The 126,209-nt window shown below is 38.4% G+C and overlaps 1 protein-coding gene across 1 annotated transcript; it reads left to right on the top strand.

Moving 5' to 3' along the window:
* Positions 1 to 52,864: 52,864 nt before the first annotated feature.
* LOC136752746 (fibronectin type III domain-containing protein 4) lies at positions 52,865 to 121,559 on the top strand. Its single transcript, XM_066708349.1, has 6 exons — positions 52,865 to 53,623; positions 80,841 to 80,956; positions 84,872 to 85,076; positions 112,240 to 112,329; positions 115,686 to 115,819; positions 120,411 to 121,559. Exons 1-6 carry the CDS (start codon positions 53,548 to 53,550, stop codon positions 120,447 to 120,449), a joined length of 660 nt encoding a protein of 219 aa, XP_066564446.1. The 5' UTR covers positions 52,865 to 53,547; the 3' UTR covers positions 120,450 to 121,559.
* Positions 121,560 to 126,209: the final 4,650 nt, after the last annotated feature.

Consider the following 126,209-nt stretch of genomic DNA (forward strand, 5'->3'; position numbering starts at 1 on the left):
TCCTCCGTGTTTAGGACAAAAATATATCAGTAAGTTATAACTTCAGTAATAATGATACCTGCTTGCTTCCTTTGTCTTTCTTCATGATTCCTGGTTAATATGTGATTCTGTCATAATTGTGCTCTTAGGACAGTGAGAGCTTTCTATGTGGAAGTCATTGGGAAGATGCTGAAGGTCTTTCCCTTAGACTCACAGCTGCTCAGTGACCTGAAGGTGTTGGACCCAGCCTCTCGCCTGGACATCTCTCCTGAAACAGGTTGACCTAATAACCAGGTTATTTTGTGATTTACCTACCCCCTCAAATGATCTTATTATTATAAGAATACCAGCTCCGTACATTAAAGTATTAAGTATTTAACCTGACTGATAAGCATGACTGATAATGTGTTGGAAATATGTTCATTCCACATAGTGATAAGGCTAGGTCACATGCTTCCACAACTGAGGCTTGATCCAGATAAACTGAGAGAGGAGTTCACAGACTACCAGGTCACAGACAGCAAGGAGTTAACCCAGGAAGAGAGAGTGGACAGATTCTGGGGCCTTGTAGGGAAAAGTGAGACTGAGACCAGGTTCAGTCAGCTGGCTAGTCTGATGAAGGCACTACTTTGCATTCCTCATAGCAATGCCTCCTCAGAGAGGACTTTCAGCATGGTCAGAAAGATTGTAACAGAAAATCGAATGAGCATGAATAATAGCACACTTTGTATTTATAACTTTTTTGAAATGCGTGTTTCTAGATTTTTTTGCTGTTATTCTGTCTCTCACTGTTAAAATACACCTACCATTAAAATTATAGACTGATCATTTCTTTGTCAGTGGGCAAATATACAAAATCAGCAGGGGATCAAATACTTTTTTCCCTCACTGTATGTACTGCATATTACTGTTTTTTGTAATAAAATTAAAAAATCTTTGAGACAATGATAAAAACGTGATTTTATTTAATCATGCATATACATATATTACAGTTATCCCAGGTTTAAGAACAGAAAGAAAAATACATTTGAAATGTAACTTTTCCATACACAGTATATGGGAAACACTGTAACAATGCTGGGTGATTTTTGCTGACATATGGGATGGTGGAGAATACACTGTTTCAGACAAAACCAGAAAAAAACTTGCTTAAATATGTGCATTGACGGGTGAGCAGAGCGCTCTGCAACACCGGCGTCGAAAAGGGCTCAAGCGCAGACACAGTGAGTTCATCACCATAGCGACAGCAATAGCGAACGACAGAGGTGAGTTAATTAACACTGTCTAGCTTTATGTTGATAATATATATATATATATATATATGCTATAGCTATTTATCATACACTGATCAGCCATAACATTATGACCACCTGCCTAATATTGTGTAGGTCCCCTTTTGCCGCCAAAACAGCCCTGACCCGTCGTGGCATGGACTCCACTAGACCTCTGAAGGTGTGCTGTGGTATCTGGCACCAAGACGTTAGCAGCAGATCCTTTAAGTCCTGTAAGTTGCGAGGTGGGGCCTCCATGGTTCGACTTGTTTGTCCAGCACATCCCACAGATGCTCGATTGGATTGAGATCTGGGAAATTTGGAGGCCAAGTCAACACCTCGAACTCGTGATTCATCAGACCAGGCCACCTTCTTCCATTGCTCCGTGGTCCAGTTCTGATGCTCACGTGTCCATTGTAGGCACTTTCAGCAGTGGACAGGGGTCAGCATGGGCACCCTGACTGGTCTGCGGCTACGCAGCCCCATACGCAACAAACTGCGATGCACTGTGTGTCCTGACACCTTTCTATCAGAACCAGCAGTAACTTTTTCTGCAATTTGAGCTACAGTAGCTTGTCTGTTGGATCAGACCACACGGGCCAGCCTTCGCTCCCTACGTGCATCAATGAGCCTTGGCCGCCCATGACCCTGTCGCCGGTTCACCACTTTTCCTTCCTTGGACCACTTTTGATAGGTACTGACCACTGCAGACCGGGAACACCCCACAAGAGCTGCAGTTTTGGAGATGCTCTGACCCAGTCGTCTAGCCATCACAATTTGGCCCTTGTCAAAGTTGCTCAGATCCTTACGCTTGCCCATTTTTCCTGCTTCTAGCACATCAACTTTGAGGACAAAATGTTCACTTTCTGCCTAATATATCCCACCCACTGACAGGTGCCATGATAACGAGATTATCAGTGTTATTCACTTCACCTGTCAGTGGTCATAATGTTATGGCTGATCGGTGTATACCTTAAACCACAGATACCCGTTTCAGTATGACTGGTTGTTTTCAAAATATCAGTTTTAAAATATCAAACGATAGACTTTTTATTTTCTGTATCACGCAATGTTTTAATGTTAATTTAAATGACAATATATAGCCAGCTGGTTAATTAATTATGTAGCGAATGTATTTAAATGTGTAACTAATTTGACAGAAGTGTTCACATTTTCTTTGCATTGTATTTTTCTAGAATGAGCCGGTTTCATTCTTATATATAGGTGTAGTGTGTGAAGATGCCACAGAAACAAGTTTTTTTGTTTGTATTTCTAAGAAGACACTGAATTAGACACAAATGTAACTTAATGGCTACAGGACAAGAAGGGAACTTATAACTCATAACTTATAACTATTTAAAAAGTGCTCAATACTGAAAATTAAGATTACAGTTCTAAGAATTAATACGGCTTTATTTATTGAATGCCTTGTAGTTTACAGTTATATTTTGTTTTCCTGTTTAGAAAGTCGTGTCCAGAGGATTCCTGTGTTTCAGTTCAGGAACTCAGTCACTGAGAAGCAAGATCAGACGTTTGTCATTTATACTTTTAATTGTTTCATCAACTATTTGTGAATAAAATTGGTGCTTGTTAATCCTTAATAGTGCCCTCGGCTGAGTGATATGAATATACGATCTTGCATGTCTTACTGTTGTGTTTTGATCTGGGGATACATAATTCTCCAAAGTGTCTACTGCACATTTACTTATTTAATATTAAATGCATTATTTAATTAGCCTTGGTTTTGGTGAATGTGTAATACATCACCTTTTTAAATAACTTAGTGTATTGGATACAATTTTAGACATACTCTCTCAAGCTTCCCACATTCGTACCTCACGGAGAGAGAAAACGAAGCATTGACACAGTGTGATTGTAGTTCTGCTCTTCTGCAATATGTTTCTACAAGATCAAGAACAGGCTCTGAAAACACTGCAGCTACAGGACAAGGACAGCGAAGGAACGAGCAACACCGGATACAGGATAAGAGCAAAGAATACTTTTTGGGGATTAACATCTGCAGATCGAAACACGGATGGACCGACGTTGAACTGACATCGGGCCGGTGTCGTTTTGAAAATCAGGCCAACATGGGAATGATGAAGTCGAGTCAACGTCGTACAGCCAACATTGGCCCGATGAGCAAAAAGACGACGGCATGACATTGTTTTCCAATGTCGCACCGACCACTCATGATCAATCAGGCAAATTTTGGCCCAATACTGCTGTGGTATCTCGGTACATTGGGGAAGAATCCCCTGGGGGCATCTTGCCCCATCATTAATTGTTCTTACCTGGTTCCCAGTTTTTGAATAAAATAAATAAAATCTGTGGTTTTAACCTGAATTTTCGAAAGAGATAAAACAAGAACTGGGCTGTAAATTATTTCTAATACCTGAATGTAAAACTCCATCCACACTGAAACAATAGCCGGAAATTTGGTGGCACATGTCTGTGTGAATGGACATGTTTTTTTGTCTACATTTTGGTGATAAGTAAACATGTCTGTATGAATGGAGCATGAAAATGATTGCCAGCAAACCTTGAATGGTTGACGCAGTGCTCAGCTAACTGACGTAACCAATCAGAATAGGGGTGCATTTTTGCGACCACAACACGACAAGAACTTGTGACCATAACGTGAAACGTACCAGGTCATTAGAAATTGCGGAGGTATAAAATCCAATATGGCTTCCTTACTACATATGACTCCAGATAGCTTTGTCCTTTTCCGAAGCCGTAAATCATTTCTCATTGGTTCAGAGGCAAACGTAAACATTTATTCTGACAGGGCTATCCTTGTGAAGCCTGGTTTTTGAGATGTCTTCATTTGGTTGGAGTGCTACTGGTGGTTTTGGGATTTGTTAGGCTTTGTATAGGTGGATATGAAACGCACACATTTTGAAACCCATCTTCCATTGAAACACAACGTTAAGAAACACACGTAAACTGTACACGAGGGGGAAAACAATTATCTGAATGTACATACTCATATGACCTTGAGTTGTATTAGAGCCTGATCGTTGCGCTGGTTGGTTCTCGAGTCTTGGGTTTTGGGACTTGGTCTGTTTTGTATGGTACATACAAAATGCACACAATTTTAAACACAGGTTATATGCACTGAACATGAGGGGAAAACACATGATCTGAATGTGCATGCTCTTGTGAACAGCCTAGTGGAGCCTCATTACTGCGCTGGTTGGTTCTCGAGTCGGCCCACGTTTTACTAGAGCCCAACTGTATTTGCACTGGTTGGTTCTCGAGTCCTGGTTTTTGGGACTTAACTCTGTTTTGACTGGATAGATACAAAATGCACAACATTTAAAACACAGCTTGTATAGAAACAAAATTTACACAAAGGAAAAACACTATCTGACTGTACATTTTTGTGTGAACATCCTACATTTTATTAGAGCCAAATTTATATAGGCTTTATATAATTTAATGTGTATGTAACTGTATGGAATATCCAACTGTTTTATCAATTAATTTTAAGGTGTTGTATAAGCACTTTTTTGACCATAGAACTAATTGTGGGCTCCATTTGAACATGAACCAAAACATACAGGATTTTCTCTACATAATGGGAACCACTGCTTTGATTATCCCTGATACATAATAGTGTGATTAATTCATGTTAGTTTGTAGACAATCCTAATGACCAAACTTAACAAAATCATTTGAATAAATAACAAAGAGGTGTTGTAAATTAGCTCTCTTGGTGTTTTTTATTAATTTCTGATGGTGTTCGTTTCACTCTTGTTAACTGTTGCATACTTGGGGAAGTAAATTTAAAAAAAAATAAACAACAGTTCACTTGTTCTCTTAAAGAAACATGCACACAAATAATGCCTAAATACACAAGTATTTTGTAGTCCTGGATAAGGACATCTGCCAAGAAATAAATATTAATCGTAGTAATAAGAAAAGCAGATTTCCCTTGCATCAACTAAACAAAAGAGTACCTGTTGTATCAGGTCACACTGTATGATCCGAGGGAAGAACTATGGCAGATAATGATGTTACCTATCAATTATATCTGACTAATGCCCATCAAAAGTGCTACTCTCAGAAGGTTGTAAGATCAGAATTTCTTCCTTACAATCTTGATGATTTACAGTTTCACCATGTGTATGTCTTCATTGCAATATATATATATATATATATATATATATATATATATATATATATATATAGCTATAAAGCTATATAGCTTTATACACTCACCTAAAGGATTATTAGGAACACCATACTAATACTGTGTTTGACCCCCTTTCGCCTTCAGAACTGCCTTAATTCTATGTGGCATTGATTCAACAAGGTGCTGAAAGCACTCTTTAGAAATGTTGGCCCATATTGATAGGATAGCATCTTGCAGTTGATGGAGATTTGCGGGATGCACATCCAGGGCACGAAGCTCCCGTTCCACCACATCCCAAAGATGCTCGATTGGGTTGAGATCTGGTGACTGTGGGGGCCAGTTTAGTACAGTGAACTCATTGTCATGTTCAAGAAACCAATTTGAAATGATTCGACCTTTGTGACATGGTGCATTATCCTGCTGGAAGTAGCCATCGGAGGATGGGTACATGGTGGTCATAAAGTGATGGACATGGTCAGAAACAATGCTCAGGTAGGCCGTGGCATTTAAACGATGCCCAATTGGCACTAAGGGGCCTAAAGTGTGCCAAGAAAACATCCCCCACACCATTACACCACCACCACCAGCCTGCACAGTGGTAACAAGGCATGATGGATCCATGTTCTCATTCTGTTTACGCCACATTCTGAATCTACCATCTGAATGTCTCAACAGAAATCGAGACTCATCAGACCAGGCAACATTTTTCCAGTCTTCAACTGTCCAATTTTGGTGAGCTTGTGCAAATTGTAGCCTCTTTTTCCTATTTGTAGTGGAGATGAGTGGTACCCGGTGGGGTCTTCTGCTGTTGTAGCCCATCCGCCTCAAGGTTGTACGTGTTGTGGCTTCACAAATGCTTTGCTGCATACCTCGGTTGTAACGAGTGGTTATTTCAGTCAAAGTTGCTCTTCTATCAGCTTGAATCAGTCGGCCCATTCTCCTCTGACCTCTAGCATCAACAAAGCATTTTCGCCCACAGGACTGCCGCATACTGGATGTTTTTCCCTTTTCACACCATTCTTTGTAAACCCTAAAAATGGTTGTGCGTGAAAATCCCAGTAACTGAGCAGATTGTGAAATACTCAGACCGGCCCGTCTGGCACCAACAACCATGCCACGCTCAAAATTGCTTAAATCACCTTTCTTTCCCATTCAGACATTCAGTTTGGAGTTCAGGAGATTGTCTTGACCAGGACCACACCCCTAAATGCATTGAAGCAACTGCCATGTGATTGGTTGATTAGAAAATTGCATTAATGAGAAATTGAACAGGTGTTCCTAATAATCCTTTAGGTGAGTGTATATATATAGCTACAGTGGGGGAAAAAAGTATTTGATCCCCTGCTGATTTTGTACGTTTGCCCACTGACGAAGAAATGATCAGTCTGTAATTTTAATGGTAGGTGTATTTTAACAGTGAGAGACAGAATAACAACAAACAAATCCAGAAAAATGCATTTCAAAAAAGTTATACATTGATTTGCATGTTAATGAGGGAAATAAGTATTTGACCCCTTTGACTTAGTACTTGGTGGCAAAACCCTTGTTGGCAATCACAGAGGTCAGATGTTTCTTGTAGTTGGCCACCAGGTTTGCACACATCTCAGGAGGGATTTTGTCCCACTCCTCTTTGCAGATCCTCTCCAAGTCATTAAGGTTTCGAGGCTGACGTTTGGCAACTCGAACCTTCAGCTCCCTCCACAGAATGTCTATAGGATTAAGGTCTGGAGACTGGCTAGACCACTCCAGGACCTTAATGTGCTTCTTCTTGAGCCACTCCTTTGTTGCCTTGGCTGTGTGTTTTGGGTCATTGTCATGCTGGTATACCCATCCACGACCCATTTTCAATGCCCTGGCTGAGGGAAGGAGGTTCTCACCCAAGATTTGACGGTACATGGCCCCGTCCATCGTCCCTTTGATGCGCTGCAGTTGTCCTGTCCCCTTAGCAGAAAAACACCTCCAAAGCATAATGTTTCCACCTCCATGTTTGACGGTGGGGATGGTGTTCTTGGGGTCATTCCTCCTCCTCCAACATGGTGAGTTGAGTTGATGCCAAAGAGCTCGATTTTGGTCTCATCTGACCACAACACTTTCACCCAGTTCTCCTCTGAATCATTCAGATGTTCATTGGGAAACTTCAGACGGGCCTGTACATGTGCTTTCTTGAGCAGGGGGACCTTGCGGGCGCTGCAGGATTTCAGTCCTTCACGGCGTAGTGTGTTACCAATTGTTTTCTTGGTGACTATGGTCCCAGCTGCCTTGAGATCATTAACAAGATCCTCCCGTGTAGTTCTGGGCTGATTCCTCACCGTTCTCATGATCATTGAAACTCCACGAGGTGAGATCTTGCATGGAAACCCAGACCGAGGGAGACTGACAGTTATTTTGTGTTTCTTCCATTTGCGAATAATCGCACCAACTGTTGTCACCTTCTCACCAAGCTGCTTGGCGATGGTCTTGTAGCCCATTCCAGCCTTGTATAGGTCTACAATCTTGTCCCTGACATCCTTGGACAGCTCTTTGGTCTTGGCCATGGTGGACAGTTTGGAATCTGATTGTTTGATTCCTTCTGTGGACAGGTGTCCAGAGTGTGAAATGTGACACCTGGGAGCCAGAAATCTTGCTGATTGATAGGGGATCAAATACTTATTTCCCTCATTAACATGCAAATCAATGTATAACTTTTTTGAAATGCGTTTTTCTGGATTTTTTTGTTGTTATTCTGTCTCTCAGTGTTAAAATACATCTACCATTAAAATTATAGACTGATAATTTCTTTGTCAGTGGGCAAACGTACAAAATCAGCAGGGGATCAAATACTTTTTTCCCTCACTGTATGTATAAAACAGACGTTATTGTGATTGCTTTGCAAAAACCAAGACAGCCATTTAAATCCTAAAATCATACAATTTTACCTGTAATTGGATTTGCCTATAAAATAAACTGACCACCTTAAAGCAGAAAATAATTATGTGGTGCAACAACATACTTTCTGTCATACAGACACTTTTGACAAGTTACATTGTACTTTATTTTTGTAAAGTCATATGGTTTGCAATTTGCCCCCCTCAGGATGAAGAAAGTTGAAAATGTGATTACTTGCTGTAGGTTGTATTACATACATGATGGATTATAAAATACATGGTCCATTTCACAGCGTTTGCCCAGAATTTCAGCCAAAAAAAATGTTACTAATTGTACAATTTGCCCAGATATTTGGTCATTTGAAAAGGTTTGCCAACAATAACTTTTCAGTGTGAGTAGAATGTAAATTAGCCTTTTTCTATAAACAAATGATTACCAAAAAAATATATAATATTTTTCCTTAACAGAAAAGGGTACTGTTCAGATAAGATGAGTGGATAAAATGGCAGAAGGACACAAAACAATGGATGAGTTTCTCATGGGAGTCTGTGTCTGCTAACAGCCTGTAGTATAACCTTATAAAATCCCCCCACCCCCTCATTGCAGCTACTATATATATATATATATATATATATATATATATATATATATATATATATATAGCTTGTGGGACCTTGGGAGCTGCAGTTGCTTGTGTGCTTCAGTGAAACCTCAATTTCAAGTCCATGGATTTAAGCCCCCATAATCCCTTGCTGTCTCTCCCTGTGGGTTTCACTGTGCATTTCCGCTGCATTGCTCTTTGGGAGCTGTAGTTTTTGAAGCAAATACACATAGAAAATACACACACACAGTACAAAGATTAGGATGGGGGTTAGGCTACATAACTACCTACCTAACATCATCATCATCATCATCATCATCATCATAATAATAATAATAATTGCTGATCTTACTGCATGGCATAATCTTGCATTTGAATATGAATATTAAAAAATACATAAAGAAATAATTACCCTTATTGCAAAATTTTTGAAGAAATAACATTATTATTTGTATTATTATTATTATTGGTATTGTTGTGTTCAGTAGGTTATCCCTAGTAGGAACGGCAGCAAGGCATTAGGTAACATTTTTCCATCAGAAAACAGTGCAGTACCTAAATATTAGCCTCTTGACGTTTCTCTCGTGAGACTGGGTTGAACCAGTCACCTCTCTCTGAACATCCCTGTCTTTATATACCATACACATATTTATATAGCCTATATATACGTAGTCATTTAAATGGTACCCTAAATTTTGCCCCATTTCCCACAGATAAAACACCAATAATTATATTAATGCATAATTAAAGCATTCAAAACAGCAAATAATTACATTCTGAAAAGCATATAAACATATATATAAACATAAACTATAGTGCTGCCCCCCCTCAGTCTCGATGTAGATAAATGTCTATATATCTATATAACTATCTATTTCACCTAATTCGATTCTATTATTTATGTATTTATTTAATTGTATTGATTTAGGCTAGCTATATTGAAATAGCTACATGTGTCCCAAAAACCAGGACTCGAGAACCAACCAGTGCAAATAGAGTTAGGCTCCAGTAAAACGTAGGCCGCTCACACAATAATGTGCATTGCATTTTTCCTTTGTGAAAATTGTGTTTCTGTACAAGCCGTGTTTCAAATTGTGTACATTTTATATTTATCCATTCAAAACTGAGTTAAGTCGCAAAAACCAGGACTCGAGAACCAACCAGCGCAGTAATGAGACTCCACTAGGCTGTTCACAAGAGCATGCACATTCAGATCATGTGTTTTCCCCTCATGTTCAGTGCATATAACCTGTGTTTAAAATTGTGTGCATTTTGTATGTACCATACAAAACAGACCAAGTCCCAAAACCCAAGACTCGAGAACCAACCAGCGCAACGATCAGGCTCTAATACAACTCAAGGTCATATGAGTATGTACATTCAGATAATTGTTTTCTCCCTTGTGTAGTTTTTTAATGTGTGTTTCTTAACGTTGTGTTTCAATGCAAGATGGGTTTCAAAATGTGTGTGTTTCGTATCCTCCTATATAAAGCCTAACAAATCCCAAAACCACCAGTAGACAACCAGCGATAATAAGGATAGGGCTTGCTGGCAGGTTTTTTAATTTGTATTTATTTCAGTTCATCAACATTAGTTGAAATGAGTTGAAAATACATAGTAAGACATCTCTCCAGGGCACATGTTGGGGGCTTGTGACCTAGGAAGAGAGAGGAAAGTTCAGAGTGAGACAAGTGAGAATGAAGAAAAGGAAGCTTGATTAGACAACAAAATATATATTTGAATTTCCGTGTTATCTCTGAAAGAAAGTCGAGGTTCGCTGCGGTGAACCCCTGCAATTGTGAAAGTATGCATCCCAGTTAAGGCCCCAGATTTGTAAACACACTTTGAATCTACAAGCTTTTATTTTTTCACATTGGGAACATCAATAAAATTAGTATATTTAGTTTTAAAAAATAAAATCCACCACAAAATCTAATCTAATCCACTGTGAACAACATAAATGGCTCTGCTAAAGTAAATGTGCCTAATATGCTGTAGAAAATAGAAACAGGCCATGTCAGTTTGATTAATAAGCTTTATAAAACTCACCAGGACAATCCCATATGTCTTAAGAGAAATGTCCTGAGCTCACATTTGTTTCTGCTGCTCCCTGACTTCATATCCATATTCCACACACTGTAATAATGAACATGCAAACTTTGCATTTCACCAACTGAATAATTCATGTTAGCACTGATCTCTGTAATGGGTTCATTTAATCTATTTGTCATCAGCCTACAACCTCAAATATCTATCTTGTGATAGATACTAATGATGAGTCAAATTTGTTACCCGAGGAAACCTTCCTCTCCTTTCCTTCATGAGGATTATTTGGTTTGGATGCGTTTGTGCTGAAGATGATGGGTGAGTCAAATGGGGTTTAGTTTTTGTTTTGTATACATAGTATCAGGCTGTATAATCCCATTAATCTCCGGAGCACCACGGATTTCTACGCAGAATTCTCCTAGACCTCCAGCTACTGCTTTTTCCCTTTTTCTTAAAGTAAATACATTTAACAAAGACTCAGAGATGGAATAAGACTAAACTGACTTACATTGGTGATACAAGACATTAGCAACACAGACATCACTCTATAACTATTTTGTAAACCCAAATACAACTAAAATGTTAGTTTTTTATCTGACATTTTATTTGATCAGACTGAAGGCAAAACTAAATTCCACCTTGATTTTCTTAATTGATTAAAATCACATATTTAGGATTTAAAGGGATTTTTAAGAGTTTTGATTTACAGGATTGGTGCTAATGACTAATTTCAGTGTAATGATTGTGGAATGGCCGTGCTAAAGAGATTGGAATGAAATTGCCAAATCAATTATACTTATTTCTTCACAGATTTATAATGTCAACGTGACAAAGTAATTGTTTAGCCATATAAGTACATTTGTGTCATATCAGAATGCAAATATCCATTTTAAAGAGTCTCCCCCCAAGATTTAGACATGTAAATCTTGAAATGTAGTCTTATTATCTTAGTTAGAGGCCCCTCATAATATGAAAGCCTAAAATAAGTTTACTTGGTTATGCCTGGATCTGGCACTGCCTCAATGATAATCCAGTTTTGTTTTTATTTTTTCTATAATGACAATACATGGTGTTGTGGTCTGCAAATACAGAGCATTTCACCCTTGAACCAATGAAAATATGGCGTAAATGAAAGATATAATAATGTAAAATAATAAAACCTCATTGTACGTCGTTTAATAGTTTCAACAGTTTAAATTCAATTTTTAATTTAAGCCTTTTGGTAATACACTTTAAACCATTGTCCCACAAATATAATAATGTATTATATCACATGTTTTTTTTACATTTACTAAGCTTAATGGCCTCGTAATTTTCCAAATCATTTCAGGCTTTTTAGACATCTACTCAATGTTTCATTGTATTGTCTATTATGCATCAAGATTGTGTAAAACAAAAGCAAAGTGAAAAAGAAAAGGATTTCAAAAGCGAGAACAATTCCAGAACTGTTATTATCTCAAATTTGTATTCACTTGCAATATCGGCTGGATCTTGATGGATGGGTTTAATTAAGGATGAACTTTAAATCCTAATAAAAGAATAGCAACAGCCATGGAAGAAGTGTGGTGCTTAAAAGAGACAATTATAATGTTTGAATGACAAGAAGTCTTCTTCATGATTTACCTTTTGTGGTTGTGGCGTATAATAATAATAATTACAAAATGTAAATGCATAGAGGAAAAGAAAAGTATTTTCTTAATAAATTTCCTTAAATCTCTATAATGAATTGTAATGAAATTATAATCTCTTCTGTGGAGTAGACCTGTACATGATACATGACATGTACATGTACATGACAGAAAGAGTTCTTAACAACAACAACAATTAAAGAAAACCTTCACTGCAGAGATAAGAAAAAAGTGTGTTGTTTTGTGCAAGAAATATTGAAATACAGTATGCATACATTTAATTAATTAATAATGTATTAATCTTAAATTGATATGACATGAAATGTAATAGAACCATTCTCTGTCAATTGATTTTACATATGTATGACTAATATGAATATATGTCTATTTTTTCTGGGAATACAGAAAACAACACTGCCCAGAATCAAAATTGCAATACATGCTCTGAGGGGATGTTTACTATTAATTCTGCATATTTAGCTGAAATGTTTTGTTGTGTAGTTCATATCATCCAACACTCAACCATCAGTGTGCATGAAATTGTGTGATTATATAGGAGAAACCATTTAATTAATCTTCTCCCTACTGTAAGCTAACTGCAAAGATTGGCTTTTTCCTTATAACAAAATTGATTTTACAATTAACACTAATGGAGTTTTTGTTAACGAAGCCAACAGTTTAAGTGATCCGAAGAAGTAAGGTGGTGTGTCCAATAATGATGGATTCATAAGCTGGTTGAAGAACTCAAGACGGAATCAAGAACTTTTTTTTTCTTTGACTAAATGACCTTCATTAGGGTATTGGGAGCTATTATTAGTCTACTGCCTGCCTGTATACACTGTGTACTTGGAATTCCTTGAAGCAGAACCTTTATCCATTCTTTTGCTATTTCTTGGAAAGATTATGGTGTTGCTATTTTTGCAGGCCTTCAGTTGGTTCACAATTCTGCAACCAAACTGTTAACACGCGCCACGATCCAATATCACATCATGTGTCTTGTCTCCCTTTGCTACCTGTTACTCAAAGTATACAATGCAATACACAGTAATGCTTTATTTGACAACCCTTATATTACACCTTCATAAAGGCTTCATTACACTTTCAAAATTCCTACAAAACACAGCAGAATCACATTCATCTAGCCTACTATTTTGCATTGTGTTTACAGCTGCTGATTGACTCTTAATAAAGAAAACTTAACCTAACCCCAACACCTAACACTAACCCTACTGAGAGAGAATATGGTGGCCAATATGGAGGATATTTAAACAATAAATAGACATGAGGATGAATGCATAATTTAAAAACAAGACATTGATGGATAAATGTTCATGTATTTATATATTTACTTCAACGTTTATTATTTTTTTCCTGCTTATCTATTTTTAAGTTTGGACAAGGTTTTTCAGAGCTACAAATGCTTTTGAACATCTGTCAGATGAGTAATCAGTACACAATCTGTGTGCCAATTAAAAGCCACAACAATATTAAAAGTTAAGATGATGAGATTTGTTTAAATGTCAAGTGTCTTTCCATTTTAATTTAACATGTGCTTTTTGTCTATGCAATGTGTGAAACAATATTTTTTTTCTATTTCAATCACTAACAATAGGTCGTTGGATATGTTTTGGATATTAGCAGACATATCTCAATCTTATATTTGCAGCCTAATGGCAAAGGACATATTAAATCAAGCCTTTAGCAGTGCATATCCATTTATAATGTCCATTTCTCATCTTTGTTTGGAATGTAATGTTATGCCAGTTTTAAGCTTGTGATTTGCACCATTTTCAACAATCAAAATGTTTGTATGTTCATTTGAACATGATCTGAGTTTGACATTAACAACATAAACCTACAATTCTGAAAGGTGCATATTTACCTTTCTTTTAAACAGATGCCACCTCTTCCTAATAGTTAGCAGTTTGTCTGATTTAGGAGCAGTTCTTTATTTTAGATGCATTTTTGTACAGTATCTTTGTTGAATTTCTACTCCTAAACACGTTCACGTGTTTGATTTACATGATCCTATGATTATGTAGCAGGCATGTATATTCTATTGCATTCTATTCTAAGTGACCTTTGATTGAGATGCCTGGAAAATTTAATTTGATTTTTGCAATTAATTAGGCAGTTGTATATATCATATCAGGCCATCTAGAGGACATATTAATTTGATGCCTATTAAATGTTAGTTTTGAGAGGACAAAAGTGGTAGCACACTTCAAATCCTAAATGTGTTTACTCCGCCTGTTGCATAATCACAAATAAAAGCCTTACACCTCAGTTTTAGGATACTTATTCTCCTCTTCTTGCCACTTGATATCCATCTTTGGTATGAAGGCCCTGACATTATATAATGGCCTTTAATGTGATATATGAGGCAATGACAGAACATAACCTTCAACAAAAACGATGTCTCAGGAGGGCGCAGTGTGATGCCATTTCTGAATCACATTCACGTCAGGTGCATGTATCTTTGCTTAAGAACCTTTCTAATAGCTGCTGATTTGTGCCCATGTCCTTGCAAATTCCTCCCGAGCTGAAGCAGTTTAATCATGCAACAGTTATGATGAATGAAAATTGTGTCTTGAAGTGCTACTCAAATAGCAGAGCCTGTGATGGTTACAAGACCTAATAATGCTGCTTGTGTTGGCCTCCTACATCTCACTTCTGATTAACAGTTTGTGTGAAATCAATTCCTTCACTCTTTGACAATTATTTTCTTCACCCTACCAACTAGTTTCAAATTTGCAGTTACAACTATTGTCAGAAATAATTAACAATATTTGGAAGCTGCCTGCTGTATTTGGACTTCTCTGCTTGTTTTAAATAAGTGATCTGCTCTTACAGATTAATCTGAAGAACTTTTTGCCATGCTGTCAGGGATGGTGGCGGCCTTAATCAGAGTGGTTGTTACATCAACATCTAATCAAATGCTGACTTTTCCACTATGCATCTCAGATGATTTCAGTGAATATTGCTTTACAGGGAATTATTCATAGTAGCAAAATTAAACGAACTAGTTCATTTCCAATTAAAAACCTTTTTTTTTGCAAAATGTAATTTAAGATACAAGAAATGTAAAACTTGGCATTAAAATGCCAAGTGAGAAATATTTAATACATTTTTAACAAATTCTGAAGGGGTTATCTATCTTCAGTGATGACTGAATTCAGTTACTGCAACCATATCCTCAATAAGATAATATGGGAGGGAAGTAAGGCACATTAAGTAATTGATGTTTGAAAGTATCAATTATTACACCATGGATGAATTGCTGGCATACATGCTCATTCTAACTAATTGGAAACTATGACCTGTATGTCTCTACTTCAAAAATCTCCCTGCCAAAATCTCTTCTTAAAACACTGATTTATTTCTAACCAAGGACAATTATGTTTCGCAAAAAAGAAAGGGTTGTTGTACACTATACATCCATATCCTTCAATATACTTGTTGTATGCCTGCTGGGTTGCAGAGATTTAGCAGTCCCCTGCTTTAAAACTTGCCACTTTAATGGTGGCATATCTTCAGCACATAAGACAGACATCTATCCATCCATCCTCGAAACTGCTTATCCTGGTGAGGGTCGCAGGGAAGCCAGAGCCGAGCCTAGCAGGCATAGGGCGCAAGGCAGGGATACACCCAGGAAGGGACACCAGTCCATCTCTGGGCAACACACACACACAGGGCAATTAAGTTAGACCAATTAACCTAACCCGCATGTCTGAATGAAAGGCAACATTTTTATTATTAGAATGTTGTTTTCTACAAACTCTTTCCTCTGATAATTTTTAAAAAACATCTCTTAGGCCAAGTGTGGCCAATTTGTATTATATTTAAATAAATGCATTAACTAATGCATAAGAAATGTATAAAAATCCCTTAAAATAAACATTTTGATTGAAATAAGTGTAAGCAAGACAATTGTAGGATATCGTCACATCACATACATTTACATAACGTTAGTTATTATTTCAATCACTTCAGTACAGTCAATCACTTATTTCAACTTCTTTTTGGCTCTGCAGCCAAAAAACTTTCAAAATCACTCTCGAACTGTGATTAAGTTGTCTTTCTTATCAAACTGAACAGTCAAAATAAACTTTGATTAAAGCTGACTTCCACTCACATTCAAATTGGAGTCTGGAGGAAGAGAACAGTGTGTTCCGTACCATTCTCTAACTTCATTACTGAAGTTGCCTTGAAACACAAGCACAGCAGCTTCAAAACAAAACCCATTGCTGATGCTTACACCACCTTGGGGGTTGGCATGCCATCCAGTTTGGCACAATTTCCACACTAATGTTACATAAGACAATTTCAGAGTTGGAACATAACATTCCAAAAGTTCCATAAAAAAAAACTGCTGCGAGAATTGGCCATTAATTGATTATATAAATAACGAGTGTCAAGTGCTTCACTGAAGATTGTTTAAAATACATAAATAAAATAAAGGTATACAAACTTGCCATGGCTTGTTGAGGTGTACTATGCAAACAGCTGGCTAACTGAAAATTAAATGCACACTCACACACAGGATATATTGTGGTTTTGTGATCTTTGGTGCATAATAGTCATACACAATTAGAGGGAATATTTAAAAGCTTTATTGCATTTGCTATTAATTATCCATCCATCCATTTTCAATTACCACTTCATATAGTACAAGGCACAGTGAGCCGGAGTCTAACCCGGCAGGCATAGGGCATGAGGTAGGGTAAACACGACGCCAGTCCATTACAGATTAGTTATGAATTATGATAAGTATTAATATTAATATCATAGAAAGTCACTTCTCAGAAATGTCTAAATGCCTCCATGTAAAGAGATATACACACATGCAGATCCATATATTTTAATGCACACATGCTACTATGTTTATATGCCAATAATGTGTTTTCTAATTGGTTAATTGAATTGCCTGGTGCATTTAGTTTTTCTACATACTTCCTTGACAGCAACCGTTGTCATTTGTATTTTTATAGCTTTACAACTTTACTACCATATCCTAAATGTCAAGTCCAAAATGTCCAAAATCTGGCCAACATAGTTGTAATATATTGATTTTAGTAACTGAGTCTTGTTACTATTTATAAGGTCAACTTTTCTACTTCTTCCTGTTATCATATCAGTTATTATTAATAATAATCTGCATGAAGAGTCTTTATTTAATATTATTATGTCTGGTTCCACTAATCACGAACTCCTCATACAGTTCTTACATGACTTATACCAAAATTCATACAATTCAAAAGACTGACAAGATGGGAAATGAAATCTACATGGTGACTTAACTGATTGGGGAGGAATTCCAGGTCAGCAGCAGCAGCATGGCAGGACATATAAAGAAGAAAATACGCAAATGAACTGTGAGCTCACAATCCTTCATAACAATTCACCATCATTCCCACTCTTTCAAAACCATTCACAATCTTTCACAACATTACAGAGTTCACAGTGCACTGAACTTTGGTAAATGTTTGTTATTTTTGCATGTTGTATTAACTATTTGTTTTAATACCCTAGGGAGAGTTAAATGTTTGTTTTGGTATTTTGTAGAGTTAATTGGGGTTAATTTGTGGCTGAACCAGAGTCACCAGAGTTTAATTGGGGTAAAGAGGATAAAAGGAGTAGAACTGTTTTTGCTCATGAGAGACAGTGGAGGAGAAGGAGGAAAGCAAACAAAGAAGCTGATCTAGACCAGCAATTATGTGCCGCAACCTCAACTGTATTTTTGTTTCAGCAACGGAACTCTAGACCCTGTGAGTTTGTTTTAGTTTTTACCTGTTTATCTATTTGATACAGAGGGGAGACTCCATTGACATTGGCTTGAGTTGTATCACAATCTTTTGTACATGTGACTTAATAAAGGATCTTCATCACCTGCTTCTTGCTCGGCTGAAAGGGCAGGATGACACCCAGCCTTGAGAAGTCTTGTTTAACCTTCTCAATCTCGCCTCCTTGTCCCCAGTTATTTTAATTTCAATTAGATTTCTTTATTCCGTGAAATCAGTTGCTCAGAATTGATATTGTATTGCAGTATTTTATTTAAAAGGATTGTATATTTTTTCAAGTACCAAAATCATCAAACAATAAATGCAACAAATCCGCAATCAACAAAAACTACATTCAGTCTGTATTTCCCTTATTGGTATTCCTGATGTTTAGAGCAGAGCAAATCATTTAATAATGCTAGTTTACTCAAATGCTTGCTTTGAAACCCTCCACAGAAAAGAAAAACGATGGGCAGTATTTTGTGCAAACCCAACTTTCTCCCCTGAATGTAAAGCAACTAGCTGGGTTGATGGTTAAAATGCATCCATCTGCTTTGGGGGCAGAAACCTGAATCATATCGTCTCTGTAGTGTAGGTTGATGGAGCCACATTCATATGACACATTCACTGTGTAACTATCCTGGGAATATTCGTTTAACTCAGTGTCCTCTAAGAAATGACTTCCCATGGGTAAAATCATCTCTCTGATTACTATGCAGCACAGCATCCTGACTAGTTAACAGACAGCACCCGTGTGCCTTTTAAGAATCAGCCAGTGGTCTGCGTACAAAATGTCAAACAGTGACGTCAGCAACCTCCTTGTAAAAATTCATATGCGCTATAACCTTGTTGTTCTGTCCTTTATGATAATACAACTTACCAATTTAGCACACTAACTTCCTAAATAGAGAGAGACACTGACCTTGGTGTTGTGAGCTATGGAGGTGGTACTTTTATTATGACATATTGCACATCCTGCAAATTTCACCTGCAATGTGAAAAGGTCTCTCTTAACCTATATATTTTTATAATTGAAAGTACTTCAATTAGTTGTCTCTGCCTGGGATAGAGATTATTTTTGAAGAGATATATTATATCTTGTAAATAGTACTTTGAAGATGTTCTGAAACCAACCTTTTGAAGAAAGATTTTGAGTTCAGGGACAAAAATACATTTTATTTGATTCCTTCTTTTAAAAAAAATGATTCTGTAATTGCCAAACAGGGGGGGTTCTATCGATTTTAAATTGTATGGGCATGTTCGATTTTTTTTTTTTTTTTTTTTTTTTTTTTTGTCACGAGGAGGTGCCAGAGCGTGGATAGTCAAAACTCTTGAGGACAGATTACAAAGAGTGATATACTGATGACAGATGTTTTCAGTAAAACGATGGCACAGCACATGCTCAGTTGCAAATTATTCTGACAAGGTTAAGACATTTTTAAACCACCTTTTATGTCCTTTCATCTTTTCTCAGTTAAATTAAGATTATTCAGGTGCCCCCAATATTTATAAAAGCTGACGTTTCTGGGATTTAGACATTATATTAACATATTCATAGAATAAGTGTTTCTCTGGTGGGTCCTTCTGCTAATCAATAAGGCCTACCAACATGAAATTGAAGTGAATCACCATGGCTCCTCCTTGGCTGCTGCCTCCAGTGTTACAGTATAGTAAGATAAATAAGGAATTTAATCAAGTAGAGTGCTCTTCTGAGCTCAGGAAGAAAAGAGAGAATTTAATGAATCCCACTCACTACCAGTACATCTTGTCAGGCAGCCATGTGTGCCGAAAGCACAGGACGGAAATGTTGGCACTGCTCAGAACAAGCCGATGAAGCTGATGAAGCTGGTCTGATCAGCGAAAGAATCGGGTATTGAGTGTCATATAAAACAAAAGGTTCTGTAGAGGAGGACAGAGACTGCTTGGAGGAAATTGTAACAGACCAAAAACAATGTTCTGTATTTCAAGCACACCCTTCCTTAGCATAGTGCATGAAGACTAATGAGAATTTCGTCATTATAAATATATATATACACTCACCTAAAGGATTATTAGGAACACCATACTAATACTGTGTTTGACCCCCTTTCGCCTTCAGAACTGCCTTAATTCTACGTGGCATTGATTCAACAAGGTGCTGAAAGCATTCTTTAGAAATGTTGGCCCATATTGATAGGATAGCATCTTGCAGTTGATGGAGATTTGTGGGATGCACATCCAGGGCACGAAGCTCCCGTTCTACCACATCCCAAAGATGCTCTATTGGGTTGAGATCTGGTGACTGTGGGGTCCAGTTTAGTACGGTGAACTCATTGTCATGTTCAAGAAACCAATTTGAAATGATTCGACCTTTGTGACATGGTGCATTATCCTGCTGGAAGTAGCCATCAGAGGATGGGTACATGGTGGTCATAAAGGGATGGACATGGTCAGAAACAATGCTCAGGTAGGCTGTGGCATTTAAACGATGCCCAAGTGGCACTAAGGGGCCTAAAGTGTGCCAAGAAAACATCCCCCACACCATTACACCACCACCACCAGCCTGCACAGTGGTAACAAGGCATGATGGATCCATGTTCTCATTCTGTTTACGCCAAATTCTGACTCTACCATCTGAATGTCTCAACAGAAATCGAGACTCATCAGACCAGGCAACATTTTTCCAGTCTTCAACTGTCCAATTTTGGTGAGCTTGTGCAAATTGTAGCCTCTTTTTCCTATTTGTAGTGGAGATGAGTGGTACCCAGTGGGGTCTTCTGCTGTTGTAGCCCATCCGCCTCAAGGTTGTACGTGTTGTGGCTTCACAAATGCTTTGCTGCATACCTCGGTTGTAATGAGTGGTTATTTCAGTCAAAGTTGCTCTTCTATCAGCTTGAATCAGTCGGCCCATTCTCCTCTGACCTCTAGCATCAACAAGGCATTTTCGCTCACAGGACTGCCGCATACTGGATGTTTTTCCCTTTTCACACCATTCTTTGTAAACCCTAGAAATGGTTGTGCGTGAAAATCCCAGTAACTGAGCAGATTGTGAAATACTCAGACCGGCCCGTCTGGCACCAACAACCATGCCACGCTCAAAATTGCTTAAATCACCTTTCTTTCCCATTCAGACATTCAGTTTGGAGTTCAGGAGATTGTCTTGACCAGGACCACACCCCTGAATGCATTGAAGCAACTGCCATGTGATTGGTTGGTTAGATAATTGCATTAATGAGAAATTGAACAGGTGTTCCTAATAATCCTTTAGGTGAGTGTATATATCTACATACACCGATCAGCCATAACATTATGACCACTGACAGGTGAAGTGAATAACACTGATAATCTCGTTATCATGGCACCTGTCAGTGGGTGGGATATATTAGGCAGCAAGTGAACATTTTGTCCTCAAAGTTGATGTGTTAGAAGCAGGAAAAATGGGCAAGCGTAAGGATCTGAGCGACTTTGACAAGGGCCAAATTGTGATGGCTAGACAACTGGGTCAGAGCATCTCCAAAACTGCAGCTCTTGTGGGGTGTTCCCGGTCTGCAGTGGTCAATACCTATCAAAAGTGGTCCAAGGAAGGAAAAGCGGTGAACCGGCGACAGGGTCATGGGCGGCCAAGGCATTGTTTTGCAGTAATCTAATTAAACTATTTATTTGAAATTGTAAATCTTTGTAAATAACGTAGGTTACTTGTGTTTATCTGTGCTTAACCACTTTCTAGGAGAATTCTAGCTACATCAGACAGTAGGTACCATTGTTGCCCAACTCCTCCATGATAGCTTGCTATATATTGTTGGTCTATATTTATTTGTTCTGTTGTTTAGTTCTCTGTGGTTAGACACGCAGATGATAAGCTTCTCCAGAGCCATGATGGACACAAACGAAGTACATCAATCCATATATCTTCCTGTCGTTTTTCATTGGTCAATGTCATTTTTGACATCACCATTCTAAAACCATCATATGACAGTTACAGACTCAGAATGCAAGCTGAGATAGAGATGCATGCACTCGTTTTTATTTTCTCTTTTCACGCACGTAAAAATCAGATGTATCATCAGGTCCCGTGTGCAAAGGCCTTGACTTTTACTACAAATAATCAAAATAATGATCGCACACATTTTAAAGTGATGGAAAGAACAAACCGAAACAAACAACAACAAAGCATTAAAGTAGTCAATTTCTCATGTAAAATGAGACCCATTAAATAATTATATCTTAATGATTCTTATTTGGTATCTCATTGATCTTGTTAACTGGTGAAAAGACACAGGGAGAATATTGATGGGTAGCATTAATTCATTCAGGAAAACCCGAGGCATAAAATGATCTTTGATTCAAGCCACAAAAACAAGCAATAATGTGACATTCCAATGTCAATTTAGCAAACTTTACCTGAAGTAAATGGGATAAACAGGGTGAGGACCCCATAAAACTCCATTAAACCAAATAATTGTAAAATATTTGCATTCAATTTAATTTACTTTGGCAGTCCTACACAATCTCATTAGATGTGTATATGCAGATGTTGCCCCCATTTGTGTTCTTTTATGTACTTGCTAATACATTTTTAAGTCAAATAAAAACATTCAATGATAAGCATATATTTTTTGAAAACTCTTACAGAATCCAATATGAAAGATAATTGATTTCGCCATGGAAACCGTCAGATGACTAACCACACCATTCATGGCCAATGACATTGCTCGACTGTTACACATGGTACATGTTTTGGACAACTGTGGACCATTTCTGTGTCAGTTTTGACTACTGTCACATACACTAAAGCAGCTGGGAGATCCCTGAGTGAAAGGAACAATAAAGTTTTCCTCAGGTGTATTCACATACACTCAGTAGAGACACAGTATGTAGGTAGTTTTACAAAGTTGATCACTCCAGGCTCTTGCTGGCATCTCTTTCTTTAATTTCTGTCACATTGTGTCGCTACATTCAGATGATGTTTATCACTGGTGTCTAGCACAGGTACCTACCTGAATAAAAATCTGTGACTGTATATCCATGCCATAGTTATATGAATTGAGTGTTAAATACCAAACAGAATTTTGTTTTGGTACTAGTCAGAAATAATGGCTTTTATTAATATTGGTTCTATTACAAAATACAGTGTTTAACAGGGTTTAATAATTCCGGAAAAGGAAAAAGAAAACAGCGAAAAAAGGAACCTTTATTAAGAATAACAGATTGCATAACAGAAGTATGAGTAGGAGAGATTTTGGCTGGCTCTCTTGGACTGCTCCACTACACCCAGAAGGAAAAATGGATTCAGATTGTTTCATAAGATGGTTCTTAATGTAGCCACAGAATTGACTGCCAATGCCATTGTATTATAACTGGCAAAAAGTTGAATTTCTCGAACGTTGGTGAAAAGAACATCACTTATTACATATTACCTATAAATATTGTTTCTTCAAACATGCAGTGTGATCCTTTTAGAATCACAAAATAATCTGATATTATGAACAAAGAAAATAATGCTTACAGTATATCTCAAGGTTGCACTCCACACATGGGAAATTTATTCATCTGGTGGTTCATATGCCTTTACATCAATTACAGTCTGTCTAATTTTAACATGAAACTGCAAACCTTTAATATATTTGCATTCTACATCTAAAAGTATGCATCTTGTCAGCTGTCTACCATTTATATGGGGAATTATATTTTGATACATGTGGCCACTAAATACCTGTCCTATTTTTCTCATTTGGATAAAAGGTGAAATTGAAAATATGTAATAAGAGACAAACTACTTGTGTGATCCATTGTTACCAGGCTGTTAAAATAGGGGAACAAATTGAATGACTATTTGATTTGTCTATTTGTTTGTTTGTTTATTTCCATTATTATCATTATTATTATTATTATTATTATTATTATTATTATTATTATTATTATTATTATTATTATTATTATTTGTATTATGTATTTTCCACGTATGTTCTCACAAAGTGCAAAACACTAATCTCTGCAAAAAGCTCCCTGTGATGGATTGTATGTTAGGTAAGTTTACGTATTACACATCATGAACTAAGCGCAGGAATGAGGTCATTATTAAACACTATCATTATTCAACATTTTTAAAAATATTATTATTCAGTATTATTATTCACTTATTATTCACTTATGATTTCACTTCCTTCTTTTAATATACAGTATTTTGAGGTGTTCACATCTGTTTTGTCACCAGCTTGGTAAGCACTTAGAAAACTAAAGTTGACTACAATATAAGATGATATTGTAATCAGTTTTTAACATCCCATCCGGTTACGGTTAGACACCTGGAAATAAGAACTGCTTTTCAGTACAAAGAGGAAAATACGTTTTATTTTAAAGGAAACATTTAAATAAAACTTTGCATTAACTGTTTTAGGTAAGGTTGTTCTCATACAATACTCCATAAGTATGTTTTTGATTTCATATTGATATACATGTACAGTAATCCCTTGTTTAACATTGGGGCTATGGTCCTGAATTATACTGTGGGTATCAAAAAATTGTTCTGTGATTGTGAAGGGTGTGAGATCTTGCATGGAGCCCCAGACTGAGGGAGACTGACAGTTATTTTGTGTTTCTTCCATTTGTGAATAATCGCACCAACTGTTGTCACCTTCTCACCAAGCTGCTTGGCGATGGTCTTGTAGCCCATTCCAGCCTTGTGTAGGTCTACAATCTTTTTCCTGACATCCTTGGACAGCTCTTTGGTCTTGGCCATGGTGGAGAGTTTGGAATCTGATTGATTGATTGCTTCTGTGGACAGGTGTCTTTTATACAGGTAACGAGCTGCGATTAGGAGCACTCCCTTTAAGAGAAATATAACTTTTTTGAAATGCGTGTTTCTGCATTTTGTTGTTGTTATTCTGTCTCTCACTGTTAAAATACACCTACCATTAAAATGATAGACTGATCATTTCTTTGTCAGTGGGCAAATGTACAAAATCAGCAGGGGATCAAATACTTTTTTTCCCTCACTGTACATTGTTTGATATTCCAGATCACCAAGCTAAAGACTGTTGGAACTACAGTACTGATTTGTGCTTGATACCTTAAGCATATACTCACACACTCTGCTTGGGTTTTATCTTAAGTTATATCTACACTTTGGTATCTAACAGCTATGTAGTTTCAATCAATACTGTACCATAACTCACCCATTCTTATTTACTTTTATTGTACATTGAAGTAAAGAAAAATGATGACATGTGTTTCCATGTGAGAATAACCGTGGATTTCACATTGTACCCTATAAACTGGTCTGTAAGTAAGATTTGCCCTGTATTCCACTTTATTATTGCAGTCACCGAGCTTTTTATCCCCTTCCTTCTTGTGAAAATAAATACAGATGAAACCTGGCCCATTCTTGATAAATATTACTCAACAATATTAGTTACAAACTATCTCAGTTGCTCAAAATCAATTTGCATTAACTATGGCACAAGCATTGCTTTTAAGCAGCTCTTTGTATTGTAAATTACCACTATTCATATTTTGTTTTGTCTCTGGTATTGTAGATACATGATTTAATGGGTTTAAAGGGCCGAAGCTTCACATGCATAAGAGCTGTAATTTATTTGTGTCTGGACAGTCTCTCTGTATTTTAATGCATTATACGCCCCTTTCTTTTAAACATCAGCTATTATGAGTGATGTTACATAAATACATGGCGATATTGAGGACTTTGGTTATGACTTTCCAGAAGTAACAATGAAACTTTAACTGCATATTCAACAAGAAACAACACAGCTGTGAGAAAGGTACATGTTTTTATTCTTCACATCTTCCTCTTCATCCCTTGGCATTGAAGCTGTACTTATTATACAACTGTTTAAAATACACTACATGGCCAAAAGTTTGTGCTTGTTGAACATCTCATTTCAGAATCATGGGCATTAATATGCCCATTTTGCTGCAATAACAGCCTCCACTCTTCTGGGAAGGCTTTCCATTAGATGTTGGAACATTGCTGCAGGAATTTACTTCCACAAGAGCGTTAGTGAGGTTGGGCACTGATGTTGGACGATCAGGCCTGGCTCACAGTTGGTGTTCCAATTCATCCCAAAGGTGTTCGATGGGGGGTTGAGGTCAGGCTCTGCGCAGGCCAGTCAAGTTCTTCCACACTGATCTCAACAAGCCATTTCTCTATGGATGTTGCTTTATGCATGGGGGCATTGCCACGCTGCAACAGGAAAGGGCCTCCCCAAACTGTTGCCCAAAATTTGGAAGTGCAAAATCGTCTAGAATGTCATTGTGTTCTGTAGTGTTAAGATATCCCAGTGGAACTAAGGGGCCCGAACCATGAAAAACAGGCTTGTGTGTGGCTGGTTGGCCATGGAAACCCATTTCATGAAGCTCCAAATGAAATGTTCTTGTGCTGACGTTGCTTCCAGAGGCAGTTTGGAACTCGGTAGTGATTGTTGCAACTGAGGACAGATGATTTTTTACACCCTATGTGCTTCAGCACTCTGTGTTACTATTCTGTGAGGTTCTGTGGCCTATCACTTTACAGCTGAGCTGTTGTTGCTCCTAGACACTTCCACTTCACAATAACAGCACTTACAGTTGACCGGGGCGGCTCTAGAAGGGCAGAAATATGAGGAACTGACTTGTTGGAAAGGTGGCATCTTATGGCAGTGCCACGTTGAAAGTCACTAAGCTCTTCAGTATGGCCCATTCTACTGCCAATGTGTGTCTATGGAGATTGCATGGCTGTGTGCTTGATTTTATACACCTGCTAGCAATGGGTGTGGCTGAAATAGCTGAATCGACTAATTTGAAGGGGTGACCACATACTTTTGGCCATGTAGTGGGTCCACTTAGACCCAACCATTAGCCCATAGGGGCAACAAAAGAAACTTTCAAAACAATATCCCCACATATATCTACTCCCAAAAATCCTTTATATGAAATTAACAAAAATAAAATCCTACATCACCTCTATATGAAACAAATCTAAACTATAAATAACAAAATAAATATGCCACTCCAAACAGTAAGACATTAACCCCCTCCATAAAACTCCAGTTCTCTAAAAACCTGTGGTAAGATGGCCTCTATAACCTCCTTCTCCTTCACCAAGATGGCCACTGTTGAACTAAACCACAGGTAAGTCTTTGTTTGTTCTAAAAGAATGTTATCATCTTAACAAAGATGTCTAATAAAAGGATGGGTCTTGCTCCATCACAGTGATTAATAAGCCAATGCATTCTGTAAATATATTCTACAAAATTAAATTGAACTAACTAAACTAGTCTGTGTGATCTTTTGACATTCCATTGTAATAAAGTCCAAAGAAAGGTGACAGGAGACCCACGCAGAAAACACGTATAGTGGGGAAAAGAAACAAAGCTGACAACCATGCTTGTGTGGCAGCAAAGTAATCAACTAGAACATTTCCGAAATAATTGTCACCACAGTGGGACAAGAGAGGAGAAATAGCAAGCAGTATCCATCAATTTCAACAAACAAATCACTCTGTTTGAAGAACAAGTCTCTATATCCCTTGTTCATCATTACTTGATGTATTCATCGCTATACTTCTTGTATGTCTCAGCATTGTAATGATGCCTATGATTTACTGATGCTATATCTGAAAGACATTAGAAGCATCATTGTCTTCTTTCAGGGAGGTGAGTGTAGTCATTCAAGTACAGCAGCCCTCAATGCTGAAATCACAAGCTGCTTCTGGGCTGTGAGCTCTTCTTCCTTAGGGACAAAGATACATGGTAAAAGAGAGAGAGTGAGAGAGAGAGAGCGCGCTTGTGTGTGTGTGTGTATATAGGTCTGTGCTTCCAACTTCAGTTTATTGGCTAAAGTCTCCTGTCTCCTCTCTCCTCCTCTCCTGACTTCCTGTCATTTCTTGTTAAGTACAACAACAATAGCTGTTTACAAGATTAGGGAGTACTCTTGTACACAGCTATTGTTGTTGTACTTAACAAGAAATGACAGGAAGTTACATCATTAAATAGTTTAGCAGCATCAGCACTTCACCAAAAAAACTGCAAATCATTCCCTAGCCCTGAGCATCCTTTGCTCCCTCACTTGGTGCAGGAGGGTCCTGCCAATGGGCTGTAGGAGAGCATGTCCTCCCCATATAGCAGATCCCAAAGGGACTGTAGGTGGAAAGATGGCACATGCAGATCTTATAAACTCACACAGTGGAGCAACCTGATCTCATTCTACAGACTGCAAGATTGTCCACACAGATAGCCCAGAAAGGCAAATTAAGCTCATTATAGCAGGGCTTCTAGGTAGCCCTGTCTTAAAGTGACAGTAGGTTTTCAATTATATTTCCTGCAAGTGGTCTGATTGGCTGATTTATCATCATGAAGATGCAGCTGAATGCCTTGTTGTAATTGCCTGGCCAATCATCTAATCATACACTTGAGGGACTGATTGAGTTTCTTTGTCTTTTTTTTCTTTTCGCTATTTTAAAGATTCTGTTTACCATTGTTGTTTAAAAAATAATGTCTTCCTCCAACCAAAGCGTGCGACTTTGGGTCCTCCCTACCCAGGTTATGATTGTCATACTTTTATTGTAAACTAATTAAAACAGGGGAAGGTTTTCATGCAAATTTCAGGGCTACACTGAGCTCTTGCAGGGTGAGGGACTCTTCAGCCTTGCTTGTCCCTCTGTGGGGACATGTGGTAGGGAGAAGTCCTATGTGCTGAGACTGCTGGCCTCTAGCTCACTGCAGCACACCAGAGAATAAGGTACAGACCTTCCATAATTGCTCACATCTGCCCACACAGCCCTGGCATTCACACATTCATGAGAAAGATTTTTTGACTTATAGTACATAATCACCTCAATCAGCTCTGTCAGCCCTAAGCCTGCCAGTCTGTAACTCCTACACTTTAAGATGGTCAGCTTAGGCTGCAGAATCACAAAGTTAAAACACATGTAAAACACTTTTGCCTGAAGGGAGCCACAAAGATTAACATTTCCCTTGTAAATTATACCCATAGGCTCTACAAACAATTAATCCAGACAACAGAAGAAAAGCTTCAGCCTGTGTGTGTTGAAGAGAGTTCCCTTGTGTGCACATAACATTGTGAGCTGGGATATTGTTGGGGTCACCCTCTACACCCGGTTTCACCAACATAGGTTAGCTGGTAACACTTAAGGTGCTGGTGATGAATTAATATATAAATACCACAGGATTGACACGTCAATACTTCATGAACATCATCTGAGTCCTGTCCTGATGTTGAGCACATCTCTAACCCTAACCCTGTTATACTGTACATGTGATTAACATCAGAAATCAGATGAAGTCAGGGGTGGACTGGGACCACAAAACGGCCCTGGACTTTTACCCAGGGGGTCGACGGCTGCAGAATTCCGGGTCTCAGTAAAATGCGGTCCGGTGTTAATCTTGTGGTATTCGTATATTAATTCATGAGGAATCACACCACCTTATATTAAAGTGCGACCAGTTTATCAAATCATTATATATAATTTATCTTCCTTCCAGTCCTAAGAATTTTTGTAAAATTGTGTTGCAGCCATTAAGCTTCACCATTTGTTGATTATGCTAATAGCATGATTTGCTTCCAAATCTACACAGCATACAATACTGAAGTTTCAACACGAGACATGGAAAAACATTTATATTAGAATGAAAATGCTTACAATTAATTTGCTCTCTGCCAAGTTCACATAATCAACAATTAATTTTCCAATCATTACTGTCACAATCCCAGAAAGCTTTAGTATAACCATTAGCCTTCATGATAGATACATACATACAGACGTATATAGACTCACCTAAAGGATTATTAGGAACACCTGTTCAATTTCTCATTAACGCAATTATCTAACCAACCAATCACATGGCAGTTGCTTCAATGCATTTAGGGGTGTGGTCCTGGTCAAGACAATCTCCTGAACTCCAAACTGAATGTCTGAATGGGAAAGAAAGGTGATTTAAGCAATTTTGAGCGTGGCATGGTTGTTGGTGCCAGACGGGCCGGTCTGAGTATTTCACAATCTGCTCAGTTACTGGGATTTTCACGCACAACCATTTCTATGGTTTACAAAGAAAGGTGTGAAAAGGGAAAAAATCCAGTATGCGGCAGTCCTGTGGGCGAAAATGCCTTGCTGATGCTAGAGGTCAGAGGAGAATGGGGTGACTGATTCAAGCTGATAGAAGAGCAACTTTGACTGAAATAACCACTCATTACAACCGAGGTATGCAGCAAAGCATTTGTGAAGCCACAACACATACGACCTTGAGGCGGATGGGCTACAACAGCAGAAGACCCCACCGGGTACCACTCATCTCCACTACAAATAGGAAAAAGAGGCTACAATTTGCACAAGCTCACCAAAATTGGACAGTTGAAGACTGGAAAAATGTTGCCTGGTCTGATGAGTCTCGATTTCTGTTGAGACATTCAGATGGTAGAGTCAGAATTTGGCATAAACAGAATGAGAACATGGATCCATCATGCCTTGTTACCACTGTGCAGGCTGGTGGTGGTGGTGTAATGGTGTGGGGGATGTTTTCTTGGCACACTTTAGGCCCCTTAGTGCCAACTGGGCATCGTTTAAATGCCACGGCCTACCTGAGAATTGTTTCTGACCATGTCCATCCCTTTATGACCACCATGTACCCATCCTCTGATGGCTACTTCCAGCAGGATAATGCACCATGTCACAAAGGTCGAATCATTTCAAATTGGTTTCTTGAACATGATAATGAGTTCACTGTACTAAACTGGCCCCCACAGTCACCAGATCTCAACCCAATAGAGCATCTTTGGGATATGGTGGAACGGGAGCTTCGTGCCCTGGATGTGCATCCCACAAATCTCCATCAACTGCAAGATGCTATCATATCAATATGGGCCAACATTTCTAAAGAATGCTTTCAGCACCTTGTTGAATCAATGCCACGTAGAATTAAGGCAGTTCTGAAGGCGAAAGGGGGTCAAACACAGTATTAGTATGGTGTTCCTAATAATCCTTTAGGTGAGTGTAAATCCTGGGGGTATAATCGGATAACAAAAAATTAAGACGTGCTATAGTTTTAACAATCTACCCACCTATCACTTTCAAAGTCAGCAACTGCCCTTTATAGAGACACAATTACATTATTTTCTTGGATGGTGATCTAAGTTTGCATCACAGTTAGTATTCCAAGGTACCAGCATGATATCAATCTTATTTATTGCTGTGCTAGGCATAATATGAAGTTGGTAACTAAGACAAATTATTCAATAGCGTTACCCTTCTCACTTTAGATGCATCTCTGTTATATACATTTATGGTGTCATAACATTGCTTCTTGCATTTCTGTGTAAACACATTGAAGACAAACATTCAAATAAAACCACAGTTGTATTTACTGAGCTCTAATGTGCATCAGACCTGATGTCTACAGACATTAGATTTTTGAAGACCATTCCAGTAAAAGAGAATTCATAGTTACACTGTGGAATGGATCTCTGTGTTTTATTTATCACTGATTACATAACTTATGAATAAGTGATGAAAGGCTACAGCTAAGCTACCACTTTTTATTAAACCCCCAGCATTCTACTGAAACACAAAAGGCCTATGTGCAGAATAAAAAACTCAATAAAAAAAAAAGTTGCCTCCAAATAAAGTATCTAAGAGAAATGTTGGAAATTATTATTCACAGATATTATATTACATTATTTTGCTAAAACTAACTTTACTACTGAGTAAATGTGAGACCAACTAGTAGTAATTAGACTATAAACTATCTGAGGATTTATTTACCCATTCTGTGACTGAAGAGCAACTTTAAACTGGCAGTGATTTGTAGAAAATTATCCTCAAATATGCATGTATATCTGAAGCTAATATCTTTATTTTTATATCCTTAACAGGAGCACATAGCAGAGTATATAAAAGGCAGCAACTGACATTTCGAGAAGCTCTAAATGGACTGATCAGGCAAGAAGTAAAGCATACAGAGAAGGGAAATGATACACTTTCATTTGCATGAAATTCATTAGTGTTTCATAACAAAATGCCAACATGAGACTTAATACTTGTCCTTGTCAATAAGTAAGTAAGTAAGTAAGTAAATATTTCTGGCAGCACAACAGACTAATCATGCTCAATCTTTTTTCTTTTTTTGTTGTAATTATTAAGAATATTTTTTACATAATGCTTCAATCACTTTATTTTTCACTTTCAACAGCTTAGTCAAGTCATAGGTATTGTAATACTTATATGGCATGCGACTATTGCTGAAAAAATATATCTTGGTAATTCATATTTCAAACAGCTGTCATGAGAGAAAGTGTTAATTTCTTTTGGGACTGGAGAATTCATAGACATTAAATTCAAGCACAAGATTTGAACTGTACAGTAAATGTAACCCATGAATCCTCAGAAATGAAAAAAAAACTAAAAAAAGGAGAAATAGCATATATATTCAGAATATAGTTACATTATGCTTGTTTACAAACAGAACAACCCATCCCATCTAGAGAACATTAAATAATTAATGATTTCATTTATTTTTTCCATGAGTTCAAGTCATAAACAGGAAACCAGCCAACGGGAAATAATAATATATTTAAACATGTTGTACACTTGAGGTGAGGCTTTGTCCCATGTTGGAAATCTCAACCCTGATGACAACGTGAAAGTGCTTGATTTTCATCCAGGGGGTCAGTCACCCCCGAGTCAAGCCCTGCAGTGAACAACTCCTGGACTTCATTCTCACACCACAGCGCTCTTGCCATTTTTATTTACAAACGCATGATGTGTGACCCTTGTTCCTTGACGTCTGTTTTTGCGTAACCCTGTTGCTTTCACATGAACGTTTATCAGCCTGAGGTGAGCGCTTCTTCCCAGGTTTGAAATCTCAATCCTAGTCTCTAGAGTTGCTTTCACACTAGACAGTTGAACACGGGGTGACCCAAGATGAAGCTCTGAAGCCAGGGTGAACTCGCATTCACCTCGGGTGGAAACACGTTCATGTGAATCATATCACGTGTGTTGTAGCACAGGGCCAATGGGAATGCAAGCAGGACTGAACTCAGGGGCAAGTCACCCCAAAGCCACCCCGGGTCCATTCAACCCGTGATTAGATAGTGTAGTTTGAAAACAGCTGACAATGTGACAGCGCTTGATTTGTGACCCAAGGTCACATGGCACATAAACTGGAAACCTTGAAGGAAGTAATTTTCTGCATTTAGTTTTTATATTCTACATTTAGCATCTAAAAGGCTCTTTGGTGTCCATAATGACAAACTTTGGGAATGTCATATCAACCTCTGTGGTATTTTTCTAATTGTCTTATAGCACCTAGTTCATGTTTTCTAGTAATGTATTACCTCCTTTCATTATATCCCTTTTCTCACACTTTTAATCAATTCCAGTGCTGAGGAAGTCATTCATTCAGCTCCAGTATTAAGCTCAGTAAAAGAGTTGAATTATAAGTTATTAATGAAACATGTTCTGAATGGTACCTATTATGTTACACATCATATATATATTTGTCATATATCATAGACAATTTGTTAATATCATATATAATTTGATTGTATATAATAACGTCTGTCTGCTTATGTTTATCTGTTTATCTATCTATCTTTAAATAAGACCTTTTAAAATGCCACTGATTGCTTTGTCTTTTATTAGCCTCTCCTGCTGTCACCTCACAGCAAGCCTTGTCTAGGGAAAGGTGACCTCAGATACCACCTGTTCAGTCCACTGACTTTCATTTCTAGTGGCATGGTGTACATATACTCTGAATGCTGATCACCACAAGATGATAATTGGTGAAGGTATTTTATCATGTTATTTGCCTTATCTGTACTTTAAATTCAAACAAGAAATATACATGAGTTATATTGAAGATTACATGATCTATTGTACCCACTCTAGTCACTGGACCTTGAGGATTGGTCTATCTTATTTACCCAAACTGACCCTATTTGTAATTTCAACATCCAACTCTTTGCCCAAATTTCAGTTTTGTTTTGGCTTTACACATTATGTATTTAAATTCTAAAATATGTTTAGGTGGTGCGTGTTTAAAATATTTCTGAATGCATTCCTTAAGCAATGAGCAATGCAATTGTTTTATTTTCATTTAATAGGGTAAATCAAGCAAAATGCAATATGGAAGCTATACCACCGGATACATGTCTTGTTAAAAAAAGGCTTTGTTGATCAAAATAATTATTTTCAAATAGAAGAATGCTGTCTGGGGCAAATTATCATATCTAATAAAATGTATTGGGTTTTCTGTGTCATCAAGGTTTTACATGCAGGCAATAAAATGTCCACTATAAATTGAAAATGTATTTAGACAAAGGAAGAATAATTACAAGATAGATCTATTATGGTGGATTAATTATGTTCATTATCTAACCTATTTGGGTAAGCAATATCTGAAGCAACATATGAAATACGTTCCATTATGTTCACTTCAATTAAATATATAGCTGCTTTAGATAGCGCAAGTTCCACATCTGGACTGAATGCTGTATTGATTAAGAGAACTGACTTATTTTGGCAGGCAGCAGAGAAGAAAACACACGGACTTGATTCAGGTATTCCAAAATTATGAAGGCCATCAAACCAAACGGAGGACCTCTTTAAAAACACAAAGTCCCGGGGATGCAAATTTTCTTTAAACTTGAGAGAGTTGAGGAAGTCTATACCTCCCCGGCTACTCGTCAACACCAACTACTTGCGATGTTTCAGAAAAGTGATGGGATGTGATTTTTGGAGCATGATGGATTGAATAACCTCCTCTCATTTCTCATCTCTTTCTCTCACTCACATGATTACTTCTGGTCAATCTGTTTCATGAAGGTACTGGTAGCTTAAAACTAAATCTGACAGCTGCTTCAAAATAATCCTCTAGAAAAAGAGAAGGTGGCCAGTTGCTTTTATTTGACTTAACTTTCAAAGCTAAAGCAGAATCTCTTTGGAATTCAAAGGGAGCATGAGGAATATACATAAATCTTTCAGATGGCATTCACAGAGAACATTTCTCTATATTGAAAATAACTGAATGCACTGGTTTCAGTTGTTATTGCAATTAAACCCAACTCACTGTTCAGATAGTTAACCAATTCATATAATGAATATGTCAATGACAATGTAATCAGAGGGTGTTTATGTAGAATACTACCTGACAAAGCCTGCTTTGAAGCCTGTAGGAGGAATCCTTACTCACCTTACTGATTCCTGCAATTTTCCAATTTAAGATTGCTATGTATCTACCAACAATGCTCAATATTTTTGAAAGCATTTCCATACTAGGGTTTTGATGTTTTCATCCATATGTACAATTTATATAGGTAAATCAATGAGCCTTGGCCACTCATGACCCTGTCGCAGATTCACCACTTTTCCTTACTTGGACCACTTTTGATAGGTACTGACCACTGCAGACCGGGAACACCCCACAAGAGCTGAAGTTTTGGAGATGCTCTGACCCAGTCGTCTAGCCATCACAATTTGGCCCTTGTCAAAGTCGGTCCTTACGCTTGCCAATTTTTCCTGCTTCAAACACATCAACTTTGAGGACAAAATGTTCACTTTCTGCCTAATATATCCCACCCACTGACAGGTGCCATGATAACGAGATTATCAGTGTTATTCACTTCACCTGTCAGGGGTCATAATGTTATGGCTGATCGATGTATTTCTATACAAGATCTGACAATAAAGTTCCAGGATTAAAGCAATAGATCATTATTGTGTAAACATATCAATTATGTTTAATGGTCACCTTCAAAGTAATCTCCCTGGGAGTCTATACACACTGGCCAATGTTGCTGCCATGCTTCAAAGCTCCTTTGAATATCATTGTCTGAAAGGCCATGCAGGTCATTGCTCTCTAGATCTCTTTTATTGATTTGAAATTAGTTCCTCTCAGTATCAGTATCAATATCAGTCTAGAAAACAAGAAATCAAGTCTTAAACAGACAATTTAGGAGAGTAGGGAAGATGTTCTAGCACAATGATTTATGTGTCTGTCGAATTTTGTGTGCAGCAGCACTGTCGTGATGAAGAATCCACTTGATTGGTGTGAACTCTGGTCTTATGTGGAAAACACATTTTCTCAAAAAACTTCCTGGTAAAATGTCTTTTCACTGCTTGTCCTGGAGAAAAAACTCATTGTGGTCAATCTTTTTGAATTAAGGAAAAAATGTAACACAGGGGTCAGCAACCACTTTTCAGAATGTTAAAGGACCGTTTTTCTTTTTTTTTAATTTTGTGTGTGTGTGTGTGTGTGTGTGTGTGTGTATGGGGGGGGGTATGTATGGAGTCACATTGTTACAAGATGATTAAGAAATAATACTTACAAAAAGGGACAAGTTTCAGGCCAAAATCAAATCCTTAATCCACTAGCTACTGTGAATCTTACACAGAAAAAAAACAAAAAAACAAACTTGATTCAATTCAAATCGTCTCGTAATGTCAGGAAATGTTTTTAAAATGTTTAATGAGAGTTAAAGCACAAGATGTTCAGCAATTTGTACGTTTTTTATTTATTATTTTTTACAATATAGAATTAATTTCATCATTAAAAAATAATAATCCCAAAACAACTTGTGATGCATCTCATTAATATACATCTCACACCCCAATTTGGAGTTACACGAAAAAAAAAAAATAGAAGCTGATTGGACAGAAGAGATATGACATGAAACACCATCAATCATAAACTAACGGTAAAGTGCGGTGTTATGAGGCCCAGCTATGGAAAGTAAAAAAATTAAATTAGATATTCGCAAATTTCAGCCAGCGTGGAGAGTATGGCTTTGTACAGAAAGGGGATTCTGTTGTTTGTAGTCTGTGCAGTGAAAGTGTGGTATCTCGTCCAGCGAGAATCGTTGGTCATATCAGATCATTGTTCTCACCCTTTCAACATTTTCTTCCACTTAGACAGTTGATGGGCATCCCGAAAATGCTTAATCTTTCACACCCATTCTCCATGCTGCAAAGCTCTGGGCCCACTCCAACACAAGTGATCTTGATATTGCATCATCCCCGTACACCTGCTTCATCTTATTGAATCTGACATGGCACTTTCCATCAGTTTTACCCAAAACCTGATGATGACTCTCTGTGCCACAAATTTGTCTTTCATCTTTGAAACAAAAACTTTAGCAAAAAGTTGCTTATGTGATAGAATCAAAAAGTGCTATACATCGTAATTATACACTATAGCAATGTATAAAGATACTATTTTGATAATGTAATTATCATGTAATGTTTATACATTTGAAAATACAAACATATAAAAGTGTACCTTGGTAATAGAAATATATAGCTTTTCTGTGCCTTATGCATTAGTGCCATAAGTATCGCATTAAAAAAAAAAAAAAAAAAAAAAAAAAATATATATATATATATATATATATATATATAGTAAACAAAAACAAAAAAAACTCAAAAATTGATGTTGAGATCAAAAATAAAAAAATTGAATGCAAAATGTATAGAATTGTAAACAAAAAAAAATGTATCGAAAGCAAAAAAAAAACTTGAAAGCAAAAAATGTTAAATCGAGAGCAAACCTCTGCCGCGCTCACCTGCAGTCGCTGTCTTTGCTTGCAATGCTGCGATCTTTGCTTTCGCCGCCAATTTCTTTGCTTTCAAGTTTTTTTTTTTTTGTTATTTACGAGTTTTGGCGCTGTTTTGCTGTGAGGGCAGGATTTAAAGGGATACTTATGGCACTAATTTGAGCCCATACCAAGCAGTATAGGGGAGCATTTTTGCAAAGGTTAAGCCACCTTTGACCAAGAACTTGTGACCGTAACGAGAAACGGACCGGGTCATTAGAAATGGCGGAGGTTGAAAATAATATAGTGCTATTGATGAACCAACAGGTTGTCGTATGTGATGTTAACTATTGTCACACATATGTCAGATGTTATATACAAATAAATCATGCAAAAGATAACATCTCTATACAGGCAGACGTGTTACCCCCTCATACTGCAGTTATTGAATACAACAATATGCTGCAATACTTGTGAACATTATAATCAGTGCACATTACGCTGTTGAATGGTGATTGTTTTGACTATTTAAAAATATACAATAACAGTAGTGTGACGTCTCATAAATATCCATCTAGGAGTATGTTACTCCTACTGCCATATCAAACATATAGTGTTACTTTACATAATACATTTAAGAATGGTTTTTATAGCAATTCGCTATTTCTGACAGTTATTTTCTCACACAAACAAAAGTACAAATAAGCCACAAAATGAATGAAAAATGATTTGCTCACACGCAGCATCTTTAGATAAAATTGTACGTTCTGAACTGTAATTTGCATTATATTCCATTTAGAAAAAAAAAGAGAAATACCTTTGTAAAACCCTTGATGAATATACCCCACTATCCAATTGTTGTCAGATTAATGATGTTACCGTTAACAATAAGTAAATGAACAAATACAAATGTGCATGTTATCTTAACTGGTACTGTACACACTTTTGGGTAAAATGTGCAGTTCGTTTTCTTTTTGAAAAAGAACTGAGACCCTCCTGTATCACATTCAAGTTTTCCAATCGAACCGAACTCAGTTATTTTGCCAAATGGACCGAGACCACCTCTTTCTGTTAGTTTAGTTTTGGTTCGTTTGCCAATCGAAATGTGTTGTTCACACTCTTCTCCAAAAGAACCGAACCGCACTGAATAGGAAACAAACCTGAAGCCTTTAGACTGCATTACAGTGACACTGATGGTAGTTTGTTTTTAATTATTTAATTTTATTTTATTGCAGTAATGTCAAACTTTAAAAAATGAAAAATAAAATCAATTGCAGATCTGCAAACCAAGACTTTTGGAAGATATGGATATACACACAATGTAATGTCATGCTTTTTTTCTCATTTATTTCAGTTGATTTAACTTTGCTGTTGTATGTCAAGACCCACACAATGCTTCTCGTCAGGCGACCATGAACCGAGAGTCGAGTCTCATACTGGGTTCACTGGTTCAAATTATCTGTGACCGCTTGGTCCAGACCCAAAAACACACAACCATACAACCTGGTGAACTGGTCATAGCGCGAAATGCAGCTAGATTGATGTATGGTTTGCCTTTTCCTCCTGATTAGGTCACAGGAAGGAAACTGACAAAACGGGGAAATTATTGAACTTGTACAAACATGTCCAGAATATGGCTCCGTGTCTCCTCTCTCGAATCCACAGGCTTCTGTAGCGTCTCGTCCCCATGGCCACAGTGCTCTTGCCGGCATTTTCCGGCATTTCAGTGTGAATGGGGCTTTAGTGATTCATAGGAACTATGGCCTCCAGTACTACATTTCAGTAAAGAGCTGAAAGGTTGAAATTGTTTGTGCAGCATTTCAGAGATGCACAACATGTTTCTCAGTGTCTAGGCCTAATAAACATTTAACATAATAATACCAATGCCCATTCCTTTCCAAAAGAATAACACAAGTAATATCAAAATTTCAGGGCCAGATTAAGGTTGCGGTAGGCCCTAGCCATTATTGTTTATGAGGCCATTGAGGATGCATGTTTATGGGTGTATTGATGTCTTGTTTCTGTGGGTAAAAGGGTGATCAAATATATATATATATATATATATATATTTTATTTATTTATTTATTATTTAGATAGCAAAATGGTGTATATGACATTATGCTATGTTTGCTATAGAAGTTCTCATAAGTTGTTCACTTGTATGTGCTGCCACCCTTATTGTGAATAAAGTAACATTGTGATTCAATACATTTAGATAATGTTTCATGAGTGCATGGAACAACAAGTATTTTTGGCTCTGAGCTTACAAGTGTGAGGACTAAATATTACAGTATGTAACAGGCCTTAACAGCTGATTTATTCACTGTGCTGATTGTAATGTTCTTACAAATTGTTTAATTTGGTTTAAATACTGTTACCTTTACATGCTATTATGCTAATCATTCATTTGTATGCAGAAGAAAATATTGAATTAATGACAATCATATATCTAAGGTAACCTAGAGGAACATCGGGGAATGTGCTGCACAACCACAAATCAATGACGGGTGAGCTTCCTTTTTTAAATGTAAAGATTTGTTTGACAGTTATTTACTATAATTGTAGGTGTAATTTTAGTTTTCTTGGTGGAGAAGATCTGGTTCTGGTTCCTTTCAGTTCAGTCTTCCTGGATTTTGTCTCCTTGGTTTCTTCTCCCAGGTTGTTCCACTCCACTTCCCTCCATTCCACTCCAAATTGCTAGTTTTAACTTTCTGTTTTTATAGGTTTTAGACAAAGAGATTCTAATATTTTGCCTTCCAAACTTCTGATTGGTCAGGTCTGGGGTAATAAAATTCAAATTCAAATTGAAGCAGTCTTTAATTCCTCTCCCTTGATTCCTACAGAATGTGTATTGGGGGTGTGATGGCTTTGAGGAATGTGAAAATGATACAAATGTTACCTAGAGTTTCTAACTCTCTATATTGTCAAGTTGTAGTTCTATCAATTACATTTTCAAGTTCCTCAAAGCATGACGTTACAGTTGATACCAAACAAGCTAGGTGTTCTTTCTCTGTAATGTTAAATTTGAGTTTTATTGGAATTCCAGGGGGGGCTGGTCTGATGCCCATGTCAGTGGAGGATAAATTAGGATGTGTGAATAATTCTCTTACCAAATGTTAATTTTTAATTGTATGTGAAATATAAATGGTCCAATGGTTGTTTTAGCTAATGCTCTTTCTTTTAAGACTAAACATTGCTTATTCAGGTTTTGGTTCTGAGGTAGAATTACTTAAGTGTCATTAAGTTGGTTATAAGTCACCTTTTATTGTTTGTTATCAAACTGAGGGAGAAGCCGGGTAAAACTTCTGTTAGCAGCATGTAGTTTGTATTTGGGTTAGTTGCCCTGGTCTATGGAATATACACTCACCTAAAGGATTATTAGGAACACCTGTTCAATTTCTCATTAATGCAATTATCTAACCAACCAATCACATGGCAGTTGCTTCAATGCATTTAGGGGTGTGGTCCTGGTCAAGACAATCTCCTGAACTCCAAACTGAATGTCTGAATGGGAAAGAAAGGTGATTTAAGCAATTTTGAGCGTGGCATGGTTGTTGGTGCCAGACGGGCCGGTCTGAGTATTTCACAATCTGCTCAGTTACTGGGATTTTCACGCAAAACCATTTCTAGGGTTTACAAAGAATGGTGTGAAAAGGGAAAAACATCCAGTATGCGGCAGTCCTGTGGGCGAAAATGCCTTGTTGATGCTAGAGGTCAGAGGAGAATGGGCCGACTGATTCAAGCTGATAGAAGAGCAACTTTGACTGAAATAACCACTCATTACAACCGAGGTATGCAGCAAAGCATTTGTGAAGCCACAACACGTACAACCTTGAGGCGGATGGGCTACAACAGCAGAAGACCCCACCGGGTACCACTCATCTCCACTACAAATAGGAAAAAGAGGCTACAATTTGCACAAGCTCACCAAAATTGGACAGTTGAAGACTGGAAAAATGTTGCCTGGTCTGATGAGTCTCGATTTCTGTTGAGACATTCAGATGGTAGAGTCAGAATTTGGCGTAAACAGAATGAGAACATGGATCCATCATGCCTTGTTACCACTGTGCAGGCTGGTGGTGGTGGTGTAATGGTGTGGGGGATGTTTTCTTGGCACACTTTAGGCCCCTTAGTGCCAATTGGGCATCGTTTAAATGCCACGGCCTACCTGAGCATTGTTTCTGACCATGTCCATCCCTTTATGACCACCATGTACCCATCCTCTGATGGCTACTTCCAGCAGGATAATGCACCATGTCACAAAGGTCGAATCATTTCAAATTGGTTTCTTGAACATGACAATGAGTTCACTGTACTAAACTGGCCCCCACAGTCACCAGATCTCAACCCAATAGAGCATCTTTGGGATGTGGTGGAACGGGAGCTTTGTGCCCTGGATGTGCATCCCACAAATCTCCATCAACTGCAAGATGCTATCCTATCAATATGGGCCAACATTTCTAAAGAATGCTTTCAGCACCTTGTTGAATCAATGCCACGTAGAATTAAGGCAGTTCTGAAGGCGAAAGGGGGTCAAACACAGTATTAGTATGGTGTTCCTAATAATCCTTTAGGTGAGTGTATATAGTACATTGAATGTCTGAGTTTCACAAAATAAATCTTCAATTGGAATGTGGTGTGAGTCTCTGTGGAGACGAGGCATGGCAGCCCATATGTCAGTTGGGGGGTTCTCCAGCATGGATGTGTTATCTGTCATACTTTGGTGAGAACAGGCCTGTCATAAAACACAGAACTTCAAAGCTTTCTCCTTCAGTCCTTTACCACAAGCCTACATTTCTCAGTTAGGAAGGTATATGAATTTGTGTATATATTTGCCAAAATAAGGTTGTATGATTTACAGTAATATGTCTCACTTACAACAACTTGTTACCACTGCAATGAAATTGCAATGGGCAGCCAACAAATTAAAGATTAAATCTAAATAAATTGTTGTGTGGGCCAATGCACTGGTTGCTGCATCATGAAAAAGTAATGACTGCTTAATTCCTGTTGTTCCTGCATTTGTATGCAGAGAGAAGAACAATGGCAGATATGCACAAATCCCAAATTTCTGACAAGTTGATCTGCAGCTTTCCGAATGTTTACTTTACCCACATTTAAGAATGTGTCTTGCCATCTTGGGGACAACAACATTTGTCTTACCTTGCACTACTCTCTAATGTACCTATGTACCTAAACTGCACATCTCCTTGCTAATGTGTTCTAAAACAGTTACATTTGTTATCATAGAAAAAAAAAACATGGTAAAAACGTTTTTTGTAGACCCTACTGTGCCTATTGGATAATACGGCCATGCGATATGTATCTATTGCTTTCGTTTTTCACATTTATCCTTCCATATCATGTCCTTGATGAAAGTAGGTCTTCTCCCAGAATTTCTGTAATGAGAGATGCACACAGAGATAAATGTAACAGACGACTGAGTGGCAGCTTTTAACAAATCAACAGTGAACTCCAGTCAATGTTAAATGTGTCTGTTCTTCACTGTAACATCCACTGTCCTTGAAACAATGGTGGATCAATACATCTTGTAAAGCAAAAAGAGCACATGGCAATAATAGCCACCTTGTGCACAACTTATCATAACCACCTGGATACTTTATTTTAAGAAACAGTCTCCTCTTTACTCACACAGTACAGTATTAGTTACATCAAACCTAAATTAAAGGGAAAGTTTCCTACTACTACTATTACTACTGCTACTAATAATAATACATTATTTTAAATACAGTAGCTCTATACATATTACCTTTATTCTCATACCATTTTTTTAAATTAATTTTTGGCTGTTGAATTGGGAATGGATTTAATATGAAAAGGTCTAAATTAAATCTGTTCACTGCAAACTTCATCCTCTTCCAGTCAATTAATAACTCAGTGATTGTAGTTTAATTATCTGATTTGCAGCATTTACTGTACAGAGCTTTGAAGCTGAATTAATGAAAATAAATTAAACAGGTGCCAACATAACACAGCGAGTTCACTGAGGTATTCTTTACATACTATTCTCCTTTTACCACTTTATTAACTTCCTTAATCTTTGTGACATGTTGTATTATCATTTTTGAAGCTATTTAGACCCTGACCTTAAACCTCCATTAATGCCTTCAGTACACTGTTGTCCATCATATCCTAATGTCTACCGGCAGTGATGGTGCTCTTGAAAGAAGCTAGACATTAGAGGGTATTGCCCCCTGTAAGGATTTGAATTCTTGTCAATAAACCTTGTCTGATCAGTTTTACTTCTACTCTCACCTGGTGTTTTGTGGGGAGTTTTGACCATGCTTGGGGGATTGAGAATTCACTAGTTATTTGAGGACCCTACTTCATTTAAATAGTGGCATAGTCAGGGTCAGGACATTCTGTTGATTACAGTTGCCTGTGACACCGCTTTGAACACTTGTTGTTTATTCTACTTTGGGTAAATTTTGAATCCATCAGCCTGCTATTATCAATTCTCAATCAATCTTAATACCATACATTTATTTCCATTGCATTTCATAAAAGTCATAAACAATATATTTTTGTACATGTTCTTTTATTAACTACAGTACATTTTCACAACATACACTGCAAATATTTATAGACCTGTTTTTTATCTCCCTAATTGTATAGCTTAACATTGGACTGCTCCACAAAGATTTTCATCATGTTTATATCTTGAGTAAAACAAAGCATAAAACAAAGACCTGTTATCCTAAAGTGAAGATAGTGTGGGATGAGAGCTGTTACATAAACATACATATATATATATATATATATATATATATATATATATATATATAAGACATGTGGGAACACATTCGCTAAAGAAATAACAATCAAAAAGAACTGAAATATCTTTTTTCATTCCATATTGATTTTAATATTTTATTGTTGAATTGACAAGCCTTGAATGGTTTGGCTCCCCCCTATTTGGCTGATACTTCATGTGTTTATACTCCTAAATACTTCCTTTGGTCCTTAGATTCTGGTTTCCTGTTTATTCTCACTATTACTCCTGTTTTTGTCTTTCAGAAATCCACAGCTGCATTACAACCTAACATTAATTTTCAATTAGAAAAACAGTAACCAGTATGGGAACTGTGTGTCCAAGCTATCAAGAGGGAGGACATATGGTGGCCAGAGGGCAGACAGGCAACGTATATACTGAATAGTGTGAATAACACAATTAATCTAATTTAAGGAAAAATAATACTGATAATTAAGAATATAGCACAGTGTCAGGGAAGCACAGGGGTCTGCAGACCTTGTGAGATCCAACACTAATGTGTCGATAGACAAGGCAACCTTTCCCAGGATATCAAACCTGTAGGACTGCATGAAAGTCTGAATTATTGGTCAGCTAGCTGCATTAAAAATGTAAGAAAGTGGCACACTTCAGAAGACAGCCCAGCATGATACCGAGAGTGAAGGGGTTCAAATGGGGGTTACATGAGAGGGTGTCAGAACAATGGCACGTTTCCATGAAGGGAGGACAGATACCCCTCAATCCAGATTGCACGCAGCTGCTTCAATGCAGTTGGTGCCGTGCTCAATGCAGAGAGGAGCTCTTGCCTGGGGACTGCACCTAGGAGTTTCTGTTATAGGGTTGGTTATTATAAAGATGCTGTGTCTTCCAAGCACTGGTCTGGACCACTGGACCTCTGGGAATGTATTGACCTTTGAAACGTACATTATGCTGCATTTCACTGCTGACACCAACATTCACCTCCCAGATCCTTGTTCACATAAACATTTGCATGAAGATTTTGTTTAGATAGATAAAGGAAATTGAAGAAAATATCCCTGTGTTTTAATGTGTACTGTGTTGCCTTCAACTTCTAACATGACACCGTCCGTGCCATTACATTTTCCATTGCAATAAAAGCAAATTAAATTGAAATTAGCTTTCCTTTTATGTTCTGCCCCAGTTGCTGTTGATATTCCCTCACTAGAGCAAGGTCACCCATAGTCCTAGATTGTGTTCTGAAATTACCTGTCTGAGTGGGTTGTTTTAAAATGCAGGCATGTGCCTTAATCAACATCTCACAGGAGATCATATTTACTGGATCATACCCACAATTTGTGCTGCTTAATGCACACTTTCATTTCTTTAACTAGGAACATAGATGTCAAATTTGTGCTATCATCAGAAACAACCTCCAGCAGTAATAAATTGGAGAATATTAAAACAGTATTCAATCAGTTTGCATCTGTTACACAATTGTCAAACACAGACAGTTGGACCCTGAGCTCAGGTATACCTCTTAGCACCTGCACTGCATAACTCAAGAAGTGCCAATGTAATGTTGAAAGGTGGGCACCTTTACATGGCAAATGTGTATAGTCTTGAGAAGCAGGCCCAATTAATCTAGAGGAACCCTGTTACCATCACAAATTGAATGCCAGTTAAATAGCAAAAATATTGTTTTGCTTTCTCTGCTACTCTTCTTGTATTACACTGATGTTTAGAGTATACCAGTTGTAGAGTGTGAGGTTTGTTGTAAGTCACTTATGAAAAGTTGTATTACACATCACCTGAATAAGTTTATTTGTATCAGATAGAAAATCCTGAAACAAACAATCAAAACTGAAGAGAAAATAAACATATAAACACATTCCAATGAGAAACATGTTGTTAACATATAGTTAGCTTGTTCCCTGAGGAATATTATTCACCTTCAACATATCTAAATCATACACTATTAGCAGATTAGTTTTGGAAGCAGATGTGTTTGGAAGATGGAAAATGTAAGGATGTGCTTTTGATTTTGTTGCACTAATGTATTTTATAAATATCGGTGTACTAGAATTCCACAGTTAATTTAGACTCATCTACTGACAAAGATACAGTTGAGATATACACTTTTCTAATTGTCTATTTCTCCTCCACTTTGATGGGCTCATCTTACTTTATTTATTACCTACTACATGTTGGATTGCTTTTAGAATTTGAATATTACAAATATATGTAGTATATACCTTTACCTATATACGTAAATGTATATACTGCATACATGTTTTGTGGTGGTGGTGGTGGTTAGTGTTGCTGCCTCACAGCTCCAGCAATCCTGGGTTCAAGTCCTGGCTCGGGGTGCCTGTCTGTGTGGAGTTTGCATGTTCTCCCCATGTCCATGTGGGTTTCCACCCACTTTCCAAAGACATGCTGGTTAGGTTAATTGTTTTCTCTAAATTTCCCTGTAGGAATGTGTGTGTTGCCTGGCATCCCATCCTGGGTGTTTTCCTGCCTTGAACCCTATGCCTGCCAGGATTGGCTCTAGCTTCCCCACAACCCTCAACAGGATAAGTGATTTCAAAAATGGATGGATGGATGGATGTTTTGTGGTTGGAAGGTTTAGACTTGGTCCTAGCTAGCCTTTGTTTATTTTTAATGTATTACATCACTGAGAGAATATACTCCTATGGAACATACATATATTTTTAATATATGGTAGAAATGTGTGATCCTTATGTTTCTCATATGGCAAAATTGGCCCAGTTTTTGGATACTTAAAATGTTTGGTGAGACATGGCGTGGGGTGGGAGCAATGTCTTTATTAGATCGTGGCTCTGGGTTGCTGTAATAAGTGGGCGTTTGAGAGGATTAGGCAGTGTAATGTTTAGAGCCCATTCCAGAGTTGTTTTCCAAGGGGCATTGTCAGACAGAAATTGGTTGTATTCTGTGTGGTCAGTCCGATGTTTCCCCTCCTCTCCTCTGCTCAGTGTTGTTGTTGGTGACAATAGCTTTTTTGTCGGTGCTTAATGCAGTACAGGTGTGTGACATGGAGACACCATGCACTGTGTAGAAGGGAAGATGGGGAAACTGTGTATTGTCCTAAAGTAGCTCCTTTCATGAACCAGTCCTCGTACGCTGTCACAATGTGATATATTTTAATTATATTTTAGTCTGTGATCCCTATTTCTCTTTCACATTTGGTTAGGTTCATTTATACAATATATCTGCAACACATAAAATAGATATATGGACTACAGACTAATAAATATTTAAAATATATCTCATGTATTTTACATATACAGAAAAGGGGCCAATTGTGACATATTAGAAATGTAAGGATCACATATATTAAAAATGCATGTTTGTTCCGCATGGGTAATAAGTCTTTATATTACAAATGCCAGTTTGCTTGTGTATCAGACAAGCTTAGAGAACCATATCAGCTTATCACTGCCACCAGGAAACATGCCAATACACTGTGAAGGATTTGTTACAACTGCTGCTAGGCATTTTGTATGGGTCACAACCATTCCCAAGAGTCCTCACAATGCTGCATGAGATGCCGTCTCCCACTACAATCAGCCAACTTAAGGGCATCTGACATGCATGCACTTAAGTTCATTCTACTGGGGGCAATATATTAATTTCTTACTGGAAGCACCCCTTTTCTGTCTATGTGCTTGAAATGGGGAGCAGGTGAGCTCACGATGCGTACATCTGGCATCAGTCCAGACTGCAGTGCATCCGAGTCTGGACACATCCCGAATGCACCCCTCCTCAGTGACCTCTATCAATTTTCCTGAACACACACAACAGATACTCACAGCAGCGCTCTTTCCATACAGGAGACCATCTCCATTCTAAAGCAAAGCTCAAGTGCGTTACTGCCTGCTGTTGATCTCCCACAGGACTGTTCACAATACGATTCCCTGATTCCCAGCCATGAGGGTACATTTCCCAGCCTTCAATACAAGTCCTTGTTCTTCACAAGCTTGATTTTCACTCTTCACCTCACCCAGGTACACAAAAAGGCTATTTTACAGCTTCATTCCTTGCCTATCCAAATGCCCTTTATTAATGTCCAGTGCCCACACACCACTGGCAGTTTGCTCCAGGTTTTAACTGCCACACAGGTACAAAGTCACCAATAGAGATTCAACTTCATTTTTAGCAGCGATTCATAACAGGGTGTTATTTGTTTCATTGTGCTCAAAATATTTCACTTGACTGCTGAATGACGTTTTGTGTTAGTAACCCTGCAGTGATACATAATGATGTATTACATAAAACATACTCAACACTGATCTGATTCTTGTCACATCATAGTTATAGCTTGGATGAAGATCATTGTGTGTGTGAATTTTCCTTCAGGCTTATACTAAATAAAGAAATACTGGGGATTCAGTACAGACATAAACATATGTAAGAAAAGGATATTGAATGCTTTATCCTTGCCTCCCACTTGAATACATAAAGAATGAAGACATTCCAAAGCAGCACATGTATTTTCATGCCGAGTATCTTCAAATTTATTGAAGCTTTATTTTAACCTTCCTTGCTTCAGCAGTAAGGTAGAGTTCTGCTATAAATGATGCTATGTAGTGTCTATCTAATTGACACATTGGAATATTTTACAATGGCATTCTTCTTATCCGGGGCACCTAGTTTGCATTGTAGTATTAGAATAAGACCTTTACAATTTTTTTTAAAGAATTAGTCTTCCTCAGGTTTCCCATTTGAGTCTTGTAAAGCATTCAATCTGTTGCACACATCCATTTCTCCTGTGGGTTAAGTCTTGTCTAATCTTTTAATTGTCATGTAAAACCAAAGTAGGTTAACAAGAAAAGGGGCTCATTGCATCTCAGGCAAGAATCAACATACTTCAGTTGCATGTCTTTAAAGTGGCAACTGACTTGCTTCATAAGTATTGATTTTCTGTACGACATGTTAGAAAAGGACAATTCAATCAATGGTGACAAATCGTGCAACTCTCATCTATCACTCAGTTCATTACTTACAGTCCCATAACTATGAGTCAAAGATATGCCGTAGGTGAAAGCCATTTATTTAATTTATTATACACTGGATTAACTTTGTTCTAGTACTCCTCATTTAGGTTTTAAGTAGTGTTAATACATAATGGCACTTTTCTCTCTAGATATATCTAACTTGTCACGTCAAATTGTACATGCTTTTTTTGTCTTGTGTTCTTATGTGCTTCTTGTGTTAGTACATATTATGGACATTTTTCAGTAATAATAAATGTCACTGATGAAGCATTTTTTGTATTAATTAGGAAACTTGAGGACATCAGGTTAGAATAGTGCACTACACACTAGACACATACAGTATGAATAGAGAAAATATATTTTCATTAAATGATGGTTCAAAAACCCAGTTTCTGAAATGTATGTTAAATTATTGTTTAATTCCAATAAATGGTAACTTAGATCCTTTCATTGTCCAATTAAGTTAATTATAGATTAAGCACTGTTGAAAAGCAAGCCAAGCCATGCATTATTAACAACATGTAGGCAAGATTAAATCCTTGCAATGCCAGAGCCATTATAGTATATTGTTATCTTGGTGTGATGACTTGATATAATAAGGGCTTTATTTTAAAGCATAAGGAAGCATTTGTATCTCCCAGTACATTAAAATTAAACAGGTGCTAATGGATTTAATACCTTATTTAACTGAAACAGACATGGTCAAAATATTGCATATTTTTTAATCATATTATTCATTTTGGGTGATTTAATCATAAAATGAATGAAAATGTAAGTATCAATAAGCAGTTGCAAAATACACCGATCAGCCATAACATTATGACCACCTGCCTAATATTGCGTAGGTCCCCCTTTTGCCGCCAAAACAGCCCTGACCCGTCAAGGCATGGACTCCACTAGACCACAAAGGTGTGCTGTGGTATCTGGCACCAAGACGTTAGCAGCAGATCCTTTAAGTCCTGTAAGGTGCGAGGTGGGGCCTCCATGGATCGAACTTGTTTGTCCAGCACATCCCACAGATGCTGGATTGGATTGAGATCTGGGGAATTTGGAGGCCAAGACAACACCTTGAACTCGTGATTCATCAGACCAGGCCACCTACATCCATTGCTCCGTGGTCCAGTTCTGATGCTCACGTGCCCATAGTAGGCGCTTTCGGCAGTGGACAGGGGTCAGCATGGGCACCCTGACTGGTCTGCGGCTACGCAGCCCCATACGCAACAAACTGCGATGCACTGTGTGTTCTGACACCTTTCTATCAGAACCAGCATTAACTTTTTCAGCAATTTGAGCTACAGTAGCTCGTCTGTTGGATCGGACCACACAGGCCAGCCTTCGCTCCCCACGTGCATCAATGAGCCTTGGCCGCCCGTGACCCTGTCGCCGGTTCACTGCTTTTCCTTACTTGGACCACTTTTGATAGGTACTGACCACTGCAGACCGGGAACACCCCACAAGAGCTGCAGTTTTGGAGATGCTCTGAACCAGTCGTCTAGCCATCACAATTTAGCCCTTGTCAAAGTCGCTCAGATCCTTACGCTTGCCCATTTTTCCTGCTTCTAACACATCAACTTTGAGGACAAAATGTTCACTTTCTGCCTAATATATCCCACCCACTGACAGGTGCCATGATAACGAGATTATCAGTGTTATTCACTTCACCTGTCAGTGGTCATAATGTTATGGCTGATTGGTGTATATATCTTGTGTGTGTGAGAGAGAGAGAGTGAGAGAGAAATATATGTTTAAGAACTTGTCATTAAAAAGGTAACAGTACATTAAAAGTGTAATTTACAAACGCATCATTTTCATTGATCTAATCACCCCCCTTCGGAACAGACTTAGAAAATTAATTTATTTTGATCGATTGAAAGCTTTACATGGGTCATCCAATATTCTAAACACTTTATCATCATGTCAACACAACGTAATCTACAAAAGGCGTTCAAATCCGTTATAGCATTGTGTGCAACTGTCACTACATTTAATGTGTTAACATGTTAACATCATTTGTATGTGTTTGAATCTAAATGTAATGTTCTACAGAAAATAAAACATTTTAAAAAACATTTGATTAAAATATTTTCACTTGATTTATGTAATCATTAATCTATATTAAATTCAGGAACTGCTACTACTACTACTACTACTACTACTACTACTAATAATAATAATAATAATAATACAAATAATAGATTCGTAGTAATAAAAGAACGAAAATACATTATATTTACAGGATACATATAACAAACTTAAGTGTCTCCTACTGCACAAAAAGTAACATCAAATTACAAGTAAGCACAAATTATACGCACATGCACGTAAATACATCTATACACGTGATCTGATGAAACAATAAACAATTTAAATGCAAAGTAGTATTTTATGTTGTTCACAAGCCAGTTTAATTTACCAGTTGAATCTATTAGACTTCGTTTTTCTCTAAGTTGTTTCTTTTTTCTGAATTCACCATGTTAAATTGCAGTTTCTATTGTTTTTATATCAGTTAATTGTGATAAAGCTCAATAGTGTAAACTGTAATATCTATCTGTAACAAAAACTGCAGCATGAAAATAGCTCAGCTAGGTAAAGTGGAGGTTATCAGTTGGATATCTATTCAGTGTTAAATTGGGCATCGCAATCTAAAGCGTTACCACTTAATTTATGATCAAAGTGGCACATGTAAAAGGTTCTAAGAAAAATCAGCAAGTCCCTTAGCACCATCTGGAGGAAATTGATCTTATCTTTAGCTCTCAAGTAAATGCGTATCGAGGAATGCAGCACATGGCTTGAAAATCAGAACAAAAATCTCCCATGTAGTGACTGCATTTTACATTTAAGGGGATATATCTGATTATTTACTACAAGATGTGGATGCCTGATTTCATGTAAAGCGCCGCATCACTGCATCTGGAACAGGTGGGAGAGAGGGATCTGTTGCATCCGTAGGAAGGCATCCTGGGCTGTACATTTCCGCTCTTGTTCAGGTTTTTTTTTTTTTTTTTACAGCGTGTGGCTGAATAAATCACGCGTGGGCTGTGCGAAGCCGCGCCGGTGCACCAGCAATGCGCGGCGGCGTCCCCGACAGTGAGCAAAGCGAGACGAAGACACAGCCAGATACGTGGGGACAACGGGCAGGAGCGTCCGATTGATGCCTAAATTAGCCGCATGCACCTACGGAGCCGGGGTGCCAAAAGCTAAGCGCTGAGGACATGCAGGCGGCGTGCTCTGCGCAGGGCTGCAGCTGCGCAGCGGGGCCGCGGAGCGCCGAGGCTCGTGCCGAGTGACGGCGCTGTCCGCGAGCTCCGGCGCTGCCGCTCGTGCCATGCTGACAGCTCGGCGCGCGCGCGGGGAGGGGGCACATTGTGGCATCTTTTCGCAGTGCTGCTGCGGTGGCAGCGACCAGCCGCCGAGGACATCACTCTGATTGCTGTGAGCAGGTGGTGCAGGTGCCCCGATCTGAAACGGGCTTATTTCGTCACGCAATTAGCTTCACCGGAGTGCTGCGGAGCGACACGGCATGCTTCAGGACACAGAGACATGAAAGCAGAACTAGAGCTACGTGCGTTTGCTTCAAATCGGAAAAGGCAACGAGATACTTCAGACAGCACGTTGATGTTTGCCTTGTTTTAGCTTTGCTTTTTGATCATTGTTTCCAGAGCCATGGTGATACCAGGACATATCAAGAAACACATGATATGATTTATTTTGTAATAACACATACTTGGGAATACTGAAGTGAACTAATGAGGGCCAAGAGACTGTTTCTCTTAAATGCACGGATGATTCTGCGAAGAAACACTACAACGTGGCCATAATGCAAACACCACTAGAAGCATTGCAATGGGCATTGTTTTAAAACCTGCAATAAGTTAACCAAAAAGAGCCAGATAGAGAAAGAAACTGGATTTTTCACTTGAGACCAACTTTCCTTTCAGAAAAACAAAACAAAAGACATACAATACCGCAAGGCATGGCACAGCTAACTGTTTATCTGAACTCTATTGCCCTGGTGATTTTTAGCTGTCACAGCTGTATGGTAGGAGCAAGTAAGTGACATTTCATTATTTACATTATTACTAGCTTGTATCCTAAGGTGAAAATGAGAAACACAGAGAAGAAGTAACATATATTTATTGCACGTATGCAAGAACATTGTAAGATATCTCTAGTTATTTTGTGTGTGTGTCTATTTGTTTCATCCACTTAACACTATTTGTTGATTTTGGGAAGGTTGGTTTTGGGAAACGTGGAAAGGAAATTTGTTTTTGAATCTATTTGGACTCATACCTGTTCAACATTACTTAGGCTTTCTTTTAGGCTTTTGTGAATTGGCTTTTGTCTTTCTATTGGACATTGTGCAGAACAATAGATTGATTCTTGATATTATTTTAAAAATCCAAATGTTCAAACTATTAAACTATTGCTATTGTTATTGCTATTGACACGTTTTGTCTTAAGTTAAAAGTATAATTCCAAGCCCTGAACAGTCCATAAAACGAATAAACTAATACATTTCAACTAATAAATATAAGCGCACATTACAAGAAACGTGTAAGCTAATTGCCCGCTCTTCGTTTGCTTGCTTGTAGTTCCTATTCTTTATTTTATGCATTTAATAATTTTAGAATGCAAATATAGAATTTCTACATGATGTGACAACAATATCTGCATAACAGGACGTACTAATTGTTCTAGTGTTTGAAACTGCAGTCTTGGTTTAAACTGGTTACAGTTCATGTGCAGAACCAGCACCAATTCAAGCACCTACAGTATCTAAGTATCGTTGAGCAACCGTAATATGATTTAGGGATCTTCAGGTGTTTAAAGTATGCCCTGCTCTGCAAGCGATCCCTTGAGCATAAAAATCATCATGTACTGTTAAAATGATCTCTGCTGTTATGCCAATACAACTATTGCGGGGCACATAGAATCCAAATTAAGCTGATATCCGGTTGTGATTGCAAGGATTCTTCATTGAAAGCAAGAGATGATTGATAAATACATGTATGCATTGGGTATGTATGAGAACCAGCAATGCTGATGTATAGCCTACAATATATATATATATATATATATATATATATATATATATATATATATATATATATATATATATATACACACACACACACACACACACACACACACACACACACATATTATTATAATATGTATATGTTTAGTAATGTGTTTCTTAAATTGTAGAAACCTGTATGAAGTTACACTTTGAAAGGTTATGCATGAGTGGTTTTGCAAGAGACTCTAAGATTCAGCAGGATCCTGTCAATACTATAGGCACTTTATTTATACAAAATAAAGAAAATAAAGGAACACACACAAAGAGCAGTCTTGTTGTAGAACCAAACCTGTAACTAATAAGTGAACAAAGATCTGATCTTCCTGAGAAGGCAGCATACAGCGTGATGATGGTTGTTTTATGAAGATCATAAAAAACGGAGTTTATAAAAACATAGGTATATGTACACATTTGCTGATTGTGTATCTGCAAACAAAAACTCAACAACTGTCATTTCTTTGCTGGTTCTTTCTGTGTGTTGTGTGTTCTGTGCTCTGATGCAGACAGCTCACTGGGACCCTTTAATTGAAGGTTCTTGGTCTCTTTTCACTTGCAAGCATGTTTTTGATGATTCTTGACATTTTGGAAAGTATATTAATAGCATTTTTTAATTGTTTAATTGTTGTTGTTGTTGGGAACAGGGGACAATCCCACCTATATCAACTATATATGTGTGAGTAATCTATAAAAGGTCAGGAAGATACCAGTGTTGAGGATGTACAGCTAATGAGCAACAAGAAATTGTTTCAATCAATACTTTTTCAATCAATTGCACTTTTGACAATTAAGTCACAGGTCTAGTATATGCATCTGTTTATATAGCTGTTGAGCATGACGGTAAGAATGCAAATAATTATTTTATACATTCCTTCAGTCTGAATCCTGTGCACTGTACTCATTAAATTGCAATTCCATTAATGTGTATTTTATATTGAGCTATTAAATATTGTAATAGCAAAGTTTAATTTCATTTAGTTAATGTTCTTGTATAGTGGTAATAATGTGTCAGTATTATAACTAGTGTAAAATAGTCTGCGGCGGTCGGGCTGCTTAGAGGTTGAACAGAATTTGATTGAATTGAACATCGTATCATTTCCTGTTTTGTATTTATTTCATTTAGTAAATTATTAAAGGCAAACTTCTGTGATTAAACATTTATTTCTGAAGATATTTGTATACGTTTATGTACTTTAATTTAAAGGAAGGGCATGACCTAGAAGCAATTTTCCCCAAGACTGGCCCTTCACACTCAATTTTGATTTCTTTATGTTTTTCTCTGTTTATTCCGCATGTGCCTGAAATGTATGCTTCATTTATGTTGTTAACCACTATAACATATTATAATTTGTCACAATGTGTTTATGGAGCAAATTGTCTGCATGTTTTTAGCCATTGGTAATTTACTTGAGCAGCAGGAAATACAATCTGTACAAAATGCAATAATCCATAGACAATACACTCTGTAGGAGAAGAGGGATGCATAATTAAACAGGATCATGTTCTGTGCCTGCTGTGAAACCGATGATGTGCAAAGAACTGCACATACAATCCTCTAAAATTGGTAGTTTTGCATTCAGTTAAATAGAAAACTGCTTCTTTGTTGAGAAAATTGTACAAATTATATTTCATAAAATATTTCATTATTATGATGATGACGATGATGATTATTATTACTACCACCATCACAAATTGTTGCAACGTCAGAGCGGGAAAATGCTGCTTTACTTTATAATTGCAAGAAACAGTGTCTCTTACACATAGTTCAGTATAGCCTTCCCTTCTAGTCTGCTTATCTTAGCCTTAGATATAGACAGAGCCCGATGAGAGATTCAATCCGTGTGAAGTGCTACTGACAGCCACCACGTATGAGCAGCCGACGAGGGTTTGCTGTAATGAGATATAAGCACAATTACATGATTACTCAGCCAGAGATGTCAGTAATACTATTTACAATGGACATGCACTGCATAAAGTATTTTAAACTAATATAGATATGCTTGGATTGAATGGTCAGTGCTGCAAATCCTATATTACATTTCTATCCTAGCCCTTTTCCTCTGTAACATAGTATACCATTGATATCAAATGCTGCTTTTCATAGTTGTGAAGCGTATAGACACACCAGTTAGTATTCCTATGTGTAAAAAATGTTGGAGGTACTGTTTGCATCATACACATATGTTTTCAATAAGTTATATTATATTATGTAATCAGAGTGTTGATAGTCATTAATCTGGTTGTAATTTACCTCTAGTCATGAATACCTAGTATTAATTTTGTACTCATTTATAGACACTTTGTAAATGTATGAATAAAACAGTAATAGATTGGTTATTGTATATATTGTATATAAAATTAATTTGGCAGTCCCTAAACTAAAGTGATTTGTAGTTATTTTTATTATCTCTTTCCAATCTTTGCATTTGCACACCTTTACAGTTATAATTCCTCACCAGCTTGCCAAACTTTCAATAACTGAATCAAATAACTGTTCAGGGGGTCATGCAGCTGGGTAGGCTTTTTTACGTAATAAAACTCAATTTTATCCCCTACTGAAGTGTTAGTCTGGTCTGCGCTTCAGGCAGTTTGACCTTTTCAGTGTGTTGTCATACGTATTTGGTGTGTAGAAAGATGTTACTGTAGAAAGTGTATTGATTAATCTCAGGAGTTCTTATCCTTCTTAAATCACAGACAGGTTAAATCAGGGGAATTAGTGAATGGTTCTTTAGGGGTAGTACAAGGGTTTTTTAATTATTAACTAAAATGTATACATCTGGGTGCTTGTTTTTAATGTATCTTTCCACATAATTATTCAATACAGAAACTAGGAGCACAAATGAAAATGGATGTGGCTCTATTCCAAGAAGACTAGACATTGATCGTCATGCAGAACTGTACCTTAGAAAGGTAAAGGCTGAAATGTGATCAGTCAAACACAGTACTCTTCTTGAACTAATATAATTATAGGACAAAGCGATAACTGGCGAAGCTCTATTTCACATAAAGTGCAATAAAGTACGAGATGAGGTGCTAACGTAGAAAATCAATGTCGGTAGCTTACTGGTTTTATGATACTTTGAAAATCACGGTCGCCTTTGATGGTTTCACTCAATTTCCTGGGTATAAAAGACCTTTTAGACAAATGTTCAATATCTTCAAAACGATCAGCATAGATAAACAGTATGCCCTTAAAGGTACGCATGCTATGAAGTAAGGATCAAAGATACAAACTTCCTGTTCAGAAATATAGTTCATGATCCTTTTAAACAGTTACCTTTCCACTTCCCTCCCGGTTTTTTCCTGTGACACTAAGAAGGTTTATTCTCACGGGTGTAGCCTACACAGGGCACTCACAGATGGGTCTTCTAATGAAAACATCCATCTTTGTGATAGATCACGGTCAAGCAATTGATGTTGTTTTTAAATACAGTATTACAGAAGAGCTTCAGTTATTTATTTTCTGTAAAAATGTAAAAAGGGGTCTGACAGGGCAGTAAGACATTTAAAAAAAAAAAAAAAAAATATATATATATATATATATATATATATATATAGTAATTCTGCATTTCTCTCAGTGAAATCTGACCACAAATGTGTTAACATTTTACTTTCAGGTTAAACACAATGTGTTCAGGGTTTGTTTTAAGTAGAAAAATCCAACAGCTACTGAATATAACCAGATAGATTACAATTGTTCTAACATCTGTTATATATGAATTGCAATGTATGAGCTCCTACATTTTTTATTCTGTAGTTTTCTTTTTTCTTTATTCTTTATTCCCTTGAGTTTGTCTCAGTCGTCAGAGATTTGGTTGAGGTACTTTCACTTTAAAATGTATTAATGTTCTGTTTTCTCTTGGGTCCTGTTCTTATGATATCTTGCCTTGGTTGCATAACAAAATTCTACAATATAAGCTGTGTAGAATTTACCTAGGAAAAAATCCAGTTCTTACATCATGGCACGAATAATTTACTGCTCCACTGTAAATAAATATTCCTGCATTAAACTTTAAGAAATTAGCCTGAGATTAAGGTCAAATCCTCGGTCAAACATTAATATTCATTACGCAATGTATTACCCAATATGGGGAAATGCTCAATATATTGATATCTATGGATGCCACTGTGTATCTTCAAGTGTGTGTAGCAATACATAAACTTTTCTATGAATTTCCATAATACCTATTGTGTTGAGTAGTAAGAATTACTGTGTTGATATAATTGTAGATCAATATCCATGAAAGCTTACAGGACATAATTACATAGAAAATGGAAAATAAATATATTGGGCCAGATTAAATCAAAACATTAACCCACCCGCTAATAGCAAACTACAAACCTGTGCATCATAGCGGTTACATTTCTGATTAGAAGAAAGTGGCTTCTTACTAAAAACGCAGCTGCAACTGAATATAGTTCTGTAGTTTTCTATCAAAGTCAAAGTTTTGATTTAATCCGGCCCATTATCTTTATTCATTTTGTTGCCAAAATGAAATACCGAACACTTCAGAAGTATTCCCGCTATTATCATTATCATCATTGATATTAGTATTATTATTATTAATAATAATAATACACATACTATCACTTCTTTACTTGAATTGCTTCTAATCTCGGTCATTCTATTACAAACAAAACACAGGCCGGATTAAATCAAAATGTTGACTCACCCACTAATAGAAAACTACAGAACTGTACTCAGTTGCGGCTGCATTTTTAGTAAAATGACACTTTCTTCTGATCTAATTATCTAATCAGGTTTGTAGTTCGCTATTAGCGGGTGTTGTCAAAGTTTTGATTTAATCCGGCCCAACGATGGCGCATGAAGGTACAGAAATCTTCCGCACCGCGCTGTAAATCGAAAGCATGAATCTACCCGCTGAAACACAATTACAAACCTGTACTGTGTAGCGGCTACAAATATGAGTAGGATAACAAATAATACAATAAAAACAAAAGCCGCCATTGATGACCTTATCCAGGCGTTATCTATTAGCCGGTGGATCAATGCTGGTATCTTCGGTTATATGTGAATACCAGAACAATGCAAGTATCTTATTCAGGGACGCTTTAAATCAGCGTTTACTTGTCATGTGCACTTTGTATTGCTCTGTTTTGTAAGACTGCCAATAAATACATAAATAAATATAATAATAATAATGTGTAACGCGGTGCATTCAATAAAAACTCACCCACTGGCTAATACAAAACTACAAAATGAACATCATAGTGGTTACATTAATTATTAGAATAAACGAAGAGTTCTTCAAACTGAAGAATGAAGCCGCAACTGAGTTCAGTTCTGTAGTTTTGTATTAGCGGGGGTCAAAGATTTGATTAAATCCGGCCCTAGTTTGCCTGCATAATATCGGTTGATGTGTGATTGTTCACTGGATGTGTCCCATTGTGATATGTGGTTGTGAAGCAAATATATATTTCATGGAGATATTGATATAAGTTGTTCGACTCCACATTTTCTGGTGGAGGACCCCCAGACCCCCGCCGTGAATCCCTCATTATGCCTCGCCCTCATTTTCCTGGCTACGCCACTGATCCATACATAGATACTCTTTATAGTACACATTGTAATATGACAGTGTAATATAATTGTGTATATGTCACTTGTATATATGTCAATCTACATCATTGATTTTCCACAGTGCCAGCTGTGATAGCGGTGCTGATAGTGGCTTGGCGCTCCCACAACGTCCCCTACTGTAGTTTGAAAGGAGCCTGTAGCATATAGGCTAACGTGGCACATAATTGTCTCCACGGTGAGATGATGGTTGCGTGCAAATCTATTATTCAATTTATCCTTCAGCCGGTGACACAATAACGCTATGCTGTGTCTATCAAACCGATAACGTCTTATTAAAAGGTGATCAGAAGGTCTATACTTCCGATGGATCTGAAAAGCTGGCATCGTCTTCCACGCCTTCAGGCAAGGAGAAGGACGCAGGCATCGGTATCTGCCGTTATAATTTTAATAGTCATAATAGTCCACTTTCTCTTTTATAGATGGCGATATGGTGCGCATTCAATCCAATTGCCTCATGCGTGTGTGATTAGTAATGAATGATTGACTGATGCTACATTACCAATCACGGATCACACACGCATGAGGCAATTGGATTGAATGCGCACCATATCGCCATCTATAAAAGAGAAAGTGGACTATATATATATATATATATATAAAATTGGCAATATCTCCCCTTCGAAAACCTACGAAACATTACATTGAATAGTTTTACGGGTTCTTGTGGCAATTAAATCGACCAATTAGCGGCAATTGCTATTAACATTGTAACCTTTCTATGTTGTGTGTGTGTCAATGTAACGGTGCAGAGCAGAACAGAACTTAAAAGTCGCCTTCACTCCCAAATATACCAATAGCCCACGGGCGTCGCTAGACCCTATTTAGTGGGGCTTCAGCCCCCCTATATTTTCTGTCAGCCCCACTAAAAATATTACGGTCAAAGACGTACGAAGCAACGGAGAACACCGTTCAACCTCCGCCCCCATTACACCGTCTTTAGAAACACCGTTTTCCAGACCACATAACTGTCAGTGAGAAGCGCCGAGCAGCCTATAGAGAGAGATGCGTGAACTGTAGAAATACTGTACTGTCCCAACATCGGCTACAAAATGCATCAATCAAAATCCACATTCAATCCGTGGTGAGTGCGTTGTATCCAAATGTATCGTGCATGGAAACACCCCCCTTACATAGGGTATAGGCTGAATATATATCAGTGTAGTGAGTACGAGTGAGGTGCAATAATATACACTATAGTAGGCACTTTTCCCACGAAATATCTGATAAGAAGGAATCAATTAAGACATGAAAGGAAGAAAGCAAGGGCAGATAAACGAGTTACACAAATCATGAAATGAAACGAAACGAACACTGACACATTGCTGAACAAAACACAATATAAAATGACATTCAATATCAACATATTTTCTCTCTGTGCACGAATAATAAGCAACATTTCGTTTGTGTGGATGTTGGGCGCAACACCTGATGTACACAGTACAGTGTACTGTACACAGTTATTTCACTGACACAGCCGCACTGTGAATAAAGCCGGAGCTGCGCTTTCTCTCACTGCGCCTCAACCGCAGAGGCTTTAGACAGCTCTTCAGTGTTTAAAACTAGAGGAGCTGCGAGAGCATTTTCAGGGTGTTTTCTCGCAGATATTTTCTTGATTTAATGCAGCGAAAATGTAACCACTCCCACTGTATTGTTGGGCGGGATTAACTACAACTTTAACCAGCCGCTAATAGCAAACTACACAACTGTACATCATGGGATTTACATTAAAAATGAGAAGAGAGTAGCATCTAACTAAACACGAAAGCGCGACTGAGTACAGTGGTGTAGTGTTGTAGTAGCGGCTGTGTGAAAGCTGGGTTTTATTCTCTCACGTTGTGCCAGAAAGGAGCTGTGAGAAGGTCGTTTTGGGGCGCAGATCGGGTCAGATTTGATATCGCGATAGTTCAGCAGCGCGAATTCCATTCGCAGACATGCGCTAATGCTTCTGCGAGCGCCAACATTTTTGATTTAATCCTAGCTGCCTCAAGTCCGAATACCGTTTTTTCCTGTAAAGTCCAAGTGCTGGGCAAACTCTATTCAAAGTTCTGTAACTTATAAACTTATAATAACACCATGACCATGTGCTAACATTGCCAATATCTCCTTTTTACTAAACACAGAATCTTGCAAGATTTGAGGAATGTGACAAACAAGGTTCATCAGCACTTTGTAAATGGTTGTCTCTGCGATGAATGACTGCTACCATATAGTAATGTGAGTGAGGTTGTGTTGAAATAGATATAGATGAAGACTATAGATATAGATGAAGCATGACATCTTCATTGGTTGGTAATTATATCAATTGTACTCTGCATTGTGTGCCCCCCCAGAACCACTCATACAGTGCTGACAAACCGCTTGTCACACGGACAATTGAGTACTTACATGGAGTTGAAGGGGCTTCTGAGCTGCTGCACGCAAAGCATGTGGAAGTCGTTTTTCTTTGCTTGATGACATTGTGCCGTTATGCAGAGGTTTCAGAGTATACGATTATTATACAATGAGTATATATATTCCGAATAGCAAAGTGAGATTTCTAATCTCCAGAAAGCATCCAGAACTCAGTCCAATAGGGAGTTGTCGTGAACGTCCTACAGTTCATTGTCCTGCTTGAATTCTGCACTATTTTCAACCCGGATCCACCCTGAAAAAGACCTGATATTTGAAGTAGACACTTAGTCAGTAAGAAGGTGATAACATCACTTGTGCTCACTTGTTACTACTGGCAATGTGTTACTGATTCTGTGGCAGCTGCAAACACAACTCAACACAAACCACTATTGTATGCCAGGTTGAAAACAGCTCTCAGAATTCCATCAGGAGTTCATTTGCATATGTAAATGTGTTCTAAATAAAACATTAATAAGTTGAAAAATAATAATTACTCCTTTCAAATACACATAGACACATTTTCAAACCACAGATAAATGTGTGGTTAGTGGGTCAAATGTGACTACTTTCTATATGAAAAGCTTATTGTTACTGTAACACCTGTGACCCCAGAGGAAGGTGGGTGGCTACTACATGTGAGACGTCTCATAGATGTGACTATTAATAGTATTCTTAGCAAAGTCTTTCAGTCAATAACTATCCGTTAATCTGCTTGCTTTATGACAAATTACATTTCTGGAATGAAACAACATAAATAAGTCTCACAAAGAGTCAGACAGATGTCTATGAAGATTAGTGACAATGTTGCCTTTTTATTTAGATTAATTAGTATTCAGATCGGAGGCAAGATCAAAAGGAAAGATCCATGTGACCCAATACGTCAACTACATAAAAGCGTTGGATTCTTTATTGAAGGGGAACTTAATATTGTAATGTAATTTATCTCATCATCCAAGGACATATTCTGAATATAAATGGATCTCATTTTCCACTAGCATGTTGAATTCAATAAAAAGGTGAGTTTTGCTGCAGTATATAACCTTACCAACATCCTTACTAACAGACTGAAATATCGAAATATGACCCTCTTTGCCCTGCTCCCCTTTATGACTTTAGCAGTTTTAATCCACCTGTTCATCACAAATTACAAACACAGTTCGTGGACAGTTTATATGAAGTAGAAGGAAGAAGTCTCTGTCAAACAAAAAAATCTCCTACTTAATTGTAATTGTAATAATGGATTGGTGCATGTTTGCAGATTCTCTGCAGTACTATTTATGTGTGTTTTTGTTTTAGGTTGCCTTATATGATATGTCATGATATGTCATACATTTTATTACTTTTGAATTTGCATGAAAAAAATGGCTTTGGCTTTCATTGTGCCGCATCCTCTCTGAGTTAAATTTGAACATGAATAGATGTGAGGAATCGGTCCAGCCATTCACCACCGATGGGAGAAATAACTAAAGCTTAGCATGAAGGATGTAATTATGTAATGCACTCAAAGTTGCTGGGAGAATAATTACAGTTAAAAAAGTTTATATTAACTATGTAAAGAAAAATAATGTTATTTCACAGCTGTGGCAACCTCTTGGTGGAGATTGTGTATATTCAGACCCTCTCTGTGTAGTATTTTATGATCAGATATTGCTTGCATTGTAATACTCAGACAAAGCACCAAGCACCCGATCTGTAGTCCCAAGTGAGTGACAAATTCATGCATTATCCATATCCATAATATTCTTCCAGTTCCAGGGTACATCCTGGTAGGGAACACTCAATGCAGAGTACAATTGTTATAATTACCAACCAATGAAGCAGTCATGCTGCTTTTATATCTGTAATCTTACTGTATATCTCTATCTCTGTACTCTATGTCTATACACTTGCTGCCCCAGGTGACAAACCAGCTACAGTAAATGACCAAACCCCTAACAAGAGGGGTTTCATTGCCCTACCAAATCTAGGGGAGTGGCTTTACCATAACAGGCTCATTTATGCAACAAACCCCATTACATTTGCTCTTTTAAGATTCTTCGGACTGCAGATCAAGGATGTATGAAGTTTTGCAGAAACTTTTAGGAAGAAATTGTGTGTAGTTCTATAGTAATTGCAGGGTTGTATGTACTTTTTTCAATGTATTACACCCTAAGTGAAACATAAGGATGGTATAAGATCCCTAGCCTCTAATTCCCATTTTTCTATTTACAAAACGCAGCATAAACCATTTGTTGCCTTTTTTAGCTGAATTTTCAGTTATTTTCAATGTATTTGACTTTTATGTTGGTGAGCAGTTTTGCTTTAATCACATTCGTTTTGTTGTTTTGTGCACGTTTATTTGAAGTTAATTGTTTTGTTTTTCGTTAAAATCACAAAGATTTTTTTTTTTTTTAAGTGATTTTAAGAATTGATTTTAAAAGATTTTAATCATAAGTATTAAAAATTTGAATTGTTTTTATATGTAAATGTAAAATACTATATACAATAAAACAGTATTTTTTAGCTGAATATGAATGGAAGAAAGGCATGGGATTTTAAACTACCGCCATTACTTTCCTAATTACTTGTCAAAGATACCTAGATCATTTCTAACAACCAGTGACAAAGGCTAATCGCTATGACATCTCACGAAGTTGGGAGGTCCTTGGCGCACTACGATGTGGGTAATTTTGCAATGTCACACGTGCCGACAGACAGCAGCTCCCTGGAGGGCTGTGGTGTGTGGAATACTAAATCAAAACTACCGCAAGCTATTTCCACAAAACAGTGTGAAGCTCAGTGGGGACTTAATGGATAATATAACCTTGTTTAGACCTTAGCAATGAGCCTCTCGCTCAGCGCAGAACACAACGGAAATCCATCATTGTGTCGGGGGGGAACATTTACATCCGTCATCAGAAGCATCAGTCTGCACACATGGACAGAAAATGCACGCATGACAGTGAGTGAAAGGACAGCAAGCAATTCCAGACTATATCTTTAAAAATATCTAATTCATTTTGAAGGCACAGCTTGTGTTTGACTGTGTGCTCAGCTGTCCCTTTGGATTTTAAATATGGCATCTGTTAATGTTATCCATCTAATTATGCCGATTTCAGTGCATGTAATCTGGCCCCTCTCCTCCTACTTTTGCTGTTAGACCAACTGCCCAATCCTTGCATGCTGAATTGGAAACTATTTTACCAAAACTTATAAAGGAAGCAACTGAGACTTAGGTGCAGTACACTGACACCACCAATGGGAACTTTACATGAGCTATAGGCTTTAATGGCCAATACAAAGTGTGTATGTGACATTTATATGTCCAAAGCTTTCATAATTGTGGCCTGTATGGTAGGGAAGCCAATACCCAAGAAAGTCCACATTTAGTGTAATTTGAAGTATGCAAACATAAACTCAAGAGATGCTGTAGCCTTGTGATTGCCTATTCCGCCTATGCCACAGGCTGGCCCTGCCTGCTGGAGAATCATGGTGGTGCAGCATCATGTTATGGGGATGTTTCTCATTGGCAGGAACTTGTGAGGATATAAAGGAGAATGAGTGGAGCACAGTACAGAAACATCCAAGAGGAAAACCTCCTGCACTCTGCAAGAAAACAAACTATATTTGTCATATATTATCAGCTAAAACATAAACCTTCCAATATGTTTTGACTTGAGATTTAGAGGGAATTGCTGCATTTGCATGCAACACTTTGTTTTTATTATATCAGCTGAAGATATTTGCTTAAATGATTAGGCTATTTACTTTACCCTGATTGGTAACACTATACAATAAGTACATTAACTAATATGTTAGTTAACATGAACAAACCAGTAACTAATGCATCAACAAGTCATGAAAAGTCATTCGGTAATGGTAACTAATGAATGGTGAATGGTAATGACTGCATGAATTCATGTATTGGTTTGTTTTTCTTCATGTCTGAATATTCGGAGGCAGTAACTAACGTGAACAAATTACTTAGTCAACATGAATAAACATTACTAAATTCAAGGACGACATATTTAGATGTTTGTTAATCCTAAGAGTTGTCAAAATAGTCACAAAATTGTCCACGTCGATGTAATGAGCTTATGAAATAACATGTAATACCTTCATTAACATAAAGGAAAATATTGATATTTTTACTAAATATGATCAGTGCTTTCATGTTAACTAATTAATCAGCAAATGGTTTATTAGATGTTTTCTGGGACCTTTGTGCATCATAGTTAATGAGATCATTATTCATTTGTGGGGCAATGACTCAGCCCAAATATTTAACAGGAATTATTATATTCTCACAACAAAGTTGTAGTAGTAAGTGTTGAGATGAATGAACAGGGCTTTCATGGATGTATGACTTACTTACTTGCTGAACTCCATGCTGCCTTCTTCCTCTGCAAAACAGGTTGAGAAGGATCTCTGTGTGTGTGGTGTGCTTTACATTTATGATTTAGGCCTTATTAATGGCTTAAGAGTTTTCATCAAACATTACAGTAAGCTAATTAGTGAATTAGTTAACCCTTTTGGAAGTGCCCGATGTAGTTCAAACTGTTCATGACTTGCAATTACAATTGCAATGCATTATTAGTGCTCCTTATGCATTACTTAACATCAATATCGTCTTATTCTTTACTTCACAGTAAATCTTGGAAATATATTTTATACTTGTGAGTCATTAAATGAAAACTTAAATATAAAATCCACCCAAGCAAGGTAATGTATACGAAAAATAACAGCCAGTTGTCATTATGGGATTCAGAGAACCAAGCACTACATTTCACTTTTGAACCTCACAGAAATAAACTTGAATATGAATAATAAATATGACAGGCACAACGTTTTTGCAATGCTGCAATACTATTAACCTTTCATTTTAAATCTTCAAAACGTTATTATATAGAACACCTGAAATAAAATATTTTTTGTTGAGAAATCATGCACAGCTTCAATTTTTAAAATATCCCAATCTTCAGGTCAACCTAAAGAGTAGTTATGGTAATGTGTGTGTATTTTTCTGCAAATAAAACTCCACACCCTATAGCAGAGAGTTGAATGGCAATGCTTTGGTGGTTGAAGATGCAGGAGAGTTTGACATATTGATAAATAAAGCTGCAATGTCAGACCAGAGTGTTCGAAAGATTACTAAGAAATCCATTCTGCATTTAATGAAAAGTCAGGCCATGAAGCCAAAATGAGCCTGGATTTATTCAGTTTGGCTTAGGGATACTGAGAAAAAAACAAAACACATTTAAAATATAAATACTGATTTGAAGGAGCTAGACCTAGGAGAAAACAATAATAAAATGTTTACTGTGTAATCAGCCTGCCCAGAGTGAGAATGTGTTGCATTCTTTGTCGTATTGTACAAATGCCTGCAGTTGTCTTGAAAACACTTGTTCTCAAATTTACCCAGCATAACAGCAGAGTTGTGACAAGTGAAACAAAAATTGCTTTGCATTCATCCTCATCAATACAAATGGATTCCTGCGTTGGCCCGTGAGAAATCTTCCAGTTACCGAAGCAGTGTGAAGTTCTGAGAATTATGGCAAATCTCTGTGGTCTGTGGGTCATGGCTCTCTATTGATCAATCTTCCTTTACTTCACACTTCCTCCTTTATTACAATTGTTTACAAATGCAGGAAAAATGAAATTATTAGTTGCAGTGTTGGCTGTCTATCATGTTTATTATTTGGAAGTATCAAGAATTGCAGTGCTGACATATAATATCACATGTACTCGAAACACTCTACTATTTTACCTGCATTTTTGCTCCCAGTTGCTCTGCTCACATTTGCTGATACTGTGATCACTTTGATATGATTTATAATGATTTGTATCAAATATGTATGCATGAACCACTCTATACAGCATATATACATTTAGTCCCAGACCAAATCAAAACTTTGACCTACTCGCCAAAGACACATTTCAGACCTGTATCACAATTTATTATATTGGCCGATGGGAATTTGTATGATTTAAAAATAAGAAAGCACAAGGGTACGTGTATGATTTACAATTCACAGGTAAGTCAAAGTAGTGATTTGGTGTAAGCCTAAGTCTATTAAGTATAGCAATTATATGACCATCAGAAAGCATAATGTCCAATGTCCAATTTGAACCTTTGTATAAAAAGGCTCAGTAAATTTCAACCTGAAATTAAAGCTGTAATTTGTGTTTTAATCCACCGCCTTCTCAATTAAATTACAGAGATCTGATAATGATGCAAGTATTTATTAATAATTCATTTTTCAAGGATACTCTTTAAACTACAGTGAGCTCACCATCATAATTATTGTTATTATTTTTATTATTATTATTATTATTATTATTATTATTATTATTATTATTATTTGTTTGCAATTTAAATGTACATTATGATATTGTGTCTTAAGGTACCTAACAATAAAATAATAATTATCCTCCATCTATCAGGTCAATCATTTTTAAATACAATACAATCAAGTGTAGTGCCTTGGCCTGGTCTTCATTTTAGTGTCAGGAGAAAGAAGGAAACAAAAATATTGTATAAAAGAGAAAGGGAATACTACCAAACTAAGGCTGATTCACTTTGTATTGTACTATTAAAAAGCAGGCAGAGGGGTCAGACTGAGTGACAACACAGAGCGGCCTATAGGCAGCATTGTTAGACCATCCATTAATGAATGCCTATGGTAACGACAATATCCCATCCCCCTCTGGGCGGTATTCTCCACTCAAAGATAACCAGAATACCCACCAATACACACATATCACTTGAACTAAGAGAAAAGAACACATATTTTAATTTTCCTCTGGACTTACATATCATTACATATCATTATCTTCAGACATAAGTAAATATACTAACTTTGTTTACTTTTTCTTTTCACAAATAGTTTGTTTCATTATGTACTTGCTTGAAGATGTTATTGTTTTGCAATGTTATTTTTGTATTGTTTCATTATTTGTCTGAACCTAAACCCTATAATGCCTAAAATACAGTTTATTTTTTCTGCAAGTGTCAACATTCAGATATGATAGTCATTACATGAATCAGTCATTATTCATTGCTAATATTGGATGAACTGTATGGATCAATTGCATTATAAATGCACCCAATGGCCCATTTTTCCACCTTTAAGTGTTTCTTAAGACACAAACAAACACACAGTCAAGATCCCCACAACGGAGCTCATCATTTCCCATCTTCCAGTCTTCACCCATACCTTGCAGTTGCTGTCACAGACTTCATTTTTCTTGCCGTCTGCACAGAGATGGAAGGTGCCATTAAAGAAAGAGACTAGCAGCTGCCCTTTTGGGACAATTTCCCAAGGGCCTCCTTGTTCTTTACCTAGGTTTGTGATTTTGTGTGGTAGTAAAAGATGACTTAATAAGTAAAATGCCCTTCTCAAAACAAACAAGAAAACAAAAACAATAACTCTGGGCTACTTATTGCGAAGAAAACCACAATTGACTCTAAGTGGGTCATCACAGTGCAGCTCATATATGCCACTGTTGGCTAAGCCCTTTCAGACTGACCTTGCAGTTGCCTGGCAGGATTGATCCCCATAGAAAATTCAGAGTCTTATTTATATTTTGCACACAGTACAGGAGTTAGACTTGTGCAAATTGCCATTCACATGATGGACATCCTAGGGGAAAAAATAGAAAACTTTCATTGGTTCCTATTTGAATATCCGGTATTTCCAGGATAATCCCTTTAATTTTATTTTGAAGACAAAAAAAAAAACAAATTATGCAGAAACAAAAATGTGTTTCTGTTTGTCCTCATGTATGTGTGTATGTATGTATGTATGTATGTATGTATCAAGATGGAAAACAGCAAACACTTCTTCACACAGAGAGGTGTCACAATCTGAACAAACTCCCCAGCGATGTGGCTGAAGAGACAATTTGGGAACATTCAAAAATAGACTGGATAGGATCCTTGGATCACTTAGTTATTAATGGACACTAAACGAGCACGATGGGGCGAATGACCTCCTCTCGATTGTAAACTTTCTTATGTATGTATGTATGTATGTATGTATGTATGTATGTATGTATGTATGTAATCCTTCATTCATTCATACATTCATTATCCATTTTAATAATTATTTTGGTTATTTCCATCCAGTTGTGCATTCATTTACATTTAGTGATATTAAGCTAAATTACTATAAGTTATAATAGTTTCCTTCTATAATAATCTTTAAAAGAGACATTAAAGAACTGTAATGCCACACCATTTTAGATGTGTTGTTTATCTGTCTCTGTAATCAAATGCATTTAATATGTAGCTCTTGCTCAAGACATGACATGCTTTAGTCTGGCTCAGGTGTAATTTTATAATGATTCAAACCTTCAGCTATATCCTTTAAGCCTATAACTTTAAGTGTCCTGCATAGATGGAAAAGGAAAATACAATACATTAATTGGAAACACATTAGGACTTTGTTCCATTACCATGTTCCATAATTACCTACAGACAAACTGCAATGAAAGTGATTTATTAAGCAAGGAATAGGGTTTTGCCTTTGAAAACATCTTCTTTCATTTGCAAATCCAAGAGACTCTCGAAAATGCCTTGGGCAACAATATGAAGCATTAGAAAGGCAGCGGATGAACCAAATGCCTGCCTTTTTACTGGATTTTTAATACTTCCTTTGAACATAATTTCATATCTAAGCTATTATATTTTCTTCGACATTATAAGACTCCTTCAGAAGACTTTGCCCTCAGAATATATTTATTTGTGTTATGGTTATCATTTTAGACATAATGACGGAATTCCACAAATGCCATCTGCATGTGCTGTGTTAACCAGGAAAGCTAGATATATATTTAGCCCCCCTTACAATCCATTTAGTATGTTGTCTGTCATCTCATCTCTTTATATGCTGAGATACACACACATATAGCCTGTACTGCCAGGGATATACACACATATTGTGACTCTAATAATACGTCACAGGGCTTTCCACTAGGAACAATTATATATGAAGAGTTGCCATCATCTTGAAACTAAATAATGAGGGGTTTTGTTTGGGATGTTAAGACAACAAAGGATTGGAAATACAGGATGAGTATAAGGAGATGTGGATCCCTACTGCCAGTTAGGAATTGTAATCAGCTTGTACCAGAAGGCATAGTGTTCATAGTGTGATCTGCATCCTGAGTACAAACCAGCTCCCTGAACATGTGTTCGCATCCTGCACAATTAAAGGAAGAGGGTCAGTGTTTGAATTTGTTGAGTCATATAAAACTAAATCATTATGATATTTGTGTATATATATATATATTGTGACACTGTGGGGGGATTATCCACAGCACTGGGGGTCTTATAGTTCACCCCCCTCAGTCAATACACCTTTAGCAGCAACAGCTGTGAGTCTTCTGGGGTAAGTATCTACCAGGTTTGCACATCTAAATTCTACAGTATTCACTCATTCTTCTTGGAAAAATTGTTCAAGCTCAAGTTCAAGTTGGATGGGGATCTTTGGAGGAAGGCAATATTCAAGTCTTTCAAATTGAAAGTGTGGAGTAGATTGTGTAAATCAAAGGGGAAGAAAACATTTAAATGCATACAAAATTCAAGTTGTCACACAACAAAATGTGAAATAGACCAAAGTGGTGAATGCATGCTATAGCCACTGTAACTAATTTGAAGCCAAATTCTAGTGTGTAATTGTAATCAAGTCCATAAATCCAAGTCCTGCTACCGTGATCAATCCTGAGTTTCTGTCTCCTCTCACTCTCTTTCTCTCTCACTCACTCCTAAAATCTCAGCACTCCCCCTTGACACTGTTTAAACTTAGCCATAAGCCACTCACGGCAAGTCAGTTTGTCATGTACGCCTCCCTCAGGGTCTGGGGAAGAGCAGCAACTTCCGGGGCGGTCTTCTCACAACTCGCCCGCACAGTGTCACAATATATATGAATAAATATACACATCTACCCCGATATAACGTGGTCCTTGCGAGCCAAAAACTCTTACCGGGTTAGATGTGAAACCACGTTATATCGATCTTGCTTTGGCTTTGAGCATGTCCCTAATTAATAGTCAGCAAAACATTTTTGATAGATATAACAGTTCATTTAAGCTTGCTTAATTATTTTGTAATTTGTTTGTTTACATTTACAAGAAAAATGCTGACCTGACGAAGAAGCTAAAATACAGTCACAAGTATTCCATTATAGTATTTTATTTTGTATTTTAGCTGGCTCACACATTAACGTATTGGAATCATTATATGTTCATTTCTATGTCTTTATTTTTACAGTTTCTGTTTTTTTCTAATATTAATCACAATTCTAACACTAAATGTCCTGTGTCATTCCCTTGACCATCCCTTTTTCTTATTTAACCTTTCTGATTGTTCGCAAATACATATCCTTGTTTCATAATTGACCTTCATATAGCCATTGTTCCCCTTGTGTGTCAAGGAAGCTGTGGAAGGGCCCTTTGAAATGATAGAAAGCACATTGAAGCCAACTCCAGGCAAAATCAATGCGCTCTCCACAGGTCTCACATCAAACGCAACGGCAGTAAACATGGGCTAATCCTGGTGATGGATGAGCATGTCAGCCTGTCTGCAGGATTTTTACTGTTGAAGAAAATATCAGTTCTCCTGTTTACCTGATGACTCCCAGTACGGGGTGGCCTTGGAATAATGGAATAATAAACACAGATATCTTAGGGAAGATACACAATAAAAGAAACACGTGTGCACAATAAATAAATAAATAAATAAATAAACAAACAATCTAATGCATATATATATACTGTATCCTAAGTAGAGTATATGTATATATGTGTATTTTTTCACACTTTATATCACAGTATCATTAATATATGATGGGTAAAAAGTGTATAAAACAGTTAAGAACCATTAATAATTACATTATAAATGATCAATAAGATATTAATAAAATATAATTGGTAATTTATAATAAGTATTTGAAACAAAATAGTGTTTTGGCAGTTTCCAAATAAATTAAATTAACGGGTCCTAACTGTTTTATAAACTATGTAACAATAATTTATTAATCACACTGTAATATAGAGTGTTACCAACAGTGGTCATTATTATTATTATTTTAATAATTATGCACAGAAATTTCAACATACCAATTACTTCCATTAGAGTATTTCTAGAAATCTAGAAGAAACATGAATTTTAGCATAAAACCTATCCCATTGCTACACTCATAGACATTACAATATTCACATCTGAACACTTATTTCTGTTATATAGCAACCTTTAATACACATTCAGATACAAGACACTATAAATGTGATAAAGCAATAAAGTAATGTTAATTCTAACTGGATGTGATACATTTAGATATATTGTGTAGTTTATTAATACAATACTTTCTTTCCATTTGAAAATCAATTAAAACGTTCTTCCCATCCTTTAACATCTCACTCCTCATCCTCATCTGTTGTGGGACACTTTGTCAGACATGTGTGTACAAGATGAGCTGATATTAACCGTTTCTGGGAAGGATACTTATTGTTCAATGATAAAATAATATAAAGCCTTCACTGGGATTTCCTTTTCCCATATTACAGATCATGGATAACAGCTACCATATATTTAGGGATTGATTGGGGATGTATACATTGTCACTTAAATAATGTACACTCACCTAAAGGATTATTAGGAACACCTGTTCAATTTCTCATTAATGCAATTATCTAACCAACCAATCACATGGCAGTTGCTTCAATGCATTTAGGGGTGTGGTCCTGGTCAAGACAATCTCCTGAACTCCAAACTGAATGTCTGAATGGGAAAGAAAGGTGATTTAAGCAATTTTGAGCGTGGCATGGTTGTTGGTGCCAGACGGGCCGGTCCGAGTATTTCACAATCTGCTCAGTTACTGGGATTTTCACGCACAACCATTCCTAGGGTTTACAAAGAATGGTGTGAAAAGGGAAAAACATCCAGTATGCGGCAGTCCTGTGGGCGAAAATGCCTTGTTGATGCTAGAGGTCAGAGGAGAATGGGCCGACTGATTCAAGCTGATAGAAGAGCAACTTTGACTGAAATAACCACTCGTTACAACCGAGGTATGCAGCAAAGCATTTGTGAAGCCACAACACGTACAACCTTGAGGCGGATGGGCTACAACAGCAGAAGACTCCACCGGGTACCACTCATCTCCACTACAAATAGGAAAAAGAGGCTACAATTTGCACAAGCTCACCAAAATTGGACAGTTGAAGACTGGAAAAATGTTCCCTGGTCTGATGAGTCTCGATTTCTGTTGAGACATTCAGATGGTAGAGTCAGAATTTGGCGTAAACAGAATGAGAACATGGATCCATCATGCCTTGTTACCACTGTGCAGGCTGGTGGTGCTGGTGTAATGGTGTGGGGGATGTTTAATTGGCACACTTTAGGCCCCTTAGTGCCAATTGGGCATCGTTTAAATGCCACGGCCTACCTGAGCATTGTTTCTGACCATGTCCATCCCTTTGTGACCACCATGTACCCATCCTCTGATGGCTACTTCCAGCAGGATAATGCACCATGTCACAAAGGTCGAATCATTTCAAATTGGTTTCTTGAACATGACAATGAGTTCACTGTACTAAACTGGCCCCAACAGTCAGCAGATCTCAACCCAATAGAGCATCTTTGGGATGTGGTGGAACGGGAGCTTCGTGCCCTGGATGTGCATCCCACAAATCTCCATCAACTGCAAGATGCTATCTTATCAATATGGGCCAACATTTCTAAAGAATGCTTTCAGCACCTTGTTGAATCAATGCCACGTAGAATTAAGGCAGTTCTGAAGGCGAAAGGGGTTCAAACACAGTATTAGTATGGTGTTCCTAATAATCCTTTAGGTGAGTGTATATGTTTATAAAATAATAATTTTAATAGTCCAAATCTGATTTAAAAACAGTGTCCTGTAAAGATAATTTTATCCATGCTTGTCAGTGATGCGGGTTGCTCATAAAACAATGCAGCACTAAACAATTGAACATGGACATAAAGGGAATCAAATTAAAATTCTCATTATTGATCAGTATCATTGTTTTCATGCTGAATTTTGAAATATGATTATTATGAAAGTAATACTGTTCAAAGCAGTATGACAAGGACATCCTGACAAAAATGGTAACGACAGTGAAAGACAACTGTTTTAAATCAGCCTGACTCATTTAAATGTGTCACTTAAAGCACAACATTTGTTCTGACTACATACACAACATCAGCAGTTTTCATCTGCAAAGGAGTGAATGTCCCCTGTTGCATGTTTTGGAACTTGGGCATTCTTTGGAGATAGCAGCTATTTTGGCCCACATTTACCAGGTATAGGTTTGGCTGCCAGTTTTCTGAGCAATGGAAGAAGTTCAGAGGTGTTGGGATAAAAGGGAAAAATACTGATTGACCCATTCAATTGTTGTATGTGTTTTAACCAATGCATGGAATAGGTTATGTGTTTTCTGCATTGGGAAACTTTATATTTGGGTTTAAAAATAAACCAAGTGCAACATTTAGTAAAAACTATTCAAGGTTTTGCTTACTTTATTTTTCTTCTGTCTGGTCTGCAATCCTGTACTTAAATGATAAAAAGCACCCTTCAGCTGCATTGTGCAACTCTTGAGATGTGTTTTTCATTGCTTTTAATTCTAAGTATTTGGAGACCCATGTGTCCACAACCTTCTCTATCACATGATATTAATGATGTACTGTAATATTCTGCTTCTCTGTTGACCTCACTCCAGAATTCTTTCAAAATAAATTAGGTTTGCTAGCCTCAGGGCATCAGCTACGTGCAATACATTTCATTGGTATTATTTATTTATTTATTTCAAATAGAATCTCCAGTTATGTTTCTCCCTTTTTTTGCACTAATTTGGAATTACTTGTATGTTTCATATTTACATGCTGCCTCTTCTTTACATCTATTAATCTTCTGCTGAGTTGCATATGAATAAAATTAGTTGAAATGTTAGTTAATCCAAGGGAAACGCTGAAAAGCTAAACCTTGAAGTAAAAGGGCTAAACCGCAAGACAAGTGGACAGTATAAGCGAGGGAAATGTATGGACATGGCAGTCAGGCATTAAAATAAGGTGGTGTGATTCTTAATTAATTCATACAGGAATACCACATGATTTCATTATGGTGCTATTTTAATACACCAAGCTACACTGCATTTTTCAACACCCAATTCATGTGAATAAACATTCCTCATTCCTCCAGCACACCTGATGTGTACATTGACACAGATGGTATGGGTATCACCTTAATTTTATAACACTGGTCTTTGGTTCCCATTTCTTCTAGGTGTTGTTCATTTTGGGCCTTGCTATGTATACCATACATCCATAATAAAAATCAATGATACCAATTGCATAGGATGAAAAGGATGTTTGTACCCATTGTGTCAATTACTAGAGTGTTGTGTCACATTGATGTATGCTAGTCAGCTACCTTAAAACCAGAACCATATTACAAAAAGTACATCATGGATTCAAATCCATATTAGGTTTTTTTTGTAAATGCTGGATATTCTTTTCAAACAGTGACAATATTAATTTTAATGCAATGTTATAATTAAGGGAAATGGATGTCCACAGCAATGACATCACTACAAGCCAAAATGTCTAATGAGATTGAGCAGAAAATGTTCATCATTAACCCAGGCAACAGAAAAAACTGTTTAGTGACAGGCTGTTTGCTGGTTAATTGCGACTAAATACAAACATATAATTGTGAATACATATTTGAACAGCTTCAGCAAAACACCTGGAGGTAGATGTGTGTCCTTCAATGACTGTGCCCATGTGTTGCTGATTTGAAGAATTTACAAAGTTTGCATTTCATCTGTCGAATCCTTTGCATTTTTGTGTCTGTCTTCAGTCTGAATCTTCACAGTTTTGGTTTGTTTGCATTTTTATTTCAGTTGCAAAAGGTCTTCACATAGACCTTTACATTGATTCTATTCATATTTATTTTCTCCTACCAATGTAACCTGTTTTTAAAAAAAATATCTGAGGATATAGAATTGGTCCATCACTTCTCTACCTAAACTACAAAGGAATTGTGCAACATGACCCCTCATCCTCAACATTTGAGATTCATTAAGTCCTGTAATGCTCACCAGAAGAAGGTGCATCATTAAATTACTGAATAAACACATTAAAGCAGATCTCTGGGGTCTCAGCTGTTTTGTCTCCATTAACGTACCAGCTCATTACTTTATTACCTAGGAGGTATGACTGCTTTCTGGGTAGTGGTTCACTAAGGGAGAGTTTAACCTTTCAGTTTGTTGTGTGCTTTGGACAAATACTACTAATAATAATTTCTGAAACAACAGCATTGTATGTATTCCAAAATAGATGAAGGTATACAAGTTTTGTTACTTAAAAATGTACATTTATATAATAAAACGTTTTAAATTCAAATTATGTTTCAGCCCACTACAAATCCTGCACAGTTGATCATAGAGACATCTTTATTTGAAGACTAAGGGATAGCTTTTTGGTAAATACCACTTATACTTCGGAAAGGATAATATCAAGTGTCAATGTCTTGATTTGTGCCTGTGGTCTCTGGTTGTAATGCTTATGCTACTCCAAATAGCAGGTGGGTATCTTTGAATCAATCTGACAAAATACAAATTGAAGCCTCTAATGCTCAAAAGTAGGGCTTGCCGTGGAAGATTTGTTAAGATGTATGCACTAATTAGTCCTGCTGTCACTGGTGCAGATGTTTCTTGCAGTCTCTAATGTGCATCATTATGGAGCAGTTTATGGCCAGGGGCAATGCTATGAATCAACCAGTACAAACGGCCTTCCTCTCAAATACATTTTTTAGATGCCAAATAAGATTTTTCTACAGGATGAAGTGATTATCTTTAGTTTGTACTCTGTATATGACCCACAGACATTTACAGTGAGGGAAAAAATATTTGATCCCCTGCTGATTTTGTAAGTTTGCCCACTGACAAAGAAATGATCAGTCTATAAATTTAATGGTAGGTGTATTTTAACAGTGAGAGACAGAATAACAACAACAACAAAAACTCTCTTAAAGGGAATGCTCCTAATCTCAGCTCGTTACCTGTACAAAAGACACCTGTCCACAGAAGCAATCAGTCAATCAGATTCCAAACTCTCCACCATGGCCTAGACCAAAGAACTGTCCAAGGATGTCAGGAAAAAGATTGTAGACCTACACAAGGCTGGAATGGGCTACAAGACCATCGCCAAGCAGCTTGGTGAAAAGGTGACAACAGTTGGTGCGATTATTCACAAATGGAAGAAACACAAAATAACTGTCAGTCTCCCTCGGGTCTGGGGCTCCATGCAAGATCTCACCTCGTGGAGTTTCAATGTTCATGAGAACGGTGAGGAATCAGCCCAGAACTACATGGGACGATCTTGTTAATGATCTCAAGGCAGCTGGGACCATAGTCACCAAGAAAACAATTGGTAACACACTACGCCGTGAAGGACTGAAATCCTGCAGCGCCCGCAAGGTCCCCCTGCTCAAGAAAGCACATGTACAGGCCCGTCTGAAGTTTGCCAATGAACATCTGAATGATTCAGAGGAGAACTGGGTGAAAGTGTTGTGGTCAGATGAGACCAAAATCGAGCTCTTTGGCATCAACTCAACTCGCCGTGTTTTGGAGGAGGAGGAATGCTGCCTATGACCCCAAGAACACAATCCCCACCGTCAAACATGGAGGTGGAAACATTATGCTTTGGGGGTGTTTTTCTGCTAAGGGGACAGGACAACTGCACAGCATCAAAGGGATGATGGACGGGGCCATGTACTGTCAAATCTTGGGTGAGAACCTCCTTCCCTCAGCCAGGGCATTGAAAATGGGTCATGGATGGGTATTCCAGCATGACAATGACCCAAAACACACAGCCAAGGCAACAAAGGAGTGGCTCAAGAAGAAGCACATTAAGGTCCTGGAGTGGCCTAGCCAGTCTCCAGACCTTAATCCCATAGAAAATCTGTGGAGGGAGCTGAAGGTTCGGGTTGCCAAATGTCAGCCTTGAAACCTTAATGACTTGGAGAGGATCTGCAAAGAGGAGTGGAACAAAATCCCTCCTGAGAGGCCAAACCTTGTGGCCAACTACAAGAAACGTCTGACCTCTGTGATTGCCAACAAGGGTTTTGCCACCAAGTACTAAGTGGAAGGGGTCAAATACTTATTTCCCTCATTAACATGCAAATCAATTTATAACTTTTTTGAAATGCGTTTTTCTGGATTTTTTTGTTGTTATTCTGTCTCTCACTGTTAAAATACACCTACCATTAAAATGATAGACTGATCATTTCTTTGTCAGTGGGCAAACGTACAAAATCAGCAGGGGATCAAATATTTTTTTCCCTCACTGTAGTAGCATTTGTATTATTTTACAAAGCTAAAATTAGATGTAGTGTTGTGTATTGTTGTTTTTCCTGATAACTCCACCTGAGGAGAAAGAAAGAAGACCCAAACAGAGTTGTGTTATAACAGTGCTGTTACATGACATGACTAGCATTTCTTTAGCATGTCTTTAACAGGACAGCAGTGCAGTCACTGATCTCTGTCAATTCAGAGACTAGACTAAATAAAAGAGCCTTTAGCTGAGCCTCATGTAGCCGGAGGTTTCTCGCCTGATTGGCCAGTTGCCCATGCAAATAGATGACACATTCCACTGCATTCTCATGCCAGTCAAGCAGTCAATCAGAGCTCTGTGGAGACAGCATTCAGGCCAATAAACTAATTAGGAGCATAAATACATTATGATTGATTAACCCTATGGTACAATATAGGATTAATAACATGGGTTATACAACATTTCAGTGATTAATAATATATATGTTTTTTTAAGTAAGGTATTCAGTAAGTCCAGTGTTTTGTAGATGATTGTCTATCATCTCCCTGCTATTTTAATTAATGAATGTTTCTGGGGATAAATGTTATTTTAATTGCAAGGAAGCCCCTACAAAATATCCATCAGGCCTGTCTTTTTTATTAAGGAGGAAAGGGTTAGTTCTTGAAAGCAAACCTTCAACTGTCATTTACTTTTTAATTAAGTAGGGCAAGAAAATGAATGCTACAGCCGGGTGATGGATGAACATGTCAGCTTGTCTCAGCAGCCCCTACAAAACTGAGATGACAGGTTTATAGAGAGTGTACAGGAAGAAAGAAACTGTAGTTCTCTCCATTCAAACAATGTATCCTTTCTCTCAATCTACAGATAGGCCACCAGCTCCTGTCAACGTCACTGTCACACACCTGAAACCAGACTCAGCCACCGTGTCCTGGGATGTTCCTGAGGGAGACGTCATCATCGGTTATGCCATTTCTCAACAGGTAACTCCCGTCACAGTAATTAAAGGCATTTGCAGTGACAGTATATTTTAAATAATAACACAGCAGGGTCATTGTTGTATATTTTGATCACTTTCCCATATGTGTAGTATATGCCCCATGTTTATATCCATGAGAAATAGGCGAATTAAAGAGTAAATAAAAGAGTGTATACAGATCTTTATCATTTTCAGTGCTTTACTTAATTATCAGCCTATCACTTCAATGTCAAACATTCTGAGGTCATTGTAATACTACTTGCTACTATTGCTACTACTATTACTACTACTGATTGTATAGTATCTATATAGGTAACACTTTACAGTAAGTGTCCCTAATTACTGAGTATTTACACTGTAATTATGTGGTAACTACCACTGTAATTATGTCTATGTACATTGTATTTACACTGTAACAAGTAATTACAGTGTAAATACACAGTAATTATGGACACTTACTGTAAAGTGTTACCTCTATATAATATTATATCTGCCCATCAGGTGTAAAATGGGGTTATATCTACAACATGATTGCTCTATTTAATGGATTGAAATTGGACATTTTTGATTTTGGATCTCTGCTGTGGAGCTTGTAGCAGGTGCCAAATATCTAGGTATAACACGGGAAACTATATAAACATATAATTACTGTGCAAAAGTTTTAGGCAGGTGTGAAAAAATGCTGTAATGTACGAATGCTTTCAAAAATAGACATGTTAATAGATTATATGTATCAATTAACTACATGCAAAGTGAGTAAACAGAAGAAAAATCTAAATCAAATCCATATTTGGTGTGACCACCCTTTGCCTTCAAAACAGCATCAGTTCTTCTAGGTACACTTGCACGAAGTCAGGGATTTTGTAGGCATATAGTCAGGTGTATAATTAAACAATTATACCAAACAGGTAATGTAATGCATATGAATATATTTGGGACTAAAATTTATTATGCATTATATTTTACAGTTGACCAATATATTTTCATATATTGCAATATATTTAATTTGCATATGGGTCAGTAATGGCATCACTCCATTTGAAGTACATTCCATTGGTTTATAGAGATGAACAACGACAGAGTCTTGATAGTAACAGGTTCTTAAAAACACTGCCCCTAATGGTAACACCAATGGTGTAGTTCAGGCTTGTCAATTTTTGGTCCAATATTTGGTTTTCAAAGCATGAATAAACATGTATTAAGGTCTTGCGATTACTTATAAAATGTAATGTAATAAGTACATTTGGTGTGACCACCCCTTGCCTTCAAAACAGCATCAATTCTTCTAGGTACAATTGCACAGTTTTTGAAGGAGCTCAGCAGGTAGGTTGGTCCAAACATCTTGGAGAACGAACCACAGTTCTTCTGTGGATTTAGGCAGCCCCAGTTGCTTCTCTCTCTTCATGTAATCCCAGACAGACTCAATGATGTTGAGATCAGGGCTCTGTGGGGGCCATACCATCACTTCCAGGACTCTGTGTTCCTCTTTACGCTGAAGATAGTTCTTAATGACTTTCACTGTATGTTTGGGGTCAGTGGCACTGCTGGACATCTTCCGATTGTGAAGGGAAGTAAGCATGATGTGTCTTTCATCTGCTGCAGTAAGTTGCCTTGGCCGACCACTGCATCTACGGTCCTCAACGTTGCCTGTTTCTTTGTGCTTCTTCAAAAGAGCTTGGACAGCACATCTGGAAACCCCTGTCTGCCTTGAAATTTCTGGCAGGGAGAGACCTTGCTGATGTAGTGTAACTACCTTGTGTCTTGTTGCTGTGCTCAGTCTTGCCATGGTGTATGACTTTTGACAGTAAACTATCTTCAGCAACTGCACCTTGTTAGCTGAGTTTGGCTGTTCCTCACCCAGTTTTATTCCTCCTACGCAGCTGTTTCTGTTTCAGTTAATGATTGTGTTTCAACCTACATATTGAATTGATGATCATTAGTACCTGTTTGGTATAATTGTTAAATCATACACCTGACTATATGCCTACAAAATCCCTGACTTTGTGCAAGTGTACCTAGAAGAATTGATGCTGTTTTGAAGGCAAAGTGTGGTTTGATATTGATTTGATGTAGATTTCTCTTATGTTCACTCACTTTGCATTTAGTTAATTGATAAATATAATCTATCAACATGTCTATTTTTGAAAGCATTCTTACTTCACAGCATTCTTTCACACCTGCCTACAACTTTTGCACAGTACTATATATATATATATATATATATATATATATATATATATATATATATAGTACTGTGCAAAAGTTGTAGGCAGGTATATATATATTTGGTGTTTTGAAGGCTACAAATATGTACACCTTTCCCTGTTGAATAGTAAACAGTACTGTCATTATAAATCATTTTTCTTTCATCTTCACATAGTTCTTCAAAATGAAACCAGTTAATTAATATCAATAAACATACCCCATATTTAAACATAAACCACATATTACCTTTAATAAATCAATGTACTTTATTTCTTTTTTAAAACGCATTGCTGAACATTACACAAACAATCTAATATTTCATAAATACAGAAATATATTTGATCTAAAACACACACGCACTCTCAAATGTAATATTAAAATGGCAACACTTAAAACTATGAATTAGGGATACCATATAATTCATAAATGAAGAAACATTTTAAACTTTAAACAGTAAGACTCAGCATGGGCTATCTAATACAACTGGGAATATTTATGCCCCATTCATCCTTGCTCGTACATTTGACTGATCTTGGCAGTGACCCATTATTCTCAGTCCATTGCTGTTTAATGTTTAATAGTTTCTCTGTAGCCAACATCACGTAGCAGAGCAGACAAAAGGACCCCCAATGAAATGAAGTGATGGATACATTGCATCCTAAATCAATATCTGGTCAGAAGAGAAAGGCTCTTTCACATTGTTTTGTTTCACAGACATCAAATGGCAGCATAATGAGACTGAGGGAAACAATACAAAATGTCCAGTGAAAGGATGGTGGGAAAACGTGTTGGCATTCGCATACACAGCTTTCATTGAGGGATGTCTGTGTGTAGAGGGAAAACATAGAGGATATCCACTGAGAATCTGCAGAGAAGAAAATATTAATAAAAGCAATAGGGAAGACCATTTTTGGGAATTAAAAAAAAAATGAAGAATCATACTGAGGTAGAAAGAAGGGTTGGAATTTGATTATAAAAATCAAGTGCCATTAGACTGATGGAATACTTTTTGATACTCTAGATTCTAGACTGTTGGCACTGGCATCCAGATTTTATTTTTTTATTTTTTAGGCATTGCTTTGTTTGCAATTAAAGACAATTCAATTACAAGCAGTCCCTGGAGGAATCTTGTGTTTAACAAAATCGTAATTGACATATTACCCAAAAGGAAGCAAGTTCCTCCATAGAAAGTTTGAGAACATTAAAGTTGGCAAGCCGCTGATCAAAAATGAGTAAACCTTTAAAATGGAGACATTAATTCAACTCATTGTACTGCATTCACATCCTCCACATGATTAGGGTACTTAGGGTCGGATTAAATCAAAACTTTGACCCACCCGCTAATAGAAAACTACAGAACTGTACTCAGTTGCGGCTTCACTTTTAGTAAGAAGCCACTTTCTTCTAATCAGAAATGTAACCGCTATGATGTACAGGTCTGTAGTTTGCTATTGACCGGGTGGGTCAAAATTTTGATTTAATCCGGCCCTTAGTCATCAATGTACTTATAATAAGGAATGTTTAAAATGTTTTTATACTGTTTTTGAACTATGCCAACACAAGAAATCTAAAGAATGGTTACATCTTTTACGACCTTCATTATCACAATAATTAATAACTTAGAAGTTAGTGGGATTTCTGTAAGCCTCATACTAGTGAATTAGTTTAAAGACTTTGTGGTCCTAAAATAAGCCATCATTATTCTGTTTTGTAGAGGCAGGATGGGCAGATGCAGAGGTTTATCAGGGAAGTAAATACAACGAATCGTGCTTGTGTCCTGTGGGATCTAGATGAAGAGACGGATTACATCATTCAGGTCCAGTCCATTGGCCTCTACGGGGAAAGCCAGGCCAGCAAACGGGTTCATTTTCGAACCTTGAAAAAATCTGATCGCTTCCCTTCCAACAGCTCAAATCAAGGTAGGAAATCTTCTGAATTAATTCACATAGTTTTATTGGTAAGCTTTTCTGTACTTGAAACACTGGCCATTTGAAGCATTAGTAATCATTAAGCATCAGAAAAGGATAATGTTGTACATCAGGTGCATTTACACATAGCACAATAACCACATGGTGTTTTGCACACTGATAGGAATAATATATTTTGGTCACATTAAGAAGACAACCGATCAATCAACATAATTTATTCAGGTTCAGGTTTTTCTCTCCAAAATCATCAAAACAGAAACAAAGCTGTATACAATTCAACATGTCTTACTGATGAGCTTTAACAACAGGTTTGCTTGAATTTAACTTTATTACTCGTTGGTTGATGGTTTGGGCTTTGTGAAATAACATCTTGTAAAACCTGTGCTTCATCTTTAAACCAGTTCGGAAAGGCTCAAGTTGACCAACATTTAATATAAGACAGACTTGAAACAGAAGAAATGCAGGGCCAATATAGAAGACAGAAAAGCAAGATAGTTCTCGAATACAGTGATTTTCAATTTTACTAATGTATTTGTCTTTAATTTGTGTTTAATTCAGTTGAAAGGGTACACGCATTGTTTCAAGTGTGTAAATACACTACTAATACAGTTCTGAGTACAGAATGTGTTATAGTTTCTGATGAAGTTGCCAGGTGGCTGGGATTTGAGAAAAAAAACAAGCAAACAAAAACAAAAACTCAAGAGGTAAATTATTTTAATTTTTGTATTATTATTTTTATTTCTTGGCAGAGGCCCTTATCCAGGGCGACTTACAACATAAGTGCAAACAAAGTGCAAAAATACAGAGACGTACAAGACATCAATCATTACAAATTCAACTTAGCTAAAACATAGCAATTCTAAATAATACATTTTACAGATTCCAATTTACAATTTACACAAGTACAGTAAGAGACTTCCTACATCCTGGACGGTGAAAGCTAAGTGCTGTCAAGATGTAGGGTTACAGACGAGGGATACGGGAAAGGGAGCAAGGAGGAAAACAATCAAGAACGCGAGGAGCATAATAAGCTGAAGTGCTATCTAGCAGGGATAGAGGACTAATATTACAAGTGCTGTCGGAAGAGATGCGTCTTGATTAAGTGCCGGAATGAGGTCAAGGACTCTGCTGTTTTGACTTCAGTGGGCAGGTCGTTCCACCACTTATGGGCCAGGGATGAGAAGGAGCGGCTCTGGAGGAAGGAGAGTGGAGAGGAGGCAGAGTTAGCCTTCTGGCACTGGAGGAGCGCAGTAGTCTGGAGGGGATGTATGGAGAGACGAGTGTCTGAAGGTTGCTTGGTGCAGTGTGGTCAAGACAGCGGTAGGTGAGGGTCAAAGTCTTGAATTGAATGCGTGCCGCTATCGGGAGCCAGTGGAGGGAGCAGAGCAGTGGAGTAGCGTGTGCGAATCGTGGCAGAGAGAATACCAGACGAGCCGCTGAGTTCTGGATGAGCTGGAGCGGGCAGGTAGTGGATGCAGGCAGGCCGGCCAGGAGGGAGTTGCAGTAGTCCAGGCGGGAGAGGACCAGTGACTGGACGAGTAGCTGAGTTGAGTAGTTGGTGAGAAAGGGACGGATCCGGCGTATGTTGCTCAGGAAGAATCTGCAGGTGCGCATCAGCGTGGTGATGTGCTGGATGTAGGAGAGCGCAGGATCGAGGGTGACTCCTAGATTTTTAGCGGTTGAAGGAGGAGAGAGTGTGGTGGATTCCAAGGGGATCGAGATGGGGAGGTCAGCAGAAGGTGAGGAAGAGTGGGGGGAAAAAGAGGAGATCTGATTTGGAGAGGTTGAGCTTGACGTGGTGCGAGTGCATCCAGGCGGAAATGGCAGACAAGCAGGAAGAGATGCGTGGGGGGATGAGAGGGTCAGAAGAGGGAAAAGACAGGAAGATCTGGGCATCATCAGCATAGAAGTGGTAGGAGAAACCATGGGAAGCGATTAGGGTGCCCAGGGAGCGAGTGTAGAGAGAGAACAGGAGCGGGCCCAGGACGGAGCCTTGGGGAACGCCTGTGAGGAGAGGTTGGGGGGTGGATGAGGAGCCTCGCCATGTCACTTGGTTGGCCCGGTCACTAAGGTAGGAGGAGAACCAGGTGAGAGCAGTCCCAGAGATCCCAAGGTCAGCGAGGCAGGAGAGGAGGATGGAGTGATCAACAGTGTCAAATGCTGCAGAGAGGTCAAGGAGGATGAGGACTGAGGAGAAGGAGGCCGCCCGAGTCAGTGACAGCCAGGAGAGCCGTCTCAGTGGAGTGAGCTGTGCGGAAGCCGGATTGCAGAGGATCAAGGAGTGAGTGTTGGGACAGAAAGTCAGAGAGCTGACGGTGGACCGCCCACTCGAGATGTGAGAGGACAGAGAGAGTCAAGGGAGGAGGTGAGGGAGGAGAACAAAGAGGAGGTAGCACAGTTGACAGATAGATTTGAAAAACAATCAATGGAAGGCAAGAGAGTGAGGGCAGTGGAAGCAAGGATGGAGGGGGAGACAGAGCGGAGATTACGGCGGAAGGTGACAGAGGGAGTGGGTGGAGAGGGGAGGGAGGGGAGGGAAAGGGAAAAGGAAATGAAGTGGTGGTCCGAGATGTCCATGGGTGTCACGGAGAGTGTCGAAGGGGAGCAGCCTCTTGAGAAGATGAGGTCTAGCTGGCGGCCAGCTCTGTGAGTGGGGGGAGATAGGGAGAGAGAGAAGTTAAAGGAGTGAAGGAGAGGAAGAAATCCGGCACAGTGGGAAGGGTTGGAGAGGTGGATGTTGAAGTCTCCCAGGAGGATAGGTAGGTGAGGACAGCGAGGGGAGAAAGGAGAGAAGAAAGTCGAGTTCATCCAGGAAGGAGGTGAGTGGACCAGGTGGACGGTAGAGAACTAGAAGGAAGAGATGAGAGGGAGAGGTGATTTCTACTGCATGGAATTCAAAGCTGTGGGTTGAGATAGAGGAGAGAGAGGGAGGGACAGAGAAGAGGAGAGAAGGGGAGAGCAGGAGCCCTGTTCCTCCTCCCCGCCCAGTAAAACGAGGGGAGTGGGACAGGACAAAGAGAGAGGATAAGGCAGCAGGGGTGGTAGAGTTGTCTGGGGAGATCCATGTCTTGGTGAGAGCGAGGAAATCCAGAGACTGGTGGGAGGCGAAGGCAGAGATGAAGTTGGCCTTATTGGAAGCTGAGTGGCAGTTCCACAGGCCTCCAAAGAGTGGAGTAGAGGAGAGGGAGGAGGAGGGGGGGAGAAGCAGAGAGATGAGGTTAGAGGGATTAGGGAAACAATGGCGCTCAGCTGCACGCTGAGAGGAAGGAGAGAGCAGGACAGGAATTGGAGAGATCGTCATGGGTGCCTGTTGTTGCTGTGTGGCGTCACCTCGCAGTCTTCTCCTCGCTGGAGTCCCCACAGCTAGAGTCCCTGCCCTTTGTAATTGGTGTCCTTCAGAAGGGGGGCACTGAGGCTGCTGGCACTGACTGCCATCGCAGAGGGGTGGGGGGCTGTTAAATACGTCACCTGTAACTAATGAGGATAGTGCACACCTGTGTTGCGTTGAATGACACAAGGCTGGTCAGGATGGCCCTCCCTCCCACGCAGGACTGCTAATAGCACAATTACTGGCCACTTAATATCTGAATACAGACAAAGACAGTGCCAGATACATGCAGTTACACTGAACAATAGCTCGTAGTAATGTTAAACAAATGCTAAATAATCACAGCCTACACAGTGTAACGCTTCTGATTGCAGACAGGGCGTGTCGAGTGCACTAGCTTACTGGCTAAATTCACTAACAAACTAACAAACAGTTGCTGCTTTAATGCAAACAGGCACATTAAAGCAAATTAAATGAATTAATCGTTTTTGTAAGATTATTGTTAGGCTTCCATGGTGAATGACTGTTCAGTGAAATAGGAATTTCAGTTGACATTGCAAAAACTAAGTTATTTTATGTGCCCTCAACAGGTGAATAATTTTAAATGAGTTTTTCACACATTACACTGCAGGACTAGACAAATGCTTACCTCTTAGAAATACAATCAAGGTAGACATCTACAGAGCTTTTGATAAATGGGCCCAGTTTCAAATAAGCACACTAAAAAAGGTCACAGGTAAATATCTCTTAATGGCACTATTGAGACCAAAGTTCAGTACGTTTTCCTAAATCTTTACTTAGAAGAGCCAGCTTCCACAACCTAACCAAGACGAAGGAAATATTGTCAGGCCAGGATCAATAGAGAGTGTTGAGATACGAGCATCTAATGTTTTGTTCTGGGTTTATTCACCATGCATTATGGGGGATTTCTAATAACACTTTACAACCAGTGTAAGCATGAAAACACTGTATGTTGTATGCCATAGATGGTGAAAACATTTGGAGTTGATACTTCATCAAAAGGATGGCATAAAAGTAAAGGAAATAGTAAGAATATAACCCTCCTGCACTAAACAGGAGCATAAAACTTGACAGTGAGTGTACTGTATTCAAGTCTCAAAACAAGTCAATTAATTCTGTTGAAAGGGTACACACATTGTTTCTAGTGTGTAAATCCACTACTAATACAGTAACCAACAACGTAAAATCCCAAACAGATTCAAGAGTGTAAGAGAATTTTATTACAATACTGAATAACTGAATTAATGCTGAGTGTGTTGTACACATTATGTTTTTTTATAAGGGAGTTTCAGTAACACCTGTGATTAAAAAAAACAAAACACAAAACTTAGTTAAATCAATACCACTGACAGATCATGAGCAAAGGTAAATAAGATACTATCTACATGGGGCATCGTGTGTGTACTACCTCTGGGATGTCTTAAAATCTTTGTAGTTAGAGAGTAAAGGCTCTGTTAGTCATTCTTATTAAACTTTTAAAATAATTTCCCCATGTCATCCCACACAAAATGAAAAATAGTTCTAAATGTGAAAAGAACTCTGGTCTCAATATTTTATTACAAACAGGCTACAATAGACACAAAATACCAGTGCAACCTGATCAGAATGATATAGCCCTCCTTTGATCTTAAGGACTGGTGTCATCCTTTTGGATCATGGCCATAAGGATTATAATGCAGTGAGAGAGAGAGAGGCATTTTTCTGGAGACCCTTCCTGGTTCAAAGTTCCAGTTCATTGAAGTCAGCACTCGTTTTCAGTGCCTCAACCCCTTTGCTGAACTCTAAGCTTTATGACATGGTGTATTACTGTCTTGCTAGATGTGCAAGCCCTCAGTATTACAATAGATACTGGTACTGTGTAACACATGACATTTGATACAATCCAATAGGGAGACTAGTATGACATTTGAGACTTTTTTAGGTCTGCAATTTTGAATAATGTGATACTTCTCATGACTACTGGGGGAATCAATGTATAGAAATGTACACTGTAGGGGTTTATTCTAATTGGGGCATGTAACTTGACATTCTTGGTTACACAGTCACCGCACATGACCCAGAAATATAGGGTGTGTATCTTGCTTTGTAGGTGGACTATCACTCTACACTCTCAAAAATGTTTAATACAACAGAATTATGGCTGTGCAAACATCCTTTTTAGGGGTTTTTCCTTTTATGATAAACCATTTCAAGTTTAAAATACTCTGTATATAATTGATTATGCTGCTTACATTGTTAGCAAGAGGCAATGTTGGTTTCAAATAATAAAAATGTCAATCAAATTAGAAAACATACAAAATTACTATAACCCAAAAAATAACCCTTAAAACCACTTCCAGGGTGCATAAACCAAGTCAGGAGAGAGCCCTATTTTAGTGTCACTGCATTATGCTTACTCGCTTCTGACAAATCAGTGAAATCACACTGACCTGTTTATTCTATATGCCAAGTATACATGTCCAGGCCATTGGATCTTGATCAACGTATTGTGTTTTGTATCACAGATGCACAGTGTGTGTGCATGTATGTATGTTTAACACAAGGCAGTACTATTTAACTGAGATTTATATCCTGTCATCTGTTACATTATTATCAAAACATGCTCATCAAGTGTGACAAAAAAAAATGAATTAAATGGAGGATTTACATTTTACTTCTTAATGTGAAATTCATAATCAGCTTTGACATGTCCATTTTAAAAGATGTTAAATTGTCTGCCATGTACTGGGTTGATCACTTTAGTTCATTTTTCGTTAGAGTTCCCAGTATGCTCCACTGCTATTGATGTAAATTATTGAGCAGATCCTTGCACTGCACTTTCAGAATATGAGCAGCTTCCAACTGTGAGTGATTTTTGATCTTGCTAAGGTATCTTCCATGAGTGAACAAGCAGTAGTTCTGTATTCCTGCTGCCTGACAGATCTCTTACATATGTATTGTTTTAGCTTCTGTGTTGCCTAATAAACATTTACATAAATCATGAACATCTGAGTATTCAAAGGATGGATGATCTGGCAGTAGATTGAGCTGTTGGAGATGATGAGAAAAAATAAAGAAAAACTGAACTCACAAGCCATTCAGCAACATGGACAGCACACTATTCTGTCAGCACCACGGACAGCATGCTAATCCGAGAGAACTGAAGGAGAGCAGTTATCTTGGCAGTAGCTACAATACATTTGCTGTCAACAAGGATTTCATTCAAGATGACACATGTCCAAACATTCAATGAAACATGTCTTAATTCTTCAGAAATGTAGCTTAGTTCATCTTCAGATATAGTTATAGTTAAGAGTTAGCTTTTGTAGGTATAGAGACAAGGCCATCTTGGAATCCACATATTTTGAGATCCCAATTGAGGTGTGAGATGATCCTTACAATACTCAATTGATATCTATAAACCTGATTATTTAGGAATGAAAGGTTCTGAGTACAGAATGTGTTGCCGATAAAGCTGCCAGGTGGCTGGGATTTGAGAAAAAAAATAGGGTAAATGAGGTAAATTAATGCAAACAGGTGGCACATTAAAGCAAATTAAATGAAATAATCATTTTTGTAAGATTATTGTTAGGCTTTCGTGGTGAATGACTGTTCAGTGAAAAAGGAATTTTGGTTGACATTGCAAGTTTTTTTATGTGCCCTCAACGGGCGAATAATTTTAAATGAGTTTTTCACACATTACACTGCAGGACTAGACAAATGCTTACCTCTTAGAAATACAATCAAGGTAGACATTTGCAGAGCTTTTGATAAATGGGCCCAGTTTCAAATAAGCACACTGTAAGCAAGGTCTCAGATAAATATCTCTTAATGGCACTATTGAGACCAAAGTTCAGTACGTTTTCATAAATCTTGACTTAGAAGAGCCAGCTTCCACAACCTAACCAAGACGAAGGAAATATTGTCAGGCCAGGATCAACAGAGAGTGTTGAGATACGAGCATCTAATGTTTTGTTCTGGGTTTATTCACCATGCATTATGGGGGATTTCTAATAACACTTTACAACCAGTGTAAGCATGAAAACACTGTATGTTGTATGCCATAGATGGTGAAAACATTTGGATCAAAAGGATGGTATAAAAGTCAAGAAAATAGTAACTTTGAGAATATAACACTCCTGCACTAAACAGGAGCATAAAACTTGACAGTGAGTGTACTGTATTCAAGTCTCAAAACAAGTTAAGATATACAGGCACGTTGTGTGAGTAGTTGTGAAACATTAAGATGCATACTGCTGTATTTCCGATAACCCCATTCACTCTTTAAATAGCAGATTTCTACTTGTATTCCCTGGTTAGTTTTTTATGCATTCATCTGTTCATATATGGAGCTTTAAAGGTCTATTGTTAGATAGCGGATCTCAACTTCATTTCAAAGGAAGTGCACTCTGTATATACCTATTCATGAGACAAAGCGCTCTGCACATCCTATAACAGTGTGATGCATATGCATGTTCCCTGCATCATTGTGTACATTTGTGAGTTCTAATCTGCCTTTCAGATGGTGCCAGAACCCAAACCCACTTTCTTGAAAGATTGTTAAAATATTTTGAAAAATATAAACCTGATAATGGGAACAATGTATTTCTTCTTGCCAGGATTGCTATAGCAGAAACAATTTCACAGAGGGGGTGTGAGAGGACAGCTCCCATCCCTGTATGCCATTGCTGTGATGTATTTTGGCAGTCAGGTTCTCTTACAACGCCGTGTCCTCAGCTGAATGCAAGCAGCCATTACGGGGCACACAGCTGAGAGCAAGCAACTTGAATGCAATCACTGCCCTACAGCAGCTGTGCACACCTCTGTATAATCTCTCGTGAGAGGCTCCTCTGCATTTCTTTTCACATAAGTTACTTATGTGAAAGATTAAAGACAGCCCCGGGCTGTGTTAAACACCCACCTGGATGCAGTTACCTTTGTGTCCTGGAAGACATGCATTGCCTTAAGCAGGACTATTTGTACATTCAAAAATTTATTGCTGAGATTTTAACCAATTGAATATTTCTAACAGCTGTTAATGTGTGTGACACTAGGCACAATCCCAAAGATCATAGCCGTCATAAAGCAGCTTATTATCATTGCTTTTTTTCTATCTGTTTCTCCATGTAATGTTGTTAAAAGGATAGTTGAACACACAGTGCACCAAGGGTTTAGCAGAGGAAATCATTGACTGTTGCTTTTTCTGTACTTGAATGACAATTTGAAAAGACACAAAATAATTATCATGCATGATTTTTATTGCACCTTTTTTATTTTATGGGTATGAACTACAATCCACATTGATGCTGTTAAAACAATAGAACTATAAATAAAACATTGTTTCATTTCAGTACCTGGTATCTGTGGCAAAGAATCCAAGAAAGCTGTTGTTCGGGGACAGTAAAGTTAATCTAGTCAATGTGTGATTGAATGGAATGAGATATGAGTGCAGAAGGATTAAGTCTTGTGTTATTATTTCCTGTATTCAGAAAGGGATTCTTCTTTGTACAACCCTTAGAAATCCTTATGCATGGTTTAGCATGTATTGGCAGTTCCCCATTTCAGCTTTTAATAGCAGCACTTCAGAATATATTGTGGTTGGAAACATGGTGCTTGCATGTATCCGAAGAGTTGTTTAATTTAAACCTAAAATAATTACTTTCACAAATGTGGTACCTTCTGCGACTATCATTGCATAAACCCAAATAAGGTTTGCTTAAAATTAAGTACTAGGAGTTTGCACAATATTGTTCTTTAGCCTTATACATTTGGTGTTGCTGATGTATAGTGGTTCTATTTAGAAATAGATTGTTCCACAAATCAATATTCTTTCAAGCACTTGATCCCATGTTAAATTAACCAAGGATTAATAATGACAAAAACTTCAAATTATGCACCGTAATTTAAAAATAATTAGTTAATTTAAATGAAAAAGAGAAGCATGGCAGGCATATGTGATCCCCCAGGCTGCTTTAAGAAAAGTGATAACAAAACCACCTCCATTAAAAAAAAATACATTAACACTTCAGATCCTTGGCAGCTTAGTTTGGATAGAGTAAAGCACTCAAGTCTCTGTAATGTTCTCCTTAGTAAACACAATGTGTTGTAGTTCTGTGTGTTATATGTGTAGTGTTTGGACGTGTTTATACATGTTTGGAAGAAAAGCTCAAACTCAATCAGAAACTGGTCACAGATATGGATAAATAAATCTTATAGAAACATGAGAATGATAGAAAGCTAAATTTTATGAGAGTTTGAAGCTTTTGTGATTGGAGGCTTCATCTCTCAATACAAGGTAAAGCATGCACTGTAAACAAGCCATCTATTTACTACACATAAATCAACTATTTACAAAGCCTCAGGCCAGTCCTCTCTCCACACAGTGCACTCTAAGTCAGACAGGCTACTCCCAGCATGCCCTGTGCTCTGGGGACTGTGGCAGCATATGGTGCTAAAGTGATTTGTTTTTTAAGTAAAATACACATGGAAACCTAACCAACTATTTTTCAAAGAAGCCATTAGCTTAGAACTTCCTTAAGTATTTAAGTAATACAGTTTATCTTTTCATAAGGACTGAATGGCTTCCACTTGTAGAACAACACATGTACAAAATATACTAATCATGAGCATCTGTGCACTCATCTGTCACTGTGGAAGGCTGTCAGATTCTTTTAAATATGTGTTTAAACAATTTTCACCTCGTAGGGAACTGATATCTTAAAGTTGAGAATATTTTGTTCTCTTTTGAGTGCAAAACAGTCACTGAGGCTTATGGGAGATTTTGTAACGCATGTGGGAGGTACTTGAGACTTTCGTATCAAAGCTGCCGCTGGGTCCCACTGTGGGATGACGAATGAAGCCCACCCCCTTGTTCTAACTTCTTCATTCTATTCCACTGAGACTATTTGCTCTTTTGCTTCCTAAGCCCGTCAGGCTACTGAAGTAAACTCATAGCTTTCAGCCAGGTGAGGCATCCATAAGTTAATGTTGTTTTTGGACAGGCTGTAAAATATTACATAAGGTTACTTTAGGATTAATTTCAGTTCCAGACAGTTTAATGTCCCTTTTTTGGGTCATCGGTCCCTTAATTAAGCTATTACATTTAAAAAAATCCTCCACAGAAGGTTGGTGCTGTGTTGCTGGTGATGTTTATTTCATTAATTATATTCCACTTCCACTGCTTTATTTCCTATTAACATGACAAGAACACATATTTGTAATCATTCCACAGCTGACCCCCATCACTGAATAACACTTCCGTTAATATTGCTTAAAATGAATTGAAATCAGAAGTGTAATTGACAGAAAACTTGTAAATCTATGGGCCTGTGTAAATAAGAAATGTTTGCCTGCTGATAATGTGAACAGTTGCAGGAGAGTCACAGCTCTGAATATCGCAGAACTTAGCTTCTGACTGTATTCAATATAAAAAATCAGTAGCTGCGAAATTTGGGGTTGGGGGCTGAGCTTTGCGAGTGTGTCTTCCAAAATGGACAGGCAGCAAGAAAGCCACTGCAAGTCAGCCACATTGTTTGTTATATCCAAGCTAAAGCAGAGGGTAGAAGCAGCAAATAAACTACCCAAATAAAAACATGGACTATCCTGCTAATAGCAAACTACAGACCTGAAGCTTCTAACAATAAATAAAGCCTCCACCAAGTACCGGCTTGTAGTTTTCCATTTTCAGGTGGTTGAATCCCTGCTGTGAACTGATTTGTGTGGGCTTTTATTGTTTTTGAAGTGTATTTGTGTTGTTAGGATGGCATCCTTTGTTAACCATGAACACGTGAATGCATATATATGTAGGACAATTGCTCTGCGGCATCTGGATGTAACACAACAGTCAAAGCTTAACCCGAGAAATGCTGGAATGTTGATATTGTTTAACTGGAATATGCACCTAACACGAAAGCATACACAGGGGCCAGAATTAGAATTGTCCTTCGGCTTGGATAGAAGCAGAAAAAATGCACTCAACAGTGAGCAAACTCTATTTAAAACTGAAAGGAACATGGCCCACCTATTGTGTTACCTGCCATAGCCTAGATTAAAAACAATGGCAATTAAATCTACTGTCTTTTGTTTCAAAACATGGTTCATGGATAAGGTTTTTTTAAAATAAATAAAAACACCACGTCCCCACTCTTAACTCTTCCACCAGCACCCTATAAAACCCTCATGAAAGAATAAATTAAAGGCATTTAAAGAAGGACAACAATGTAAGGACAGAATAAAAATGAATAGTAAATAGTAAAATACAAGAACATTGTTGTACGAAACAGGGTCTGCGAAAAGCACGTTTGGCACCACAGATGTTTTTAGATTTGATGCCACTTACACTTAGCAGTGCAAATCCATTGGCAGTAATGCCGCTAACGCTTCTGCGAGTGAGTCGCAGTGCAAACATTTAATCGGGCCCTCTGTCTAAAAGCTAGCATCTAACACAATGGTTTTACAAATGGATTCTTTTTTTAGACTTAGAAAGATAAGAGCTGGCCAATCTGCTGATACCCAGAGCTTTTAACAATGTATGTGCTAATTACATCTTATTACAGCACTCTCATTCACAAAGGTCAGTGGATTTTTTTTCAAAGGGAGAAAACTTTACAATGAGTGTGCTTAATTTCCTGGAAGGCAGAGGCAGTGCAAAGTAATGTCTGTGAAAGATATAATGGACTATTCCAAGTGTCATTCTTTATCTTACAAAGTAAGTACACCATCTGTAAAAGTGCTTTGCAGTGTCAAAATACATATTTTTTGACAAGTTTACTTTTAGTCTCTAATGATTGCACTGACACCACTTATTCATATATTGTTTTCTTGCAGAGATCAAAGATTGATGCATAAGAAGTGAAACTAGTGCTCCTTATTGCTTAGGAACCCGGGGGGTGACTCCTAAGAGGATTATTGTTTTCTGATGCCTACTGTGAAAGTAGCACTTTGGTCCGGTTCAGGAACATGTTTGTGTTTGGTTACTGATTGCTTATTTAGAGAAGCTGGAAAGCAGCTAATCATACAAATGTACTGTAGGAGCTATACCAGCCACTCAATTAAATGGTTTCAGTATTAATAGATAGGATACTTTTAATTAAGGACAATTCTACTTTTACTGCAGCCAAACAAATAAAGTCACCAATCTGGACCAGGAGATTTATTGCTTTGTATAGATTTAATTGCTTGGGAAATTCCTACTAATGAAAAATGATATTCTAATTGAGCTGTTACATTTAAGTCAACAGAAGGAATTTTTTGGTTTCTAAAATGTGTCAAATGGGTCTGCCAGAGATTCAGAGCTATAGAGTTTAAAATAAAAGTTGTGGAACTGATAATTTGTTCCTGGTGCTCAATAGTAGTGGTGTCATGTAAAATGAAGTTAATTGAACTGGGAGATTTCTACGCTATAGCATATAACTTGCTTAAACTCACATTTTAAAACTTTTGAATAATTTATTTACAAAAAGACAACACTGCAAATTGACCATTCATCTGTTGGCCAGTAAAATTATATCATGTTATGATATGATACCAACAGTTTTTACAACATTGTGTCATAAATCCATTGGCTATATGCAAACATGAGTTATATTCTTAAACATAACACAGTTATTAAACATTGAATTGATGACACTGTATATTGCAATTTCTGTTTGTAACGTACCATTTATCTTTTAGGCATTACAACACAAGTTACAAAAACAGCAAGTGTTGTGTTAAACTGCTGATATTACAATCTAAAATGCATTAAAAATGGCGCAGTGTTTCAAAATAAAGGCAACAGATAATTCAAAGAACCTTCCTTTGAATAAACTGCGGTCTACATCATACAACACCTTATAATTTTGGCTGATCTCCTAATATTTCAGATAGACTCATTTTACTGGACACTGGTACCAGATTGGGTGTGAATCCCATGAATTCCCTGTTTTACTGCTGCTTCACAAAGCTGATATGAAGAATCATACTAGCTTTTCCCTCTGTTCATTATCAGATTTAAGGAGCAGTTTCTGTGTGTTTTTTGTTGATAATAGATACAATTCTCTGTGCAAAGTTATTTATAAGGATCAGAAAATACAACATTAAAGTACAATTACACACTGCCAATATATATATATATATATATATATATATATATATATACAGTGAGGGAAAAAAGTATTTGATCCCCTGCTGATTTTGTATGTTTGCCCACTGACAAAGAAATGATCAGTCTATAATTTTAATGGTAGGTGTATTTTAACAATGAGAGACAGAATAACAGCAAAAAAATCCAGAAAAACGCATTTCAAAAAAGTTATAAATTGATTTGCATGTTAATGAGTGAAATAAGTATTTGATCCCCTGTCAATCAGCAAGATTTCTGGCTCCCAGGTGTCTTTTATACAGGTAACGAGCTGAGATTAGGAGCACTCTCTTAAAGGGAGTGCTCCTAATCTCAGCTCGTTACCTGTATAAAAGACACCTGTCCACAGAAGCAATCAATCAATCAGATTCCAAACTCTCCACCATGGCCAAGACCAAAGAGCTGTCCAAGGATGTCAGGGACAAGATTGTAGACCTACACAAGGCTGGAATGGGCTACAAGACCATCGCCAATCAGCTTGGTGAGAAGGTGACAACAGTTGGTGCGATTATTCGCAAATGGAAGAAAAACAAAATAACTGTCAGTCTCCCTCGGTCTGGGGCTCCATGCAAGATCTCACCTCGTGGAGTTTCAATGATCATGAGAACGGTGAGGAATCAGCCCAGAACTACATGGGAGGATCTTGTTAATGATCTCAAGGCAGCTGGGAGCATAGTCACCAAGAAAACAATTGGTAACACACTACGCCGTGAAGGACTGAAATCCTGCAGCGCCCGCAAGGTCCCCCTGCTCAAGAAAGCACATGTACAGGCCCGTCTGAAGTTTCCCAATGAACATCTGAATGATTCAGAGGAGAACTGGGTGAAAGTGTTGTGGTCAGATGAGACCAAAATCGAGCTCTTTGGCATCAACTCAACTCGCTGTGTTTGGAGGAGGAGGAATGCTGCCTATGACCATAAGAACACAATCCCCACCTTCAAACATGGAGGTGGAAACATTATGCTTTGGGGGTGTTTTTCTGCTAAGGGGACAGGACAACTGCACCGCATCAAAGGGACGATGGACAGGGCCATGTACCATCAAATCTTGGGTGAGAACCTCCTTCCCTCAGCCAGGGCATTGAAAATGGGTCGTGGATGGGTATTCCAGCATGACAATGACCCAAAACACACAGCCAAGGCAACAAAGGAGTGGCTCAAGAAGAAGCACTTTAAGGTCCTGGAGTGGCCTAGCCAGTCTCCAGACCTTAATCCCATAGAAAATCTGTGGAGGGAGCTGAAGGTTCGAGTTGCCAAACATCAGCCTTGAAACCTTAATGACTTGGAGAGGATCTGCAAAGAGGAGTGGGACAAAATACCTCCTGAGATGTGTGCAAACCTGGTGGCCAACTACAAGAAACGTCTGACCTCTGTGATTGCCAACAAGGGTTTTGCCACCAAGTACTAAGTGGAAGGGGTCAAATACTTATTTCCCTCATTAACATGCAAATCAATTTATAACTTTTTTGAAATGCGTTTTTCTGGATTTTTTTGTTGTTATTCTGTCTCTCACTGTTAAAATACACCTACCATTAAAATTATAGACTGATCATTTCTTTGTCAGTGGGCAAACGTACAAAATCAGCAGGGGATCAAATACTTTTTTCCCCCACTGTATATATATATATATATATATATATATATATATATATGCTTATTATTTACCTCAATTATGAGTAAGGTGGTATTGAATGCAGACATGTATTTATTATTTAGTGCTTTAAAAATAGGCAGTGTAAGTTGAAAAGCAGAAAAACGTTGTGACTGAACCTCCATGATTCTTTTGATAAAAAAGGTTTGTGTCAGCAATTAATACAGTGCCTAAATAAGCAACAGTAACATTTTTAGTAAGATGCCATTTTCTTCTAATCAGAAATGTAACCGCCATTGCTATTAGTGGGTGGGTCAAAGTTTAGATTTAATCCAGCCCCTAGTGTTCTGAAGATCAGTTCAGAGAGATTTTCAATGTTTTGAATGAGTCCTGATACAAATTTCTCTAGGAACATTCCTCATTACATAGAGAAACTCTGGGATATAACACATCACTTCTGCCCTCAGTCTAATGTGGGACAAGAGTGTGCATGGTCTCTGTTACACAATTTGTATTTAACGAGACATCCTGTGCTATCAACATTTATAAATCATGTGTAATTAAATTGAAGAATGTAGAAATGTCCACAGGAAAATGATTTGTGAAAACAAAAAAGCTATTTATTTTTTTTTTTTATTGGGAAGAGGTATCCATGGGACCATTACATTTTCTTTAACAGCACACACCCAAATGTTGGATATGCTCTTATTATTCAGATCTTCGAATTTTCCATTGGGGTGATGGGAGAGTGCAACAAAATGTAAGAATAACCAAACATTGATTGTCATTGAGTTGCTCTTGTGAATTACTAATTAATCATTCCAATTTCCTATAGAACATAAAAAAAACTTCAGAAAGCATTTCAAGTTTAGTAATATTAAATGCTAACTCAATCAATGTGGACCAAAGTCCAAAAACACCTGATTGTATTGAGATAAGAATTAATTATTTAAATACAATGCTAATTCTGAACTTTCATCATAAGATATTTGTTATGTGTCTCCAGAAGGCAACTGAAATTTCTTTACATTTACCAAAAAGTTTTTTTTAACAAGGATGAAAAAATAGTACAGAAGTAATTTCCCCATTGTAAAAGACAATGTAAAGTTGCATTACTTTGTGTAAATTGACATAATTAAATTGAAGGATGCAATGTGTAATTTAAAGTGATAAGACGCCCTTTTGTGTTTTCTGTAATGTGGATGATTAAGATATATTGAAAATCCTTTTTAATCTTGCCTCCTGAGCAATGCAAAAGGGTATTTGAAATTGCAGCTAATGCACTCCTATTCAGAAGCTGAAGTAAATTAATTTAAAGTAAATCCCACGTCCCTGCAAATAAGAAATATTACAAAATAATAATAAATTAAAAATCTGCTCATTTGTTCTAGTGTTCTGAAATGTGTAGTAGCCAGGGGTGCACAAAATGTTGTATGAAAAAAGTGATATGTGTCCTTTCTTCACATTCAAATGTATCTGCCCTTGAAGCAAATAGACATGCACTCTCTTCCCTCCCCAGCTGTCTCTCGCTCTCTCTCTGAAATGCTGTGGCCCTTCTTGCCTTTTAGTTACAACATTAAGTACACTATAATAATGCATAATTACACTGTTCTTATGTGCAACTATGGGTGTACCTACTATGTAAATACACTGTAACTGGGAGACTTATTGTTAAGTGTTACCAGAAAGTCTGTAGTTTTAGTTTTAAGTAACACAATAAAACTACAATGCCAGAAATAGTCCACTTCATTCAAGTGCTATATATGACCAACCCTAAACTTTGATTATTTTATTTTTGGAACAGTTGAAAAACTTAATTTTTCCTTTTGTGTGGAGAGCTAGTCTGTCAAAGTTTCCTCTGAGTGAAAAATAGCCTGCAGACCTCTCTGGAAAACAAGTAGGTCACCGCTACCCAGACTGTGGGCTGCATAAATAACATCATCGCCCTCTTATTTATACCCAGAAAATCAGATTTAGATTTTCACTATCCAGTCAATTACTGCTGCAAATCAAATTTTCCTCTGACAAAAGAATAAACCCAGTCCCTGCCAAGACATATCAGCTGCTCAAAAATATCCCTTGAAAATTATTTGTGGAACTGCTTCGGGTCATTTAAAATTAATATTTTTAAGGTAAGGTATTTTAGACATATATATATATATATATATCTTATTGATTTTTTACTCCATTGCTGAGCTCGTGGCGACTCATAGACGGACTAAAAAAGTGATACAGCAATATAATGCATAACTTGTTTTCTTATTATTAGTATTTTATGGGGGGGGGAATAATATATATATATATACATATATATATATATATATATATATATATATATATACATACAGATATTCATTTTGCCCGCTAGCAAAAGCACAAAATAACATCAGATGCATTACTGGTAAAGAAAAATGCCAATGTATGCAATATGTCAATCGAGACACGGAGAAGATCCATCTGCTAGGTTAAGGTGTGGACAGTTCTTGTGTCTGCAGCAGGGAAACAAATGCAATAAACAATGTTGCAGACATCTCTATCCAAACCACAGGGAGACTTTGGCTGGGATTAAATCAAAACTTTGACCCACCCGCTAATAGAAAACTACAAAACTACTACTCAGTTGCGGTTTCATTTTTAGTAAGATGACACTTTCTTCTGATCATAAATGTAACCGCTATGATGTACAGGTTTGTAGTTTGCTATTAGCGGGTGGGTCAAAGTTTTGATTTAATCCAGCCCTTAGTCAAAACTTTCTCAATCTTCAATATTTTAATTTTGAAGTAACCCCATTACTTCTACAATTCCTTCAATCCCCCATTCTTTTTGGCAGATGTATCAAGCTTTCTCAGGTTGCTTGGGGTTTGCTTAAGAAAAGCAGTAATCAAGTCCACAGATTCACAGATTCTCAATAGGATTCAAGTCAGTACTTTGACTGGGCCACTGGGGGACCCTTACGTTCTCATTCTTTAGTCCCTGAAAAGTGTAGGTTTGGCCTTGTGCTTTGGATTATTCTTCCCCATAAAGGTGGATTTTTGCCAAGTCTTCAGCAGACTGAAGCAAGTTGTCCTCTAGTATTTTCCTGTACTTTGCGCCATCCATTTTTCCTTCAATCCTAACAAGCTTTCCAGTCCCTGCTGAGCAGAAGCATCCCCATAGCATGATGCTGCTCCCCGAGGCTTGACTGTAGTGATGGTGTTGACTGGGAGTATGCTGTGTTGGGTCAGCGGCAAATGTTAGGCTTGGTATTTAGTTAGACCAACAAGTTCCTATTTGGTCTCGTCTCACCACGACACCTTTTGCCACTCAGGTGCTGTTAGATGACTTATTTTAGTCATAGCTTCCATCTTGCCACCCTGCCATAGGCTAGTTTTGTGAAGTGTTGTGGATATTGTTGACTGATGCACATTCTCTCCCATCTCAGCCACTCTGTAGCTCTTTCAAAGTTGTCCTTGGCCTCACTGTGGGGTCCCTAACCAGTGTCTTCCTTGCCCAGCTGTTCAGTTTGGAGGTATGGCCTGATCTAGACAGTGTCTTGGTGGTAGTAATCAACATCCATCTCTTGACGTTTGACAGGGAGTTCTGGGCAGTTATCCAGAGGGCTGTGGAGTCTCTCCAGCTCCCTTGGCCCTCTGATCCTGCCCCGTCGTGCTCCAGGTTCGAGAGGGGTCAGCGCGCCCACACGGGCCCTCCCGCTGCTGCCTGACCTCCTCAATGAGCTGAGGGCTACCTGGGACCATCCGGCAACAGCCTCCACCCCAGCCAGGAGAGGGCAGGCTCATGCCAGGACCCAGGGCGCGGCAGAAGCGGGCTTGGTGGATTTTCCCTGCGTGAATTCCACCATAGCCGCGCTCGTTTCCCTACCTCCGCTGTCCACAGAGCCACGCGACCTGGCCTGCCCCAACAGGCAGTGTCGCGTCACGGAGACGCGGCTCCGGAGGGCGTATGAGGCTGGAGCCCAAGCAGCTCGCCTCTGAAATACGGAAAGCCTGCTGGCCTTGTACTTGGCTCAGCTGGCGGAGTCCTCGGAGCAACATGGCGCATCACCCACCCCGCCCCCTATCTCGGAGATAGCGGCGGTGGCGGATCAGCTGGTCACGGTGATGCGCTAGGGGGCAAGGGCGACAGGCCAATCCCTGGCAGCCATTGTGGCAGAGCGCCGCCAGCTTTGGCTGTCCCAGGCATGGCGGGTCCCTGAGGCGGACAGGACTCAGTGGCAACTCAGGTTCAGCAACACAGGCCGTCTGCGGCAGCTCGCCGGCGGGGAGGCCCCCCGACCGCGGCTCCCAGGCCACAGCCCAGGCCACAGCCTAGGTCACAGCCTTGCCCACCTGCCGATCTCCGCCAGTCTCTCACTGGCAGGCAGGCGCCCCCCTAGGCTCGCCGCCCTAGCCCCAGGCGACCCACAGCTGTTCGTGGTAGGAGGGGACCCGGCCCGACCCCACCTCCTCCACCACCTGAGCACCGCCCCTGAGGCGTTCCAGCAGCCTCTGGCCCACCCTTTCACCCCCCAGCAACTGGCAAATTGGCCAGACTCTTGGGTGCTCCAAATTATATCAGTTGGCTACTCCCTGCAATTTCTCCTTCCTTCCTTCCAGGGCATGGTGTGGATGCGAGTGAGAGACCGGTTGCAGTGTACGGCGCTTTGCGTCGAAATCACCGCTCTCCTGGAGAAGTGAGCAATCTGCAAAGTGCCCCCGCCGGGGCAGCACAAGGGATTTTATTCCCCATACTTCGTTGTGCCCAAGAAAGATCGCGGTTTCCACCCCATCTTGGATCTGAGGCGCCTGAACCGCTAACGTCGATGCTCAACCTGCGCACCATGTCCAAGGCCATCAAGCCCGGCGATCACCATGGTGGATCTGAAAGATGCTTATTTTCACATCCCCATTGCGCAGGTGCACAGGAAGTTTCTACGCTTCGCCTTTGAGGGCTGAGCGTTCGAGTTTGCTGTTCTCCCCTTCGGCCTGTCGCTAGCGCCATGCACTTTTTCCCAAGTGCATGGACGTCGTGTTAGCCCCTTTGCGTTGCCAGGGGGTCCATGTCCTCAATTATCTAGACGACTGGCTGGTTTGTTTTTACTTGAGGGATCAGGTTCGTATTCACACGGACCTGATTTTAGGCCGCCTCTCCGAATTGGGCCTCGGGTCTATCGAGAGAAGAGCCGCCTGACTCCAACTCAGCAGGCACAGTTCCTCGGACTGCGCCTCGATTCCGTTGCCATGCTCGCCACGCTGGCGCCAGAGAGAGTTGCCTCAATACACATGTGTCTGTCCCTCTTCCAACTGAGAGCTTGTGTCAGGGTGTTCCTTTGCCAGAGGCTGCTGGGCCTCCTAGCAGCTGCATGACAGACCCTCCCCCTAGGCCTACTCCAGTTGCAGTGGTGGTTTAGGTCTCTCAGGATGCACCCTCGACGCGATCGAGCATGCCGAGTCACAGTCACTCCAGCGTGATGGAAGGCGCTCCGTTGATGGCGGAGCCCCCACAATTTGACCCTCGGTGTGCACCTGGGGCCAGTCTACCACCGAGCAGTCATGACGACAGACGCCTCCAAGCAGGGTTGGGAAGCAGTCTGCGACGGACATGGAGTCTGAGGCAGGTGGACGGAGCCTGCACGGGCCCTCCATATCAACATCCTGGAGTTACAAGCAGTACTCCTTGGACTGTCTCATTTCCTGCCAGTCCTGCGGGATAGACATGTGCTGGTTTGGATGGACAACACAGCGGTGGTTGCCTATATCAACAGGTAAGGAGGTCTCCGGTCACGCAGACTGTACTGTCTAGCTCACCATCTGCTTCTGTGGGCGCAACCACGGTTCCACTCCATCAGAGCAGTTCACCTCCCAGGCCTGTCCAACACGGCGGCGGACCTCCTCTCTCGGGGAGGCCCCCCGGTCTCGGAATGGCGCCTCCACCCGCTTATGGTACAACTGTGGAGCCGGTTCGGTGGAGCAGACGTGGATCTCTTTGCCTCAGCAGATTCCATACACTGCCCATTATGGTTCTCTGTCCAAGACCGCTCAGGAACCCTAGTGTTCGACGCACTAGCCCACATGTGGCCACGCTGTCTCCTTTACGTATTTCCACCATTCCCCCTTCTCCCGGTGGTCCTGGAGAAGGTCAGGAGAGAACGAGCGACAGTTCTGCTGATAGCCCCACGGTGGCATCGCAGATTCTGGTCCGCAGACCTGATCGCCCTCCTCCACGGAGAGCCTTGACAGCTCCCAGTGAGAGCGGACTTGTTGTCCCAGGTGCAGGGCATGCTTTGGCACCCCAATCTGGGCCTCCTCCAGCTCTGGGCCTTGCCCCTGAGCGGGAGCGGTTGATTGCCTGGGGTATGTTGGACGCGGTAGTAGCCACTATTCAGTCGGCGAGAGCTCCCTCTATGAGGTTGCAGTATTCCTATCGCTGGCAGACGTTTAGCACCTGGTGCCAAGACGGTTGTCAAGACCCAATTAATTGCCCCATTGGGGTCATATTGCAATTTCTACAAGAGCTGTTGGACCAGGGCAAGTCCCCATCCATGCTCAAAGTGTATCTGGTGGCATGTCATGTTCGGATTGATGGCGAGCCTCCTGGGTCTCATTTTCTGCCTGTGCAGTTTTTAAAGGGAGCTCGATGGCTACGGCCTCCTCGAACTCTTTCACTGCCCGCATGGCATATTGATGTAGTGCTGGAGGCACTTTCCCAAGCCCCATTTGAGCCACTGAACTCAGCTGAGCTGAAGCTGGTGTCACTTAAGACTGCGTTTTTGCTGGCAATCACCTAAACCTAACCCTAACCCTAACGTGTGAGCGAGTTACACGCCCTGTTTATACACCCATCATTTGTCCATTTTGTGGGAGATGGCTCCAGGGTCATGCTATGGCCTAACCCTGCGTTCCTCCCGAAAGTGCTGTCTCCATTTCATGTCAACAGGCCTATTGAATTGATGGCTTTTCATTCTCCTCCCTTCGCTTCAGAGCAAGAGAGTTGGCTTCACCAGCTTTGCCCTGTGTGGGGCTATTTGGAACGCACAAAGGACATTCGGCACTCAGACCAACTGTTTGTGTCTTATGGAGCGCGGACACAGGGCCAGGCACTTTCGAAGCAGCGCCACTCGCATTGGATTGTGGACACCATTACCATGGCCTACGAGTCTACCGGGACCCCAGTGCCTCATCACCTGGTGGCCCACTCGACTCGAGGTGTTGCCACATCATGGGCCCTTTCTCAAAGTGCCCCCTTGGCAGACATTTTTGCGGCTGCAGCTTGGGCCTCGCCGCTTACATTTGCCCGGTTCTACAGGTTGGATGTGACGGGACCGGTCCCTTCCATTGGGAACCCGGTGTTGCCTGCAGTCGAGCCCCAGTAGCCTATGGGCTCTTGCTCCTGCCTTTCCTCTCTCAGTCTGCCCCTGTAAGTGCATCCTGAGGGAGCTAGTGAACCGTGTCTTTCCCTTCCACTGGACTATGCCTTCCAGTCAAGCACCTGGATGTATGGACAGCCCTGTCGATGTGTTCCCAGGGCTTGTCATGCGGCCTACAGGCATGTTGCCTTACGAGGCCGCCCTGTAATGTTCGTTCATTATAACTGTGTTGCGGTGGTGCATGCTTCTGGCCTGTACACCGCTCTGTATATATTGTTCAGCAGGTCTGTGGCCCGCTCTGGCTGTATTACACAATAGAGCAGGGGACCGCTGCTGTTGTCCTGCAGCGGAGGGCACTTCAGTTTTCCAGTGCCCCGCTGTGTATATAGTTCCTTTGTTAACACAGTAGAGCTAATGTTGCCCTGCATTAGCCGATCTAACCAGCAGGTGTCAACTGCTCCTGTGTTCCATGGGTGGCGCATGAGTTCGTTCCTGCACCCCGTGGTGTATACAGTTCATTTGTACAAAATCTAAATTGTCAGCACAATGGAGCTCTTCCACTCTGTACTGTTTAGTTGAGTTGGATGCTCTTGTGCTGTGTGCTGACAGCATGAAGGTCTTGCTGTCACGCGATATGTACATATTGTATATTGTTCAGCTTGGCTACTCTGTTGACTAGCCAGCTATGTATTATATTGTATTTTTCTCATTGGGTCTGTGGCCCCGCTCCTATTGGATCAGGGGTCCACTGCCATGATATTGCGCGGAGGACACACAAGTGCTTGATTGCCTGCGCCAGACATTGTGCAAGTAGATTACGGCCTCGCTCCTAGCTGCACTAGTAGAGCAGCCGGCCTTGCTTTTGTAAGCGGAGGGCGTAAGAGTTAACCTCTGTAGCCCCACTTTGTATATGCTGATTGCAGACAGTTCCCGGTAAAGCGTGACTACGGTCCTCGCTCCTGGACGGCTCAGGTGCGGCCCTATGGGACACCTGAGGTTACTGTCTGGAGTTGTGTTGCCGAGGCCTCTAGTGGTCACCTCGGGGCAGGCTCCCTTATCAGCTCGCTGCCTCCTCCCTTGCGATGGTTTTGTTATACAGTAACCCCTCCCCCTTGGGCAGTGCTTCCGACTTGAAAGATAACGATAGGTTGCGTATGCAACCCCAGTTATCTGAAAAAGGAAGCACTGCCCAAGGGTTGCAAGGTCACGTGAGAGTCCTGGCTCCCGGCAAAAGAGGACGAACCTGCGCTGACATCACGTTTTATGGAACAGGAGGGGGGAAGGGACCTGTTCTGAGTCACGAGCGCAAGGGCCAATGGCAGCTTTGATAGAGTGGCATTTTCGATCGGGTTCCAACGGAAGTGCGTAGAAACCCCTCCCCCTTGGGCAGTGCTTCCTTTTTCAGATAACCGGGGGTTGCATACCCAACCTATCATTCCACTGCACATATCACCAAAAGAGTGATCATTGTGACCTTCACTGCTATACCTGCTATCCCAGGCTAAAGACTATGACAAGAAATCAATGTTCAAGCTTGCTTCTTTTATGTCTCCTTGCAAGGTCATCAGTTCAGCATTACGTACTTGTACAAACAACTGAAACCAGAGAAAAACAAAGCCACCAGATAATGAAAGTATATATGATTGATTGCACGCACGCACACACAAACTTACATATATTTTTCCACTAGTGGCACTGGTGCTACTAATATTTTCAGTTTGTGGCACCAGCACATGATTTGGATGCACCAATTTTTCGTCATTATGTACCCGTATCCCATACAGAACCAGGAGAATGACTAGATCTTATATACACTGATTCGGATAGATATACTGAGACTGAGCAAAATGTATTTATTGCAGATGTCAGTCTGGCATGTGTTACTGTTCTTAACTAGTAAAATAAAATACATGTTATCCATCAATAATATTAAACAATAGATTGTCAGCAGCAATTGGTTAAGATAGATCAAAATTTTGATTTAAAATCAATTCTTCAATGAAGCCTAATATCATATTATAAGAGCATTGGAGGCCATAAAAGCGTCCCATCCTTTCATAACAATAATAAATACTTTTACAAATCTAAAATAGCCTAAATTGATCAAAATAAGATGGGTATAATAAGAAAAAAATGCCCAAATGTATTTTCCTGTTTAAAAGGCTACAAGGAGTAAAACTTAGAATGACACTTTATTCTCACACTCTTGCTCATGGACGACTGTAATTACACATCTCAGATGTGAGTATTTTGGTCGCAGTTTAGAACCCTGTATCTAGTTTTTGCTGAGGTATCATTTTATGACTTTTAATTCAATGTGGAAGGTATTCAGCCCCAATTTGTATAATCCTCTCTGCCATGAATGATGTCTGGTGAGATTTTCAGTCCTATTTTATACACAGTGTGAGCAACAACATAAGGACTGGGGGTGTGCTTAAAAAACAACAACAGACAAGATACTCCTTTCATATCACAAACAAAATTGCATGTGATTTCAACTTTAATTAGAGAGCATATCAGCTCAGCAAATACACCACGTGTACATAACTTTATCAGATATTCTGTGGTGTTTTATTCCTAGATGAATTAGAATGCTTTGAGGTATCTTGAAGAAAGAAAACGTTTTTACATTTTTAAATACAAGCTCTACTCAAATGTAGATACATGGAATGTTATTGTTGCTGCCACATTGCCTTGAGGAATATATCAAACTGAATATTCATGCTCAGCAATTAAATGAAATATGCATGACTCATGAATAACACATAGTCTGGATTCATCTTAAAAGTCTAAAAAAGGTTACAAAAAAGATAAAACATTCTAGAGACATTAATATGGATTAAAAAAGCAGATTTTCAGTATTAGATCTTGATTCTATAAAGATGTTCTTCATCCTCATCTTCTTACTTTTCTTCTTCACATGTAATAAATTCCTCTTATTTTTTTCCTTTTGCATCTTATCTGATCATAAAATATAGCCTCATCAATAATCTTATATAACAGATTTAGGGTTAAGCTAATTTACAGCAGTCATCCTGGTGGAGGCAGAAATCGAGTATCTTTGTTGATGCATGTATTATTTTACGAAATACTGCACAGTTGACCTAAAAAAATAAGATCAAGGTAAGAGACTGCTGTCTGAGCTACTTGTTGGATTGGTGTTTTTGTTAAAGGTTAGGTTTATATTTACAGTAGGTGTTAGTTGTCTTTTTGATCAATTTAAATTGAGAAATTAGTGTTGGGATTAAGGGTTATGCTGGTAACACTTTATATTACGGTGTCATTAATACATTATTGATAATTTGTTTATAAAACACTTAGGAAGAATTAATAATGCAATTTATTATGAAGCTGTCAAAACACTATTTTGTTTAACATTTTTATTATAAATGATAAATCATATCTTATTAAGTGACAACATAATATAAAGTGTTACCCTGGAATGTATCCGATCATTAAAAAATAATGTTTGAAATGCTTATGAGATCTTTAATCTATACATGAATTGATGATTATTAACAATCTCATAGCAGTCATCAAAATGTTGTCTGTATCCAAAAGGAAAATGAGAGTCTTATCTTAAAATGTCTAATAGCTGATTGCAAAACAACTGCGAGGAAAGAAAGCTAGATTTACTGGAAGCAGAATAGACCAGTGATGACATTCACCAGTGAAACACTAATGTACATAAGCAATTCCCTTCCCCTCTTTCTTTGGTTTGTGAAGTCTTTATTGGAAATGGTTTAGTTTTTTTGCCAGCAGTGTGTTTTTGTTGATATTCAGGAAGGTTATTTGGGACATTCTGGCTTTTTCATAACATTGATTAACTCTCATTCTCATTCATTTTGAAAACCATTGGATTTAGTTTGGGTTTGCTAATACATGCACAACTATACTTCGTTGTAATGATAAATGCATTGATTTATTTTGTGTAAGAAAAACACTATTTGCATAGCCTTGCCATTATTTAGCATTTGGCAGTCAGAATGTTACTAAGTTACAAAGGGTCTGCTTACACGTAAAATACAAAATTACTGGGTCAGCTAGGACTGTGATAGATCATGAAATGATATCAATAATCGTCTTATTATTGCCTGAAAAAGCTGACAGTCCTGTATTTCATGCCAATGCCTGTTGTGACTCAGTACACTGTGACAACTGGCAAAACTAGTGTTTTGCAATGATTCAGCACAGTAGAAGAAAAGTGCTGAAAGGAAAAAAAAGATTGAAGAATTAATCCCATAATAGCATACAGATAATTTATAATTTGTCTTCGCTTTTTGAACATTACAGTTACACTTCCTTGCTGTATCGGGTTCTAGCCTTCTTTTATAATTATTACTTTCTGGACATTATAGCCATATCGTTTATATAATGTCTGTCAGAGTCTCTGAATGATACCTGTGTGCAATTTGAAAATCAATTTTCTGGCTGAAAACCAGTTCCTTTATCTGACTTGGTGTTTTTAATTTTAGTGCAGGTGGATAGTGTAGTGAAACCATATGTAATAATAGGTTGGTCTTATTGTTCTGAACCCCTTGGGACCTTTGGACACAGGGTTTTAATTTTTACATTTTAAATGGAAAGACATGAACTCTTAAGATCTGTGACGAAGGGAAATAGCAAACAAGTGAGTTTGTAATACCTATTCAGAAGACTAATGAACAACTTTTATATATTTGCAACTAAAAAAAGAGAAAAGGAAACCTAATCAAAAGTTAAAAACATGATTCTGCATGAATTAACTTCACTTTCTCATCTGCCTCTACAGATGACCCCACAGTGCAGGGCGTGGACAAATCACGACATCTTCAGACGGGGGAGCTGATCATTATAGTGGTGGTGCTCATCATGTGGGCAGGTGGGTTTTCTACATCCAGCAGGAGGGAATAGCTGTATCACTTAATGTAAGACTTAATGATAGTAGATGATGGATAATAGCTTATTAAATTATTAATTAACTCAGTTATACACCTGAGTTATACCACAACCAAATGCCACCATGCTCCTGATTCCATCTTGTCATTTGTGATGTGGTTTTATTTGAGGTCATTTTTCATCTCATAGAATTCATTCTATAGCTCCTTTTGCCCATCTTTGGTCTGTTCTTCATGCCGTGTGTCTGGCCTATTGCCATTAACATTTTCATCCTTTTAATGATGTCACATATTCTGGTTTGTTCACTGCCAACTAACTGCCCCACAGCAACACACAGAGCAGAACAACACATGACACAGAACACACTGCAGTCATATTGCAGTCCCTCCACATACACAGTCCCAGATCACTATATATATATATAAACAACTTGAATTCCTGAATCTTTGAAAATAATTTAGTTTCTCATGCATTTAAACTGTGAATTACATTCACAGACTCTGGACTGCTCCCTGCATTTGCCTCATAGAGCATTTTCTCCAGGGTAAAGGAAGTTTTCTGTGGAAGTCTTCATAGCAAGAACTCCGGTGTGATCTTGGCTAATGAATCCCATTGCTCATTAACATTTTGTCCTGAAGTAATGTTCTGCTTTTCCAAAATGAGTAGCAATAAGGGGAAACAGCATCGCCCCCACACTGTTGCTTACTTTGATATGCCCACTTGTTATACAACACAGTCGTGAAAGAAATAGGTTGAAGATCAAGGAAAGGTTTCATTCTGCACTGAATGTTTCAGAGGAAAACACAAAATATAGAGATATTGTATATAATGATTTTAGTATGTAGTAGTGCTTAAAGTAAGGTATATGTCAGTCACAATAGTAGTAAGAGAATGAGGAGGAGGATGAGGAAGTGGTAGAAGTTATTATTTGATTCAGATTTCTTCTGTGAATCTCACAGAGAATTACAAGCTTAATCTTTTGAAATACAGGTGACAGGCAAACAAATTCACAGGAAAATCTCTGTGTCAACATATAAATAATATATGTTTATTTTAAATGTATTGTCAATTGTACACAGAGCTTCACAGATTCTTGGATTGCAAACATGCACAGCCTTGAATAGAACTATAATTAGATGATCCAATATTTGATTAACAAATACATTCCCAATTCAGGTTTTATGAATATATATATATATTGGTTTGTTTGCACATTGTTTTTTGTGAGAATTATTCATTTAGATCAATGAGAAAAATATTGTTTTTAATTTCAGTTAGTCACTACTGACAGTATATTAATCCTGTATGTCCTGTTTTCATGTTTGTTTGTGTGAACTTGGTTTTACTTTGTTTTCCATGAGGAATGTGGCAGATGCATATCTTTAATCTAAGTGTGATGTTATATGTTCTGTGACACATTGAACAAGTACAGATCCACAGGTTTCTTAGTCATTATTATACCTGTACATCTCTTCTGTGAGTTAATGTTTATCTATTACAATTGTATTGAATAATTTGTTTTAATTCCACTTTCATTAATTAAAACAATTATAAACAGGATATAGACGTGTTGAAAGATGTGCAGTAAGTACACAAAGACCAGGACCAGTCAATGGATCTCTGGTAAGGAAATAAAGTCCAAGGAAAGAGGAGGCATAAACATTTATTTGCTAAAGACCCAAATGTAATACTAAAGGAGCATAAATATAAGACAAGTATACAATAAATGTTAGCATTTTGCCCTGAATATAAGCAATATATAACTGTTATTTAGCATTGTTTTATAGTACTAGTTAAGTCCTTTTGCAAAGATAACTTTGTGTTCAGTTAGGCTGTTACTCCTGAGCATCCATTGTTGTTTTATGCTGGACCTACCATCAATTTTGACATACTTAGGAATGTATTTTAATTGGATAAGAAGCAATCATTTGATGGTGAAAATATGCGTTCTGTGGCAAAACTAATTTTGTCAACTAAAGTATATTCATTTCATCTGGGAAACAGTCTCAATATTTAAACAAATTTGAATAGTTTTCTTTTAGTATCGTGCAGCTTTCTGGCAAATAAAAGTAGTACAAATGACAGCCCTCTTCTGCCTCTCTGCATGAAAGTACAGCCATTTGAACGGAAACAGGAACAGCCAGGAGCTGTCACTTTTCTGTGGCCTGCTGGAAGACAAGAGCGCCGAACAGATGCTCTACCTCCTGTCAGGCTTCATAACACATTTCCTCACTGCACAGACCTGCCTATTTTAAATGGAGAGGTTCCTCTCTTGTTTTCCATTCACCTGCCTGATGGAGGATCTCCTGTGGCATTATCTGAGTGTCTGTCACAAAATCCCTTTAATTAGAGGATCTACCGCCACGCTTCACCTGCTGTGCAAATTCCAACAAGGGTTCAAGTCACTATGAGTGCATTGAAGTAGGATGTTTGAAATAGGGCTTTTGTATACACTTATTTTTGAAAACTGATAAAGGTGATAAAGAGCCTAACTGCCTCATAGCTGTCCTGGCCCAAGTTGAGGACTGTTCCCAGAGACTCATGCATTATCATGCACCTGGTATCCACTAAAGTCTAAATGGTATCATATATTGTCAAGAAGTGGTGCCCTTTATTATAACCCCAAATAACTTAGCTATAATTGTCTCACACTCAGCCATCAGCTTGTAACATTCTTCTATGTGAGCCAAACTAATTCAAACATGTACACTTAGTGAGTTGGACTGATGAATCACTCTTTACCCTTGACCAACCAACCTAAATTACGACAAAAACGTCTTCTGAGAAATGCACAGTGTTGAACAATGTGTATGTATAAATATGGTATGTGTCCTGTGGCAGGTGTGCACTTATGCAAACAGAATACTGAATGTATGTATTCCTGAGGGTAGCATTTGGTCATTTACGTCTATTACGTCTAACGTTATTTTATGTTTGAAGGGGGAAAAGGATGCTTATACAAGTCTCATGGTTTTTTTGTAAGGGGGCCAAATCAAGAACACTTCTGCTAATTGTCCGGAACCAGTTGTCACATCTAACGAAATTAATTTACACACTAAACCCCAAACCCCAAAACTGGTTTCACTTAAATTAAGAGAGTTCCTAAAAATTCAAATATTAATGAGAAAGGTTATTAAGACATTCTGGAAATTTGGTAAACCAAGGCCAACCAACCAAATATACCAATTCAATAACAACACAAACTGCAGCCCAGAGCACAATCACAGGACATGCTACACATTGCTTTGGCGTCTTCTTACTTTCTTTTGTTTTTAAATCCAGAGATCAATCTGGGTAACACTTGCCTTATGGCTAACGCTGATGTTGTTTCTCTTTCAGCTGTGATTGCTCTGTTCTGCAGACAATATGACATCATTAAAGACAACGATTCCAACAACAACAAGGAAAAGGCCAAGCCGTCCTCAGAGCACAGCACGCCCGAGAGACCTTCTGGGGGACTCCTGCGCAGCAAGGTGAGTGCGAGGCCAGGTCATTAGACACCCCCAGCAGCACAAGCCTGGATGGCAGGGATGGAGTTATTTTAGGACATGCCCAAAGTAGAGGTATATCCTTGGCTTGAGTTCATACAAAGCTGAAGGAAAAACAATATGTTCACATTAGCCTCATTCACTGTAAATTTTATTTTAGTTTTGTGTTGTTTGTTATTTTCATGTTTTGGTGATTTGCCTGGTTAAATTAAGAGCCATTCTTGTCTGTCAACATCACTGATGCAATAGTAAGATGTCAGTCATAATCTCTGCTTGAGAAAGGTTACTCTGCTGTGATGAGACGGGATTCAGCACAAGACATCTCTTTATCACGTCTGCCAAAGTGATGTAAATTGTCCTCCTAATTAAAAATGTGTCCAAGACATTCCCTTGCAGTGCTCTGTGAAAGCTAGGATAACAATAAGCAATAACAATAAGCGTAATAATACTTGGAGACCTGTTTTATATTTGATGTCTGTGCCTTACTCTGCCGTTTAATTATATCGTTGTTCTATGCTGCTTTGATCAATGATAGCAGTTGCAGGTGGAAGTGGTTCGGGTGAGTCAATGACACTGTGGTTCATAGGTCAAGAAAAACTGAAAGTGGGTAATCTGGTCCTACAGTGCGGCTTGTCTTTATTTCTTCCACAATTATTCATTCATGGCTAATTTACACAGCACACTGTAAGGCTGAAATGTCATCTGGACATTCATGTTAACAAAAGCCTGCTGCCTCCTCCATCTTGTTCCTTTCTCCAGTGGTAAATAACAACAGATCCTCCGCTTATCTTTCCAGATCAGCTTCATTGTTGACATTAATGACATATACTTTCCCAGCTTGTTGCCTTAGAAAGCAAATTAAGTCCAAAGACAAAGCTTCAGCATTAGGATTGTGTCATGTCTATGGAGTGAGTTCACTGTCAAAATTAGCGAGCACAGAAATACAACTTGTACGTGCAAAACTATACTTACGGTTTTTATTTTACACTTACAATTCAATTCTGCGCTCGTTCAATCTCGTTTACACATTCGCAGTTCTCGCTGTGCGCTCACACTTCTTGCTGCGCATGTGCAGTTCTCTCTACACGCTTGCAGTTCTTTTTGACAGTTTTCACTGACTTTCAAAAACGCGTAGAGCAGGCATCCTAGATGATCATCGCACTATCGATTTCCATTCTCATCAAACATGGCTGACCGTACGGCAGCAGAGGGAGAGTCTGAAAAAGCTTAACTTGGCTTAATGACAAGACTGACACTTTCCAAACTGTTACACAAACAGCAGACAAAGTGTCGTGTTAAGCCCTAGCCAGACGTAAATGCGCTTAATGTTGAACTCACGTGGTTTACTGTACATTAAATTGTAACCATTTATATTCAAACTTTATAATTAACTAGACTGGTACCACCCAGGCTGATAGACAACATATGTAATGTTCAAATTGATATTAAAAGCAATAGCAAAAGTATCTTGTTAAGCCTTGTCGTAGCCAAGTGTGAATTGTGCTTCATATTGAAAAAGTTCATATTAAAAGTTCCTAGCTTTACCAACGACAAGACCCGATAAGAAAGACCTTGACAAGATTCTATACAAATGATGAGGCATTTAACTTAACACAGTCAATATCAACTTCACATCAGTCTTGTCATTTATTAAATTTGGATATCAATGGTCCAGTTGTAAGTACAGTAAACCACGTTAAGCATAATTCAGCTTGGCTACAAAACAATAGCGCTTAGAAAAGACACAACAGTTATGCTTTTAATGTCACTTTAAACATCCAATCTTTTGTGTAACAGTTTGTAAAGTGTCAGTCTTGTCATTTATAGATAGATGTAAATGGCTGTGTTTTAAGTACAGTAAGTCACTTTGAGCGTTTTCTACATTAAGTGATATTCACCTTAAGTGAATTATTATATGGAGAGTTTAGGTCATAATCATATTATTTATGTTAGTAAAAACATATCCTTTATTCATAGTAGGGCGTGCCTAACTGTAAACGTATAAACTTTGCAAAGTAATGGTTATGTTTAAGCACATTAAGCCAAGTTAAGCTTTTTCAGACTCTCCCTCTGCTGCCGTGCAGTCAGCCATGTTTGATGAGAATGAAGAACGATAGTGCGATGATCATCTAGGATGCCTGCTCTACGCATTTTTGAAAGTCAGTGAAAACTGTCAAAAAGAACTGCAAGCGTGTAGAGAGAACTGCACATGCGCAGCAAGAAGTGTGAGCGCACAGCGAGAACTGCGAATGTGTAAACGAGATTGAACGAGCGCAGAATTGAATTGTAAGTGTAAAATAAAAACCGTAAGTATAGTATTTCTGTGCTCGCTAATTTTGACACTGAACTCACTCCAAACATGTCTTTGTAGGAACTGGAGGAAGATGGTGGGTCAGTAATAATATGTGTGTCTAATGTAAATATTGAGGACATTTGGCACTGTTTACATGTAAAGTTTTACATTTTTAGAGACAGTGGTTTAAGAGCCAGGAACCTATGATTTATGAGTTAAAGGTTATTCTTTGTTAATGTGTTTTATTTTATGTACATCTTAATGTATACTTATTTGCTGAGCGTGCCTGAAGCTGCAAAGCTGGGATGAAATATACTCTTGTCTGTGTGAGATGGTGGAGTCGTCTGTGTGAGATAACCCATAACACTCCTCACATTTATTTTATTGGATAACATTCTTTGCAATCTGCCCATAAATACAAATGCAGACACAATAAGTGTGTGACCAGAATTACAAATTTGTAAGAATACACAAGTCAGCTTTTTAAATATTGCACATTATAGGGATGTTAAATTACTTATGATTAAAACTTTGTAACTGCGTGATATAAACAGTTATTTCACAGTGAGACAAAATGCATTTAGATTAGTATAGTTATGCCATTGTTGTGACTAATTGTAACAAATAACTTAACCACCCAATTGATAAAGCATAGCTCGTGTGTAATCGAAGCATGGCTGTTTCTCCTGGTCTCTGTACATTTTCCAAACCTTCTACATAGAACAGAAACCACAGGAGAAATCAGCATTTGCTTTTTCATCCTTGTATTACAACACAGTGCCGAAGACAATCAATTGATTTATTTAGGATATTACATTGACTTATGGATACTAGGATATATATGTGTAGCAGTTTCATTTAACCAAATAAAAAAAGACCAGCAATGAGTGATAAAGAAATGGGGAAAAAATAGAATGAGATTTTTGAGAGTGAAAATGATTATATCCAGAGGGGATTTCACCTCCTTGGCATAGACATTTATTTCTCTGAAGCATCATTATAACATTGTACACAGACCCCCCCCCCCCCCTCTCTCTCTCTCTCTCTCTCTCTCTCTCTCTCTCTCTCTCTCTTTATATATATATATATATATATCCTACAGAAGGTCTACATTTTGCACATGTTTTGGGTCAGTGTCTCAGAGCTTAATGCATTTAAATTAGATTTTGTTTTCACTTATCTACACACCATAATCCCCCCCAAAAAAGGATATGTTAAAAATACAAAACTGAAATATCATGATTGGATAAGTCTCCACCCCCCTGAGTTAATACTTGGTGGGAGCACCTTTGACTGCAATTACAGCTGTGAATCTGTTGGGACACCTAAATTGGGCAATATTTAACCATTCTTCTTTACAAAACTGTTAAATCACTGTCAAGATCCTTGGGGAGCATTGATGGATAGCAATCTTCAAGTCAAGCCACAAATATCCGATTGGATTTAGGTCGAGGCTCTGACCTCGCTCAAAGAAATTTACCTTTTTCTTCCTCAGCCACTCCAGTGTAGTTCTGGCTGTGTGCTTCAGGTCATTGCCCTGCTGAAAGGTGAACTTCCGTCCCAGTTTCATCTTTCTTGTTGAGGGCAGCAGGTTTTCCTGAAGGACTTTTCTGTATGTTACCTTTTATCCTGACAAGTGCTGATGAGAAACATCCTCATAACATGTTGCCGCCATCACCATGCTTCACAGTAGGGATGGTGTTCTTTGGGAGATGCGTGGTCTTGGGTTTGCGCCAGACATGATGCTTTTCAATTAGGCCACAAAGTTTCACTTTACTGTTGTCAGACCACAAACATTTTTGTCACATGGCTACAGAATCTCCTGAGTGTTTCAGGTGGGCTTTCCTGAGTAATGGCTTCCTATTGGCACCCTACCATACAGGCCAGATTTGACCATAAAAGCCTGTAGCTCTTGCAAAGTTGGCATTGTCCTCTTGTTAGCCTCTCTGATCAGACTCCTTCTTACTCAGTCATCTAAAGGGACGGCCTGATCTAGGCAGCGTCTTGGTGGAGCCAAACACCTTCCACTTTTTAATAATCATCTTGACCGATTTTTATAGGTGATGTTGCATCTTTATTTCAGAATGTTTTAAGATGTTACCATATAACACAAAATACTCTTTGCTCACTCCTAAGTTGCTGATATTACTTTTACTTTTACTTTTGTTGATATTGTCGTTGTTCTTGATTATTCCTCTTATAAGTGAAACACCTTTGATATGCAGTGAAAGTTGAATCAGTTTATCTCTGTATGAGTCTTATGTATGTTTTTCTCTCTTGCAGTTTCAGAAAACACCATCGATCAACATCATTGAAGTCTGATCCAAGCAGTGTAAAATATCAGATCCCCTCCCCTCAGCCCTGACACTCACACCGCCCACCCAGCAAAAATAAAATAAAATAAATGCATACATTAATCAATGAATAAATAGAGCCTAACATGGATTAATGCCATTTCTATGAACATGTTCACAATGAATGCCGGGTGTACAGTCTCAGAAGGGCATGTAATTGAAGGCACACAATATTTCAAGGCATTTACCGTCAAAGGAAGTGCACATGGTGTACAATGCATGATAAATGCAGTGGAAATGCGACATCCTTGGTGGAGTTTGGACTGTAAGTAGTGCGGAATTACTGATTTGCTTTGGACACCCTCTTGTGTGTTGTTAATGGAGAGAGGAACAGAAAATTGAAGGGACTTTAGCACCTTAGAAACAAATGGGAGATACGAACGTCATATGAAAATGACAGAAGCCAAGGAGATTTTTTTTTTCTTGGCCTGATTTGGGTTTTTTTTGTGCCTATTTGTGTTATGGAAATGCAATACAATTTTGCCAACATGGACACTGATGAAGAAGTCTTGCATTGTAACAGCAGAAATCATTTAATTAACAGAAGCCTCTATAGGGAAGGATAGCCTTGAACTCTGCCCTAGTTTTTCATTTCACTATCAGTGTGTCTAGGCTATGCTATTGACAAAGCACTTCTGACTTGGAAATCAGTGGAATGTGAGAAAAAACAAGACAATTTTTCTTCCATAAACCAACTACTTTTTTTCAAAGATGTTGTGTCGCATTTTTATAGCCATACAAGATTGCATTGTGCTTCTAAACCTAATATAACTACGGAAGAGTTGCATGTTGGCCTAATATTACACCTTTAATTCAACATTTAATTTCAAGATTTGTAATAAAATCTTATTTGCAAAATTATATAAGTGTGTATATGTGTGAACTCACCATGATGTTGTCTAAATATTACAGAACAAAATGTTACTTCTTCGTTTTAAGAGTTATCCTTATTAGTTCCCAACACCGCCAGCTCTGCAATTTTGTTTCATGCTTTTTGGGTAATGTTGGCCAAATATGAATACACCAAATGAAAAAATGATAAAAATGTACAGTCTGCTGAAAGGCAAATAAAGCCCCTATGCACCATAAAGCAAATGGCTGTTTCCTTTCTGGTGATGCTTTAACTGGAACTATGTTGTGTTCTAAAAAGACCCCTGAGCTCTGGTAAACCAGTTTTGTCTTGTCTGGATTAGCAGTGAAGCAAAATATTTACAATATCATGCATTTTAAGGATCTGTAAATCCCTTATGAACACAGATCTCAGGAAAAACTGTAATCAGCTATGGATGCCTTACTAGCAAACCTGTATTGATCAGAAGCTCCCTGCGACTCATTAGGCCACTTGGGGGGATTTGCGTTACGCCTGAATGTCCCCTTTGGCAGGGGACTCTACACTGACATGCAATTAACTGCTCAAGGAGACAGGTATGATGTGAAAAATGATTTGCTGGTCTGTGAAGACATCTCATATTCTAGACAATGTGCTCTATAGGTTGCCAATTATGAGATTAATTGGTTTTTGAGTTTCTTTGTTTCCTCACACTGAGTTTTATTGATGAATTTGTTTGTTTGTTTGTCTCTTCGGATGTTTTAATTATTTAAAAAGAACAGCAATAGTGTTAGTTAATTCAAACTGATGGTTAATAGAATTTCTGATTCTTTCTGTTAGACACTTCAGACAATGAAGAACCATATCAGTACTGCACAGTTTTCCAAGTGACTAAATCATGGTAAAAGACTGAAAAAATACAATTAAAGTACTACATTCAATCAGGAGCGGTCACAATTATAAACTTAGAATATCATCATTTTTACAGACAATAGAAAACACTTATTTATGCCTGAAACAAACTACCCAGGCTGAAGTTGGCTGGCTGGGGTCCTGCAAGAAACTGCAAGGTGAGTATCTAGGATTGATCATCTACCAGACACACACAAAACTAAATCATCCTATAGGCTTCTTATGGTTTGTAACCTTTCTTATTTTTATTATGTTCCTTTAAGCTTTGTCAGCTCCGTATGGCCTTTAATCACATATCTTCACAATTTAGTTCACAGAGCAAAAAGAGGCTTCTTGCTTACTGAGTTTCCCTATTTTTGTGTCGTTCCCTTAAGTCAATATGGAATCACAACACAAAATGACTCCTTCACAGGCAATGTTATATGATAATGTCATCGGAAAATCGTAGTTTGTTCAAATAAGCATTGTTTAACTTGATTCCTTTTTCTTTCCAGTCCAATCCCCCATTTAAATGTGTGTGTGTAATTACCATTACAGGTAATTATGAACATATTTATCTTCCTCACAGATAAATTATCAAAGGGCTCTTAGTGTAGAGTTAACTGTCATTCCTTTAGATCTAGTGAAAGGTTTCTTTTTGTGTTGTCTCCAGAGTGATCTGTAACATTCTCAGCTTTCTTATTTCATTTGGAATGATTTGCATATGAGAGAATGCCAACTCACCTCATTAAGTGTTCATTAATGTCATTTAAATCTAATTTAGTTACTTTCACTGTGCCTCTAATTGCTTATATACCCACTAACACTGCTGTGCCCAGAAAGTGCACAGGCAGCCGCCTCAGTAGGTAAATCAGGCCATTTGAAGTAGGATTTTTTTTTTAATTCAGTCAGCAGTAGAGGTTTAAAACTTTTATATTAACAATATAGTGTATAGAAATCCAAGCTATTATATATATACACCGATCAGCCATAACATTATGACCACTGACAGACGAAGTGAATAACACTGATAATCTCGTTATCATGGCACCTGTCAGTGGGTGGGATATATTAGGCAGCAAGTGAACATTTTGTCCTCAAAGTTGATGTGTTAGAAGCAGGAAAAATGGGCAAGCGTAAGGATCTGAGCAACTTTGACAAGGGCCAAATTGTGATGGCCACATGACTGGGTCGGAGCATCTCCAAAACTGCAGCTCTTGTGGGGTGTTCCCGGTCTGAAATGGTCAGTACCTATCAAAAGTGGTCCAAGGAAGGAAAAGCAGTGAACCGGAGACAGGGTCATGGGTGGCCAAGGCTCATTGATGCACGTGGGGAGCGAAGGCTGGCCCGTGTGGTCCGATCCAACAGACAAGCTACTGTAGCTCAAACTGCTGAAAAAGTTAATGCTGGTTCTGATAGAAAGGTGTCAGAACACACAGTGCATCGCAGTTTGTTGCGTATGGGGCTGCATAGCCGCAGACCAGTCAGGGTGCCCATGCTGACCCCTGTCCACTGCCGAAAGCGCCTACAATGGGCACGTGAGCATCAGAACTGGACCACGGAGCAATGGAAGAAGGTGGCCTGATCTGATGAATCACGAGTTCAAGGTGTTGACTTGACGTCCAAATTCCCCAGATCTCAATCCAATCGAGCATCTGTGGGATGTGCTGGACAAACAAGTCCGATCCATGGAGGCCCCACCTCGCAACTTACAGGATCTGCTGCTAACGTCTTGGTGCCAGATACCACAGCAAACCTTCAGAGGTCTAGTGGAGTCCATGCCTCGATGGGTCAGGGCTGGTTTGGCGGCAAAAGGGGGACCTACACAATATTAGGCAGGTGGTCATAATGTTATGGATGATCAGTGTATATAGGCATGCTCTTTTAAGTGCAATGTAAAGTGCTGTATGTGAAATGTAGATGTGCAAAATGATTCTCACAATGAAATTCTCAAAATGGCAACCAAATCTCACAAAAAATACATTATGTGAGAAATCAATGTTCAATCAAAAAGTGTGCAACCCTCATGTCCATTGTCAGAGCTCGTTAAGACAATCTGCATTTAAAATCTCAGCTGAATGTGTCATCATTTACAGATATCATTACCAGATGTTCAATTAAGACACAATAACACGTGCATAGGACAATAAATATAGCATAGCTGGGGAAATGAATGAATCAATGAAAACTGCTTTTTCCCATCAATATCTTTGACAGCCTCCACTGGAACCTTTTCTGTGTACGCCAGGTGCGAGAAAAAGTTACCAACGTTACAACTGAAAGACACCAGCCATTGTTATCACATTTTCAAATAACTATTTCAACATTTAAATATTTAAACATTCAAAATAATTTCAAGTAGTTTATCTGAATAAAATGTTGCCATTAATATTTATTAGTATATTATTTTTGCAAACTGTTGTCACAATTCTGTGAAATAGTCAATGTTTTCAAATAATGACCTTATTTCATATATAATTCTCAAACTGCAGCTTGTAAAAGGCTATTTAGAGAATCATAATCCTGGAAATACTTGACTGTGAATCTGTTGTATTAATGGAAATACAGTGAGGGAAAAAAGTATTTGATCCCCTGCTGATTTTGTACGTTTGCCCACTGACAAAGAAATGATCAGTCTATAATTGTAATGGTAGGTGTATTTTAACAGTGAGAGACAGAATAACAACAAAAAAATCCAGAAAAACACATTTCAAAAAAGTTATAAATTGATTTGCATGTTAATGAGGGAAATAAGTATTTGACCCCTTCGACTTAGTACCTGGTGGCAAAACCCTTGTTTGCAATCACAGAGGTCAGACGTTTCTTGTAGTTGGCCACCAGGTTTGCACACATCTCAGGAGGGATTTTGTCCCACTCCTCTTTGCAGATCCTCTCCAAGTCACTAAGGTTTCGAGGCTGACGTTTGGCAACTCGAACCTTCAGCTCCCTCCACAGATTTTCTATGGGATTAAGGTCTGGAGACTGGCTAGGCCACTCCAGGACCTTAATGTGCTTCTTCTTGAGCCACTCCTTTGTTGCCTTGGCTGTGTGTTTTGGGTCATTGTCATGCTGGAATACCCATCCACGACCCATTTTCAATGCCCTGGCTGAGGGAAGGAGGTTCTCACCCAAGATTTGACGGTACATGGCCCCGTCCATCGTCCCTTTGATGCGCTGCAGTTGTCCTGTCCCCTTAGCAGAAAAACACCCCAAAGCATAATGTTTCCACCTCCATGTTTGACGGTGGGGATGGTGTTCTTGGGGTCATTCCTCCTCCTCCAAACACGGCAAGTTGAGTTGATGTCAAAGAGCTTGATTTTGGTCTCATCTGACCACAACACTTTCACCCAGTTCTCCTCCGAATCATTCAGATGTTCATTGGCAAACTTCAGACGGGCCTGTACATGTGCTTTCTTGAGCAGGGGGGCCTTGTGGGCACTGCAGGATTTCAGTCCTTCACGGCGTAGTGTGTTACCAATTGTTTTCTTGGTGACTATGGTCCCAGCTGCCTTGAGATCATTAACAAGATCCTCCTGTGTAGTTCTGGGCTGATTCCTCACCGTTCTCATGATCATTGAAACTGCACGCGGTGAGATCTTGCATGGAGCCCCAGACCGAGGGAGACTGACAGTTATTTTGTGTTTCTTCCATTTGCGAATAATCGCACCAACTGTTGTCACCTTCTCACCAAGCTGCTTGGCGATGGTCTTGTAGCCCATTCCAGCCTTGTGTAGGTCTACAATCTTGTCCCTGACATCCTTGGACAGCTCTTTGGTCTTGGCCATGGTGGAGAGTTTGGAATCTGATTGATTGATTGCTTCTGTGGACAGGTGTCTTTTATACAGGTAACGAGCTGAGATTAGGAGCACTCCCTTTAAGAGAGTGCTCCTAATCTCAGCTCGTTACCTGTATAAAAGACACCTGGCAGCCAGAAATCTTGCTGATTGATAGGGGATCAAATACTTATTTCACTCATTAACATGCAAATCAATTTATAACTTTTTTGAA

This window comes from Amia ocellicauda, chromosome 1 (genome assembly GCF_036373705.1).
Source record: "Amia ocellicauda isolate fAmiCal2 chromosome 1, fAmiCal2.hap1, whole genome shotgun sequence".
NCBI classification, from domain to species: Eukaryota; Metazoa; Chordata; class Actinopteri; order Amiiformes; family Amiidae; genus Amia; species Amia ocellicauda.

Bases quoted from the DNA above. Each gene is read 5' to 3' on its own strand.
- LOC136752746 (XM_066708349.1), top strand. From the start codon at position 53,548: ATGGCACAGCTAACTGTTTATCTGAACTCTATTGCCCTGGTGATTTTT. The intron at 112,330-115,685 runs GTGGGTTTTCTA...TTTCTCTTTCAG, and splicing joins GGTGCTCATCATGTGGGCAG to CTGTGATTGCTCTGTTCTGC. The intron at 115,820-120,410 runs GTGAGTGCGAGG...TCTCTCTTGCAG, and splicing joins GGGGACTCCTGCGCAGCAAG to TTTCAGAAAACACCATCGAT.